Source organism: Lacerta agilis, chromosome 4, assembly GCF_009819535.1.
Source record: "Lacerta agilis isolate rLacAgi1 chromosome 4, rLacAgi1.pri, whole genome shotgun sequence".
Taxonomy (NCBI): domain Eukaryota; kingdom Metazoa; phylum Chordata; class Lepidosauria; order Squamata; family Lacertidae; genus Lacerta; species Lacerta agilis.
Genome location: NC_046315.1, coordinates 15,250,915 through 15,374,539, shown reverse-complemented (window position 1 = coordinate 15,374,539; position 123,625 = coordinate 15,250,915). Strand labels below are relative to the sequence as shown.

General features: G+C 45.3%; 1 protein-coding gene and 1 pseudogene across 2 annotated transcripts; one reads left to right on the top strand and one right to left on the bottom strand.

The window, feature by feature from the left end:
* Positions 1-9,136: 9,136 nt before the first annotated feature.
* Positions 9,137-95,127, top strand: SLC36A4 (solute carrier family 36 member 4). 2 transcript variants are annotated; one of them, XM_033146120.1, is made up of 11 exons: positions 9,137-9,241; positions 20,321-20,438; positions 20,880-20,970; positions 22,050-22,138; positions 22,519-22,614; positions 26,106-26,190; positions 32,609-32,833; positions 35,418-35,516; positions 42,543-42,709; positions 47,973-48,142; positions 93,992-95,127. In XM_033146120.1, the coding sequence occupies exons 1-11, from the start codon at positions 9,214-9,216 to the stop codon at positions 94,312-94,314; spliced, it is 1,491 nt and encodes a 496-aa protein (XP_033002011.1). In that variant the 5' UTR covers positions 9,137-9,213; the 3' UTR covers positions 94,315-95,127. The 2 variants fall into 2 exon arrangements, with proteins under 2 accessions (XP_033002011.1, XP_033002010.1); XM_033146119.1 differs by lacking the exon at positions 32,609-32,833.
* Positions 54,912-55,006, bottom strand: LOC117046160 (annotated as a pseudogene).
* Positions 95,128-123,625: the final 28,498 nt, after the last annotated feature.

Sequence of the window (123,625 nt, the reverse complement as noted above, 5' to 3'; positions counted from 1 at the left end):
TCTCAAGAGTCTCCTCCAGCACCATAATTCAAAAGCATCAATTCATCGGCGATCAGCTTTCTTGATGGTCCAGCTCTCACTTCCGTATATTACTACTGGGAAAACCATAGCTTTAACTATACGGACCTTTGTTGGCAAGGTGATGTCTTTGCTTTTTAAGATGCTGTCTAGGTTTGTCATTGCTTTTCTCCCAAGAAGCAGGCGTCTTCTAATTTCGTGACTGCTGTCATGTACCTGTTCCTAGAACACCGGGACGAACTTAGGGAGAAGACACGTTTAGCACCCCTTAATTACGAGGGCCATTTATCAACAAATGGGTATGTGTATATATGTTTATGCTTATGTGACTTGTGAGGGGAAATTCTATAACAATGGCAACCCTTTTAAACTTCTAAATATCATGTCCAGTTTTTCCTGTGCTGTAGGAATTGCTCGCTCCCTTTCTCTCTCCTTTCCTTCATCCTGCAACATCTACATGCACAGGAAGTGGGGAAGTTAATTTCAAGCAGTCCTGCCATGTAAGGTAGAACCCTGCTGCTGCAATGCTCTCCCACCTGCAGAGGTGAGAGATTGCACTGTTGAGAGCAGAAGAAACGCTAGGTTAGATGGGTGCACCTACTGCCACCAGATGTCACAGACGGGGTGGATGCAGTTGGGGAACCCACAGGGGAAGAAAGCTCAGAGCCGAGGGATAGGTGTTGGGACGATGATGTGTGGTCAGAAGGAGAAGAGGGAGACGAAAAGGAGGAGGAGGTATCGGAAGCTGGATAGGCAACAGGGTTTAGTGAGCAGGAAGACGCTGGAGCAGAGAGCAGTCCAGATTCAGAGGATCTAGTGGAGGGGTCAGTGGAGGACAAACATTTCTGGGGCCCTTGAAGCTTGAACTTTGCAACCAAAAACGAGGTCGGAGTAACCACTGTTATCTTCTTCAATGGGGTCGTTCTATGACAGATCACCACATTTATTTTTTTAAAAAAACCAGCAACAATTAACTACCACACCTCAGATTTTGCTTAAAATTCTTGTACTCCACCTTTACAAGATTTGTGCTATTGTGGTTGAAACTTTTTGGATAGAAGTTTTTTTTAAAAAAGTTTTAGAATCTCATTTTAGACCATTAACCTCTGCCACATCTAGTTCTGTTTTTATACAGCCAATTTATCTCTTTGGGGCGGCTCTGTTTTTAACTGCTGCAAACAGTTCCAACTGCATTGGAAGGTTGGGGTATGCAGGTAAGTTTTTTTTTTGAGAAACAAAGATGAATCCTTCTTACAGGAAGCCAAATATTTCTAAGAATCCTTCAAATGGCAGAGGAGTGCAGAGTGAAGAAAGCATTGGGCAGTTGCTGAGGAATGCCATGTGTCTTATCTGGAGCACCTAGATTGTTTTCTGGAAGTCAAAGTGAGCTTAAATTAAACCAGCGAGAGAGTTCAATATTGGCCCTGGCTGCTACTTACACCAGGTTCCAGCTGGAAGTATCTCAAAATGCTGTCGGCAACAACAGCAGATTGGCAACCGTGAAGATGGGGGAACTCGTCGGTGTTGCTTCATTAAATAAATAAATACGTAATGGTTGATTGTTTTTATTTGGTGAATATGCCTTGCATTAATTGCTTGGGCAACACGGCTAAGTTGTTGCGATGTCTGTTCCGGTGGGAGCTCATTAGCGATGGGTTATTGCTGAGTGAAGTCGCTCAATGACTGCCTTCAAATATATTGTTTAGAAACTTTTGATTTAAAAAAGGATGCTTTTCCAAAGAACTGCTGCTTAAATTTCTGTGTTATCATACAAAAAGCACAATCGGGGTGGGGGTGGGGGGGAGAGATAGTACAGCCTTTTTGTGAATGAAAGATGGTTTTTTTGTGAATGAGTTCTGCAAATGGAAAATGATCGCTTTTCTCTTTTGTGTCCCTGCTATGCAGCTAAAGACATATCTTTTATCTCAAGTTTTCCTTGACCCATAAGATTGTACCCTGTTATTACTAAACTGGTATCTGGGTTTTATGCTTTTCTTCTTTTAAAAAGTCAAATAAAGCATAATCTACAAAATAAAAGAGGGGACGCGGGTGGCGCTGTGGTCTAAACCACAGAGCCTAGGGTTTGCTGATCAGAAGGTCGGCGGTTCGAATCCCTGCAACGGGGTGAGCTCCTGTTGCTCGGTCCCTGCTCCTACCCATCTAGCAGTTCGAAAGCACGTCAAAGTGCAAGTAGATAAATAGGTACCGCTCCAGCGGGAAGGTAAACGGCATTTCTGTGCGCTGCTCTGGTTCACCAGAAATGGCTTTGTCATGCTGGCCACATGACCTGGAAGCTGTACGGCGGCTCCCTCGGCCAGTAAAGCAAGATGAGCGCCGCAACCCCAGAGTCATCTGCGACCGGACTTAACGGTCAGGGGTCCCTTTACCTTTACAAAAATAAAATAAAATTAAATCTTGCATCCTGTTTCACACATTGACCACCAGATGCTTGCTACACATGATGTGACTATTTATGTAAAGGTTCAAAGTTTTCTCCCCTCCCTGGGGGAAATGCCTTCCTTGCAGATGTTTTGTAACACAGCAAGTGACTCTGGCTATTTCATATATTACATGCAACCCCAAATCTCCAAGTGGTGTGAGATACCACGGGTACCAGGTGCACTTTAACCCAGGGTTTGCATTTCCTTTTAGAAAGTGAGGGGCAGTGAGGACTGTGATGTATTTGGTTTATTTACAGATAAGTCTACCATGGAGAGATTTCTACCATTATATTCCAAGAAGCTTTGGCTTCTCTCATAGCCAAAGCATTGGATTCAAAACAGACATCAGCATTCTGCTTTTTTTTACTCTCTCTGTCTCCAACCCACTGCTGCTTCTGGCCTAATACACACATGAGTAGCTATCACCTCCAAGGAAATTAGCATTGACACCCCAATCCTTAACTAAATTCTAGCACCTATAAATCTGTAACAATTCCCGCCCTCCCTTCCAAGGTGGGCGGTGTTTGCGGCACCGGGCGGGATCACCTGGGCAGGTTCCACTCCCCTTGGGTCAGGTCAGCCCTTGACCGGCCTCCGGCCAGGATGGGACAAAGGACAGAGGCCGGGGGGGGCGGGGTCAAGGGCCAGGTAAAAGCGGCAGAGCCGCCAGATTTCCCCCCTTTTCGTTTCTCTCCCGCATAAAAGGGATATTCATACGTCTATTGAAAGCACCCAGGGATGTGACCTGGATTTAGCTGAATCAGATCAAAACTCTGTACACATTCCTTTTAGGGAAGATGGAGGGGAGTAAAAACATAGTGATCTCTTAAGCAGGTCAGGCTAAGGAAGACAATGGACTCCGGCTGTGCCAGGAGATTTCCGCATCCTGGTTGAGTGGCAAACAATTTGGATCAGTGGGAGGCAAATTACTTTAACAGTCTTGACTCTTGGGGGACTGCCATATTTGCAAAGATCAAACAGTGCTCCATGCAAACTTGTGGACTAGAGTCAACGGACCTGCAGTTGTGCAGATCGTTTTTTTCTAGACATGTGAGAAGATGGAGAAGGGAAGAAGAGACAAGGCCAGACAGAAAAAACGGGAATGAGTCACATGTAGATATCATATAATATTGAGGTCTGTTCCCAAGAGTTCCTTGAGAAGAGGGGCTGGCAATTAAACCACTGTGAGAACTGCAGTTCTCCGAGGGAAATAGGGCATAATAATAATAATAATAATAATAATAATAATAATAATAATAATAATATAGGAACGGATGGAAGCTTCACCTTTGCTGAAGAAGCTTTCTATTAGCAAATAAGAGACATTGAGTTCAAGCAGCTATGCCAGCCGGACAAAGACATTCAAGGAGGGCATGAAGTAGGGCTGGTGAGAGGAAAGAGTTCCCAGATAGGAAGATCCACATTCAGCCCCCGGCCATGAGGGTCCTCATCCCTGCTCCATAATACCAATAATAAAGAAGTGTGATTCATCTTTTCCCACGCAGTTCTTTTTAATAGTCCAGAGTTGAGTCTAGTTTTAAGTGTTAGACATACCCTAATTACTATTTACGATTCTGCAAAATACAAGGCAAAATTCATGACAATATATGGATTATCCCCATCATTAGCGCGAGAGGCTTTTATGAAAATAAGAGAATTCGTTGTTGTTGTTTTTCAAAAAGGAGGCGGAAGCAGAAGAGGTGGTTCACTGCATGCATCGGAAGCCAATTAATATTCCACCAGCAAGACAATAGATGTCAGTGTATCTTTTTATTCTGCATATGTGGGTTGCCAAAACACCCCTTTATGTAACTGGCATTTGTGAGCAAAGACCACAGACCAGGGAGAATTAACGCTGTGGGGTGAACGGATTCGTTAGTGTGTCAGGTTTTAATAGCCTTTGCTGTAGCCTTCTAATTACAGGGTAATGTTGTTCTTCAGGAATGATGGTGGGTGAAGAAACTCTTGCATACGGTTACGCTGAATGCAGAGACGGTGAACCCTCTAAAATACCAGAAACTGCTAGAAGTGTTCTGAAGATGGGGCATGGAGTCAACAGACCCATTTCACAAAAAGCTGGAGCTCTACAAGGGGGACGGAGGAAACTTCTACAAATTAAAAAAAAGAGAGAGACAACTTATTTACTGTATTTCAAGCATTTTGTTTTACTCCACTCTTTAGCTGAAAAGACTCCCAGAGAGGCTTGCTTAAAATCAGATGGTTCCTGCCCACAACCTTACAATAATAAGACGTGATGCAAAAGGGGAAATGGATGGAGAGGTGCACCAGTTCTTTCAGGCTTCCCAGGGGCATCTGGTTAGTCACTGTGAGAACAGGAGCAAGTACTCTGGGATAGCTCAGTTGGTGGAGCATGAGACTCTTAATCTCAGGGTTGTGGGTTTGAGCCTCTTGTTTGGCAAAAGATTCCTGCATTGCAGAGGGTTGGACTAATGACTCTCATGGTCTGTTCCAAATCTATGATTCCAAGTCAGGTCTATGTGACTTCCCAGCTTCAGCCAACACTGGTCTAAGCCTCTTGTTCTCTTGCACTCACCAGTGATATCACCCCCTTCTGGAAAAATCTCCAGTTAGTTTCTGCGGCAACCCTACTCTTTGGTCATGCAAAGAGATACTTAACAGACTGGGCTAGAGCCTTTAGCTTACCAAAGACACTGATTTGACCACTTTAGTAGCCTGTCTTCCTACAGAATCCCATCTTACAGATATAAAACCGCACGCTTGACTAAGACCCCAAAGATGACATCCAGACTCACCTTCCAATCCAAACAGTATAAGTGTCCATTTAGAAATAATTACTAGAATTTAATTTTCACAGAAGCCAATTAATTTCACCTCCAAACAAGCTCTTCAAATTAGTTTGCAACCCACCCCACATCACTGCGTCAGTTGTTTCCAATTAATTTCTCACCAAATAATTTCCCACTCAAATCCTGCTCCAAAACCAATTCCCGTTCATTTATTTGCCCCCTTTCATCATTACACCTGTCCACAAATCAAAAAAGAAAACAAGTAGAGTGTAAATTTCCATTTTGATGAGGAGACAGGAGAAAACATGAAAGTTGCTGTATAAAAACCTACAAAAGATTAAGCAACAATGAAAAGTATAAAATCAGCAGCAGCAGCAGCAGCAACAGTACATTCATTCCAGCAACTTAAAAGATAAAAGACCTGAGGGTCAGTTTGGAAGCAATCATAGGTTATCTTTAGAATGTGGAACAAAGCCAGTTCAAATAGTTTCTACTTTCATGGCTTGGGAGAAAGGCTGTGAGTCAGCAGCTGAGCATCTGACTGACAGCAGCTCTTTCACTTATTGTTTCTACATTTGCATCAAGACATATAAATTAGCAGATACATAATTTTTGCAAATCTGTGCCCTGGGATTGGGTAACTACAGAAAGTTGTTACTGTTGCTTGTAGCTGAGTTCTATATAAGCAGGCTGCTGAGCCCTTCAGTTCAGTCCTGTTCCAGCCTGAGAATAAACAGAGCTGCTTGGAGAATCACTGTGTCGTCTGCTATGTCCACCCACTATTTAATATGATGTATTGGGGGTGGGGGGCTGGTCTTGAGCCACAGGGTGGGCAATTCCGAAAGTCTATATAAGAGCTTGCACACCATTGTTCTGGGTTACTCCTCCCTCCTGCATGTGGTGAGTGAGGACCCTGTTGCAACAGTTTAATAAAGATCAGGCTTACTAGCTGCTTTGCTTCTCAACATTCTCCTACCAATAGGGAACCCACTTAAGGACTCTATACAGGCTCTTGGATACCCCATAAGGGAAAAGGGGAGATTTTGTTTACAACAGAGCTCTTAAAATAAGCTGCTGGTACCCCCCGTTGAATTATTTCTTAACTTGATCTTTGTTGAGGTATGCAGAACTTTATTTAAAAAAAAAATATGCAAGGCAGCCTCAGTTAACATGGGCATAGCCAGGAGTTTTGTGAGGGGGCAGGCCTTTTGTTGGGGGTGGGAGGGGGTGGGAGAACCTCAGTTTGCTATGTATTTTTATTGTTTTGGGGGGCAGCTGCCCCTTCCTGCCCTCCCCCCCCAGCTACACCCATGGCTCAGTATACTCCTGTTCCTTTAAGAGTAGTTTATTATACTTGCACCCAAAAATAATTGTGCACAGGACTGAAGCTACTTGAGCAAATCCCTTTGGATTCAGCACGGCTTATTTCTGAAGTAATGATTGGTTTCCAAGCTCACAATCCTTTGTACACTTTGTTGTGTATTGATTCAAGGGTTATAATATCTGTATTATTATTGTCTGTATTCACATTAGGGGATAGTAATCGCCTTCCTGTTCCAGAAGGAACAGCTACTATTGGTTCATTCAAGTTGTTACATTTGGATCCTCAGTCTTATTGGTTCCCACCAAAAGGCAGCTTTGTGATTGCTTGAGATTGTTTCCTCCAAAATGTATCCAGTGCTGTCAAGTATCCCGTTTTCCCCGGGATTCTCCCTTATTTCAAGCAGTTCCGCGCTGCTCTCCCTTATTTTTTATTTCCCTTAAATTTCCTGTTTTTAATGGAAGCAGCTCCTCCCCTGCTGGCCAGGGACTGGGTGGGAAGACCTTGCCTACTTGGAGAGAAAAGCCTCAGCCCTCAAAGCAAGTGGGAGCCGTTTTCCGTGCTTACAGGGGGGTGTATTCCTCCCCCTGCATCAGCCCCTATCCATTGCCGCCGAGCCCCTCAGGCGGCCAATAGGGTTAGCTGGTGGGTGGAGCCTGGCTGCCTTTGAGCAGCTGCTGCTTCCTGTCCTGTTTTGATGGGATCAGACAAGAAGACGATGGGGCTCCATCGCGCGGAGCACATGGCTGCCCTCCTCTTTGCTCCGCTCCGAGCCCGCTTGGAGTTTACATTGCTGCTCCGCCCACTTTTGCTTCTGGCTCCGCCCACCACTGACATGTGACTGTCCCCAGGATAGGTGAGACTGCTGATCCCTTATTTTCAAATCCAAAACTTGACAGCTATGAATGTATCCTCTCTAGCTAGTCTTTCTGTCCCTATAAAAGAAGCATCCCTCTCCTCAGTTCCCCAGTCTTGTTTATCTGAATAAAGCGTGTTACATGAAGAAGCTGTCTTCTGCCTGCTATGTCAGAGCTGAAATCACTTGCTGAATCACAATCCCCACGTTACAACACACTTGTTTAGAAAAAAACACACCCATTGAACTTATATGCGGCACAGTTTCTGCACTGAACTTAATGGTGCTTGTTTGCATGGCTGAATAAGTGCATGGTGCATGTACCCCTCTTGCTCCCCCCCTTTAGGGTTAAAGAAAGCCAGGCTGTCGTACAAATCCTATGCACTTACCTGGGAGTAAGCCTCAGTTAACTCGGAGGACTTATTTCCGAATAAGCATATATATATATATATATATATATACACACACACACACACACACACACACACACACACCGGTATGCCTGTACTATAAGCACACTAATGTCACCCCACAGCCTGATAAGCACTGAAAATTAACTGGACTTTGTGTTTACAAAGCAATTGCCAAATCATATACAATAGCTAGCATTAAAAATTAAACAACATACATATACTTCAATAAGCCTAAGCAAACTTAGACAAATACTGTACTAAATATGTATAAAATAATCACCAGTTCAGCTGCCCACCCCGTAAGAGACAAGGTTTCAGAAGAGTTTGTTCTAAAATGCATATAGTTTAAAATCTGGATGGACCTGTGCTAGTCCTTTTTAAGACTACAGCTTATTCTCTCATTTCCCTCTTACAAGACATCTTGGCCACCTTCATGTTTCATTGCTTGTGGGAAGAGAAAGATGTTTACCTGTTTGTGGGGTTGAGATTTCCCATAGTACTTTGAGCTATAAGTAAGGTGAGAGTTTCTCCATACTCTTTTTAAAAGAGGAGTGAGTGTAGGCTAAAGTAGGAGCTCTGTTGCAGAGATGCTTTTCCCTGCACTGATAGTTTTCATTTTGTTGCGCTTTCTCCAACTGATATGGCTTCTTCTGCAATTCTCTCTGAAGGTAATCCCACAAATAAAGTGGGTTATTTATTTAAAACAGTTTTGGGGCTGTTACTGTTGCTAGTATTTTAGATTTTGGTTCTTTGTGTATTCTCAAACAAGCCCCTGGGCTCATTCAGAAATTTAACACCAAGGGGATCATTGTTTTGCTTGTTACTATGTCTCGTGTGCGCGCGTGTGTGCGCGCGTGCTTTTACAATCCTCGGATGAAGGGCGTAATAGAAATTTAATAAATCATTGCTTGTCTTTTTAATTAAAAAAAATGTTTCAGTTACCACGTCGCCCTGGCTGCTTGTGAAGAATGGGACATTTATTTTCCTACACACACTTACATGATACAAATGTATTTGTTTGTATATATGTATAAAATGTATTTGAGAAACAGATACAGTACTAGGGAAGTAGCGCACAGGATCCCTGAGATTTGGAGTTGGATGTGAGAGAGAAAACAGCTGTCTTGGGCCACAACAGCCATTTTATTTATTTTTATTAAAAAAGGCCCTTCTAGGATTTACTTCAAAGGGCCTCGCTGGCTGTGGAGTTTTCCTCCCTCCGCACCTGTGCCCTCTCTAGCTCCCATGCGCCTCTATGGTAAGCCGCTGCCCGCGAGCCCTGCGGGAGGGAGGGGAACCTGAGCCGGCTTGTAGACGCATGCGCAGCCGCTCCTTGCGGCGCTGGGGCTCCACATTGGCGGAAGGAGTCGTGGAGCGAACCATAGAGAGGGCAGAGATGGAGACGGCGGCAAGAGAAGAATTAGGTACGGACCTTTATGTTTGCCGGGTGGCGGAGGGGATTGAATGGGTGGTTGGGGGAGTAACTCTTATCGTTAATGGGGAGAAGTGTTGGGAGTACGGGGAGGGGGGAGAAAGTGTTTTTATCTCCCTTTTTTTGTTCCCATATCACCCCTCTCCGCCCGTCATGGTTTGCCCCGTTCGCGTTTGCTGTATCCGAGGAGTCGGGAGAGACCATCCTTTCTGGAGGGGTGTGGGGGACGCAGGTTTGAACCGAGCCCCTTCCCCAGCTTAGCCCGTGCTGGCGCTGCAGCCTCGGAAGGGTGAGGGGAGGACGGCATAGCTGTCAACTTTTCCTTTTTTTTGCGGGAAATTCCCTTATTCCAGCGCCGTTTCCCATTGCAAAAAAGGGAAGGTTGACAGCTCTGGAGGACGGTGCGCTGGAGTTAGCAAAATCCGCCTTTGCTTTTAAGTCTTACAGGGGGATTGCAGTGTGTGTGTGTGTGTGTGTGTGTGTGTTTTAAAGGGGGGATGAGGAACCGTATTTTTATTGTATTTATTTCATTTAATAAGATTTATACTCCTCTTGTGAAAAACAAAACAAAACCCTCAAGGCGGTTTACAAAACCCTCAAGGGCGGTTTACAAAAGACAAAACTGTAAAGGCAGCTCCTTTTAAACGTGCAAAAGGTTGAAATCAGATTAAAGGGAGCTCAGCTTTCCAAGCACCAGGGTAGCTTTGCCTGAACAAGAACGTTTCTAGCGAGTGCAAAAAAACAGAGCAATGAAGATGCCTGTTTGATCTCAATAGCCAGGGAGTTCTGAAGTGCAGGCGCTGCTGCGCTAAGTGATTGGAGTTGTTGCAAATGCAATAACAGGTGTGATGTGGCACCTGTAGTGGTGCTGGTCCTGCCGATTGAAGCGGTCGAGTAGGCGCATGTAGGCTGACAAGGCACCCCTCCTGTTGGCAATTGTGCTGCAGCATTCAGCACTAAATGCAGCTTCTGGATCAAGCGCGAGAGAAGCCCCACAAACAGCGCATTGCAGTAATCCTGTCTTGAAGGAACCAACGCATTAAACTAGTTAATTGTTAATACTGACCCCACTTAAAATGCATGCAGGTTTCCAAATGGCCCGCTCTTTAAGAACTGTGTGGTTGAGTTTTTCATATTTGTGGCGAATATTCATTTCTTCCCCTTAGCACAATGCATGGATGGGATGGGGGGTGGGGGTGCAAGTGGTCTCTTTGTATTTTAATTTGGGGCATTTGGCAATCCAGCGGGTCGGTGGATTCAGACAAAGTTGCACATGAGTGGTGATTTGAAGCGGAGAAGCGAGGCCACCTGAAAGGGATGTGCACGTTTTTATTTGGATGTGACAGTTCTGCTTTGCGTGTATACTTCTTTTGCATTGTCAGCGCTTAGACTACATAACCTTTTGAGCACACTTCCAGCTCTGATTCTGCATGCCGTAACTCTCAGAATCATCTTAAATGTGGGGCAAGGACAGAGACAGTGAGTGTTGATGGATCTTGCCATGTGTGAATGTGTTCATATGAGGTGTCCCTGCACCAGCTCTAACACACACCCTGCCCTTGTTTCACATGGTGTGGCCTCCCCAGCTGAGCAACTTGCCTTAATCAACCCGAATTTCAATGGAGTTCTCTCTTTCCAATGGGTTAAGGGGTGTGTGTGTGTGTGTGTGTGTGTGAACACCATAGCTAGGACTGCTGCCCTGTTGATGATACGATGGATGTAATAGCCTCAAGGTTTACTTTGGAAATAGTACTGAGATGCAATTAAGACTATTCCTCCTTGGACCTGATCATTCAGCATTGTGCAAGAGGGAGTTGGGTAATGGAAATCTACCCTTGGCTTTTACTGTGGCTGCAAGGAAGGAAAAAACCATCGAACAACCTGCGCTGGGCCACACAAGCAGCTGAGCCACCGCTTGATTGTAAAACCCCTCAAAGCAGTTCCCTCCCCCCCAAGAGATAAGCCCAACTGATCTTGATTTATTAACACACAAGCTTCTCCTATGCTTGTTTTGGGTGCAAAACCCGGTATGTTCCAACTGGCTTCCAACTAAGAGAGTGCCGGATCGAATTCTGAATTCAAAGTATTTGTATCCTCCTTTTCCACCTTGACATTGTAAGCCTTTTCACAGATCTTAATTAAAGTAGCATTAATTAAAAACACAGTCTGAGGGAGCAATCCTATACACAGAAAGGTGGCAGGAAGCAAACTGGCTTACCGGTAAAATGACATCAGATTTAAACTTGGTTCAGCAGTGGAGCTACTGCTGGCTTAGAGCTAACCTAATCCTGGCAGAGAGAAAATGAACTTTTAAATATGGTCTGTTTTATGACACCCTTTTTGCTGGCTTAACTTGTCTTCCAAAAGAACATTTGGGTTACTTAATTCAACAATTGAACATGCTTCTATCCAGGGCTTCCTCCCTCAGCTGGAGCTCATTGGAGCTCTTGCACCTCTCAGGTGGGCGCCATTGCCTTTCTAAGAGAAAAAAAGAAGTTCATGGTGAGTTCCGGCACCTCTTTTTCTAGAAAAATAGCACTGTTTCTTTCCGTTTCTGAAACACTGGTGTGGTTGACTTGTTCATCCAGAAGCTTTATACGAATCTTCCACATTTCTGAAAGGCTTTACATATTTGGCTTAGCCACATGACTGAGTTTAACTTCAAACCTTGTTCCTTGGCCTTTCCTAATATAATTTAATCTGGTGCTCTGTAGACCTGAGCAACATGGATTGCTGTTAAAATCATAGTCCCCTTCCCAATTCATGAATGATGAATTGCTCTTTCAGACATAGCATTTATCCATCTCCTGACTAACCAAGATACTGATGTGGATAAAAATCAATAATTTTTTAAAAATAATAATAATCAAAACAATAGGTTTTTTTTATTTAAATCGGATTTTTAAAATAAAATGCTTTTGGAGGAAAAATATTTCTAAAGATAGTTTTCTATTTAATTTACATTGTAGTCCAAGTGCTATTCATCAGGAAATAAGGATTTGTTTTAAGTTTTTCATGTGTGCTAAAACTCAGTCTAAGTTGTTGGTTTTTTAAAAATTATTTAACCACATCAGTTAACAAACATGGATACATATGCTATAATGTTATTGTTTTAGTTAAATAAATTGCTTAAATTGTTAAGGAAATGGTTGTTTTTCTCCTTCCAATAAAGTACAGCAGAAAAGTTGTCCAAATATAAACAATAATTTCATAATTACCTGTCTATGTATTTCTAATAGTATAACCAAATCAGTAATTTTTGATATAACTGTAAAAACTACTCTGAAAATTTATTATTTCAAAAATGAAACCTTCATCTGTTTGTAAATATTAAGATTACCAGTATACCAGCAAGAATGAGTCTTTCTGTAATTTTTTTTGTTTAAATCAAGTCTTACTGACTAGTGAGTTAAATCGATTTGCAGATACTGCAACGTGCATGTGATTACAAAATTGTGAGACAAATACTTAATTGTTTAACGCTGAGATAGCAAAGGAAGTCTGGCTTAAGTCATTCTGTGGGTTGGGCTTAGGCCATCAAAAGTGTATTCTGTTACACTAATATGTGGGTCTTTCTTTAAAACAGACCATACAGAGCTAGTACATTACTATTAGTAATCTTTCCCAGGACTGCATATTTTATTACTGGTATACTTGGCATGGTGTCTAGTCTTACCTGTTTATAGAACACTGTCTGAAGAGTTAGCATGAAATTTTGATTTGATTCCCTGCACCCATCTGTAAGTACTGGAAGAGACTGTGCTTGCTTGATAATGATTTTTCTTGCACAGATTGCTTTCCACCTTTGCACTAAGAATTATCTTCTGGACATATTATATGATGGACTTAATCATTTTAATCAGTGGTGGGGAACTCCTGGCTCTCGGGCCAAATTATGTCTTTTACTGGGAGGCTGTTTCCCCTCAAACGTGTCCCATAGCTGGCATCATATGTGACATCAGGTGCAGGGCAGGTAAAGACACTTCTGCAAAGGAAGGATCTGGAAGCCTTAAAAACGTACTCTCGATTGCTCTCAATTGTTCATTGACAAATGAGGCTTGCTGTGGGTGCCAAGCAGCTGATTGACACTTAATAGCTGATGATGATATAATACAGCTGATCGCTGTCCAAATTGGGCTTGCTCAAAGCACCAATCAGCTGACTGGTGCTCATAAGCCCTGCAGTGAAATGGGATACACAGGTAGTGCTGACTTGAGCTCAGTCTGGTCTGCAAAGGAAAATGCAATAATTTTATACATCGTTTTATAAATTAGCTAACATATAACATTGTACTATTTGTTAACAGCTGGATCTTATTGATGCTTATTTTGTCAAACAAATGGCTTATTGTTGATCTCTGCACTCGTAGGTGCTTCATTCAGAATCTGTTTGCAAGAGCACTGTCCAATTTCCTCTAGGCATGTACTTTTACAACTGTTTGCAAATCTTGGAAAGCACCATTCTGGTATTGGTTTTTGAGCAAATGCCTGATTCAGCAAAGGAGTCTGCTCCTGTCCCTGCCTCACTTGTTCAGCCAGTTGGGGTACTTGGGTAAATGATAACATAAAGTCAAATCTCTGGGTGTGGGTCTGGATCCTCGGACTGCAGGGATAAGCATGTCCAGGCAAATGCCTGAACATGCGGATTCTCCAAGTAAGGTTGGGGACAAGGGTGCGTGCGCATGTAAACTCCATCCCAATGTTCTTGCAAACAATGCTCACCACATACAGGTGAAAGACCCCTGGCAGGGATGGGGTGGGGCTTGCATGTCCCTGTCTCCACTGACCCTGTGATAATTTGCATGGTTAGGGCAAATGTTTCAACTTAGAATGGTAGAACTGTAGAGTTGGAAGGGACCAGGAGGGTCATTTAGTCCAGCCCCTTGGAATGCAGGAATCTTTTTGTCCAAGGTGGGGCTTGAACCTACAACCCCTGAGACTAAGAATCACATGCTCTACCGACTGAGCTATCCCTTGCCAACTGGAGGTTTCATCTAGCGTCTCTTATTTTGTGCCCCCCAATTCCTTTTTTCTTTTTCCTGTTCATTCTACCCCAATCTTCCACACCAAATGCTAATATACCAAATGCTCAGCAGCAGCGTTTTAGATTTCTTCCCTGTCTTCCTGTGTTTTTCCTACCCCATTTGGTTTTGTACCAAAGAGGATAACAATAGGGCTAAACCAGAATGGGAAGCACTGCTTGTGAAAGAGGCTCCCCACCCCCCATTCAGAATGAGGGCAGGAGTATTGCCCTCTCCTTGACTTGGCTTAGTCAAGCTCAACAAGCAGCAAAACCTCATGTTATATGGCCTCATCAAGAAGCCTATTCAGAGTGATAGTGGCACTTATTGCCTTCATTCTGATTTGGCTTCATCCCATAGCCAAATAGGATTGGTTGGGTCCTGATCAGGGCCGTCTTAAGCATATCCGGCGCTGTGGTGCAAAGCTCCCGCCAGCTCCCCCCATTTCCCAGAGTTTTTTTTAGGGAGAACAACACTGCCGGTGGGGCTGGAGGAGGCGGGCAGCGGCTGGAGGACGGCTCCTCTGGCGGGGAAGAGGCGGAGATTGGACGCGGCGCCTCCCGGCTCAGCTGGCCGCTTTGTGCCATGGTGGCCACGGCAGATGGAGGCTCCGGACACGGTGCTGCTTCGGCATGGCATAGTGGAGGTGGGCAAGGGTGGCGAGCTGATGCTGGGAGGTGCTGTGTCCAGCCCTCGCCTCTTCCCTGGTGCCTTCCAGAACTTGGTGCCCTGGCCTCTATGGGTAAGACGCCCCTGGTCCTGATGCTGGTGTAATCCTTTAATGAAGTGAAACACATATATAAAAGAACCAAAGCTATAGATTAGGAAAAGGAACAGCATGGAGCCGGGTGGAATTGATTTAAATCAAACTGAGGGGCAAAGTTCGCAACAATGGGCATCTACTTCCGGGTTCGCGGAGCTCGTAACCCGAAGCATTCGTAAGGAGGCTGGTACGTAACACGAGGTTCCACTGTACACTGATTCAATCCATTAGTTGAAGACCGAAAAGAGAAGGGAGGCTAAATGATGCAGAAATGTTGCCTTTGTCCCTGAACACACTTTCCCCCTCCTCTTTACGTCTGCATTTCCCTCGAGGACCTAAATGGATTACTTTCACTTGTTCTCTTGCTCCCGCCCCCTGAAATCAAATTCAGTGCCTGAAACATTTCCTCCGAAATGTACCAAGTTTGGCGTAATTGCTGTAAGATTTACCCATCTTAATAGATGAAGTGAGTCAGTTACATTGGGCAACCTTAATTTGGGATCGCATTATAGAGACGCCATTTATATTGATTTCACATGAAGAAACTTAAATAAAAAAGTGTCGTCGCTATTGTGTGACTCCTTTTTGCACTCTTGTGGAAAGGAAATTGGCAAGGATTGCTAGCCATTTGCTAGGGAAATGGATCTTTGTCAGCTGGGGAAGATTTTTTTGCCCATCAGCTGAGGGAAATGAGAGTCAACTTTGGCCGAGGGAGAATTGGAAGTAAAGGGGACCTGAGAATAATGTCCCCAAATTTCGCAGGTGGCTTTGGAAGAACGGGAAAGGAAGTTTTAAGTTACGGTTCTACAGGGAGAAATGTCGCATCTTCTTACCAAAGTGATCAGAAGCCTATTTCTGCGGCATTAGCAAAATAAATATTTCAGGACAGATGACATCCGCATATATGCCCTATAGATAGTCATGGCTTCCCCCAGAGGATCCTGGGAACTGTAGTTTATGCTGCTGACCCCAGTGTAACGGAAAATCCCAGGTGTGGAACTGCCCAGGCACCTGGCCCTTGGGGGTAAGCCCACTGGTTTCTGCGGAGTTAAATAAAGAAGTCCAGCCACTGGAGCAAGGACAAGACGGGGTTTATTATTGCGCAATAGGTTACAGTAAAACTGCACACCGAGAGCAGCGGTACAAGAACTTTTAAAAACTCCTACCATACCCCAGAATACAGTTTGGAAACATCATTACTACATCACTAAAACATCATCACTACATCACGAAAGGGGAGGGTTATACATGATTAACATATAGGAAAAACAAGATTAACATATGGGGAAAACAGAGCATTATCAGGGAGGTAGCCCTGAGCCAATGTGAATGGGTGTTAGGTATTGGCAAGGATACCTTGAGCACTTATCTGGGACAGAACAATGGGATTCCGGTTGAGGGATATTAGCCCAGTGGCTTCCTGGAGCACCCAGAGATTACCTGCTGAGGCATTTCCCTGTGTACGTGGTCTCTCGCCTACTGGATCATGGCAGAGAGATGGGTCCCCTTAAGGGCATCACTCCATACCCCAAATGAGTTTTCTCGGGAAGAGACTTTGCTTAGGTGACACCCCCCCAATAATTTCCGTAACACCAGAAAGTCACAGCTACAGCAGCATTAACAACCATTACTGATAAAATTGTATAAGCGTGGTTTAAATATTCAGTGTGGATGTGGCCATAGTGATGTCTTGTCTACTTATGAACACATAGAGCCGCCTTCTGAGTTGAATCCTTGACCCAAACAGGAGATGGTCCCTTTACCCTAGAGTAGTCCCTGTTTCTAAACTCCCTTATCTGGCCTTCTAGTCTAGCATTATGCTGCAAGAGTAAATGAGTTGAAAACCAGATGAACCAGATTTATGCTATGCTTGTGGGGCCTTGGATTTTTCTTGTGGTTTTAAGCAGAGGTTGGATGGTTATATATGTCCTGGATGCATTAGCTGAGATTCCGGCATTTGCAGGGAGTTGGACTAGATGACCCTCGGGGTCCCTTCCAACTCTGTGATTCTATGTCTCTGCGGCCATCAATAAGCATCAATTTAAGCAGAAGCAGTGCTCCGGGTGCTATTTTCTGAGGCAGAAGGGGGCTAAGTTCACCTCCAGAAGCTTCTAGAACTCCAGCAGCCCTTTTGTGGGTGCCTGAAAAGACCAATGTGTTGTTTAGCTTAATATAAGGTTACCAGATGTCCCCGTTTCCCGGGGACAGTCCCTGGATTTACAAATCAGTCCCCATACAAAATCCATTGAAGTTGAAAAGTGCCCCCGGATTCATTGAAAAAAATAAAATCTGGTAACCTTAGCTTAATGGACCCTGACTGGTGGTTCAGATGCATTGTTTCCTGACAGTCCAGCTGCTACAGGACCAAACAATGGTAGATTTGTCAGTGGCTTCGCCAGAGAAAAGAGAGAGAGCGAGAGAAAAGTCAGGTGGATTAGTTGGGTCTGGCTGCAGATTTCACGTGGGTCCACAGCTGAGACCGTCCAAATAAATGAAAGGCAAGTGGGTTACCTGGCTGTAGAGAGGGCAGATTTGTGTGTAGCCAAGACTTCTGATCGACTGGGAGAAATGCCTTGTATTCCAGCAAAACAATCCTATCAGATTGCTGGGTGCTTGAGCTGATATGCCTGGGCTACAGCTGATCGCGGAAACCATCCCTGCGGTGAATGTTGTTTAGGAATTGCCCTTCCTTCAGAGGTGGCCAGAGCAATGCACAACCGCCAATAAGCAATAAAATACATCAATGAATAGAGCATATGTGAAACAAAACAGGAGCGTTATAATGCAAGCTCACTTGGAATTGTAGAGTTGGAATAATAATATTAATTTATATCCCGCCCATCTAGCTGGGTTTCCTCAGCCACTCTGGGCAGCTCCCAACAGAATATTAAAAACACGACAAAACATCAAACTTTAAAAACTTCCCTAAAGAGGGCTGCCTTCAGATGTCTTCTAAAAGTCAGGTAGTTGTTTATTTCCCAAGCGTCTATCCAGTCCAACCACCTGCAATGCAGGAATCTCAGCTAAATCGTACATGAGAGATGGCCATCCAACCTCTGCTTAAAAACCTCCAAGGAAGGAGTGATACTGCTTTTAGTGATCAGGGGTCATTCTGGAGCTGAGACCCCCCCACTATGGAGAAGAGGCCCCTTGTTTATAAACCCAAGTGGGGACCAGGATCAGAGCCTCTAGCCAGTTTTAAGATTTAAGTCAGCTGGTATTGGAAGGTAAAGGTAAAGGGACCCCTGACCATTAGGTCCAGTCGTGTCTGACTCTGGGGTTGCGGCGCTCATCTCACTCTATAGGCCGAGGGAGCCGGTGTTTGTCCGCAGACAGCTTCCGGGTCATGTGGCCAGCATGACAAAGCCGCTTTCTGGCGAACCAGAGCAGCGCACGGAAACGCCGTTTACCTTCCTGCCGGAGTGGTCCCTATTTATCTACTTGCACTTTGACGTGCTATCGAACTGCTAGGTGGGCAGGAGCTGGGACCGAGCAACAGGAGCTCACCCCATCACGGGGATTCGAACCGCCGACCTTCTGATCAGCAAGCCCTAGGCTCTGTGGTTTAGACCACAGCGCCACCTGGGTCCCTTGGTATTGGAAGAGGCAGTCTTAAAGAAATTTAGGCCCCCGAGTCATTTTAGGGCTTTATAACTCAGCACCTTATTGCCTCTTGCTGCTATCCAGCGGCTGAGGATACCTTTCTTGCATTATGTGACATCGGGCCTAGTCTTCCAGTAGAGTTGCTAACCAGTAGAATTGGATTGGGGCATGAAAAGGTGTTAAAATTTCCCCAAGCTCTACCGATGGGCCACCAGGTTGTTCCCTGGCTCCACCTTCTCACCTGAGGGCCCCATAATCCTTAAAATCAAGATCCAGTAGCCGTGGGGAAAAGCACTGAACTGCTTTTGCATCTCCAGCTTAGTAAGACTCCAAAGCGTTTGATTCTTACTGTTGTTATTCCGAAGCAGAATGTGCCATTGTGACGCACTGATGAGGAAATACTTAAAGCTATCTTTGAATAGGAATTCGTCTGTAATTAAGGCATAGATAAGATGGCACTGAAATATGACCTCCAACTAATGTGTTTTTCCTGAAGAGGGTATGGGGTGATCTCAACTTATGTATGCTACATTATTTCAGTCTTCCAACCCTGAGCACTTGGAACGGGATAGAAATTGGAAACAGCTAGCTAATGTAACCTGCACAGTGAAATTTGGTATGGCAAGGTTAGGCAACATGGTGTTCTCCAGATGTTGGTCTACATCAGTGTTTCCCAATCACTCCAGCTGTTGTTGGACTACAACTCCCATCATCTCTAGCTAGCACGACCAGTGGTCAGGGATAATGGGAGTTGTAGTTAAAAAAAACAGCTGGAGACCCAAGTTTGTGAAGCCCTGGTCTGTATCTCCCATAAGCTCTCAACTGTCATGCTGAACGGACAGGGTTGATGGGACTTGTAGTCCAGCAAAATCTGGCAGGAACCATGTTGGCTTCCCTGTAATATGAGGGTGATGGCCTAGTTCACCCAAAGAGCAGATGAGGTACAAAACCTGTTTCAAAACTAGCCTTTCTCAACCTTGGTTCCCCAGGAGTTGTTGGACTACAAGTCCCATAATCCCTAGCAGGACCAGTGGTCAGGGCTGATGGGAGTTGTAGCTGAAGAACATTGGGAACCCAAGAGTCTGGACCACTCGTTTTATTTAAGCTTCCCATCAGAAAAGATGTCGACCTTGGCTTTATAACAAAAATAATAAAAAGAAATGGTAACAAGTCAAATAGCGAAAAGCACCAGTTGAAAATATCCTATAAAATTCAGAGGTATGGATAGCACATAAAAAATGCAGCTAGCTGTATGATGATAAGCCAGTGCAAACAGAAAGCTTTGCCTGGTTCCAAATGATGTCATAGTTGGTTCCAGGTCAGCTGGTGGGTGGGATGGCACTGATGAGGGGCCAGGGCCGAGAAAGTCCCCCTGTTTTGTGAGAAAGTGCCTAGCATAATGAGAATGGTTGCAACTCAGTGGTAGAGCATCTGTTTTGCATGCAGAAGTTCCCAAGTTCAATCCTTGGCATCTCCAGGCAGGGCTGGGAATGTCACCTACCTTGAAACCATCGTGGCTAATAGCCATTGTCAGTCTTATAATCCACAAACTTTTTTAAAAGCCATCCAAGTTGGTGGCCGCTGCGGCTTCCTGCGCTGCCCGCAGAACATTTCTGGCAGGATGAACGACTTGACGGTCTCGAAACATATTGGGTCTTTCTCTCTTTCCCCTCATGGTTTAATAGATCTCGAAGTAATGAAGCCGTTAATAGCAGAGCAGAATTCGGACAGCGAAGATGAGAATGAAAATGAATTGCTGCCGCCAGAGAAGAAGTATCAACTCGATAACCAGGACAGCATTTCGTAAGTACCTTATTTCTACTTAAGAAAACACATATATGTATATAAAATACTATATATTAATTGCATTTATGTGCCACCTTCTTCTCAAAGGAGTTCAGGGTGGGGTACATAGTTCTCTCCCTCCTCATTTAATCCTCACAACAACCCTGTGAGGAAGGTTGGGCTGAGGGTGTGTGACTGGCCCATGGTCACCTAGTGAGCTTTGGGGGGATTTGAACCTTGGTCTCCCAGTGCCTAGTCTGACACTATACCACACTGGCTTTCAATTGCATTACTCTTAAATTTAATTGTTGAAATCATTAAATTAAATAAAATTCCTTAGTGCCCTCCTGTCTTCCCTGTAGCTGCAGGGAAGACCTATCCTCTGGGGCACATGTGTTCTAGTTGCTTTACATTGTCCTTGTTTACAGACGTTGGTTTCTCTCTCCCTCTGATTTTTAGGTTTGTACAGACACTCACTCATCTCCTCAAAGGAAACATTGGAACTGGACTTCTAGGCCTCCCGCTTGCAATAAAAAACGCAGGCCTTCTGGTAAGTGGCTCATCAGTTCTGGTGAGGGGGTAACACCCTGTTTAGATTTTCCTGTTGACTGCTGTGCATTAGCAGTCCCCAAATGGGCCCTGCAAAAAAAGAGGGTTGCATCTAGTGTTAGTCCTACTTGGAACACACCCATTGAAATTAACACGCACGGTTCCCTTGGGTCTACTCAGATTAGGAGTCACACAACCCAAAGCACTGCAATGTGGAGTCACTCTGATCAGGGTTCGAGGCACTTTTCCAGTGTATTCCATTCCCCTCCCAATAGCCAGGGAGCATTCCATGGCCACAGAGTCATGGCTCAGTCATCATTGGGCTGCGTTTGGTGGCCGTTATCTCCCCCCGCCCCCATCCCCTTGGGTTTCCCCCTGAAATACTTCTTGTTCTTCTTCTGCAAACCTTTGGGTCACTCCCAAGCCTGCTGGCCATGTGTGGATGGTGCTGTTTTGGCAACGTCCGGATCAGCACCTGGAGGAATTGAGTTTGCTGTTAGCGTACAGGGTTATGGAGGACTTGCAGGCAAAGGCGCCCTCCCTCCCGTTAAACACTTTCGGACAGTGGTGGGGAATCATTCTCAAGTCCGAGGGCCGCATTCCCTTCTGTGCAAGCTTCCAGGGGCTGCATGACGGTGGTCGGCCTGAGTAAAAATGGGCAGAGCAGTGAATGCAAGTTTTACCTTGGTACAACAGTCTAGTCTCCCCCCCCCCTCTCACACACACACTATCCTCCATTCAGAAAAGCAAGAAGCACTATTAGACGCATTTCAGCCGGGTGAAAAGCACTGAAACAGGGCCAGTGAGGGGTGGGACCTGGGTGTGTGTGGCCTGGGGAGAGGTTGTGGCTGGAAGGGGTGTGGCCTGGGAAGAGGGTGTGGCTGGAAGGGGTGTGTGGCCTGGGGAGAGGGTGTGGCTGGAAGGGGTGTGGCCTGGGGAGAGGGTGTGACTGGAAGGGGTGTGGCCTGGGGAGAGGGTGTGGCTGGAAGGGATATGGCCTGGGGAGAGGGTGTGGCTGGAAGGGGTGTGGCCTGGGGAGCTGTTCTTCTTACTGTGCCTGTGTTTCCCTCTTCCACACAGCTTGGGCCATTCAGTCTTTTGTTCATTGGGATTGTATCCATCCACTGCATGCACATTTTGGTGCGATGCAGCCATTACCTATCCCAAAGGTAAGTGCTGGAACTGATTCAGCTTGTCGACGGCTCAAGGGAAGTCAAAACCTGCCTCCCCTCCACTTTGCAAGATACCTTCCTGAGTTTACCTCTCGGTTTCTTGGAAGGAGGCTTATATTTAACTTCAGAGTGTGCCGCAGTGGCCATACGGCTGGGGCTGGCTTTATCTGCATTTCTTGGCTTATCCACTCTCGATGGCCCCACTTCAATTAGCCTGCTTAATTTGAAATGCATGTTAGCCAATTTGGACTTGGTTTGCTGGCTGAGTGCTTTAAAAATTTTTTTTAAGCATGCAAAACTCATTTCTGCAAAGTTGCATCATGTTCAATAACTGTAGTTGGGAAATAACCAGTATTTTCTTTTCTTGTTCATGCTAGATTTAAAAAAACTACCTTAGGGTATAGCGACACAGTTAGCTATGCGATGGAAGTGGGTCCCTTTAACGTATTGCAGAAACGAGCTTCTTGGGGAAGGTAAGCTTCTACAAGAATTTGAAACTGATCTCCCTCCTCTATCACCCTCCACTCCTTGCCTTTTCAGTTCGTAAGTCTGATTGTAGAGCCCCTCAATACCAATGTGAGTTGCTTTGGGAGGCAGTCATTTCCTGAAAAGTAGGATAGAATCATAGAATTGTGGAGTTGGAAGGGACCCCTGAGGGTCATCTAGTCCAACCCCCTGCAATGCAAAGGAACTCGAACTCATGCCCCTGGGATTAAGAGACTACCAACTGAGCTATCCAATAGGATAAGAACGCAGTAGATAAATAACAGTACACAGAATCTACATCATTGCTATTAAATTATTGCTATTATTCGGTTTCTTGCCCACCCTTCACCATAAGGAGGGGTGAACAGTGCAAAAATATAATGTCCTGATCAGTTAAAACCTTTTACAATCAGAAGGCTAGGGTGGGTCATGAAAAAATACTGTATCTCAGGCGTTGAAGGCCAGGGTAAAGACGTGTTTCGTAGTTTGCTAAAGTTATGTAATGAAGGTGCCCTTACGTGTTGGAAGGGAATTTTGCAGCTCATCTAGGTGTTGCTGTGTTGCTGGTTTCATAATAAATAAGTTTTGGGGGCAGGCGTAAGTTTATTGCAGGCAAAATCCCCAGGCTCTTTTGTCCCCCCAAAAAGGCATCCATCAAGATCTCCACGGATCACAATAACTTGGTCATTTCCATTTAATCAAATGCAGACACATTTTAGTTAATAGAGTTGGCATTCACAGCCTACTGATGCAAACGCCGGCGAAAGTGATACTGCCATTGTAGGCGCTGTGGCGCTGTGGCCCAGAATCATAGAACTGTAGAGTTGGAAGGGACCACATGGGTCATCTAGTCCAGCCCCCTGGAATGCAGGAATCTTTTTGCCCAAGGTGGGGCTCGAACCCCAAACCCCCAAGATTAAGAGTCTCATGCTCTACCGGCTGAGCTATCCAGCATCTAGCAGTTACCGAATGGTATGGCTCTGGGAATGGAAAGCAGGGGCAAGCAGAGAGTGGATGTATCCTGAATCTTCTGACTGCTCCGTACTGAGGTGGGGTCCTTGAAGGGTTGCAACTGTATTGCCAGCAAAATGCGGCATACCCTCATTTGTAAAAAGGAAGAAGAAGCTCACAGCTTAAATGTGGATGGCTTTGGGTTCTACACACCTTGCAGTTCAGGGATGTGAAGGTTGGGGAAGTCTGCTTGTTGGACTCCCAGCTCCCCTCAGGCCTGGTTAGGATGGCCTCTGGTCAGGGGTGGTGAGGACCTATAGATCTGACAACATCAGGAATATGCCAGGTTCTCCATTCCTACTGCAGTGCATGTTGAAAAGGATATGATTTTATGGGTATAAGATGACGTAGTCAAGAATAATATAGATAACACAGCGAAAAGAAACAAAGGAAGCCACACATAGGTGGAGGGAAGTCAAGATTTATGTTTAGTTTTTTAATGTAATTTAAGCTGATATTTCTTTGGGTTAATGTATGTTTAATTGTTTTCTTTCATAGGAATTAAGGAGTTGTATATACGTATATATGTATTATAAGTTTGTTTTGTGTTTGTGATTATTGTATTTATCAATTAAAGTTAATTAAAAAAGAAAAAGAAAAGAAAAAAAAGGGTATGATTTGGGGACCCGAGTCCCTCCTTGGCTTTCTTTGCCATCCTAGTGCACATGCCGGTGTCAGGCTTCAGGGAATCGGCTTCCTCCCCTATGGCAGTAAATAAGAAGATCAAACGAAAGGAATGTCTTACCAGTTAGCAGAGTGAGAGACAAAATATTGCATCTCACTAGAAATGGCGGTGCTCCAAATTAAGGCTTCCCCCCTCCGTCCCTATTAATCTACATCATTCCTACGTCTTGTAATCTGAGCTTGTGCCCTCTGTGTTTTCTGTTCTAAGACTTTCTGAGCTCTGCTTGATCTTGGGGAGGGCGGCGGAGGAATGCTGTCCAGCGACTGTGAATCTGTTAACCCTCTCTCTCCCAGTGTTTCTTCTTCTAACTGTTCCCCATCCAGTATTTCCTAGCTTCTGCCTTCTGAACTATGCCCCTCTGCAAACCACCGTTCCAAATCCACGCTGTCCTCTGGTTCCTGGGAAGATTCAGGATCAGGGGGAGAGGGTGGCTCCCACCATTCCTCCTCAGTGCAACCCTCCTCATCCTGATCCCTGACAACCAGGGAGGGCTGCTTTATATCAACATGGGCTGAGGCGAGCCTGTTGTGATGGCTCAGGACAAGTTACAGAATCCAAGATTCATGTTGCCAGTAGCTTTAAAAAAAAAAGTTTCAAAGTTAATTGTATTAGCATTTATCATGTGGGTTTGCTTAACCCAAGGGTCAGCAACCTTTTTCAGCCGTGGGCCGGTCCACCGTCCCTCAGACCATGTGGTGGGCCGGACTATATTTTTTTTTTGGGGGGGGGAATGAACGGATTCCTATGCCCCACAAATAACCCAGAGATGCATTTTAAATAAAAACACACATTCTACTCATGTAAAAACACACTGATTTCCGGACCGTCCGTGGGCCGGATTGAGAAGGCGATTCAGCCGCATCCGTCCCACGGGCCTTAGGTTGCCTACCCCTGGCTTAACCGGTTCTGGATGACTACTCATTGATTAGCTCGATGAACTGATCAGTACATATTTTATATACTTCTGGCACGGACCCAGAATGAATTCATAATATATCCATTTCCCCCACCCCCTCTCCAAGGAAATATGGAACAGTGTACATGTGTTTCTGGTCCAAGCTGAACACCCTGTCTATCACACAAATGCTTGAAATTTCACATGCTTAAAATGGATAAAGATGTCCCTAATTCTAAATCAGGAGATGGGAAATATTACCCAGGTGTTGCATCCTGGGTAATATTACCATGCTTGCATCCTTCCCACTCTCCCTTTTGAAGACTCCCAGTGATCTCTAATCTAGCCACTGAGGCCCGCATAGCTTAGCTTTAGCACTCCTGCATCACTAGGTGCTTCTGCCGAGTCATCACTCCCTGATTTGCCCTGTAAATCAAATGCTGCCTCTGTCTGTGCACAACACCAACCCGTCAACAGACTCTCTTGCGCGGGTGTGAAATCTGCCTGGAGACTTCACTGAACACTTTGATCCTTGTGGTTCAGGGAGTACTAACAGGTTTAGGAAAGCTCGACGTCAACCTGGATTTAATGCCTGTTTTAAGAGAAACGTATCTCTGTCCTTGCACTGACTAACTGGTCTGTTTCCATTTCCCTTCCTTAAAAAAAAGAAAGAAAAAAGGGAAGATTTGCCGAGCACTATATTTTGATTTTATGTACGTTGCCTAGTCAGTGTAGGCGCTCCAGAAGGAAGGTAGCAAGTTGCTGTTTTGCAGGAAAAGCTTCATTTGACTGCATACAGTGCATTGGATGTGACCTCCAAATCTTTGCCTCCCCGCAGATAAACACTAGTTAACTTGAGTTTTCTCTCTCTCATTGCGCCACTACAGATATGTTGTGGACTTCTTCCTTGTGATTACGCAGCTGGGCTTCTGCAGCGTTTATATTGTGTTCTTGGCAGAAAACGTGAAACAAGTAAGCAAATAAATTTATCCATGGAATTGGTATTGCACCCGTCTTCCTGAAGGAGCCCAGGGTTAAAAAAAAAAAAGGACGCCGAATTTGAAAACCAAAACAAAACAAATTCTGAAAGCTGTTACAGCTGAAAACGTTATTCCCTCCAGTGATTTTGGGGTTGCTAGGAAAAGTATTCTTCAGCCATCCAATCCCTGGGTAGACAGGAATGTTTTCAAGGCATCCCACAAACAAGGAGCCACTGCTGAAAAGGCCCACCTGAGAAAGGTCGCCGCCAGTTCAGTCCAGTTCATGTTTTACTCGGAAACAAGTTCCACTGAATTGAGCCAGAGTGTGTGTGTGCATGGGATGTTTGGCGGTACCACTGCTTAGTTGCAGTGTTGGTTGTATGTTGTCTGCTATTCGGTTGCTGACCAGACCACATCTCGGTGGGAAAGAGCCATAGCATAGTGAAAGGGGATGTTCTTTGCAAGCCAAAGATCCCAAGTTCAGCTCTTTGTATCTCAGGTAGGGCTGGGAAAAGACCCCTGTGGGAGACTCTGGAGAGCCACTGCCAGTCAGCGTGGATAAGATTGGCCAGTTCGTATTCGTGTCAGAAAATTTGCTGTTATGGAATAATCACTCTGTAGGGGGAGCCAAAGGGCTAGCTATCAGAATGGCTATTAAATGTAATTCTATTTCTTAAAAGGAAAACTGTCTTTTTTTTGGCAGTGTGCACTTGTCAACCACAGTAAACTACCCATGTTAAAAAATATATAAATTGCTGTTCCACATCCCTTGTGTCACAGTTATCTCTATTCAAAACCATGCGAGCCTCCTTTCTTTGCAATGAACTTCTGCGTGCTGGTAGAGACTCTTCTGTTTGCAAAGCAAATGCACGTTGAACCTGCAATGTCTGAGCAATGGCTCTCTTCCTTCTGCTTTCTCTGATGTACCGGAAGGAGGAACCTAGGGAGTAATGGAAGGGGTGTTGCTTCTGAATACCTGTTTCTGGGAATCGATACTGTGCTCAAGTCCTTCTTGGCCACAGGATACTGAACTAGATGCGCTTTTGGGCCTGATTGAGTAACCAGGCTCCTCCTCCTCCTCTTCCTTTAAACAGTGCATTAATTATTATTATTAATATTAATACTCCGCACATCTAACTGGGTTGCCCCAGGCCACTCTGGGCAGCTTCCAACATATACAAACACATAATTCCAACATTAATAGGAATAGTAAAAAGTCACAATAACTTTACAGTGAACAAATTATATCAAACAAACCAACATTAAACAATCCATCAGAATTTATAGTGAACAGTAAAACTAAACACCAGCAAATAATAATTAAACAATTATTGGACATGGGCCTTTGCAAAGTAGTAGAGGATAGGCCCCTGCCCCGAGGAGCTTATAATCTGAAATGCAACACAAAAGGAGGGGTCCGGTATAAATAGAGGGAACTGTTATACTAAACGGAGAACAAGGGCTAGGTGATAATCTGGTTTTCAACGTTGCAATGTATCATCAGCTAAACATGGCGATACACTGATACACTACAATGTCTGAAATAAGGATGGAGCTATGTAGAGGCTTCACGGTTTTTGTCGCATTGTGATTTTGGCATAGCATACACACACACACACACACACATGTCATGGTTCGCGATCTGTTGCCAGGTCAGAAATCATGCAACCGATTCACAATATGGAGTACAAACCGCCCAGCCCTGCTGAGAACTTGAAGGGGAGGGGAGAGCGCTTCCCGGTCATCAAACCATGGTTAGGAGGCTGGCGGAGGTGAGGCCTGAATGCAGCCCCTTGTCTTCATAAAAATCCCCTGCAATTTGGCCTCCTTTGTTTCTTGCTGCGGCAACTGCACTGAAATTTGTGGGTACAGCTTAGCTCTGGCTGCTTCTTACACCTGCTGTTCAAAAGAGCTGTTCCGTACGCCCACATGTAACACCGGTGAAAACTGTCTGTGTTGTTCTTCTGAACAGCATCTTCAACTTGGCTTAAGTGTTAGCTGTTCCTTTTCCATTTTCCTTTTGTGTTGAGAAGGTAAGCAGCGGCAGTTGCTGATTACTTTCAAAGAATAGGAGGGAACAGAGTGGGCCCTTTCTCCAGCTGTTCCCACCCAAGCAGTCAAGAGTGTTGCTAGGTCCTTACAGTATTTTGGGCAAAGGCCTAAAGACTTCATTCTCATAAAATCTGAATGCTGATTTGTATGTCTAGGTGGAAATTTGAAATAAAAAGGCAAACTAAACAGCTACCTCTGCAAATCGCCCCCAAGCAAGTTGTTCAGTTGACACCCCACCCCAGTATTGGATTTGTGACCATTATGCTCATTTGCCTTCAGTAGATGGCCAGAGAAACATACAGCTGAGATAAATCTGTTCTCTGACAGTATACAGTCTGCTTCACTGCCGAAGTTGGAGATGGGTACTAAGACCCAGATCGTCCCAAGTCACTTCCTCTTAATTTCCTCCCTATTTATTTCCCAATAGGTTCTGCTCCAAAATCAATTCAGTTCCCCCCTTCCCCCTTCTTTGCTCCCAGCTTATGTCTAGATCAGTGTTTCCCAACGTTGGGTCTCCAGTTGTTTTTGGACTACAATTCCCATCATCCCTCACCCACTGGTATAGCTAGCTAGGGATAATGGGAGTTGTAGTCCAAAAGCAGCTGAAGACCCAACGTTGGGAAACACTGGTCTAGATGAAGTCACCTTATTTCCCCAAATTACCGTATTTTTCAGTGTATAACACTCCCCGTGTATAAGACGCCTCCTATTTTGGGGGACTCAAAATTAAGAAAATGGGGGGGGGGGAGATTGCCCCCATGTATAAGACTACCCCCCCTTAAACATTATTTTTTAGTAAAAAAAACCCTAGTCTTATATACGGGAAAGTACGGTACTGTATATTCCGGTGTATAAGACGACTGGGTGTATAAGACGACCCCCCCCCCCTTTTCCAGTTAAAATATAGAGTTTGAGATATACTCGACCACTGATTCTTCACCCGGTGTATAAGACGACCCCCGACTTTTGAGAAGATTTTCCTGGATTCAAAAGTAGTCTTATACGCCAGAATATACAGTAATTCCTACCCAGGAACCAAGATCGCCTCCATCCAACATTTCCCAAATTCATTACTGATGCGGAAACACTTGGGGCACATAGGAAAAAATGCATATCTGTGCACATATCTGTAATTCCACATGAAGAGCCCAGCTGGGTCAGGTCAAAGGTCCATCTGGGCCAGCAGCCTGTTCTCACCGTGGCCAGCCAGATGCCCATGGGAAGCCCACTGTCAGGGCCTGAGCATGACGGCACTCTCCACACCTGCAAATCCCAGCACCTTGTGTTTGGAGGCATGCTGCCTCTTAACAGTGGAGAAGGAGCCTAGCCATTGTGGCTGGAAGCAATGGATTGACAGCCTTCCCCCCCTGCAAATTTGTCTAATCCTCTTTCAGTGCCATCCAAGCTGGCAGCCGTCACTGTCCCTTGCAGGAGTGAATTCCGTAGTTTGGCTACGCGCCATGTTCTGCAGAACCACCCCAGAATTATTTGTGTCTAGCAAAACATCATGCCTCCTCTCTCTCTCTCTCTCTCTCTCTCTCTCTCTCTCTCTCTGTCTGTCTGTCTTTCTCTCTCCAAGCTCTCTCCGATATGGTCTTGCTTTTCATGCTCCTGCCATTACTGACTTGAATAAGAACCACAGACAGAGTTCTGCTTACGCAGTGGGTCTCTCTAGACCCACCCTTTCCTGCTGCAGCCCCAGGTGCCCCCTGAAAAGTGGTCCCTCTGGAAGTCCGAGGGACTTTCTGCAAGGGTGTGCTAACAACACAGATCAAGGGGCTGCAGTTGGGCGATGAGGGGAATCTGAGACGCCCACTTTGCACGAGCAGAAGGCACTTAACTCCTGCCTGGGCAAGGGCTCTTTCGCTACCAAGCCACTGTCTCATTTCTGTTCTTCAGGCAGTGTGCTGCAGTATTCTGCTGTACTTCGGAGCTACCCGAGAGTGAAGGCTGCACATCTATTAATACTAATAGCAATCTATTATTCATCTGAATGTTGCTCCAAGCTTCCGTAATCTACCCCAACGGCTTCAGAAAGCCACCTCTGCTCTCCTTTTTGCCATTGGTTGTTTAGGAAGTATGTTGCTACCTTTCATGAGTGTTGAGCTCCTTCAGAGCCTTTCCTGCAGCTTGTCCACAACCCTACTTGAGAGCCAGTCTTAGGGCTGCCTGCCTGTTTGGTTACAGGTAGGTAGCCGTGTTGGTCTGCCATAGTCAAAACAAAACAAAATAAAAAAATTCCTTCCAGTAGCACCTTAGAGACCAACTAAGTTTGTTCTTGGTATGAGCTTTCGTGTGCATGCACACTTCTTCAGATACCTGTTGGGTTGTTTGTGCTATTTGCATACTTCTTTTGCTCTTACCGCCATTGACTACCATAGGCGGTACAACTGCACAGACTGCATGTAAGCTTTTAAATATAACTTTTGGAGTAAGCCATTTGAGAAAAGGAAGCCCTGTGTTTTACAGTGTTGGGGGCAGCAAGACTATTGCAGTGTTGAAGATCTTGCATGGAGGAAATCACTAAGTTGGAAGCATTGTTTTGACAAGTTACTTCTGACAAAGTTTCTTTTTCTTCTTTTCGTGTGTGTGTGTGGGGAGAGCGGGATAATGTTTACCATGGCCTGGCCCAACATGACTAACTCTGTGATGTGACGCACTGGAGGAAATTGCCATTGCTTCAAAGTGATGGTGACCGAGTGGTTGGAGATGCTGATGATATTGAGTCTGACATTGCGAAGGAAGACTAGGTTAGGCAGAAGATGAGTCACACGTCTACCAATCATCTTATCACAATCAGCAGTAAACTGTTGCTCGGCCCCAGACGAAATGTGGGAGAAGGAGGAGGGGGCGGGTTGCTCTTTCATGGTTGTTTTGTTAACTTCCTGCATGCGTGTCTCTGCTCAGGCTGTCTGCTTTTCAGTCCTGGCTGTGCTGCAATTGGCAAATCGGATATTTTGCCTGTCATGTTGTAACATGGCATCCTTGAAGTTAGTGAAGTGCAACCATTTTGCTAACAGCAGCAGCAGCAACAACATTTTGATTATTTGTACCCCGCCCATCCAACTGGGTTGCCCCAGCCACTCTGGGGGGCTTCCAACAAATGCAAAAAGCATATTAAAACACCAAACATTAAAAGCATTAGAAGCTACTTGAGCTGCTGTCTTTGGAGCGGACAACGAGAAGATTTTTATTCATTGAATTGTCGAGCTGGAAGAGACCACGAGGGTCACCAGCCCCGTGCAATGCAGGAATCTTTCACCCAATGTGGGGCTTGAACCATTTAAAGCTGACTGTTAACTGACTTTGGTTGATCATAAAAAAGCTTTTTAATGAATGAAAGGCATCACCGATTCTTCGGTCAGCATGTTATTTTTACACGGTTGATATTTCAAAAACTATTCCTGTTTCTGCACCCTGATAACCATTATTTCAGTGAATTGTTGCTAACACACACATGCCTGGTGTCTGCTACCAGAAAGTTTTAATGTCTTAGAAGAGCATTCTCCCATCCTAGTGCTCTCCTGATATTTTGGATGGCGGCTCTCATGAGCCAAACCAGCCAATGCTTGCTGTTTTGTCCCAAACACCTGTAGCACACCAAGATGGAGAAGGCTGTCTCAGAGGCACTCATCCACAGGAGCTAATGCCTCTCCTAAGGGGCCGCTTGGTCTGGGATGAATGTGTCAAAACACTGCACGCTTTCCTCCTTTTTTTATTGTCCAGAATCAAATGTGTGCAGGTTTCACGGGCAAAAGTTTGCTTTGATTGACCAAGATTTCTTTGGTTGTATGGCAACTGGGCAGAAAACACAAAGGCTGCAGCTTGTCAGCGATTGATCATGTATTTAAGAGGGGAGACGATATTTCAGGTATCCTTGCCTTAAACTGCAGGGCTTTATACACCAAAGCAAGCACCTTTATCTTACCCTGATAGCTAATTGGCATAAAGAAGGTCTAAGACAGGGGTCGGCAAAGTTTTTGTGACTTGGGCCGGTTCACGGTCCCACAGACGCCGCGGTGGGCCGGAGTGTGCACGCACACACGTGTGCGCAAACGCTATTTCCGGTGCTCCTTCCGGTGAAGGGGAGGCGTGCGCAGCTTCCCATTGCGGAAGGCGGTCTCCGCTCTGCTCTCTGCCGGTTTAGCGCGGTGCATGGGAGCCACCTGAGCCGGTGGCGGGGGTCCATGGGCCGGTTAAACGACCCCCATGGGCTGCCTTAGGTTGCCGACCCCTGGTCTAAGAGCTGAACATAAAGGTGCCCTCTCCTGGGAAGACAAGGCATTTCCCTCATTTTGAAACTGTACAACCTGTGCTAATTTCAGTCATTTAAAAATAACCCGTATTGTTTCTTGCAGGTTCACGAAGGCATTGTTGGAAATAAATCTGGTGTGAACGCCACAGGAACCAGTGGCCCTTCAGACAAAAGGACTATTGATCTGCGAATATATATGCTGTGTTTCCTCCCTTTTACTATCCTCTTGGTCTTTATCCGCGATCTTCGGAGTCTGTCTGTGCTCTCACTCCTCGCAAACATAGCCATGGCCATCAGTCTTGTGATCATTTATCAATATGTTATCCAGGTGAGTAAGGACCTGCTTCTGCACTCATTTTTCTTTCTTTCCTTCCTCCCAGCGTCACGCTTGGGGGCTGCGCTTTGGCTCACAGGTGATAATCCATTTGAGCATTGCTTTAGCTGGAATCGTACACAGAGCTAGGTGTGAAGAGCCCTGCGGGATGCAAGCAAAGGCTGATCCAATCCCCCATTCCTTTCCCCACATCTGGCCAACCAGATGGCAGCTAAAAAGGTAAAAGTTAAAGGACCCCCGACGGTTGAGTCCAGTCAAAGGCGACTATGGGGTTGCAGTGCTCATCTCGCTTTCAGGCCGAGGGAGTCAGCGTTTGTCCATAGACAGTTTTTTGGGTCATGTGGCCAGCAGCATGACTAAGCCGCTTCTGGCACAACGGGACACCGTGACGGAAACCAGAGTGCACGAAAATGCCATTTATCTTCCCACCACAGCGGTACTTATTTAACTACTTGCACTGGCATGCTTTCGAACTGCTAGGTTGGCAGGAGCTGGGACCGAGCAGCGGGAGCTCACCCTGTCGCGGGGATTTGAACTGCCGACCTTCTGATCGGCAAGCCCAAGGGGCTCAGTGGTTTAGACCACAGCAAGCAGGGCATGAAGGGAATAGCCTTGCCTTGCTGCTGTTCCCAAGGAACTGGCATTCGAGGAAGCACCCAGTGGCCATTGTGACTAGCAGCTTTTGATCAATAGCCTCATCTCCTGCAACTGAAAAGGTCTTGTCTTAATTCCCAGCCCACCTTCATTCCATACGTGTAATGAAACTTCCGGCCCCATGTTGTGTGTAGGTTAGGGGGGGTGGATGGAGATTAGTGAAAACAACAAGAGAAGCTGACAGTTCTGAGTGATGCATCCGGTGGATAGCCAGAACCAACACCGCTGAATGACAACGACCTTTTGGTCGTCTTGTTCAGATTCACTCATCTGTTTAAAGGTCATCGTGATTCACCACTGCATCTCCATTACTTAGGAAATACAGGGCAATTGCCTTTTCCTTTGTGCCTTTTTAAGGGTCCGGCGCAGGGGGGCAATGCTGACTTGTCCATTAGCGAGCCTTAAGGGGCCCAAGATTCCAACCACAGGATTGTGTGCTTCTTGCCTTGCACGGGAATCACCCTGCCCCATTCTCCAATTATAGTTGGGCGTTTTTAACAGGTAAAATACAAACCTGGCATGCTCCGAACCAAGCATTTGGTATGGATGCTACCAGTCTAGGTAGAGTTAGGGCTGGGCGATGTATTGATACATTGCCCCAAAATGGTTTGAAATCCACATGGTGGATGACTGTTTCATAATATCTGACATGGCGATACACCGCGAATCGCAATGTGTGTGTGCTTTGTAAAAAAGTGTGATATGGGAAAACCGTGAAGCCAGTCATTGCCTCTCTCATCATTCCTGCTGCCCCTGTTGCTGTGTACTATAAAATAACAGTTGTAACAATACGTTAAAGTAGAGCTTTCCAGACTTTTCATGTTGGTGACACACTTTTCAGACACGCATCGTTTTGCACCGCAGTAATTCAGTTATACTAGCAAACCAGATGTTAAACTAACCCCTTTCCAGCCCTGGGAGGAGCATTTGTGCAACGCTGTAGCCAACACACTAACGTGTTGTGACACATAGTTTGGAAAGCTCTGTGTAAAGGTAAGTAAAATTTTAGACCCCTAAGTAGTAGCAGTTGCCCGTTCGCCTCTTGATAGTTACATCCTTATTGCAGACATTGTGATATGTTGGTATACAGTCGTACCTTGGATGTCAAACGGAATCCTTCCCAGAAGTTCGTTCGACTTCTGAAACCGTTTGACAACCAAGGCGCGGCTTCCGATTGGCTGCAGGAGCTTCCCACATTCAACCGGAAGCCACGTCGGATGTTCGGCTTCCAAAGAATGTTTGCAAACTGGAACACTTACTTCCGGGTTTGCGGCGTTCGGGAGCCAAAGTGGACAAGTACCAAGGCGTTTGTCAACCAAGGTATGACTGTAATGCGATGTTTAGCTGGTGATATATCGTGGTGTTGAAAACCAGATATCACCCAGCCCTAGGTAGAATATAATTCTGGTATACTAAATCACTCCACATAAGAAAAAGCTGAGTTGCCTATGGGAAGCTTGCGAGCAGAACCTGAGCATAATAGCACTCGCCCCAGTCGCAGTTCCTTGCAGCTGGTATTCAGAGGCTTCCTCCCTCCAACAGTGGAGATTTTTTTCCATTGGGCTATGCTAGTTCCACACATACTCAATAGTTTCCCACCTACTAACACACCTAGAAGATGTCCGGATTTGCCCTTTACCTACTTGTATCTAGTTTCCTGGAGAAATCAGGCCTAACTTCAGTTATTCATGCCTTAGGCTGCAATCCTAGCTGCGCTTCCTGGGGAGTAAGCCCAATTCAATCCAGTGGGATTTTACTTCTGAGAAGACATGCTTAGGGCTGCAACCCTAAGGTTAGATGGCTGTAATGCTCTGTGTGTGGGGCTGTCCTTGAAGTCTGTCCAGAAACTTCAATGGTCCAGAATGCTCCGGACAGGCTTGTATTGGGTTGTCAATATTGTTTTCGTTATGATGTCTCTTGCCAGGGTTTATCCATTCCTCGAAAACTGCCTCTAGTGGCTGATTTGAAGAGGTACCCGCTTTTCTTTGGCACGGCTGTCTTCGCTTTTGAAGGAATAGGAGTGGTAAGTGCGGTTTTAGAATTTAAGACTATTACCTAAAGGCAATGGCAGTTGAAACGCATCTCTTCACCATCTCGGGGGGCAAATAGACCTTCAGGGTACACGAGACCCCCAGATTTGTGTGCGCCTTTGATAGGGAAGACTCACCCCCCAATTTTCAGTGCATTTCCCCATTGCAAAAAAATCTGATTCTTTACGGTGCAAACCTAAATTCCCAGTATGCACTTGAATCACTCCCTCAAAACACTGACAGCCTGGACCTAGAATTCTTGCTAGTGCTTTTCCATGAAGGCGCAAGAGGCTTTTATTCTAAGAGAAAGGCTTCAGCTGAGTTGTAGAGCGTGCACTCTGTCTGCCAAAAGTTCCCGGGTTCAATCGCTGGCATCTCTGGGTAGGGCTGGGGGGAAACCTTGCATGAAACCCTGGAGAACTGATGGCAGCTGAAATAGATGATTATGAACGAGATACACCAATGGCCTGAACTGATACACAACAACATGCCATGCTAAGGGTGCAAGATGGATGGCGAACCTCCTTGCCCAGTCTCCCCCTTTTCGTACCTTTGTGAACTTACCAACTTTGTCAAAAGTTATTAACTCGTCTTTTGCCCCGCGAGCCCAGATCACGTGCTGTGTGCATGCCGCGATGACTTAGAAGCGCTGAGTGTGGCACTGAGTTCAGAATCCAGGTGTTTTTTTTTTAGTGTTTAGGGCTGAAAATAGCATGCTTCAAAAATGCGTGGGCAGAGAGTGGAAGAAGCTGGCGGGAAGCAGATTGTGCCAGCCTCCCCTTCTCTCGGTGGAAGCAGATGCCGTACCGTAGCTTCCACAGCAGGCTGCAGATCTCTCCTTGAATGAGGGAAAGGGCTTTGCTGTTTCTCCCCTAGGACTCCCTGATAGCAGGCCGGGGCTTGGTGCTACTGTAAAGTCTCCAGAGCAGCTGAGCTCAGGTGGGCTCAGACTCTGGCATGCCGCTCTGCCGGGATCGAGGCAGGAAGGTGAAACTTACTAGTCAAAACATTGGAAAGACTTTGGGCCCAAGACTAGAGATGAACGCGGAGTTTTGGGGCGAGAGGTAAAGAAAGGAGGAAAGAAAAACCCCAGCCTCTTCCACAGGAGATACCCGTCTTCCTGTAATATACTTGAAAGCTAGTAATTGACCAGTAACAGCAGGCAAATAGAATAATAGCCTCATTGTAAGAGATTCCTTGATCATTTGATAATCCACATGCAGGTTAGATTTTTGACGACAGACCGAAAACTCTCCTTTTAGTTTCCAAAGCAGTTATATTAGACATTATCTGTCTGAAATTACCTCTATCCAGTACTCCCCCACTAAAAAAATGTTTGGGAGTACTTATTGACGACAAAGATGGGGAACTTACGACCTTCCAGATATGTTGGGACTTCAGTTCCCATCATCCTTGGCTGCACTGGCAGGGGCTGATGGGAGTTGCAGTCCAGCAATTTTTGGCGTGACACAGCTTCCCCATCCTTCAGCACAGGATAGAATGCATATACCGCTTCACTTAGGTCTTTAGATACATTGACTTAGCATCTGAAACTTAAGAGGGTTGGGCAAAGTAAATAATGAGACCTTGGCTCAGGGAGTAAAGTCAGTCTCGGAAAGGTGGAACAAAATTAAACATGTCCCGAGAGGACAAAATTTATGCAATTTAAAACGACCGTCCTCTCTGAGTTACAGTTCTTGTTTGTCTCGTTGTTTTGTACTTGTTGATCTTTCTGAACTGAAAAGTTGGCAGAAAATGATAGACGATTTTGTATGGCAAGGCAGACAGCCCAGAGTGGAAGGTGAAGAGCGTATCAAAATAAATGAAGAGAAATAGCAGAAAGTGCTCCATAGCGAGTAAGAGAAATTGCTTAGACGTGGTCACTTGGCATAACTTACTGGGGGGGGGCAGAATTTGGATAGCCAGGGTGCAACCCTCTGCCCCCTTTGAATGCAAAATACAGAGAGGTTTGCTTATGCGTAACACCTTGAGACTGTTCAGAAGCTGGCGAGATCTGTTTTGGAGCCCAGTGATAGAGCAGGACTTTAAATTGACGCTCTTTGCTTGGTCCCCATCTGCACTACACATGTAAAGCAGTATTTTACCACTCGTGGCTTCCCCGAAATAATCCTGTGGACTGTAGTTTGCTAAGGGTGCTGTGTGGGGACTCCTATTTCCCCCGGGGAGCCTGGGAAGGGTGGTTGGTTGTGAAACCACTCGGGGAACTGCTTGCTTGGACCTCTTCCATCTCTGTGGGCCCTGGAAGCTGATTCACCTGCTCTTTCTTCCCCTCTTGTTTCTGCCGGGCCGCGTTGCTTAGCAAAACTTCACTGCTGGAATAAGAGGTGCCGGAGCTTAAATGCTGAATCTGTGCCTTTCAGCTGACTGCTTCCGTTTACAGGACTTGGCACAGCCTTAGGACGTGGCTTCAGACTTAAATTGGCTTTCTTAAATCTCCTCTGTATTTTGAATTGTATATAGGGGGCCTCTGGGTGGGGTGCTGTCACCACAGAGTGACAGGCGGAGGTTATCTGCTGACCTTAACCTTGTGAGGTTTAAATGTCATGACAATGACTTGAGGGACTGTTGATGGTAGGAGCTGACAGCAGTGTTGTCAGCCCTCTTTAATTCTTTGCATGCAAATTATAAGAGAGGAAGGAGGAAGGGTGGGGTGGGAAACTATGGAAACAAAAGATTTTAATGCAATATATTCCAGCCATACTTGGAAATAATTCTAATATTTGCACCCTTTTATTTGGGGCTGTTCCAGACACCTGACAGTATCTTGCTTAATACTTTTGACAAATAATAATAATAATAATAATAATAATAATAATAATAATAATAATAATACAATATTATACCCCTGCCCATCTGGCTGGGTTTCCCCAACCACTCTGGGCAGCTCCCAACAGAATATTAAAAACACGATAAAACGGGCGGCCAGCTTCCAAGAGACAGCGATCTACTCACAGAGTTAAAAGCTGGCAGTGATCTACCCCCTTTTGGGGGGTTCAGGTCAAAGTTGATGAGCTTTTTTGCTTTTTTAGGAAGGAGGAAGGCCCATTTTTGGAGGGTTCAGGTTGAAGTGGTTGAGTTTTTTTTTTTTAGGGAGGAGAAAACCATGTTTTTTTTTAGGGATCCAGGGCAAAAATGTTGAGCTTTTTTGGGGGGAGCCAAACTTGTTGAGCTTCTTGGGGGGCAGTGATCTAACAGTGATCTACCACAGACATCCAGCGATCTACCAGTAGATCGTGATTTACCTCTTGGACGTGCCTGCGATAAAACATCAAACATTAAAAACTTCCCTAAACAGGGCTGCCTTCAGATGTCTTCTAAAAGTCAGATCAACAGTCAAGTGGTACTGCTGCCCTTGAAGAATACTACCTCAATCTGCAAGTCGCGGCAAGTGGTATATTTTTAATGCCCTCTGTAAGTAGAAAAGTAGCAAGCAAGGATTGATCTTCAGTTTTTGCTGTTTTCTAACTCCACATCTTTTGAGCTGGATTAAATAAGTTCAGGTGGCCTTATGAAGACCACCCCTCCCCAAAGCATGTTGATAGCTAACTTTAATTGTAAATGATTCCCAGCGAAGAGGTATTCCTAGATATTCATATGGGTTAGGTTTCCAGAAAGCGCTAGCCTGCCTGCGAAATTTGCACTGTGTTCGGTCTGCGCAGGTGAAGTCTGGCAGATTATCTTTGTAAAGCTCTACGTAGGAATACCTTGTTCCTATTTTCTGAACTCGTGCTGAGATACACTTTTAAAATTCCTAAATTTCCTTCCTGCTGAAAGGAACTCTGGTGATCTTTGCATAAAACTGAAATTCTGCAGTTCCCTGCCCCCGCTCCCCGCAAGGTGTTCTTGATAATGATGAGCTAAGCGAAAGGAAAATGTTCTAATTTCTTTTAGATGTGAACCTTCTTTGAATTGGATGCCTCACAAAGTTTCATTTTTTTAAAAAAAATTGGGGATATCTCTGCTTTTCAGAGAGAACATGTTATTTTGTAGAAAGCAAACAAGCTGTGGATTTGTTGAGTGGCTGCTAAATTACTTTTTTTCTTCTTCCCTGTCTTTTAAAGAACAGGATTATCATCTTCAAAATGCCACTGACTTGGATCTTGAGAGATGATGCAAACAGTCTTATTGGTGCTTAGAGTTAAAAGCAAGTGCCACTTGTCAGAGTCGTCCCCCCCCCCCATGGACAGCTTTATATTTTATCCCTGAAAACGACTCTCTTTTCTCTACAATCTTCTTTTATTGGTGCCCTAAGATCAGGGGTAGGAGGCTTTCCACTGACAACTTATCTCATGTTACCTGATATCCACCAATATGTTGTTGGTCTTTTGAATCTGGTTGTATATTATCTGATGAGCCATGAGAACGAGAGAGAGAGAGAGAGAGAGAGAGAGAGAGAGAGAGAGAGAGAGAGATGGTGGTTGGATTCCCCGAGTGGCCTGGTTCACACATAACACTAAACCATAGTTCATTGAACTAGTTTATCAAACCATTGTTTAGTATTACGTGCCCCGCCTGCCTGGCAGCTTAACTATGGTTTCTTCATTTTCAGCAGATTGAAACGATGGTTTGTTGGTTTACAGGCCAGCTTTAGTTTGACATTGCAAATGAACTGAGCCCCTTTAACCTGTGGTTTGTTCCCCCTGATGACTGCCGGATGATAAAAGTCATAAGGCAAGAACCGCTGGAAAAAATAAGCTAAGCTTTGGAGAAGCAAGCCAGAGCTTGTTTGATCATCTGTGGGACAACCAATCAAGGTTTCTTTAACCAAACCATGGCTTGGAGTTACGTGTGAACTAGGTCGGTGCAGAAGGTTAAACAAATTGAGCCCAGCATCTTAAATGAAGAGGAGGTCCTTTTATGTGTGAAGGAGAGAAAGAGTTCGTACAAAACCAAAAATACCTGTTTTGGTTTCTCACTCACTGCTGTTGGGTCTCTTCTTGTTTTCCACATAGTATGATCTTCAAGCCTCAAGGAACAGGCTCCCCAGCTGTGGACTGACACACTTAAATCACAATTGCCTTTTAAATGTTTCCCAGCTGTTTGAAAACCATTACAGAAGTGCTCAAAGGTTCCTGGGAGACAGTTTAAATGGCTTAGTCCTCCAAGTAGAGCCCAGTGGACTCTCTGCCCCTCCTCTGCAGCACAGATGCCATGTGAAATACTCGTGCAGTCTGGCTCGGGAACTGATCAAACATAAGATGAATATTTGCTATGTTTTTAAGAGGTTATATCTAGGTAAGGTTTACCCTTCCAGCCAGCACCAAGAGTAGCTGTAACTTAAGCTGGTTAATTTTATTTCTGCCTCGGGTGCATGGCTCATTTTTCTCAGCAGTTGACAGGCTGCCTTAGAATGCATTCCTTATGCATCACCTGCTTCTCTTTGGGCATCACCTGGATAATCTCATTTTAATGTTTTTTTTGTGAAAAGTTGTCTTATTCATATGCCTGAAACTGAAATGCAAGAGAAGAATGGGGGAAATAACCCTCTTTGCTGTCAGTGCGCTGAGTGCGAGGCCAGCCTCATAATGAAATTGAATGCAAACAACAAAATTGGTTTTAGAAGATTATCTGTTAAAAAGAAGAATCCTTTCATTCCCTTGTCAGCACAGTGATTGCATATCTTAAGGCAAAACCTCCCATTTTTGTACATGCTGTAGCTCAGGCTTTGCAGTTACTTTTTTGAGAAACCAAAAAAGACTTTAATTTAGGCAGAAGGCTTTGTGGGCTGGAATCTGCTTCAACAGGTGTGTGAAGTGCAACCCTCAGTGTACCTGAAGAGGGATGGGTTGGGTTATAACCAGTGAGGATGGATGGAAATAAAACACAAAGACTGCAGACTGGTTCGATACGGTTAGAGCTAGAATGCATGCAAAATAAACACAGTGACCTTTTGCAACAGCGCTGGTAAGTGATTGTAAAGCTCTTAAAGTTCTAGTTCTTACATTGGGATTGGAAAAGTTCAGCTAGTATATTCGAATGGCTGCTACTAGGAGAATTTAAATTTAATATTGAGGGTGGGGGGTGGGGTGGCAGAAAGGGGTGTCATTGGTGCTTATTCCAGAACAGTATGTTGCATGAACTGTTCCACTTGTGCCGTGGACCCCCCCCATCTACCGCTGCCCTGCACCTTCAAAATAGGCTCCAGAGGGTTTCCCCCACAAGCAGATGGGCTCATGGGGAGAGGCGAGGAAGGGGAAGTTCTGCTGCTTTTGGGCTTTCCAATAGGTGTCTGGTCGACCAATAAGTTTGCAGGATGCTGGACGAGATGTTCCACTAGCCCGAAGCAGCAGGCGTTCCTTATGTTCTTAGGAGATCTTGTTGCATGATCAGGAAACACTACTTGCAGAGAGTTGAATACAATTTTGCACCGGCCACTTGTGACCCAAGTGAAGATGCCCCCGTGCGCCACCTGCAGGTGCATCCTTGGATCTTGGCTGTTTCCTTGCACTCGCAACACATCCTGTAGAATTCTATCTGTTATATTTTATCTGCTCAAATCAGAATGAATTTCGGGAACCAAAAAGTCGTATTGAAAACTTCCAAGCTGCCTGGCCCCAAAATGGCAACTGGACATTCTGTATATTCTGGCGTATAAGACTACTTTTTAATCCAGGAAAATCTTCTCAAAAGTCAGGGGTTGTTTTATATGCCGGGTGGAGAATCTGCGGTTGAGTATATCTCAAACTCTATATTGTAACTGGAAAAGTTGGGGGTCGTCTTATACGCCCAGTCGTCTTATACGCCGGAAAATACGGTAGCTTATATACCTGGGTTTCTAACACTGGATGAAACCTATTTCCTCTTTCCTGCTTGAGGAGGCTTCTGCACGCAACCTCCCCACCCTAAAAAAAAAATCCCCTCCCTCTTCTTTTGAGATAGCTTGGGTTAATGGTTCTCAAAACGTGTAGCAAGAAAATTTAAACAAAAAAGCTCTTCTTTGATCATTCATTCTTGCCTGCTTTGCCTACCTCTTCTCTCTCCCCCTTTCTCATTCTCAGGTCCTCCCCCTCCAGAACAGGATGAAAGAAGTTGACCGCTTCCCAATGGCCCTCAACATTGGCATGGCAATTGTGATGACCTTGTATGTCTCGTTGGCCACCCTGGGGTATATGTGCTTTGGGGACGAAATCAAAGGCAGCATCACTCTGAACCTGCCGCATGCATGGTAAGCGGAAACGTAACTTTGCAGAACTCCAGTGTCCTTCAGGGGGGTCTTAATTTGCCTCCTGCTCCTGAATGCTAATCTGAATGCTACCCATCACTGTGTAAAAAGTGCATTGGGAAGATGATGAGTTGGAAGGTGAGCAATGGCAGGGGGGGTATAAGGACAAGGTCAAGTTTTCAACCACGGGACTTGATCAGTGTAGACAACTGTGTTATGGCATCACTAGGACCTGTAATTACCGGAGGGAAGAGCGCATCAAAGGGCCTGCCTGCCGAATCATAGTTTTTATGTGATTCAGGAAGTGGCTGTGGCTCTATAAAAGAGATTAGTTTTGTAGGGCAGGGGAACAGACTGCAGTCTTACCAGAAACAACTTGTTTCCCCTCCCTGCTAGAATCCTAGCGTCTACCTACCAGAGCCAGCTGCAGAACACATACCCTTAGAATGACAAAACAGAAGGTGCTCAGTGCCGGAACTGAGCTTTCAAGCAGAAGTCCTCTCCTGGTTATCTTTCTCCATTTCAGTGTCCTAATCCAGGTGGGGAAAGTCAGCTTGTTGGGAAACATTGAATCTGCTGGGAGTTGGAAACCCTTGCCTATATGGCTCAGGGATCTGCCACGTGATCCCAACCCACCTTCTACCCAGTCCTGCTGTAGAATGAAAGGCAAAGAAGCCGCAGAGGCAAGTATTGTTCTCTCTTTGCCAGCAGTGTGCAGTGAGTCGCTTTTGCTTTGCTGCCATCCCAGGCCATAGTCCGAAGGCATATGAGGCATAATAATAATAATAATAATAATAATAATAATAATAATAATTTGTACCCCGCCCATCTGGCTGGGTCTCCCCAGCCACCCTGGGCGGCTTCCAACAAATATTAAAATACATTAAAATATCACAGATTAAAAGCTTCCCTAAACAGGGCTGCCTTCAGGTATTTTCTGAATGTCAGGTAGTCGTTTATCTCCTTGACCTCTGATGGGAGGGCGTTCCACAGGGTGGGCGCCACTACTGAGAAGGTCCTCTGCCTGGTTCCCTGTAGCTTTGCTTCTCGCAGGGAGGGAACCGCCAGAAGGCCCTCGGCGCTGGATCTCAGTGTCCGGACTGAACAATGGGGGTGGAGACGCTCCTTCAAGTATATAGGACTGAGGCCATTTAGGGCTTTAAAGGTCAGCACCAGCACTTTAAATTGTGCTCGGAAGCGTATTGGGAGCCAATATAGATCTCTCAGGACCGGTGTTATGTGGTCCCGGCGGCCACTCCCAGTCACCACTAACTTGCACATTCTGGATTAATTGCAGTTTCTGGGTCACCTTCAAAGGTAGCCCCACATAGAGCGCATTGCAGTAATCCAAGCAGGAGATAACTAGAGCAGCCAATGTCCTGAAGCTAAGCAGGTCAAGGCCTGGTTGGTGTCTGGATGGGTGACCACCTAGGAACCTCACGTGCCTACCGTACTTATTTTTACTCATTCCGCAAAATTTGTACGCCTCTCGGTTGTAACGAAAACTCAAAGCGGTTTCCCAAAAAGAATAAAATTGCTAGTGAAAAATAACTACAGTATTTAAAAGATCCAGAAGAATAATTAAAATCATTGAAAAGCTGATTTAAAACATGTGCCAACGTTCTGGATAGGATTGCCTGAACAAGAATGTTTTCTGCATGCACCTTGAGTTCCATGATGGAAGAAAGGCTCGATATGAAAGTACTAAGTCCTGTCAGGTTGCTTAACCCATGGGGCTACTTGAATTGGTAATTTCTGGCTGTGGCTTTGAGTCTAGCATAGCTGCATAAGTTGTGTCAGGGGTGAGGGTGACCTGTATGGTCCATCTGGCCCCACAGATAATGGAAATTCAGATAGTAAACACATGTTTATTTAATTTTCTGAACCAAGGTTGGAGACATGTTTCACTCCAGGAAGCTAAGCTTGGAAACTCTCAAGCAGGCTACAGTTAGTCCTAAGGCAGAATACAGAGAAGGTCCCTACATATAAAAAACGGATTAGCAGTGAGAGCTACAAATATGAAAATCTACTTGCAATGTACTTCAGAGAACACACACATGAATGGAGGACTATAATGCTCCTGAACAACTGGCTATAGCTCTGTCTTGACAGCTAAGTCTATTTCAAATACAGGTGAAACTCGAAAAATTAGAATATTGTGGAAAGGTTCCTTTCTTTAAGTAATTCAACTTAAAAGGTGAAACTAATAGATGAGATAGACTCGTGACATGCAAAGCGAGATATGTCAAGCCTTTATTTGTTACAATTGTGATGATTATGGCATACAGCTGATGAGAACCCCAAATTAACCATTTCAACTTGGGGGTTTTCATCAGCTGTACGCCATAATCAGCACAATTATAACAAACAAAGGCTTGACATATCTCGCTCAGAGCTTCATTGCTTATTTATGTTAGTTAAATGCAGAATTTTAACATTACTGTTACTATTAGCTGTTTCAAATGTGAAATTCACACACACACACACACACACACACACACACACACACACACAATGGCAAGTGGAATGGAATCCGGCTGGAATGAAGAGATTAACAAATAATGCTTCTAGTTCCTTAGAGTCGCAAACAAAATCTCCCTTGGCTGTATTTTTTTTTAATATGAAAAAAAGCTTGCTTGGAAGCAGTAATAAATTAGCAGTCAATTTTGATTTAATATTTCTTAAAAATATTAACATTTTTTTCCTGAATGCTTTTTAGTGCCAGAAATATGCTTACTCTGTTAGAACGGAGAGTTTTGCCTGAAGTCAGCTTGTACCATAATCAGCTTTGAAGTTATTTTTTTTTTCAGGTTAAGAATCCTAATGAGCTTTCTTCTCCTTCTCCATCCTCTTCTCTGTCCCCTTACAATATCTACTGCAAACGACCTTGGATCTACCATTCCCCTACGGCGGGGGTGGCCCAAGGCATTTTGCCACCTGAGGCGAAATGGCCTGCTGCCGCCACACGATGTGCTCAGGGGGTGGCGGCAGCATGACACTCTCCTTGAGGAAAAGCCCTTGCAAAGCCTCACCTCCTGGCAGCGAGGCTTTGCGAAGGCTCAGCGAGAGGCCAATGAAATACTGTGCTGCTCTTCCGCGACCACCTTCCTTACTTGGGTTGCTTCTGTGGCGGATGGGTTCTGCCTCTTGAATTTCTGCCACCTGAGGCAGCTGCTTCATCACACCTCATGGATGGACTAGTTTTGCCTAGGGCTATCTATACGTCTGCCGTGCTTGTCTAGTCCATCTGATTTTTGTTTGCCCTATTGCAACAATCTGCCTAGATCTGTGCTGTAACCAGAGCCGGATATAGGTTTGATGAGGCCCTAAGCTACTGAAGGTAATGGGGCCTTTATATGTCCAGCTGTCCTTTGTCAACAACAAATTGTCGCTGTTCTTGGTGTTGAATACATGCTATATGGTAATTTATCGACCTTGTTGTTGTTCAGTCGTTCAGTCGTGTCCGACTCTTCGTGACCCCATGGACCAGAGCACGCCAGGCACGCCTATCCTTCACTGCCTCTCGCAGTTTGGCCAAACTCATGTTAGTAGCTTCGAGAACACTGTCCAACCATCTCATCCTCTGTCGTCCTCTTCTCCTTGTGCCCTCCATCTTTCCCAACATCAGGGTCTTTTCCAGGGAGTCTTCTCTTCTCATGAGGTGGCCAAAGTACTGGAGCCTCAACTTCAGGATCTGTCCTTCTAGTGAGCACTCAGGGCTGATTTCTTTGAGAATGGATAGGTTTGATCTTCTTGCAGTCCATGGGACTCTCAAGAGTCTCCTCCAGCACCATAATTCAAAAGCATCAATTCTACGGCGATCAGCCTTCTTGATGGTCCAGCTCTCACTTCCGTACATTACTACTGGGAAAACCATAGCTTTAACTATACGGACCTTTGTCGGCAAGGTGATGTCTTTGCTTTTTAAGGTGCTGTCTAGGTTTGTCATTGCTTAATAGGTATCTAAAGCCATTTGCACATGTTGCCATGTGCAACACCTTTAAAAGGGCATTGGATGTCAGCCAGCCAAAGGCCTGGTTGAAGAGGAATGTATTTGCCTGGTGCCTAAAGATGTACAATGAAGGTGCCAGGCAACCCTCCCTGGGGAGAGCTTTCTACAAATGGGGAGCCACTGCAGAAAAAGGCCTGTTCTTGTATTGCCTGCCTCTGGACCTCTCGTGGAGGATGCCTCTGAGGCTGATCTCAAGGTCCAAGTAGGTTCATATGGAGAGAAGCGGTCCTTGAGATATTACGGTCCGGAGCTTAAATGGTAGATCCTTTGCACAGGGCATGGGATACACTTCTTCAGGCATCTTTTCAGCAGTGGTGGTGGGTCTGAACTCGGGATAAGGCAGGAGGGGCTTCCAAACTCAGTAAATGAATGCTGGGTTTCACCCTCCCAGCGCAAGAAAGGGAAAACCTCAAATCTTTCTAGTTTAATGATTCTGTAGTAAAACACAACTTTAACTTTTTTTAAACATCTCTCTTTATTATTTAAAAATACAAATACACATATACACAAACACAAACACACAACATAAACATATACATTTACATACTACTATCCTTTTTTTACAGACAAATTCTCGTACGTCCAATTACCCTCATTGCATTTAGTACTATTATATTTGTATCGCGTGTAGTTATAGATTTCATTTACAAATCATATTTTTTCCATCCTTGAATCTCTATTTATTACTTTAAAGGTTCAGTCTACATCTGCCATTAGAACACAACTTTAACTTTTATTTAAAACAGTGATGCAATTTGGAAACAACAGTTCAGATTACAAAACGCTCTCTCTCTGTGTGTATTCCATTGCTAATTACATGCCTGGGTACGCTTGCTAGACCAAAAAAGTTCTTAGCAGCCGGTGAGAACAATAACTTGAAGGCAGGAAACTTCCTAATACCAATGGGCAGGGAGTTCCAAAATGTAAAAATAAGAATAATGTATATGTCGCCCATCTGACTGGGTTGCCCCACCCACTCTCGGCGTCTTCCAACACATTAAAACACTAAAAGATTGATTTCTTGCGAGTGCAAATGAGTATTACGTGGCATTTGTAAAAGTGCCAGTTGCACAGTTCTTAGCGGTCAAATGGGCAGATTTGTAGTGAGGTGATCCTTCAGGTAAGTGCTTGGGCAGGTGCTTAGACTATGCTTTGTGAAATTGCGCCTTTCCCTTGAAGCAGACTTGTTCATCGTATCCTTCTGACCAGTGTCAGTTTTGCCCAAACGTGTGGCTTTCTCTCCCCCTCCAACAGGTTGTACCATATGGTCAAGATCCTCTACTCTTTTGGGATTTTCATTACCTATTCGATTCAGTTCTACGTCCCGGCTGAGATCCTCATTCCGGCCGTTGCTTCCCGGGTGCAGCAGAAGCTGAAGCTGTTCTGCGAGCTGGCGGTCAGGGCGCTCTTGGTCTGCTCAACTTGTAAGTACGAGGCTGTGTGCAAGGCAGACCTCCCCAACTTTTGTGCCTTCCAGATGTGTTGGACTCCACTTCCCATCAGCCCTGGTTGATGCTGGTCAGAATTGAAGTCCAGAACATCTGGAGGGTCCTAGGTTGCAGAAGGCCGCTGTGAAGCTAACTTTTTGGGTTTCCCTTGACAAGCAGCATCTTGGGCAGTGAGGAAAGGGTTCACTGGGGCCTGTTGAATTTAGGATTTAAGTTGCATTTACTGGTGTTTGACTCAACTTTAAGCCCCCCCCCTCCATAATGTAGCCAAATGCCCACATCTGTCCTGTGAACACAGACACATCAAGGAACGTATTTGGATTCATGTGATTTGCTGTTATCTTTTGGTCGTTGAGATGTTTCCATTGCATGCAGTGTTTGCAGCGTGCCGTTATAATGTAGCCCGGCTCTGAGCTTAAAGCTAATTCAGTTTTAAACCAACCTTGCAGCTTTGTGGATGTGTGTGCTATATATTCATGTGATCTGGATTCGACTGTCGCAGCGCCTGCTGCAGCTGTAGAGAACGATGCGGGAGAGACGTGATTTGTTGCAGCTGGTTTCTATTTTCATTTTTTATATACATATAATGAAACACCAGCACCCCATAGTTTGCCACAATTATACATAGATAGATGCACAATAAAAACCGCATTAAAAAAGAATTAAAACAGATCACCAGTTCATGTGGGGCTCTTCAAGGAGAGCCTTATGTAGAGTGCATTTCACTCGTCCAGCCTGGAAGATTCCAGTGTGTGGATTTGCTGTGGCTTAGCCTTCCCCGTCCACGAAGGCCCATCAGGATTGATAAAACTAAGATGCTCAGCTCAAACGAGAGAGAGAGATGTGATAATTTGTAGGAATTCTACAACGGCTCTTCTCCTGTTCCCCTTGTTGCTCATCTGATGGTGCCGTGTTAAATAAGGTAAAGACTCGATTGTGACTTCTGTTATTGCAGCAGGGCAATTGGCACAGTCGTGAAGCCCTTTGGAGAAGAGGTTTCTGGTCGAGTATCTTTCCACTTTGCATTCAAACTGTCCTGGTTTCTGCGCAGCTTAACTCGATTATGCTGTGTGCATTTGTGTCAAGATGATCTTCTAGGGAGACGTGATTGGATTTGGCATGGGAGGAGGCAAGCTTTTACCTGCTGCGTAGGCCGTCAGATACACCCAGATGCGTCAACGGCCTCTCCAAACCATCAGTGATGCAACCAAAGTTCAGGCGTGACGTACGAGCCTTGCCTTGCGCTGCCCCCCTTTCCCCCCCCAAAAGGAACGAAGGAAGATCAAGGGCAGTTAATGCATAATCCATATATTCTGCCCAAGGCCTTCACACTGGTGTAAATGGGAAGGGAGCCAGATTTTATTTATTACTTATTTAATTTATCAGCTGCCCATTGCTGGCAGTTCTCCAGGTCGTGGGTGAGGGTGAACAGCAACGTTATAAACCGCAAGTGCACAACATGCAGCTGAAACGCAGCTATAAGATCAAACAAACTGGGTTCGTTAGAGCAAGAGAAAATTAAAAAAATACACCAGGGGACGGCACAGAAGCTAAACCTATTGCAAAGCTAAAATACTGTTGGACCATAGCACAGTAAAAAGCTCTTGTGTCTGGTGCCAGAAATACATTTAAAGTCAGAGCCAGGTGGTCTTCTCTGGCGAAGACGTTCTGTAACTGAGGGGCCACCACTGAAAAGGCCCGAACTCTTAGCCAGCCACCATTCCTCATTTGGTACTTGGAATAGGGACTCAGGCAGTGATCTTACAGCATGGGAAAGGGCAGAGGTGACACTGAGCAGTCTAAACTGAATTGTGAACCGCAGAACTTACGGCCAAAATAACTGAGCAGTATCCAGCTAACTCGTTCCATCAGCAAAAGGATTACTGCTTGCGCAGTAGAACTCTCCTCCCTCACTCCCTGTTTGTGCCCCACCCTCCTCAGATCTGCTCCAGAGCATTGGGGTATCCCTTGGAATAGAGTATGTGGAATGTGGAGGCGTGGGGATTTGTTGTGCTGGCAGTAACCCTTGAGCTGATGAGTGAGTTGGATGCATGTGTAGCACATTTCATTAGAGAGTGCACTGAGCAATTTATTATTCTTATTCAACAAAGGAAGAAGGGAAGTGGCTGGAAGCGACAAGGCAAGCTAGGACAAATTACGTGCCTAATCTTCAATGCGTTTGCTGGGATAAGCTCCCTCTTGAAATATCTACATGGCTGTCAGTGAAAATGTGTGCTGCACACATTTTGCATATTTAGAACACTAGAGGGTGCCAAGAATTTATTTCTCTCCTATCCTCTCCCCTTCTGTCTGTCTCTGTCATCGCTCTCTCTCTCTTTCTTTGTGCCTGCCCCCCAAATATCTTAACACTTTGCTCCAGATGCATTTCACGGGGATTTGATTTGAACTCTGCATTTGAACACTGAAGCCTTTATCTGTGTAGCAGGTTTGACTGACACCCAGGCAAGTGCTTCAGAGGTTTCTTACCATAAAGACCCAGAATTGCAGAGCAGGGTGGGCAAAAGTTGGTTTTTCACGATGGTGGCACAGCTTCTGGTAACCATCATTTTAGTGGCACAAGGAGAGGAATTAAGGGTATTCTGTAAAACCTAAATTAGACATTCTACTTTTTGTTTTAACTGTATTTGGGGGAAATGCTCAGTCCTCTAGTTCCTTGATTAGTTTCTCACCTTTGGAAAAATGGGCTGGGGTTTTTTTGGTGTTTTTTTTTGAGAATTCATACTGCACAAAATCTTTATGGAGTTTATACGGCGCTATGCCTCTGTTAAGCATTCATCCTGAAACATTTGCAAGAAGGTTATATGATTTTGCCAGCTAGAGGTTGCTATCCCACATGTTTTCCAGTGCAATTTCTAGTCACTTTTGTTACGGACATTATTGTGGTTAGAAAAGTGGAAGCATACCATATTTTTCAATGTATAAGATGCTCCCTATTTTTGGAAATATTTTAAGAAAATGGGGGGAATTGTTGAGCTTTTTTAAAAGGGGGGATTGCCGAAAATCGCTCACCCGCACGCATCACAAAAACCGCCTTTCGTCTGTCCCCTCTCTGGCAGAAGCTGCCAATCACCCGCCAAATTGCCACGTCAGCCAATCAACAACAGCCATTGGCGTGGCAAGCAATAACCCGCCCAATAGCCGCTGACAGCCAAGGCAGCAACCAATCAAACCCTATGTAGTATGCACTATCCATGTATAAGACGATTCCCACTTTTTAGCATAATTATTAAAGAAAGAAGCCTAGTCTTATACATGGAAAAGTACGGTATTTAGAAAGTGAGGGATAACAGACAAACTTTGTGCAAGTAAGCAGACGCCTGGAAGCACCTTATTTATTTGCTCCTCCAGCCATTATTTCTCAGTGGTATCTGACTTTCCCCCATCACCTTAATGCTTACACACCTTGCTTGAGTTACAGGTGGGTAGCCGTGTTGGTCTGCCATAGTCGAAACAAAATAGAAAATAGAAAATTCTTTCCAGTAGCACCTTAGAGACCAACTGAGTTTGTTCTTGGTATGAGCTTTCGTATTTTCTATTTTGTTACACCTTGCTTGCTCACCCATTCCACCATTTAATATTGCTTGCTGATGCAATCGGCGTTAAGTTTTGTTTATGATCAGTTCACACGGAAAGGCTACAGCTCGGTGGTAGAGCATCTATCTGATGTGCATGCAAAAAGTCCAGGGTTCACGCATGTCCTGTTTGCCAATGCTCTTTTCACAAAGCGGTGCCTGTTGTGTTATGAAACTGTGACTTTTTGACCGATATGTGGCACTAAATTCCATTCACACCAATGGGCATAGTGTGGCAGAACAACAAACGTCATTGGACCACATTGCTGTCGTCCCCCCTCCACCTTTCTGAGTCACTCATGAAAACAGCAGGAAAGAACTGTATGCTGGGATACCACCCCAAATTCTGTCACCTTACTCTTCACAGGTGTGTCTCCCACCCCCCCTGGAAGCAATTAACGCAGAAATCCACACTATACTTCCCCAATATTCTACTGGATTTCTGGAAATGATTCTCATGTCGTGTGGAAGTGCAAATATAATGCGGAAATTAACAGTTGGAGAAATGTTGGGGAAACGGAATAAAGTTCTATGTGGATGCAGCCTTAATCTCATCCGTGTTTGGATAGGAACTCTGTCTGCTACCTTGAGTTGACGTTGTGGAAGACAGGCAGGATGCACATGTGATAAGAAAACCGAGAGATTTATTGTTTCAGAAAGGGAGATGTAGAAAAATGTTCGAGACTCGCCCCCCCCCATAAATATCCCCACCACCACCATGAATCATTCACATAAAGTATGCAAAACTTAACTTCAATTGTACTCCCACCATCTCTTTATTTAATGCTTCTTGAGAGTACTGAGTTCGGTAATTCTCTGTGCTGTTCTTATGAATGTTGCAAATATGCTCTGAGCCCGGGGCGGCGGGGTGTGTGTGTGGAACTATCTGAAAAGTATTCTGATAGAACTTGTGCATGTTCAGGAAGCAGGTGTAAAATTATTTTTGTAATTGCTCTGGGTTTTTATACTAATATTTTGATCTTATCGGTTGAATTGTGGATTGTTCTATATCCCGGTTTTTATTTGAAATGTAGTGGACTCTCCTTTGTTGTGGACTCCCCTTCGTTGGAGGTTTTTAAGCAGAGGTCGGGTGGCTGTCTGCCAGGGATGCTTTAGTTGGGATTCCTGCATTGCAGGGGGTTGGACTAGATGACTCTCAGGGTCCCTTCCAACTCTACGATTTTGCAATTAATTTATTTGGAGATAGTTGTGATGCACGCTTCACCCAAGGTTATCAGGGTGGCACAAAACAGGCCTTATGATGACAATTAACAATTAAGAAAAAATTAAACAACATCCCTTTAGTAACTGGCTGGCATCTATCTGTCTCAGGGGACAATGGAAGAATGTGCCTTTAGGGTAAATTCAAACCGTTGGAGAGTTACATCTCCTGCTGTTGCTGTAGAGACTGATGTGGGAGAGACATGTTTTGTTGCAGCTGGGGAAGATGAAGGCATCCACTTGTGCTGCTGCAGATGCACCAGGAGGCTGATCCCAATGGTCATTCCTCCTCTGGTCACTGCTGACCTGACTGCATGTCTCCAGGGATTCCCAGTCATCTACAAGGGTTGATGTTAATAGTATTCATGTCATGTTTGCAGAAATCCTTGTAACACAGAGTTGGTCTGCTGTCATGAACATGACAGCCCAAAACAAAGAAGGACAGCCTGAGATAGAAGGCAGGCAGGCAGGCAGAAGGAGAATAGAGAGACTTGCAGATTTTTTATACAGCTGAAACCAGTGGACTGACGCCTCCTCTTCCCTCTGAAGCTGGCAGGAATGCGGCTTAGCAGCTCAGGAAAGGTGGGCTGGATGAGAGCCACCTTTCTGAGGAATCACAGTCACTCACAGCACCAGGGAGGCAGAGCATTTCCTCACCGGAAGAGGAAGTAGCTGACCCCATCAGTCCTAGGACTAGACAAATGGGAAAAGTCCAAGACAGAAGACGACCCCCAAAACGTAAGGGTAGGAGGTTCAGGATATTCTGCAGTAGCTGGAAGGATTCTTCAGAGGGGTCAACTTGATTGTGATGGATGCTCAGAGAGAGCGGTTGGAGGCCAATTGCTTGTATGCAATAAATCTTCTGATAATTACCTCTTGGGTGCTGTTTTCTCAAGCCAGCTCCCTGTAGAACACGCCTTTGGGGACCCTGTCATCTTCCATTCTGTGGACATGACCAAGCCAGTGTAGAGGTTGCTGAGACAGAAGTGTGAACGTGCAGGGAATGTGGGCTTGGGGGAGAGCACCTCTTTGTTTTGGACTCGTGTCTTGCCATGTGATGCTCAAAATCTTCCTGATACAGCACATGTGGAATGTGTTGAGTTGACGCTTCTGATGGGAGTAATTTGCCCATATCTTACTACCATAAAGCAGCATGGTCAACGTGCAAGCCTGGTAGACCTTCCTCTTGGTATTGGACGTTAGCATTGTATTCCCTTTTGGAGAGGTGAGCCATTGCCGTGGTCGCCTTGCCAACACGCTTCTCCTGCTCAGCATCAATGGAAAGGTTGCCTGTTATGGTGGAACCCAGGTAGACAAAATCATCTACCATCTCCAGCTTGTGGTCACCAATGCTGATGCGTGGAGTGCTGGCAACACCTCCTGACCCACGGTGTTGGTGTTTTCCCAGCTGATGGTAAGGCCGAACTCCATGCATACTTGGGCAAATCAATATGGTTACAATCACAGATAAATCATGCAGCAGAAGAGGAATTAAAGTACAGTGTTACCCTGGGTTACGCAGGTGATCCGTTGCGGGTCGCGGTGTGTAACACGTGCGTGTGTATCATGAACGCATGAACCCCCCCCCCGAAAGTAGCGTGATTTGAGCGCTTCTGCGCATCTGGGGGTCGCGCATTCGCAACTCAAACGTCCGCAACACGGGGTGTGCGTAACCCGGGGTACTACTGTATCGCCATACACTTCACCCTTGCCAAAATTCTGGACAGAGAGGTACATCTTTACCTGTTGTCCGATGCAAAATGCTTTAGGGACACTGCACTCCTTGAACTTCATCTGAAAATAGTTGGGATATTCCTGGAAAACATATATACAGTAGTTTTCTTTATTAATGTGTTGCCGCAAAAAAGGACTCAAGGGGCAGAGGAAAAATCAAAGTCATCAGTTGAATTATAACTTAAAAGAACTCTGATTAATACAGGGCTCTGTTCTATTATTTTTTTTAGGGGCCATGCTAATCTTCTCTGTATCGTTCCAATTTTAGTATATGTGCTGCCAAAGCGAGCACCAGGGCTCTGTTCTTAAGATAAACGTAGTCTTTTTCCTCTGTTTTATAGTTTGCTGCTCCTTGCTTATGAATTATTCACCTTTCACAATATGTCTTATTAGATAATATAGTGCAGTGGTTCTGTGTGTGATACTGCTAGAACAATCCTGGTTTTCCTCTAATAAAGGGCAGGCACTGTGACCGGTTTCTTCATACTCGCTTGCTGAGTCTGTCTGGTTGTAGATAAAAGTGATGGCTCAGTTTTGCACATCACAGTAAACCGTAGTTAATGCTTTACTTTGAGCGCAGAAGTCATTCCCTAAGCATGAGCAGCAGCAAACTTTGATTCTTGGCTTACCAGTTGTCATTTGTTTGACCCTCTCAAGGTACACCATAAACTAGGGTTTGATGTGACCTGTGGTTTAGTGTGGCATGTGAACACAGCCCCTGTATGACTCTTGTGCAGAGGAAATGTGGCAGCTAGACTTGGCTGGCTTTCTTTCTTTTTTAAAAAGAGGGTAGAAAGAAGTTGAATGAATGAGAAAACTTCTGTGTTTGGGTAGAAACTATCAAATACGACAAGTGGCAATAACAAATACGCTGGGTTTCCTAATCTAGTGCTCGAGGTTGCTATCAACTCCTAAGTCCTAAGTTTCACAATCTTGCAAAAACAATTCTGTTTCCTTAGACTTGTCTCCCCCAAACTCCTAATGTACAGAGTTTCTTTCTACATAAAAACTGAAGGCACCGCTTCAGCCTTAAGCTCCATATGGCGTGTGAATGCACACACACACACACTGTCTCAAACATTGCATGCATTTTGCGGCTGTAGGATAACTTGGTTAACATTGCATGCCCTTCTCATTTGCCTGGTTTAGTTTTAGCCTGAACCCTGAAACTGTTGTGTTGGTTTTGTTTTTTTGCACAGTGGTGATGCTTCTGGCACTCACTTCAGTCTGTTAACTATAATTCAGGCTGCCATGTTGCAATTCTGTTGACAGTGCTCTTGCTTCTTCCCTCAGCATGGCATTACCGCCCAATGACATTGTCACCATCTGCAGTGATCATGGAACCCAAGAAAGTAAAATCTCTCACTGCCTCCATTTCTACCCCTTCTATTTGCCAGGAGGTGATGGGACCAGTGGCCATGATCTTAGTTTTTTTGATGTTGAGCTTCAGACCATGTTTTGCGCTCTCCTCTTTCACCCTCATTAAAAGGTTCTTTAATTCCTCCTCACTTTCTGCCATCAAGGTTGTCTCATCAGCATATCTGAGGTTGTTGATATTTCTTCCGGCAATCTTAATTCCGGTTTGGGATTCATCCAGTCCAGCTAAACAACTTAGCCCTTAATTCACAGGCCCATTGATAATTTATCAGTGTTCAGTTAACATGTCGGTTGACCAAAGCTCAATCTCTTACACTGTCCCCAGGATTTAACTCTGGAGGGTGCATCTCGATTATGCATTCTGTTGCTTGCCAGTCTCTTCCTTTAAACAACCACTTGCTCAGCCTACTTACGGGTAAAGTAATCTCCAGATATTGGAGAAGAGGCCACGTGTGTCCTGCACGCAGTAGTCTCAAGTTTGTGGAACTGGCTTGACAGATGACGAGAGGAGACTACTGTTTCGGACCAGGAATATTACGGCAGTAGAGAAATGATGGATCACAGATTAGTGCTGATTGGCAGGCTACATTTGGAACATTTTAGTTTCTTAGAGCACCATTCAGTTTCTCTGAACAATTATATGTATAAGTGAACTCTTAAAAAAAGAAAAAGAAAAGACAGAGGTTTTTTTTAACTTGCGTTATTTACAGGTTTTGCCAGGTCCTCTGTTTTTCCCCAGTAATGCTCAGTTTGGAGCCCTGTTGGGCAAAAGGTGTGAAAACTATAGCCCCTATAGTTTTCTATAGGGATATTGCACTATAACTGGATATTGCACTTTTTGGCTATTTCCCCCATAATTAAGGTGCTTTTTCAGTGAAAACCTATTCCTTACCGATGACCAGTGAGGCTGATAATTTTATTAGGGTCATAGGCTATCAAAAGCAACAACAATAGGCTACAGCATTTGTTCACCCCCAATGGGGACAACCACCCTATTTTTAGATGCCTGGACCATAGACTAATAAGGCTGCTATCTGTTCCCCCCCCTTGCTTACAACACTTTTATTTTCCAGCCAGGTAAGAGAGAAACAGAACATTCTGCTCCCGCTGCAGACATCATAACAAGTTCACCAGCAGCAAAAAAAAAAAAAAAGGGGGGGCAAGTCAGTGTTCTAGGGTGGGTGATAAGGGTTTAATCACTCTCTGTTTGCTAACAGAATATCAGTCTTGAAACTGAAATCTATTGATGACGAAGAAGGAAAAAACAAACCCTGTGCAGCTTGAAAATTAGGTAACGATTTGATGAAAGGAACATTTGCAAAAGAAAAAGTCAGTTCAGTTATGAACTGCTTTCTAAAATAAACCCACTGTTTCTTACCTGTTTGGTAATGGAGGATATTTGGATCCTGAGCCATTTTAAGGTGTTGCAAACCACTGCTAATATCACGAATTGGGCTTGGTGGCACATAGTTCTGGAGCTACTGAGGGCGTTTCTTAATGTGCATCTTAGGGAAGTGTATTTCTGAACACTTACGCACATGGTTTACAAAGCTGAGCATGAGTTCTGGGGCTCAGCACTTTTCTTTTACCCCTCTTCTATCATCTATGATCACATCCTCATTTTTTTCTCTGGTTAGTTGGCCAGTATTAAGCCAGGGTTCTCTGATTCAACAAACATCGCTGGAAATTCCATGTTAATGCAAAGGCGCAATCTTTGTACTGTACTAAAGTCAGGGAAGGAGAGGGGAGGGGGAGAGAGAAAGAGGGGGGGAGAGAGAGAGAGAGAGAGAGAGAGAGAAGAGAGAGGGAGGAGTGTTTTGTTCCTGGTGCTTGTTCTTGGATTCACAAACCATGGTTTATGAAGCCAGGAATGATTATGCAAACCACATCAAGGAAACTTAATTGCTTTTGTCCAACCAGTTGATCATCAGTTTAACCCTGATGTTTCGTTCTTTTGGGGTGATTGGTGGGCTACTTAAAAATGAGGCTGAAATTTAGATTTAGTTTTAAATTGTATTTTAATCTGTATTTTAATGAATTGTTTTATGTTTTTGTTGTGATTTTATTGGTGTTAGCCGCCCTGAGCCCGGTTTCGCGGGGAAGGGCGGGGTATAAATAAAAATTTATTATTATTATTATTATTATTATTATTAAAGTATATATTTGTTGTAACAAACTTTAATTCTATAGAAATATCTCCCCATTGTTTGATTTGGTTAGTTGACCAAATCTTTTTTCACTGGTCAGATTCCTAAAGTTACTGACCAGTGGGTTTTACATCCTTACTGACCACAAGTTTTTTCCACCCATGAATTTAATCAGAATAAGGAATGTATCTATTTCCTTAGCTCAGGGAGATCTTACCGCTTTTCTTTGCCCTTCTTTGTATGTCACATGGCACACATTCCTAGATGTAAGGATATTTACTTTGAGGAACTCTGCAGCAAAACTGGGGGGGGGGGGAGTGACAGTGATTAAAAGCTGTTTGGAAACTGGAAGTGCCATTATCCCTTAGTGGAATCGTGGAAATGTAACAATGGTGTTTTCTAATTCATCAAATCATTCCTCCCAACCAATCTCTGGCAGAATGCAAATGATAAAATAATTGGCAAGGCTCTAATAAACGTAATTTAGATTTTGTGTCTGAATGAAAATGAATATTGAATCTACACTTTGCTCTTCTTTGCATCTTTGGTAAGCTGTGCTCTTTCTAAGCTGAGAAAATGTGCTATGATTGCAGCGAGCTCAGAAATCATTTTCCATTGTTTGAAACAGGCCTCATTTTTAATTCAAAAAGGGGAAGGGGAGAAACTTTAAGGAAAGAATGGGTTCATAAGCATGATGATGATAGCAGACAATGAACTGGGGGCTTGGAAATTACTTGACAGATAAAGCTTGATGGACCAATTGCTTCTCATCAGACCTTCATGCCTGATTCAGGGGATGACCACTATGTAGGTCTCTGGTGCTGTCATAGGTAAAGGTAAAGGGACTCCTGACCATTAGGTCCAGTTGTGTTCGACTCTGGGGTTGTGGCGCTCATCTTGCGTTAATGGCCGAGGGGGCCGGCGTACAGCTTCCGGGTCATGTTGCCAGCATGACAAAGCCGCTTCCGGCGAACCAGAGCAGTGCACGGAAACGGCGTTTACCTTCCCGCCTATTTATTTACTTGCACTTTGACGTGCTTTCGAATTGCTAGGTGGGCAGGAGCTGGAACCGAGCAACGGGAGCTCACCCCGTCGCGGGGATTCGAACCGCTGACCTTCTGATCAGCAAGCCCTAGGCTCAGTGGTTTAACCCACAGTGCCACCCGCGTCATAGAACCACAAATAAGCAGCAGCAGTGTGTTTGTGTGTACATGAGAGAACTGCAAACTCCAGAAGTCTTGGAATACCCTCCTTTTTCCAAGGTAAAGGCTACAGCATTTGGGGCTTTTAAGGTTGTATTTACCAGTGTATTAATTTTTAACCTTCATCATGCAATTCCTGAGTATCTAATATATATATATATTTTACTGTGGGTAAACATTGTTTATGAAACTAAGAATGGGGAGGGTACATCTCTCCTGTGATTCTAGAGTATATAAATAGTTTCCCATCTTCTCTGCAGAAACTTATTTTGGCATTTATTTAGTGCAACATGAGCCGGCGCTATTTTCCAACTTGCATTTTTTGTTTTGTTTTATAAATTCGTTTTCTGAAAGCTACCTTGGTGGGTTAAATGTTTGAAAAACAAATGGGGTGTGCCAAAAGCACATTGAGTCCAGTGTCGTTTTCTGGCAGTGACCAGTCAGAAACCCATAAATAGGTACTGAGTGCTCCTCTGCCCCGCCCCCGCACTTGTGGCTCCCAGCAACTGGTGGTAGCCATTGTGAATTTGTGTCATTCTAATCTGTTACAGTATTGTAACTTTTGCATGTTTTAAAATACAGTCATACCTTGGACCCCGAACACCCTGGAACTTGTCTGTTTTGGCTCCCGAACACCGCAAACCCGGAAGTGATTGTTCTGGTTTGCGAACGTTCTTTTGGAACCCGAACATCCATCAGGGCTTCCGCAGCTTCCGATTGGCTGCAGGAGCTTCCTGCAGCCAATCGGAAGTCGCTACTTAGTTTTCTAATGTTTTGGAAGTCGAACGGACTTCCGGAACGGATTCCGTTCGACTTCCAAGGTATGACTACGGTTTTGAATTTTATGTTTTCGTCTCTTTGTAAACCGTTTTGAGGTTTGTTTGTTTGTTTGTTTTTACAATCCAGCCCTATATAAATTTTATGAAATAAATAAATAACCCTCTTTTAACACCATGTAAGTTAGTGCCCATCACTGCATGCAATTGGAAGAAATTCTGCACTTGAACAACGTGCTACGTCAAGAAACTGTTGTCCTTAATCTTCTGACATTCAGCTTTATTGTTTGTTCCCAAGTTCTTGTACGTATTATGAGACAAGGGAGAAAAGCTTTCACGTCTTCCCTTTCCCACACACACCTTGCATAATTTTAGACCTCTTGATCACGGCTGCACTTAACATGCCTTTTTTCTAAGCTAAGACACCCCAAATATGGACTGCTTTTGCTCATAAAGGAGTTGCTCCATCCCGTTGATAATTTCGGTTGCCCTTTTCTGCACCTTTTCAAAGTCCAAAATATCCTTTTTAATACCCAGAACGGTGCACAGTATTGCAAGTCTTGTTTCGCCATAGATTTGCATAATGGCATTATGATACAGATAGTTTTATTTTCAGTCCTTTTCCTAATGATCCCTTGCATGGGTTTTGCCTTTTGCATATCCGTTGCACATTGGGTCAACATTTCATCAAGCTGTGCACTGTGAAGAAGAAGAAGAAGAAGAAGAAGAAGAAGAGTTTGGATTTGATATCCCGCTTTTCACTACCCAAAGGAGTCTCAAAGCGGCTAACATTCTCCTTTCCCTTCCTCCCCCACAACAAACACTCTGTGAGGTGAGTGGGGCTGAGAGACTTCAGAGAAGTGTGACTAGCCCAAGGTCACCCAGCAGCTGCATGTGGAGGAGCGGAGACACGAACCCGGTTCCCCAGATTACGAGTCTACCGCTCTTAACCACTACACCACACTGGCTCTCCAGTGACCCCCAGGTCTCTCTTTCCTGGTCAGAGCTGCCAGTTCAGACCCCCTGAGCGAATATGTGAAATTATGAATTATTGCGCCCCAAATTTGCATCCTTTTACATTTGTTTGCATCAAATCAACTCCGCTACACATGCATGCTTGCGCTCTGTCCTCCCCCCTCCACCTCCTTTATTTCCTTAACTATTATTAAATGTGTAGCCCAAGTTCTTTAATTCTCTTTCTCTTTAAAAATCTAAATCCTTTCAACACCTCAGCACTTGAAACTTCAAGATGCTGGCAATTAAAAAATAATAATGCATGCTTTGCTTCCTGGGAAGTTGGGAGGGGGAAGTAACTTTCTCCCCATAAATGTAAACTTAGCTAATCATATTTAAAAGAAATTGGCGTGGGATCTTTTTTTTTTTTTAAATTGAAGTGAGCCCATATAAGGAAATTTTATTTAAGAATTGTTGCCTGAGGAAAGGGGAATTCTAAAGTAGTTTACATCCCTTGGAAGCAGCATGAATGTGCAGGTTTGTCAAGTTTTGAAAGCTGTTCAGTGCTACTTTTGCCTTGGCAGAATTTGTATCATGAATTTTTATTTGTTCTGTTCATGTATTTTAATTAGCAAACTGCGCAACCAGCAGTTAATGCTGGTTAGGGATGTGAGGAGGGGAGGATATTAAAATCCTGTATAATACGGTCTCAGGCAAACTAAAGGCAGGGAATGGACACTGATGCTGAAATCACTTTGTGCCTGTCATTTGTGGAAGGGTAGAGAATATGGGAAATGAGGACTTCATTCCCCAACCTGGTGCCCTCCAGCTTGTTTTGGACAAGGACTCCCATCAGCGCCTTGCAGCACAGAGTTCTAATACAATATCTGGAAGGCACCAGATATTTTATTTATTTTTAATCAGTAAGTTTTTTCTATATAAATGGGTGTCTGGGCATCCCTTGTACTTAAACCTATAAATCTTACTATGAACTGTGGCAGGATTTTTACTTTATTTTACTGTTGGAGTGGCAAACTTGAGGTTCCATTTATTAAAAGGCTTGGGATGGGATATGGATGTAAATAGGAACCAGTATGCATTGAGGCTTCAGTTTGAAGTCCTTGAGAGAACTTAATTCATCTGTGCAACAGTGGGAGGCAACTAGGAACTGTCAATGGAAGGGCCGTGCTCATTTTTGACGTCTCGTTTTATGCTGGCATCTGTAGTGTGAATAGAATTCATTTCGTTTACAGATGAATAAAGAAAAGAATGTTGAGCAGAAAGGGTGTAAAGACCTTTCAGAACTTAAATAATTGCAGTGTGGGTAGAGAATTTGTGAGAGATTTGTTTTGTTTCACAACCTGAGACCAAACTAGATGTAGACTTTCTCAAATAGTTTGGTGGAGTCTGTGTGATATTGTTGTTAATTTATTTATACCCTGCCCATCTGGCTGGGTTTCCCTATCTACTCTGTGTGGCTCCCAAAAGAAAATTAAAAACATGATAAAACATCAGACGTTAAAAACTTCCCTAAACAGGGCTGCCTTCAGATGTCTTCTAAAAGTCAGATAGTTGTTTATTTCCTTGACATCTGAAGGGAGGGTGTTCCACAGGGCGGGCGCCACCACCAAGAAGGCCCTCTGCCTGGTTCCCTGTAACCTCACTTCTTGCAGCGAGGGAACTGCCAGAAGGCCCTTGGCGCTGGACCCCAGTGTCTGGGCTGAACAATGGGGGTGGAGATGCTCCTTCAGGTATACTGGGCCGACGCCATTTAGGGCGTTAAAGGTCAGCACCAACACTTTGAGTTGTTGTTGTTGTTGTTGTTGTTGTTGTTGTTGTTGTTGTTGTTGTTGTACAGAGCCCCAACCCCAGACAAATCTAGTCTGTGAGATGGGGAAAGAAGGTTTTAACTCTCAGCTCCTGCTGTGTTACCATTCAGAATTGGAACCTCCCATACCTAACTGTTTACAACTAGAGGAAAGCTTGTAGAGGTTTTTAGATGAGATGGCTTTGCATTATGTTACCTAACGGAAGGGATACTGCAGGGGGAAAGAATCCAAAAAGCTACAGTTCCATGCAGCCTTGCTTGGGAATAATTGCTGTGGAACTTGGCCAAACGTGAGTCTGAGCAAACACCCCTGGATTTATGTGGTGATAGAGAGAGGAGCAATTTCAAGCATAACTTCAGACAAGTGTACTTATTTACAGCTTGGCGGGTAATAGCTCATTGGTGGCACTGTCATTCAGAAGGTCCCGGGTTCAGTCCCTGGCATCTCCAGGTAAGACTGAGTTGAGTTGAGTTGACTTGAAACCCTAAGGGAGCTGCTTGCAGAAAACAATACTTGAGCTAGATAGACCAGTGGTTTGACTTGGAATGAGGCAGCTTCCCATATTGCTAGTGAATCTCTCACTGAACAACGTAATGAGTGCCTTCAGTTTTGATACAAGGCAGACTTTTGTCAGGTCTCATGGATTTAATGTACCGGTATTGAACCAGTTTGAATCTTCTGGAATATTGTGTCGGCTGGATTAGAAAGGCACCACCTGTGAGGCTTGGACAGTGTCCCTCCTTCCCCATCTGATTTTTCTAATCTCCTCCTGCTTTAGATCCTTCCATTTCCCCTCTCCCGCACTATAGTTTCTTCTGACTCCCTGCCAAATTCTTCTTCGGATTGGCGGTTATCTTAGGTTAGCATGCAGGAAGTGGGATTGGAGGCTGTGGATTAGTCCTCCGTGCTTATGCAGATAAAAACCTCGTCAACTTGAGTATTGCTTGCTCTTCTACTTTGCATAAGCAAAATAACCAAGGATTGCAGCTGAAGAGAGTTGTCCACGTGAGCCTCCAGAGGGTGGTAAAAGCCAGCTTTTATTCACACATGACACACACAGCCCCGAAACAGTCTCCCCCCCAGCTTGCACTGGACCGTAAACTGCCTGTGGATCTCCTAGTTTCATAGCACTGCTTTTGTCAGGTGGCAGCACACTGGATTTTATAAGAGGCATGTGGTTGGTTTGGCTGGAGAGTTTCCTTCCTCCATTTGTGCTGGGACCTTGTGGTCCAGTGGGATTGGCAGAAGGCTTAGGAGAGACAGAAAGGATACACAATTTCACACAAGATTTGCGCACTGGGTCCAGAGCCATAAATCGTTGACTCTTACCTTTTGTATTGTACGCCTCTTCCTAGCCAGTGCACACACTCTTTTCTCTATCCAGGTAAGCAGGAAGCATTATATTAGTGCAAGGGTCATTCAACCCAGGCAAAAGCACTCAAGGAGGACCTAGAGAAAGCCACAGTGAGGGGTCTGGCCTGCAGAGAATCCCGAGAACTTGGAGGGCACATTTGCTTGGAGGGCAAATTTGGCACAAGGTTCGGCATCCCTGGTATAGTGTTTTAGCATATCTCACTCATCCTTCTGCACACAGAGGAAAGGAAACTTAATTAGCTGGAGAATGGTTCGTGGAAATGGCATGTGTGATGTGACAAGTAGCCTATTCATCAGGGACTCATTGGCGCTGGGATAGCTCAGTCGGTAGAGCATGAGGCTCTTAATCTCCGTGTCGTGGGTTCAAGTCCCACATTGGGCAAAAGATTCGTGCCTTTTGGGGTGGGGTGGGGTGTTGGACTAGATGACCCTAATGGTCCCTTCCGACTCCACGATTCTGTGAACCCATAACAAACCCCCTAACCTAAGCAGGGGTTCTCGATCTTTGCAGTATCTAATAAGACTTCCAAATAGACTCGCCTGGTGTCATACTCATGCAGTATCCGCCATGGACCATGCTTTGGTCTCACGTTGGTTATTGGGAAAGCGGCATGCAAATATTAAATCAAAATCGGATCAAGCATGAAAGTGAGGCGAGAGAGGAATTAATAATTAGCAAAAGGCCCCTTCTTTTAAGTCAAACTGTTGTTGATCTATGGCAGAACCCCCAGAGGTGTATCTACAAGAAGAATCCATTGTATCTTTCCTCTGCCTTGTATATTTCAAGGGTGATCGATCTGTGGTGTGGAAAAGTGTCCTTTTACACAGGAATGTGCCATGCATAGAATCAGGAGTTTCTCAGCTCTTTTAGCTGGCTGGTGAAAGGTCATATTGGACCAAACCCAGGATAATCTTATCTGCCACTGAGCCATAAACTTCCACAATTGGAAGAGTAGGAGGCTAAGCGCTTGAAGACCACCAGAGTCCCCCAATCCATGGCTCCAAAGCCCTTTGGACTTCTAGTTTCCTAGTTTACTTTTCTTGCTTGGTGCTATAAATCTCTCAGAATTGTAGATTATGTTCTGCACCGCTGAGGACAAAGAAGTCACTGTGACTCTCAGCTGTATTAAGGGCAGTTTTAATTATTCGACAGTCAACTTAACCACCATTTGATTACACAGTATTTATCTCTTGAGACTGCTTTTTAATGCCATCTCTCGCCAGACATTCTGCTGTGTGAAATAGCAGAAATTTACAGCATAATTGTATGGTTTTGTTTTCTCCAGCGCAAATTCCTTTGCTTTAATGGCAGTCTAGTAATGCCGAACTCCACACTCATTTCCCCTTATTGTACACTTTCTTTCTGCTTCTTTTGACAGGTTATCCTTGGGGAAAGGGTGGTTTTTTTTTAATGGAGTCTTGATTCAAATCTCAATTGGAATCTATGCAAGATTCTTTGGAGAAGGGTCTTTCGTACCCTATAGAGATCTGCCAACAAATCTAGTTGTCTCAGCCGTTGCACCTCCTATAAACCACTAATCTCTTGAGTTTAAAACTGGGGTGGCATATAGGTACTGTTCAGAGACTTTTGAGTTACTGGTCTACAGCCTTTAGTTATTAATGGGCAGAGCAGTTCATGATTCAGATTCACCATGCTGGAGGGGATTTGGATAGGGTGGAGGTGTCATTGAAATTCTACTCAATATTGATCCAGAGCAGAACTCTGACGTATAGTTAGCAGAGTAACAACTTAAACACGTTGCAGGATTCCTAAAAAAGTAGACCAGAGGCAATTGTGTTTCATCCAGCAGAGCTTCACTGCTACTGAAGACAAATGAGCATAATTGTTACAAATCCAATACATTCAGGGTTGGCACTGTCCATAAGAAATCCTGTTGCAGCAGACTTAACTCAAACTTACAATAACTTATAATAAGTCTAAACCTTTGCACTAAGCAGACTATGTACAGAACACCACATCAGAAGGAAAAGAGATAGAAAGTGCAGTGAAACCCAGGCTCCTTCTGGCCTTACTATTATTGGCTGAAAGATCCAGTTTAAGCCAGCTGTACTCAGCTTCTCTGAAGGAATAACCCAAACATCATGAACCTTCAGCTTGTTTCTTTCACACAAAGGAGCTTCCGGAACCCTCTTGAATTAATTGGAATAGGAAAGATCTCTACACATCAGGTCAATACTTTCTGCACCAAGAAATGTAAACTGACAGGAGGTGCCCTGGCTGGTTCTGCTGGCTTTTGCTGTCATTGGAGATCCACCGCTGCTTGTGAGCAGCCCAGAGCACCTGCTCAAGCAGCAGGTGAGTGGAAACTACCACTGATATATCCCCCCAGCAGAGATTTTTGGGGCGCAGCTGTGCTGACACACAATCCTCTGGGTCCTGAGCCAGCTGATCCGGGCTTCTTTATTTTACCAGCCTGGGAGCTGGCTCAGCAAAGGGGCATTTTCCTACACACACACACACACCTCTTCATTTTACAAGGAAGGAGATTCCGACTAAGCATTTGGGGGGAAACTTTCTGACAGTAAGAGCTGTTCAGCGGTGGAACACATTCCCAAGAGAGGTGGTGGACTCTCCTTCCTTGGAGGTTTTTAAGCAGAGGTTGGATGGCCATCTGCCATAGATGCTTTAGTTGAGATTCCTGCATTGCAAGGGGGTTGGACTGGATGACCCTTGGGGTCCCTTCCAGCTCTATGATCAATTGGCAGGGTGGTGGATGCTGCAGTGGCAATGCCACTCCACCTAGACCTCCTGCTGCAAGCCAGTGGTTAGGATGGCAGAAGGGCTGTGTTAAGCATTTCCGGCACTGTGATGCAAAGCTCCCTCCGGCAGCCCCCTCGTTTCCCAGAGTTTTTTTTTAGGGAGGATGGCGCTGCCGGTGGAGCTGGAGGAGGTGGGCAGTGGCTGGAGGGTGGCTCCTCTGGCGGGGAAGAGGCAGAGGCTGGATGCGGCACCTCCTGGCTGAGCTAGCCACTTCGTGCCACGGTGGCCATGGTAGATGGAGGCTCCGGGCATAGTGCTGCTTCGTCGCGACATGGCGGAGGCGGGTGAGGGCGGCAAGCTGATGCCAGGAGGTGCCGCGTCCAGCCTCCGCCTATTCTCTGGCACCCTCCAGAACTTGGCGCCCTGTGCCACTAGCCTCTATGGGTAAGACGCCCCTGGATGGCAGCCTAAGGTGCCATGAGTGTTTTTAAAAAATTGTCAATTGAATGCACAGAGCCGAGATGCCTCCATGCCCAGTTTGGTTTTTCTCTTCGATTTATTCAGTGGTTAACCCTGCCTTTCTCATGGAATGCCGGCTAGCTTCTCATGGAAGTTAGCTAGCTTGACTTAACGATATGCTCCCTTTAACATTTCATGCAACAGATGCATGTGTAGGAATAATGCGTTTGTCTTTTGGGAGCGTTAGCGATTGCGATCACACTGCTTTGGGTGGCTTATCCCAGGACTTAATTTGGATTTGGATCCCGCCTCCCATGTTTATATTAGCCTTGCAGGAGAGAGAAGTCGGCCTGGGGGGGGAGCTGTTTAAAGAAGATAACGCATTAGGCCAAAGCTTGAAGGTACCTTAAGGGTTGTACCTAGTCTCTTGGCAGTTCTTTCAGCTGTTCCCTCCTCTTCCTCCTCATCCGTGCACTTCTTTCAGAATGCTTTCGACGGCCTCTAATAACATATTTTGATTCATTTAAAAATGTATATAACTTGCGATTTGGCTGGTTGTGGTTTGGGCATGTCTGATAGGGGCACACTTAATAGCCGATGTGGAAAAGAAGTGTGTTTGGAAAGCTGAGTGACCAACAGTTCACTTAAATTCTCTGAAGTCTTTCATTTTCATTTCATTTCTTTTCATTTTTTATTTGTATGCCGCCTTTCCACAGTTAAAAAAAACAATGCTCAAGGCAGCTTACAGCATGACAAGATTTACATAGAATCATAGAATCATAGAGTTGGAAGAGACCACAAGGGCCATCCAGTCCAACCCCCTGCCAAGCAGGAAACACCATCAAAGCATTCCTGACAGATGGCTGTCAAGCCTCCGCTTAAAGACCTCCAAAGAAGGAGACTCCACCACACTCCTTGGCAGCAAATTCTCTTACTGTCAGGAAGTTTTTCCTAATGTTTAGGTGGAATCTTCTTTCTTGTAGTTTGAATCCATTGCTCCGTGTCCGCTTCTCTGGAGCAGCAGAAAACTGGATTTCAAATTGACCATCTGTGCATCATGTGCTTGGCTATCTGCATTTCAGATTTTAAAAATACACATTAGTTTGCAAACTCCTGTTGCAAAGGAGTTAAGCATTTTCATGCTTAATTTTCTGCATGTGAGAAAAAGCTTACAGTGAAACATCATGTGTGGGGTTGCCTTTTATTATTAATGCCTGGAAGCTGAATCTTCGTTGGATGCACATTAAAATGAGTTGTTTGTGCCTTACCAGTTATGGTTGGATTGGCATTTCCTTGAGGGGCACAGACTGTATAATTACCCCCTTAGTTAAAATTTTAATGTTGTCAACAGGCGATGTGGAGGAAAAGGGATGTAGCCACCTCGCTGTATAGAAACTCTCCAAGCTAATTTATTATTTGGCACGGCTGGCGGCATACAAATCAAAACTTCAGGAAGAGTCCTCAAAGGAGGACTGCAAACAAGCTCTTCGAATGCATCACGTTTAAAGCTCTAGAGGACTCATCAGTATGGGTAAGAATCAGTTCTAATTTGGTGCGAGTTTGATCTCGTTGCAGCATTTCAGTGGCTTTAAACACACACGCGCACACAGACACTACCAGTTATTTCACCCCAAACCCAGGCATTCAGAGTGTTTTATTGCCAGGTGTTGATAGTTCAGTTTTGCTTGATATGGGGCCTTGGAGTACACTAAGCAGATGTAGATCCTACGTCTGTCATCCTCTCTAGAGGCAGTAATAAGAATGGGGGGTTCCTTAGCCAAACACAGGAAAAATATGTAATTCCCCAGAGAGAGGGCAAGGGTAGCGGCAGCAATGGCAAAAGCAGGTGAGTTAGGGCTTGGTTTAAGCATATAAAGCTGCCTTGTACTGAGTCTTGCCCAACGTCCTCTACTCTGACTGGCGGAAACTGTCCAAGGTCTGCAGCCAGTGTTCGAAATTAGCCAGGTGCCATGGTGCACATTTTGCTCCTGCCTTTTGACCACTTGTGACCAAATGAAGAGGCCTGAGAGGCAGGATGGTGCCTGACATTGCACCATCTGGGGATCATTGGCTCTGGACTGTTTTCACACGCTAATACCCCATCCTGTAGAATTCTATCAGTTGTATTTTAATTTCTGGAGCCAAAACGCTTTTTCTGCACAGTCTGAGCAGGGACAGTCACCATTCAGAAAAAGAGATAGGAACAGGCCAATCTATATGTGGACAGTCTCTGGATCAAGTGACTTTTCTTAAGTTCTCAACAGTTCTTATCCTAGCTGAAGGCTGTCATCTGAACTCGCTGGATCAATCACACTCAGCCCATCATTTGAAAAATAAGACTTTAGAGCCGCCTTGCCCCCAGATGGCAAGTGGACATTCTATTTTGGCCACTGTAACCTTGGTTTAAGGAGCCATTTGGCACCTAGCTTATACCTCTATATCGTGAGTTTCAGCAGCAGAGAAATATCTTTCTCACCATCTCTCACCTATGATGATGTGCATTGGATCTGGGACTCTTCTGCAAGCAGAGCATGTCCTCTGCACTGAGCTATGCAACTGAGCTATTCATTTGCATGGTGTGTGTGTGTGTGTGTGTGTGTGTCCCCAGGGTCTAGGCAGAGAGTCTTTCCCATCAGCTGCTGCCTGGAAGGTTTTAACTGGAAATACCAGGGATTTGGCATGGGACTTTGTGCTGTCAAAAGCACCTGCTCTGTCACTGAGCTGTGACCCTTCCGCCTCTCTTGCTAAGAGGCCTTGGTGTTTTCTGAGCAATAACTTAGCAGCTCAGGTGGTGTCATAATGAGACATTCTGTTTGTGCAGCACCTTGGGTTTCCAAAAAGCCACATTTATCATTTAATGTTAAATTAAACCCTTGAAACAGCTTCTTTTCTTTTCTTTTTCTTTTTTCTTTTTAAAAAACTTGTTTATTCACAGCATTCTCTATACTGCATTCTCTATACTGTATTCTTTCCACCATGCAGCTGTTGCGTGGAAATGCAGTATTCCAAAAGAGAGAGAGAAAAGCCCAGGCACAACTGGAAACTCCTCAACATACTGATTATGGCTTGTTGAGCAATTGAGGCTGGTCCTCTATACTTAACTAAAATATACGGAGCGGTTTCCAAATATAGAGATGCCCAGTAGCATCAATTAAGCTCGGGAGGAGGGTGGGCTGTAGTTTCTCTGTTGTCTGTTTATGAGGGGGGTGGGATTGTTGGTTTCTCCAATGCAGGAGTAACATCTCAATTCAACTGCAAGCTTGGCTTTTGTGTCAGGAGATAGTTCTCAGGTTGGCAAAATGGCGACATTTTGGGTCTTTTCCAGTGCAGCCCCCGAAAAGAGGGCCCACGTGTAAATTTATGGACCGCTGAGTTGCAATGTGGAATAAGTTCCCCCACCTCTCTCAGCATTGTAACAGCAATATTGAAACTGATTTCAGGTGCATGTGGTGGTCCAGTAAAGGCTGTGTGTGTGTGTGTGTGTGTGTGTGTGTGTATACACACTATATACCAATTAGTTGGGTACAGTTAGGTAAAGGTAAAGGGACCCCTGATCGTTAGGTCCAGTCATGGACGACTCTGGGGTTGCAGCACTCATCTCGTTTTACTGGCTGAGGGAGCCGGCATACAGCTTCTGGTTCATGAGGCCAGCATGACTAAGTCGCTTCTGGCGAACCAGAGCAGAGCACAGAAACACCGTTTACCTTTCCGCCGGAGCGGTACCTATTTATCTACTTGCACTTTGACATGCTTTCGAACTGCTAGGTTGGCAGGAGCAGGGACCGAGCAACAGGAGCTCACCCCGTCGGCGGGGATTCGAACCCCCGACCTTCTGATCGGCAAGCCTTAGGCTCTGTGGTTTAACCCACAGCGCCACTCGCGCCTTGTTAGTTCACTGTTAATAGAGTTGAGTTGAAAGGGACCCCGAGGGTCATGAACTTCTAACACGCCACCTTGCCGTTCCTCTAAACCAGTGTTTCCCAAACTTTGGTTTCCAGCTGTTGTTGGACTACAATTCCCATCATCCCTAGCAACAAGTGGCCAGGGGTGATGGTAGTCCGAAAACAGCTGAAGACCCAAGTTTGGGAGACACTGCTCTAAAGTCAAACATCCCCAACACTGTAGCCGTTCCCCATAGGGGACTTGCTCCATTCCTTTGATCATTTTGGTTGCCCTTTCTTGAATCTTTCCCAACTCTGCAGTATTCTTCTAGAGATGAGGCGACCAGAACTCTACACAGTTATTCCCAGTGCAGCCTCGCCATAGATTTGTGTTAATGGCGTTAAGACATTCGGAGCGTTTTATTTCTAATCACGCCGCTGATTTTCCCTACTGTGGCATCCTTAGGAAAGGCCAGGGAGCAGCATGGCATCATTAACAGAGAGGGGAGAGATGAAGAACAGAATGGGGCATTATCAGAGACTGGCTGGATGCTGGGGAGGGGTGGCTGGATTCTGGGCACCAGGAGAAATGGGGGTTGGAGGCTGACTTGGAAGAAGGAAACGGCGAAATGGGGGAACTTGTAACAACTGGGAGACGCGAGCCAGAGGCAGGAGAAGCTGCAGGATTGGGGAGTGAAGAACAGGTGAGGGAGGAGGGAGAAAGAGGCTAGGTTAGTGTGGAATCTAGAGCTTCTGTGCCTCCTGCTGCTGCCCTCACCTCTCCTGCTCTACTGTCTCCCAGGACCAGGAGAGGATTGAAGTGAGAGGAGCAGAAGGTTACATGCAGGCATAGCCTTCACCTGCTTGCGTGCAGCTCAGGTGGGAGAGATACCTAAGCTGAGGACGGGGTGGGGCCTCTCTTTTGCAGCAACAGCCTCACACCCAAGAGTAGCTGAGAGAAATAGAACTTAATGGGCATGCCTTTTCCTAACTTGTAAGTGTGCCTGCCAGCATCTGCAGGAAAAGGGTTTGGCTGGCTGGCAGCAACCCTGAACAGGAACATACTCTGCACTGCAGCATTTTCTTACAGGTTCCAATTAAAAAAACAAAAAAAGGGGGGGAACTTACTTGCTGTTTTGTAGCGCAAAACAAATGATCCTGTCAGCTTTTGCTTTTGTTAGCATCTTAGGTGAAACTCTAAATGAGTGATCAGCTCCTATTTGTTTCAATTTTCAGTTTCAGTTTGAAACACTTAGAGCTATATAAATACTGTTCTCCAGAGAGTGAAGAAATGCTTTCGTTGCATAGCTGAAACTCTTAAATGTTTCGGGAGAGAGGGGGAGAGAGAAGGCGCACCTCGATAAGTATTCGTCACTGCTTTTGAATACTTCTCATAATCTGCAATTCCGGGCAATGCTCTTGAGACGTAATCAACTTAGGCTTTCTAATGTATCTGGGAGAATTCTTGCAAATGTAACTTGCTTGTATTTTCATCGGTGCTTCACATCTTCCAGTGGGGGTGGAATGTTGCTGCCAAATACCCAGATTGGTGTCGTGCTCCTTTTTGCATCTTCTGCATTTATGGAACTTCACGCTTCTGGCTTTCTCTGCAAGTTGATGTGAGCAAGCTATGTTTAACTACTTACCAATAGCTGAACTGGCTTGCTTCAAGAAGCCATAGTTCAGATAAGCCACAGTTTAGGAGTTTGGACCTAACACTAAACTGTGGATAAACAAAAATGGAAGCCATAACTTCCAATCTCCTCTTAATGGCCATGCCGGGGGGAGGGGGAGGGGGGAGGTTGGTGCAATGGGGATTTTTAATTTTTTTTTTAAAGAATGAGGGGAAATACTGAAGAGAGAGAAACTTAAATCTTCACAGAAACACAGGGGATGATACAATCTTCTAGAGCAGTGATGGCGAACCTTTTTGAGCCCGAGTGCCCAAACTGCAGTGGAAAACCAACTTTTTTATTTCAAAGTGCCAACACTGCAATTAAACCTGAATATCGAGGTTTTTAGTTAGAACATTGACAGAATTTTTATATCAAATAAATAAATGGATCACTTTAACAGAATATGTGCTAAAATTAAGCTGCTGGTCAGGCAGATATATGTGTTAGCATAGTAGTGGAAATAACTCATCTTATGCACAGTCTCTGAATAGCAGTAACAGATAGAGATTATAATGCTGCTCCAAAAGGTTTTCTTTTTCTTTTTCCTTACAAGCATTTCTAGGGGCAAGCAAGATGTGATGTTAAATGTGTCTTTGCATCCAGTGTGCTGGCTTGCTGTTATTGTTTTAAATGCAAATAGCATCAATTGGGGCAGTTGATAATAATCAGGGCCACAGCAGATGGAGAGTTTAACCCTTTCCACACCTGTTGTGGTCCTTTGAAATTGCTATTTGCATTGGTAGGAAATCCAAATGTTAACACGGGAGGCTCTCTCCAAAGCAAATTAGGAATTGACCTCAGAAGAGCAACAGTCCTTAGGGCTGCAGCATGGGAGGAAATGGTTAAATTGCCTCTCCATGCCTGCTGTGTGCTTCATAAATATCCTTTTTGCCCCCAGCAAGAAGAGATGTTTTCACAATGCAAACCCACATCCCATCAGGAGAATATGCAATGCGGAGGGGAGAAAAGAAAAGAAAAGTGGAGTGGAGAAGGCTGAAGGAAATATATCTGGGGCTGGGGTGGAAGAAATGGAAAGGACGCAAAGAGGAGCAGGAAAGGAGGAAGGGAAAGGGACAGAAAGCGAACGAGAATCAGGAGGAGGCTGAAGGAGACCAGCAGCGCAAAAGGAAGGGAATATGAGGAGCGAGGGGAGAGAAAAAGGGCGAGAAGGGGCGAAGGTGCCCGAGGGAGGGGCAACAGAGAGAGAGAGAGAGAGAGAGAGAGAGAGACGGCCGGGTGCGGATGGAGGGAGGGAGGCAGGGAGGCGCGAGAGGGAAGAGCGAAGCCTGACAGGCAGCAGCACAGTGAGCAGGGCCGTCTCCACCGCAGCCCGCTGCTGTGAGCGCGCGACAGGCGCTCCTCCTTCGCGTCCGGGACAGGAGCTGCCTTGGGCAAGGGGGGGGGCAAAGGGAGGAACTCGGGCGGCGGAGACAGCAACCTCCTCCGCCTCCACTTCTTCTCCGCTCCTCTCTCCCGCCCCGCTTCTTCCTCAGTATGACGCCAATCATTTTTGCTGGGGGGGGCAGCTGCCCCCCCTCGGTACGCCCATGGCGGCGGAGTGAGGTAGATGGCGGGGAGGCTGTTCCTGCGGGCGCCCCGAGCCCTGTTACACCGGCCAGTCTGCGCTCCCCGCAGAGCCTTTTGTTGTTATAGAATCCGGCGAACAGCTGATTGGTAGCGCCCGCCGGTAGTACCTGTTGTTTTTTATTATTATTTATGTGTGGGGGTTTTGTTTTTGTTTTGCAAAAACTGGGCAAAGGGAGGAACCATAGCGGTTGCATCCCAAACCTTCCCAAATGCAGCTCCTGCCCTTTCTTCAAGAAGTTTGACTTCCTCCTTACCGGAGAGCGCTTGGGCAGTCGGAGGAGGTAGCTAAAGACATGCGAGAGCCGCCACCACAGCAACTGCGCCTCCCGGACTGTGAAGGCAGTTGGGAAGAAAAGCCCACGCGGCAGTGCGAGGCGGGAAGCAAACGCCGCTCAGCTCCTGCACAGCTCCGCCTACCCCTGCGCGGGGACGCGCGCCCCTTGGCGGTTTGGGTCTTAGCGAGACTTTTCTTCGCGCCATCCCAAACACCGCTCGGATGGAAGCGGAGGTGGCCGCCTACTCCTCCAATGCACCAACCCTGTGTGCACATGTTTAAGTAAAGAGCTCCACATTTGCCTCCTTCCATCCTTCCTTCCACCCGAACATACATAGCACTGCCGTTTTACTTAGGGATGGCATCGCCGGCGGGGCCGCGCGGCTCCCCCCCCCCGCTCGCAGCGCTCAAAAGGAGGGCTTCCCCCTCACCCGCCGCCCCTGGCCCAGCCCGCCGCTGCTGTTACCTCGCCGTCGTCGTTGCCTCGCGTCGAATCCTCCGCAGCAGCAGCAGCCAAACACCACTGGGGCAGGCGCCAAGGAGGGAAATTGCTGCTGTCTGCTGCTGCGCCTGCGCTGGCAGGACGCATGAGCAGAGCAGCGCGGCGGCGCCATTTCCCCGCCCCTGGCGTGCCAGCAGAGAGAGCTCTGCGTGCCAGCTGTGGCACGCGTGCCACGGGTTCGCCATCACTGTTCTAGAGCCACGGACTCTTTGACAACCTGTCGGGAAGCTTCATATCGCTGCCTCTGCAACTCCCCCTCAAACACTCCCTTCTTGCTCCTTTTTTTAATTGCATATTGCTCCAGGAGGAAATTAAACCTTGTCTTGATTCTGTTCGCTTATACACTTGCACTGGGAACCTCAGCTGAACTGCGGCAAAGAATCTCGAGCGAGAAAGTTAGCTGAACTTCCTGCGTCAAAGACCTGAACTACGGACATACATCGGGTTGCGAACGTGATCCGTGCAGGAGGCACGTTTGCAACCCGCAGCATTGGCAACCCGCAGCACTGCGTCTGCACACACGTGTGACGCGATTCAGCATTTACCGTATTTTTTGCTCCATAAGACACACTTTTTTCCTCCTAAAAAGTAAGGGGAAATGCCTGTGCGTCTTATGGAGCGAATGGTGGTCCCTGGAGCTGAATTGCCCAGGGGCCAAAAGAGGATCATGCTTTTTATTTTACAAAGAGAAAAGGGAGTGTTGAAAGGACCCAGCTCAGCAGCTGATCAGCAAGAGATCGGGAGGGAGATAAGAGTCCCGGCTCCCTTTCAGCCCCGCCCTCCTTTGTTGAATGTGCTGCAGAGGGAGGTTGTTTGTTTCCCCAGGACATGTGACTGGCTGATTAGATTATCTGTCTGGAAACTGTAGAAATGGCTCCCTTTCCTTAAGATTTTTCAGAAATGTGAGTTAAACCTCATAAAAATGGGGCTTTTCCTCTTTGCTTTTCCCCCTTTGCAAAAGGAGCTTTACTTTTCCCCCTTTGCAAAAAAAGCTGCAAAACCTAGCTGATCCTCGGGGGAAAAAACCCAGGGCTTTTCCCTTTGCAAAAAAAGCTGCAAAACTTTTAGCTGATCCTAAAAAAAGCCTTTTGCCTTTGCAAAAACAGCTGCAAAACTTTTAGCTGATCCTCAAAAAAGCCAGGGCTTTTCCCTTTGCAAAAAAGCTGCAAAACTTTTAGCTGATCCTCAAAAAAAAAAAAAAAAAAAAAAAACACAAGAAAGGGCTTTTAGAGGAGGAAAACCAGAAAAATATTTTTTTCCTTGTTTCCTCCTCTAAAAATGAGGTGCGCCCTATGGTCCGGTGCGTTCTATGGAGCGAAAAATACGGTATGTGCATGCACAAGCACCGAAACCTGGAAGTAACCCGTTCCAGTACTTCCGCAACCCGAAAACTCGCAACCCGCAGCGTTTGTAACCCGAGGTATGACTACGTGAGCGAGAGATGTTTCCTGAACTGTTCTGCTTCTGATGGCAAGGGGGATATGGCATGATCAAACTGTTGTTCCTTGCCCATGGAAAACTAGGTGCCAAGCAAAGTACTGTAGCCTAGCTTACTCCTGCTGAAGAGGTAACAGGGCTTAGTGAGCAGGAAGAGGCTGTGGCAGAGAACAGTCTAGAACCAGAGGCAAAAGAGGAGGCTTGACAGGAGGGGGCACAAGAGGCAGAGCTGGGTCGGGCTGGTGAGGAAGCCAGGCTGTCTCCCCTTCCTGCTGCAAACAAGCTCCACCACCACCCCGGTCTCCCAGGACCAGGAGAGGTATGAAGAGGGCGGAGCAAAGATAGGCATGACCTCAGATTGCTTGTGAAGGAACCGGATGAGGAGGTTGGTTAGGCTGGGAAGCAGTCACTGGGCCAACGTCACTCAGTGAGCTTCATTCTAGAGTGGGAATTTGAACCCTGGATTCCCAGGTCCTGGGCCAACACTCTTAACCACTACACCACACTGGCTCTCAATTTTGGACATTGCTACCCAAAAGGGATGTTAACAAGCCGGACACGAAGTTCAGAGGATTCTAAAGGATCTAGAAAAATAAATTGTTAGCATTAAATCCTTTGGGGATAGGTTTATTGCCTAGAGAAAATATCAATTAGGGGTGGGCTTGGGGAAATGATAAAATGTGCTTATGGATATTTAAATATTTAACACAGGGACTTAAATGATTTAAAAATTAGGAAATTAACTATTTAGAAGTCTCAAAGAATAATTGAAAATGCCTCTGCCTATGTCCTCGAGGTGTAATAAAATGAAGGTAGAATTATCTTTCTTCATTCCAGATCATTTCTACCCTGCACAAGGGTCTAGGTCAGCTTGCAACTGCTAACTTAAAAGCTACCAGCAACAGTGTAATATTACGTTAACAATATTCCCAAAAATTACATTAAAAATGCCTTGAAGCATTAAAATAAGCTTAGCGCAGTGCTCTGTAATAAGATACACAAGCCAGCTTGAAACTATTTCACTTACATAATAATGAATGGGGTTAAACATAGAGGAAAGCTTCCTCATTTGTGTCCTATCTTGGAATTAACCATGCCTTAAATCCGCCTTCCCCAGCCCATTTTGCGCCAGATGTTTTGAATCCAAAGTCCCACGATACCCATCCAGCACGGCTAGTGGTCGTAGACAACGGAAATAGCCGCCCAGAACATCTGGAGAGCACCAGCTTGGGAAGGTTGGCCATAAACAGACTGAGATGCCTAGGAAACAGGACAGTGTCGGGGCTCTTGGTCTGGAGGGTTCAGAATAAGGCTGAATAGGGGTCTTCTGGCAGTTCTTTACATGGGGGGCCCCTTTTCAGGTTGAGACCAGAGGGCCCATATATTGCTCAACTCAGATTCCATTGTGGCATGAAGCCTGGCGTTGTATTCAGCTAACGTTTAGTCAGACTAGACTCATTTACTGGTAATTGCCGTGGCTAACTTTGGTGCATTAATTTCAAAAGGTCTGCTCTGAATAAATGTTAACTTGTAAACACCGTTCCCCGCCTTCTCTATTTGTAGCTGTATTTTCCAGTTTTCCTTGGTGACCAACCAAGACATCATTGATTATCCCATCTTCTGTTTTTGCTGGAGAGAAAAATTCCAGTGAAAAGGCCACTGTTGGCTGATCCCTCTCCCTGACCCAGGCACTCTGTTGCCTTTGTAGCTTTAATTTACATTGTCCACGTCCACACAGCTATTGGGGGAGGGGGGAGGTCCTAGGTAGTAGCATATTGATTATTAACTAAATTGGAGAAATTTTATCATTAGTTTCCGGGCCCAATTAAAAGTGCTAGTTTTGACCTACAAAGCCTTAAATGGCTCCAAACTGCAATACCTTAAAGACCACCTCTCCCCATATGAACCAACCCAGTCCCTGTGATCATCATCTGAGGCCTTTCTTTGTGGGCCTCCTCCACGTGAGATGGCAACACGAGAATGGGCCTTTTCTGTGGTGGCCCCCTGCTTGTGGAATGCTCTCTCCCCGGGGCGGTGTGCCTGACACTTTCACTACATATATTTAGGCACCTGGCAGAAACGTTCCTCTGTAACCAGGCCTTTGGCTTATTAAGCCACCCATGGCCTTTTAATTGTGTTTGTGGGAGTGGTGTTAATGGTTTGTTTTTGCTTCATTATGTAGTTTGCGTTCCCATTTTGTATTTTTATGGCGTGAGCCTTCAGATGGAGGGCGGTATACGAATCTAATGATTAATAACAACAGTTGATAATAATTTGTGCTCTGTGTTTTAACATGAGCTAGTTCTGATGACCATTTTAAAGGTACTGACCGTCTGGTAGCACGTTGATTATTATTTGATGTTTCTGCTGAGATGGTAGTGTTGTGTTATCTGGAATGCTACGCAGTCGGTGTGTTTAAGAGTGTTGTGTGCCTCTTTAGACCCGTGATTGCAGAGCTACACACTGCCCCTAAGTGTGGGTACAAAGTTAACCTTGCCTTTAAATAACTGAGAAACTGGGAGTCAGAAGTTCAGTTCTTTAAATACTCCTCTCCCCTTTTTTGTGGAGGGCAGGGGGGGGGGACGTGTAGCATTTCCCCTTCTCCAACATGAGTGTGTACACAGCCGAGTGGAGTGGCAAGGGATTCCAAAGAGATGTGAGGTTACACAGAGGACAGGAAGGGTGTTCGAAAATAACCACAACAGCTTATTAAAGTTTAGCTTCAGCAAACAAGGTTATCCGATAAGGCTGCAGAGACCTTATGGATTTTGTTACATTTACTACCTCACATAATCTATTTTTGTAGTAAGCTATTAATACAACAACCATTGTAAGCTAATACAGTGGGAAGCGAAAAATATGAACTGGATCGCGCTGGAAGCTTTTCGTCCTCTTCCACACAGGGAGAGAGTGCTTTACTCTCAAGTTTCTCATGGACAATGGTTTTCCCCCCATACTGAAAATAACTCATTCAGTATTGGATTGTGCTTGCTTTCCATAATGAGGGGGCCAGAAGAATAGTGTACATTAGGCTCAGTGCTTTCGATGGTTCAATCCTTGGCATCACCATTTGGGCTAGGAAAATACCAAGCTAGATGGAAAAATGGTCTGGCAAAATATGAGGCAGCTTCCTAGGCTGTCTTCCTTTTGCTGATCAAAAGAATTCATACAGATAGCTCAACTGATCAGAGCAGGGGTCAGCAAACCTTTTCAGCAGGGGACCAGTCCACTGTCCTTCAGACCTTGTGGGGGGCCGGACTATATTTCTTTTTTTTGGGGGGGGGGAATGAATGAATTCCTATGCCCCATAAATAACCCAGAGATGCATTTTAAATAAAAGGACACATTCTACTCATGTAAAAACACGCTGATTCCTGGACCGTCCATGGGCCGGATTTAGAAGGCGATTGGGCCGGATCCGGCCCCCGGACCTTAGTTTGCCTACCCATGTATTAGAGCATGAGACCCCTTAATCTCAGGGTCATAGGTTGGAGGCCCATGTTGGGTGAAATATTCCTGCCTTGCAGGGGGTTGGGCTAGATCAGGCATCCCCAAACTTGGCCCTCCAGATGTTTTGGGACTACAATTCCCACCATCCCTAGTTAACAGGACCAGTTGTCAGGGATGATAGGAATTGTAGTCCCAAAACATATGGAGGGCCAAGTTTGGGGATACCTGGGCTAGATGATCCTTGTGGCCCCTTCTAACTCTGCAGTTCTATGATGCTGTAGTAAGGGAGCTCTCCTGCCAAGAGTTAGGCGGTTCTAGGAGAGCGCTTGTTCACCATTCCATAGGCTTTCCTGCTTTTCAGGAGCTGAGGTTCCTAAAGCAACAATTTGCAGCTGCAAGGCCCTTTACTCTATATTGCTGTTAGAGAAGATGGAAGGTGCATCTAGAGAACACTACCCAGGAGTGCTGGTGTGCAAGGTTCCCCACCAAGTCCATAATCTTTTTTTAAAACACTTGCTAGCAGAAAACTGGGAGTCTCAGGAGATGTTTTGGGTGCTCAGATCACCATGGAAGCCTCTTTCTTGTGTGGGAGCTTTCCAAGGTCCTGAACCTGTGCTTCCTACCTGGACTCGCTTCTAGGCAGTCTATTAGTTGCTACTTAGTCCTGAGCCATGCGTAGTTACAGCCCGATGCCCCGTGGTTCCCTGGGTGGCCAGCCCAAGGCCATGCATGTAATACACTTGTTTGAATTTCTATCAAGACGGCAACATGCCTTGTGTTGGAAAGTGTGCATGAAAGGCACATGCCAGATTAATTCATAGCCGTTACTGTGCAGCGTTGACAGTATCATACCCGTGCCGAGTAATGTGCGTCGCATGCCATAGCAATTTTCTGAGTCAAGGCATAAATGATAGCAAGACATTAAAAATGGATTGCCATTCTGTAATCTGGAAAATTCATGTTCTTGTTATAGCTCCATGCTGCTCTGGATCGCTAGCAGGGTTTTTGGGTTAATTCCCAAGTGAAGTTCAAGACCAGTATGTTGTGTCTTGTAAAACAGAAGCTTTAAAAAAAAAAAAAAAACATTTCCCCTACTTTTTGTTGGTGGTATGCTTCAGGTGATGAAGATGGCATGAAAGACGATAAATGTAAGACATACTTTGCCAGGACCAAACAGTTTCTCACTTAAGTGGCCTGTCATAGACCACTTTTGCCATGGCCTAGCCAGGTTGGAAGAGGGTGACGTGTCAAAGGTTTTCCCAGTGAGATGCAAGGCATTTGAACAGAGGTCTAATTACCCAATCCAGTGGGACAGGGCAGCCAACATGATGCACCCCCGGTGCTGATGGACTCTCCAGCCCCAGCCAGCCTGGTCAGTAGTTGGGATAATGGAAATTCTGGCCCAGTACCACTCATAGGAACTCCACATTGGCTATCCAAATCTAAAGTAATGCTATTGCCTCTTTTGTTATTGGGTTCTTTGAAACTCTGTAAATGGATTGTACCATAAACACACCAAGTTGCTGTTTAGAGCCATAAGATTAACTGTTCTTCCCTTTAAAGTGTTCACCATGTTGGATTTCTATGATTATCAGCTAGCTTTAATTTGACTGTGCTGCATTAACACTGAAGCAACTCTGTGGTAGTTAAACTACATGCTTGAGTACCGGTGGAAGTGAATTTTAAGCACAAAGCGATTCCATAAGACACTCTTACTTTGCAAAGCAAACCTGAGTTTAAGTTGTTACACGGGTAAGCTTGAAATAATTATTTGTTTATTGAAATCTGTTCAAGAGTGGGCTTAGAAATGATGAAGTGATGGTGAAGCTTATTGATCGGTGCTGAACATGGTACATGCCCCCGGGGCGGTATGTTGCTTAGCTGTGAAGTTTCAGTAAAGTTTTTTACCTCTGTGTTGTCAGAACTGTAGTCTACAATTTATTGGCGTGAATTGGTGGGTTTGCAAAGGCTACATGAAAAGAGCACAGTCAGATAGTGCACAATAGCAAAACCCTAAATACTAAGACCATCCCTTGAATGTGATGGCACAGTTCCATTTTCTATGATATGCAGATGAGGCTGTTCAGTTTTGTAGTGTTCTGATTCTTAATAAGTTGATCAAAGCTGGCAAGGATAAACTAGGCTGTGGCTAGACGAAATCCTGTAGACATTTTGATCCTGTTACAGATTCACTGTCTTGGGGTGTTGCAAGTGACAAAATCTAACAGGGTAGAATACAGTGATGCAACATTCCACCTGGGCAAGCATCACGTCTTGATCCCACCTCTCTCCTCTCCCTTTGAACTATTCTGGGGGGTTCTCCTGACTGCCCCCCACTTCCAATTTCAGGCGGCGTTGCAGGGGGTGGAGGAAAGGAAGGGAAAGCCCCTTTGTGCAAGCAGAAGTCCTTGCACAGGGTCTCATTAGGTGAATCCTGTCCACAATGCGTTGTGGTTTTTTTTTTTTTAATGTCCTAATTTTGTAAAAGTCAAGGCTCCAGATAATAAATAACAAGCATGCAGGAGAATTCCCCAGAATTGTAATAAGGGTAAGTAACACACGCACAAACATAGATATATATACAGAAATAGAGATACTGATCCCCTCCACATGTTGATGTTCACCTCCTTCCCCACTTGGTATTCTCTCCTTCCCCTTCCCCCACTTTGACGGTTAAATGTAAAGACTGTAGAATTAAATATTTCTGTCCCTTTAGTACTACCCTCTGCATAAGCCAAGACAATGGGAGGTGCTGCTTCTGCATCTGTGTAGAACTCAGTCCTGCCAGTTACTCAGTATGCCATTAGAAGGAGAATTCATATTTTGAAGAGGGTTGGGTTTTTTTTGCACATTATTGACTAGCTGCATCTTAAATGAAAATGGTCCATTCTTTCTGCATTTTTAAGGAGATTCAGTTAGGTGTGGAAACATTAAATATTTTAACCAACATTTGTCTCTAGGCATATCTCTGATACTTGTTCAGTACTTGCATATAAGTCTTGTAAGAAATGTGAGAATTTTGGTTACCAGGCTGCTGAGACTGATTTTCAAAACCTCTGTTCATTTGTTTTATGTTTAATGGGGTGTGGTGGAAACAACTTGGTTTATTGCTTTTGCTTTCTCCTAACATGCCTGAAGTCATATTTGCTATTCTTCTCATCTTCAGCTGTCTCCCTCCGTACCACAACATCCCCAAGCCATGCATGAGGGCGCTAGAAATAATATTGCACGTGTCCTCACGATCCTTGCAAAAGTATCTGAAATGTGAATCCTCTTAGATAACGCATTTTCTCCCTTTGAAAAATGTTAGAAAAGGCTATTTTGCAAGAAGAAGAAGAAGAAGAAGAAGAAGAAGAAGAAGAAGAAGAAGAAGAAGAGTTTGGATTTGATATCCCGCTTTATCACTACCCAAAGGAGTCTCAAAGCAGCTAACATTCTCCTTTCCCTTCCTCCCCCACAACAAACACTCTGTGAGGTGAGTGGGGCTGAGAGACTTCAAAGAAGCATGACTAGCCCAAGGTTACCCAGCAGCTGCATGTGGAGGAGCAGGGACGCAAACCCGGTTCTCCAGATTACGAGTCTACCGCTCTTACCACTGCACCACAAGCCCTCCCTAGCTGCCTTTTTTCTTCTTAGTGAATTAGGTGGGCTTACGAGAGTTGGAGTCCCACAACACCTAGACGGTCACATGTTCCCCAACCCTGTCTTACTTTATTATCCTTGCAACCCTACATGTCTCTCCCATATCCGTCTCTACAGCCACAGCAGGTGCTGTAACCTTCCGGCAGTTTGACTTCACCCCAAAGGCGCACTCCTCCATTGTCTCCTGAGACAGACGGGTGTCAACAACAACAGAGCACTCTACATCTATCTGGATCCTGAGTTATCATAGCCCTGCACAATTTTATGACTCACCAAGGTGAATGCAACCTACTGGTTGTGGGTGTGACTCCCCAGGAGTTGGGTGGATTTCCTGTTGTTTCTGTTTCCCTAGGTGTTGAGCACCTGGGAGGCCATATTGAATGACTGGTACTCTTCTTGTCTTGCTGAGTCATCCCCACTCTTTCCCCCCTTTTTGGTAATAGCAGGGTTTCCAGAGCTAATAATCTCCAGCCACCCTTGAGACATTTTTTAGCTGATACTCCCCCTATATTCAAACACCCATGATGAAACCAAACAGTGGCGTAATTGTCTCCTTTTAACATGTCCTTTTATGTTGACATTGAACTTCAGAGTAGCTTATATCAGCAAAAGAGAGAGAGAGAGAGAGAGAGAGAGAGCAAAATCCTATTACCTTTAACTGTCTGTTCATTGATTAATTATTCAGGAAAAGTAAATATATAATACTAGATTTAAATTAAACTTTAATTAAAGATTTTATCTGAAAACCTGCCTCTTCGGGGCCTTCTGATGTTGTGTGGTGCTTTTTTAAAAAAAGGAATTCCTTTTAAAGAAGGGATTTGAAACTTAAATGTTTTTAACTCCAAGGTAGCTGTTAGAAATTCTTTTAAAGGTTTGCTCTTTGTGTGGGTGTACAAGTCTCTTGTTTTTGTACATGTGAGATTCCCCTTTTGGCTTCACAAAGTTTGTATCCAGAGACTGAAAATGGGGCACACTGGTATTGAATTTATGTCTCTCCTTGGAACCATAAACTTCTGCTTTCGTTGGTAGTTTCCATGAATGATAAATTCTCGCATTGCGTTGATGAAAATGAGGCCTCTGAAACCCATTTTCTAGTCTTGGTCTGGTCAGTATGTGGATGGGAGTTTGAGGTCTACTGGAGAAAGGCGGGATCTGTATATAATGAGATAAATATACCGAGGCTGCTGTCCAATTAAAGAAATCTTAGTTTACACATCATAGGAGATTGCCAGTTCATCAGTTAATTGATTGCATCTGCATAAAGGTGCTTGTGGGGAAAAGAAATTGTAGGAATGAGGTCACTATACATTGAAACAGTATCATATCACTTTAAACTATCATGGCTTCCCCCCCAAAAATCCTGACAACTGTAGCTTGTTAGGAAGCTGAGTGTTGTTAGGAGACCCCTGTTTCCATCACAGAGCTATAATTCTTTATGTGGTTTATCAGTCAAATCTCCCTTCCTGGCAAATTGTGGCAATCGTAGCTGTGAGGGCCAAAATTCAGGCAAACTTTGTACCACAGCTTTATTTAAAGTGTGGTAGGGGGTGGGTACCCTTTGGAGGCTGGTTCCAACCTGTGGGCCACCACTTGGTATTTTCTGGACTAGGGTATTATTCAACTAATCTGCAGAAATCTGCTGCAATCACAGGCACCCTTAACTGAGAATAAGTCCATTTGAGTGCCAGGGATCTTCTTTCTGAGTAAACATGCCTAGGTTTGAACTGTGTGGGCAAGATCCAATGTTGGGCCAGTGGATGCCTTGGGTTTCCTTTACCACTCCTCCTGTCACAACGCCCTGCAGCTCTGTAGGGATCCGCCAACCCTCTGGAGTTTGTTGTGCAAGTGGGATGCCATAATTGGATATCAAACCTTCTCCGATTCACCAATTTGCTTCATAATTTGGGGCACACGTGGAACTGACGTAGACCCTTAAGAACAAATGCATATCAATTTGCCTGTTTGTTTTCAAACAGGTGTAAGGAAGCAGTGTTTTAATCCATCGTAAGTCACGACGTGCCGATTTTCCAACAGAATGCCCCAAGAGGCTACATGCTGGCGTCGTTGTGTTCCCCACTTTTTAATGGACTCCTCAGAGTGACAACGAAGAGAGTTGAAGGTTAATTGAGTATTAATGAGTTTGGGGGGGGGAGGTTCTTGCCAGAGGCTCCCAGAGAAGTCCTTCATGTTTCAGAACTCTTTAAAAAAAATCATCTTATCTTATTAAATACACATTACTCCTAAGGTGGCAATTAGAGAAAATAAATTATCCACAACTATCAACATCACTTTTCTGGCTACTCTTATAATAATCTTCTGCTAGTGAGAGAACTGGGTAGAATTTTTTTTTTAATTTAATCTCCTGTTCTCCTGTTATTGGCTTCTTTTTAATTACCCCTAATAGGAAGAGATGTAAAATTTTTGGTTATGAAATGATAATGTAAGAAGCCTAAGGGATAAATGATGGTAATTATAACTCCTGCTGGAGGTGTTTTTCACCGTCACTCTGCCCCCACACGAACAGTACTTATGGAATAAATGTATAGTACTGAATATTTAAAAGTTGAGCAGATTGAATTAATTTACTCCCTTTGAAGGACATCTAACAAAGATGCTGTAATCTTGAAAGAGAATATAGATCATGTGGGTGGCTCCTCCTCCTGCTTTTTACAGCTTGGGCTTGGATGCTGCATGTTGTCTTGAAGAAAAGTTATGGAGCTCGATGAAACTCGACTTCCTTGGTGGGGAGCCTCTGGCCCCGCAGGCCTAATAATGCTCAACTAGCTTCGGGTGGTGCTGTGGGTTAAACCACAGAACCTAGGGCTTGCCGATCGAAAGGTCGGTGGTTCGAATCCCCATGACGGGGTGAGCTCCCATTGTTCGGTCCCTGCTCCTGTCAACCTAGCAGTTCGAAAGCACGCAGTGCAAGTAGATAAATAGGTACCACTCCGGTGGGAAGGTAAATGGCATTTTCATGTGCTGCTCTGGTTTTGCCAGAAGCGGCTTAGTCATACTGGCCACATGACCCGGAAACTGTCTGTGGACAAACACCGGCTCCCTTGGCCTATAGAGCGAGATGAGCACGCAACTCCAGAGTCGTCCGCGACTGGACCTAATGGTCAGGGGTACCTTTACCTAGCTTCCCAAGAACTTGGCCTATGAGGCCATTTTGACCAAGCCACACACACCTGCTCTATACCTGACACCTTGCTCAGACCTCACCTGGAATACTGTGTCCAGTTCTGGGCACCACAATTTAAGAAGGATGTTGACAAGCTGGAACGTGTGCAGAGGAGGGCAGCCAAGTTGATCATGGGTCTGGAAACCAAGCCTGATGAGGAACAGTTGAGGGAGTTGGGTAAATTCGGCCTGAATAAGAGGAGAGGAAATCTCATAGCCATCTTCAAATATCTAAAAAGCTGTGCATCGGAGGATGGAACAAGTTTGTTTTCTCCTGTTGCAAAAATGGACCATTTTCATGTCAAGCGATTGACCACATGCCAGATTTGCCCACAGAGATGGGGGAGATAAGGAATTGTCCCCCCAGCTGGATCCAGTTCCCTGCCCCTGACATATTTTCAGTGTTGGGGCTCTGCCTGAAGTAAAGGCAGTATGTTTGAAGGATGGGAATTATGCCTTTCCTTTGCAACGTAAACAGCTGCATCTGTGCAGAACTCACATCCTCTTCTGTTCTGTATAAATGGAATCTTTTTCTCCAGAGGAGTAGATATTGTGATGTGAGCAGAGCTGTTGACTGCATGCTCTGCTTGGTTGTTGGGAAACCAAATGCTGGACTAGGTTGCTTGAGCACTGATAATATCCAGCCAATCACCCATTACCACCACCCTTCTGAGTAATACCCCTCCTCACTCTCTCACTATATATAAGGGTCTGGTGACTTTTGTTTCAGTGTATCTGAAGAAGTGTGCATGCACACGAAAGCTCATACCAAGAACAAACTTAGTAGTATTCTCTAAGGTGCTACTGGAAGATTTTTTTTATTTTTTATTTTATTTTGATTATCCAGCAAAGTAGTTCTGTACTTAACGCTATAGTTCTGTGCAAGGTAGTTTGATGTGCAAGGTAAGGGACTTCTGATTTGTCCTTTCTTGAGAATTTGGTCTTATCAGGAGATAAACACCCTTTGTTATTAGTTACTTTGCACATTTTGGGGTAACAAAAATCAGGCTAATGAAACTTTTTGAAATCTCCCATTTTTTTCCAGCTAACTTCCAAGGCTGTATTTGATTTTCATTTTGGCCCACAATTGGCTTGATTATTTGTTCCATCTGTCAATTGCCAACCTTGGTTCTAGTTTCAGTGCCCAGTGGTAATGTTTTGTAATGAATTGTGGTAATTTGCTTTAAGCAACAGCTAACAAATATGTTATTCACCCTGTGTCTTTTGAGGACAGGTGCAAATAAATAAAAATGAAAAGTTAGTGTCTTGGTGGTGCGTGGGGGAATGGGCTGTATCTAAAGCAATCAGTTATGAGCCTTGAAAAATGGCTTTCTCTCCCTTGCACGCTCTTGGCGGTTGCTTCTGCATAACTGGGAGAATACGTACTGCATTTTTGAACCATTTTCCTTTGCTTGACCCTTTTGGTTGCTTTGCCAATGTAAAAGAGCACATTTGTGAGCACTAGGAAAGGACAAGTCTTAGAGGTACTGTTAGGGCGAACTGTGCCTCCCCTTTATCGCTTGATGATAATGATGGGGAAAGGTCTTCTTTCTGGGAACAAAATCCAGAAAAGACAGTTGCTTTTTGTTTGTTGTTAACTTGAATATAAAAACAGGGCTTGCCTCATGGAGCTAGTCTCTCAGAACCCCACTCCTCAAATTATTCATCACAAGTCTGAGAGAGAACAGAAGCAAATTAGTTTTGCAAACCCACCAAACTGACTAGCCCACCTGCTTACACATTCCTATGTTTCTCGTTGATGACACATTGACAACCTGAAAGTGAGGAGGCAGGGCACCAGCCTTACAATGGATGCTAGTTTCCCTGGCTATATGTCACCTGGATGCAATTATTTCTTCTTCTTCTTTTTAATTAAAGATTTTCTTGATTTACAAAAGTGTGTGCAATGTCTCTCTCGTATTTTTTCCATGTAACACAAGCGAACAACGGATGCGATTATTTCTTGCTGAGCAGGCAAGCAGCTATTTCCAAGCCTGAATGAGTCGTTTCTCACTCAGATTGTCTGTATGAACATGGTACATGAATGGTCCCCCATCCCCTGTTTTTATTTGAGCCATGAGTATGAAGACAGAAAGGTTCTGAACAGTACATGAATTAAGGCTGTACAGTCAAGCTGTGGGGATAAACGATCTAGGTATGCCAAGGTGCCCGTCAGAACATCTGTTCCCCTCTGTGCCAGATTGCTCACTTAAAAAAAAAATAATGCAGCCCCACCCCCATGCGGTGTAATAGTGTTGGATTAGGACCTGGAAGAATAGGGTTCAAATCTCCACTCATCTCCATTCAGCCATGAAGCTAAGCTCACTGGGTGACCCTAAGCCAGTCACCAACTCTCAGCCTGACATACCTCATGAGTTTGCTGTGAGGATGATATGGAGACGGGGAGAGCAATGCACACCACTTTGGGCACACCCAGGAAAAATGGGGGTTAAATTTAATTATAAATAAATGAACTAACTGGTTTAAGATGTGTGCATCTCTCTCCGTGTGTATTGTCAGTTAAAAAACAAAAAACAAAATGAAAACCCAACACGAAATCCCCACACTATCCTAAATTCTATATTGATTCAATGTGTTCTCAGAAAATCATTAAGTTGCTGCTGCTCCATATTGCACCTGTGATTCTTTATCAAACCACCAGATCATGAACTTGTTAAAGCCCGAATTGCAGAGCTGGTTCTTTTTTTTTCCTTCACATGATTTTTATTAAGTTTTCTCGTAATTCTTCTTTAAACAAAAATTGTACAGCATTTATAAATTACATATATATACATAAATTATATCTCACACACATAAAAAATACTCTTATGCTAATATCCTGTAGAGAACTTGTACAATTTGTTATAAAAAAAAGAAAGAAAGAAAAGAAAAAAGAAAACCCACTTCCCCCCTTCTGCTTCCACCTGTTCTTCTTCTGTTTTCCTTTGCCACCTGTATCCACGGATATATGCTTCTTTATTATGATTATCATCTGTCACATATTTTCAATCTGTTCCCATATTGTAAAGCCACTCCTTCAAATTTATCTTATATTATTAATAAAACATTAACTTATATAGTCCAGAAAAAACAGCTTTGTTATAAATATAACAGAACTAAATCATGTATTCATATTCCATTTGTATCTTTTCTCTCTTAATATTGTTTTATAACTTCTTTGATTTCCCAAGAGCTGGTTCTTGCTTCGTTCATTTGCTATCGTGCTTTATGAGGAAGTGGAACTGCAGGCCACAGATTGCCTCTGCCTTTTGGCTGCTTAAATAACATCTGGGCATTTCAAGAAGTGTGTGTGTGTGTGTGGGGGGAACTCCTCTTCACTAAAAGGATCTCTGCAAGCGAAGGCACAAAAGCACAGAACAGGGGTGTTTAGAAGATGGGAGCGATTAGCAAACCTAGCCATATTCTTACTGCATCCTTCAGGCTAACAAGTCCCTGGCTCATTTTTAAAGCCTTGCTTTCTTTCAAGCGGGGATGCTGAAGTGTTTGTAAACCAAGCAGTACCTAGCGGCATTTCTCCTCCAAAGTGTGGTTATTGTCTCCGACCAAGCAGAGGAGGCTGGGAAATGCTAATGCTGAGGAGGGGAGGGGCAGTGAATGGGGGCGAGAAGGCTTGATTTCAGTCTTCCCCAGTGTGGTACCCTCCCAACATTGTTGGACTCCAGTTCCCATTTTCCTTGACCATTCTGACTGGGGCTTCTGGGAGTTGTAGTCCAACGCCTGGAGAGATCTAGGGTGGGTAAAGTTGTTCTGTCTCTCTCTCTCCCCCCCCCCCATATCTTCCTGTGTCACCATTAGACCCAGGTAGAGAGGGGCTGTGGGAGATCCACTGGGCTTGGCCCAGGCCCCAGTTGAGGTCAGGGTGTGAGAGAGACGAGAGAAATAGGTTTCTCACAGCTGCTGCCAGCACTCCGAAAAGGCAACCAGTTTGGGAAGTCAAGCTCTTAGTCCAAAGGAGGGTCTGAGGGCAGTTAACGGTGCACCTCTTTCCAGCTGGGCAGAGACCATAGAAGAAAATATCTATGGCAGATGGGAGGGCTCCCTGTTGCAGATTTCTGGTCCTGTCGCTCGCAAACATGGGGTCTCTGAATTGTGAAACAGGAACGCGCCATTTCCAGTTAGCGATGTAACAGCAGCGGAGAGTCATCTCTGTCCTCATTCTGCAGTCCTACTGGGATTAGCAGGTCCCTACTCTAATTAATTATATTAAACTTGTTTATGTAATTACTTCGGCAGTTAATTAAGCCCTTCCTTTTTTAAAAAGTGGCTTGTAATAATGCTGGTTCAGCACTTGCTTGATGGCTGCTCCTGTTTTCCCCACAGAAGTGAAGCCTTGCTGCCCCTGTGTTTCCAAACCCCCTGTGTTTTCAAGTGTGACTTGAGTCTGGGGTCAGGGAGAGAGAGGTGTCTGAGGGAAAGCTATCTACGGCAGCGTTTCCCAACCTTGGGTCCCCATATACTGTTGGACTACAACTCCCATCATCTCCGACCACTGGTCCTGCTAGCTAGGGTTGATGGGAGTTGTAGTCCAACGACAGGTGGGGACCCAAAGTTGAGAAACACAGGTCTAGGCCATAGCACTGCCAGGTCTAGAACCTGAGACATCTCCTTAAGAAGGGCTTGGAAATCCAAAGGCTGCCAGTTTCCCCCCCCCCCTCTATCATTGCTGCCTTTGCTCCTGATAAAGTTAAGGGACCTGTGAGATTGAGCAGGGAGTGCTGACTAGGCCACATTTATTTAGATCAACCCAGGAAATTATTTGGCAACAGCCTTCTGATTCTGATAATGTATTTAGGAAAACTGCAGTGCATTCTCTTGAGAAATTTTTAGAGGGGATTCTAGCGCTGTTAGTCTGTTGTGGTGAAAAGGACAACCCCTTAGTTTTTGAAAATGGTTCAGTGCTCCCAGATTTAATTGAATTTATTGCAGCAGTTATAATTGTTAAGTTGCCTTGGAGGGGCTATTGGGCTCGATAGACACTGTGTATAACGGTTCCACTAATAAATTCATAAATTCCTAGTGCTTGGCCTCTGTTTGACTGGCGTCCATTCTTTCCCTTCTCCCTCCCCAAATATATGTATTGAGTCTCAAGGCTTCTGCATAGTAATCTCGGCTGCAGGTGGGTCATTATGCAGAGCTTGCACCCATTGCTGCAGATTACAAACCAGCTGCCCTGATTCTGCTGCACAAAAAATCGGTTTGCTTTGGAAGTTACATTGCACCGAAAGGTCCGAACCGGTGCATCTGAAGGTCTGGAACAGGGAAGGTCTGGGTTCAATTTCAACACCCCCCCCCAATTTAAGCTTGCTAGGTGACCTTGCTCCAGCTGCCACTATACCCCCACAGGGTAGTCGTGAGGAATCACTTGCCGGAGAGATCCCTGCACGTTGTCCCTAAACTCCATGGAGGGAGAACGGAATTAAAAATGTGCTAGCAAATTGCACTTTGTGATGAATTTTCTCATTTTATAGAACAACCTGGATTTCACGCCCAATTAAAAGAGGCTGAGATTACTTTATAACTGATGTTCACCTGCTGGGGCAATTTGTATAATTTTCATGCTATACAGGCATCTGAATTATGAGAGTACAAAAAAATGCTGATGCTGATAATCTTTTTTCCCCCTGCCAGCAGAGAAGGGTAAGAGATTTGGGAACGGTTTATCAAATATTGCTTGTCAAATTTGTTACCCAGAGGTGGGGATGACATAGCTAGGATTTTAAATGTTGTGCAACTGGGATACATGGAGTGCCCTGGATTTGCTGTTGTTGTTGGGATCCTGTCTTGGTTTTGCATCTCTACACTCCGCACATCCAACATCTGGGATAAGGTGGAATTTATCTAAAATTTAAGTACATAATATATTGGCGTGTTTACGACCTTCCAGTGGGGGATAATTTGTAGACTTAAATACGGCTTCAGGCTTAACACACTTGGACTGGTATTTCGTTTGAATTGAAGTAACAGAATTCCACCCCTCCATCGAACCACTCAAAGGCCATTTAGTTTGTCTGTCTGTCTCTTCCATAAAGCAGAGAGAAATAAACATTTCTGTGATCCCCTCTCACCTCCATAGCGGAGGCACTTACAATACGCCGATAATACCCAGATCTGTTTCCCCACAACATCTGAGTCAGGAGACTTTTCCTTCTAAATCTTCTAAGTCTTGCATATTTCTGTGGAATGGTCCAATTTGACCTGTATCCTCCTGTGGAAAGAAGCTGTCTGCTAGCCGTCCGGTGGTAGGGGTGACAAAGTAATTAAATTTAGTTCTCATTTTAATGCAAGTCGACCTAATTCATACTGCTGGAAACAATGCGAGGAGAACCAAAACTTTAGGATTCGTGGTTCTCCAAATTTTGCGGTGCAGTTCTGCAACCCAAGAATATGCACAAAAACGCATGCATTGATGTAACCAAGATACAATGTGCATTTTGCTAGAGAAGATTTAGTAGAAAAGATGTATGCAGCAGGCAAAATCCGTTGCAGAGGTGATAACGTTAGGGGAATGTTGGCGAATTCTCGTGAGCATTTTTATTTTTATTTTGCAAACTGATGTGGAAATATGGTCAATGGAACCCTACCGTGGGAAAATAAGAAACAGAAAGAAAGCAAAATTGACAGGTTCATCCATCCTAAGGCTGTTGGCAGTGAATTAGATCTGCTTTCTCAGACCCTCCAGAATCCTTCGGCCCTGAGAGCTCCAACTTGTTCACTTCTGTTTCATGTAGATACCTTATTTTAAAGTTGAAAAATAACATGCCCCTCTCTCCCATTCCTCTCTTCTTAGGCGTTCTGGCTGTTTCAGTCCCTCGCCTGGACATCGTCATCTCTCTCGTCGGAGCCATCAGCAGCAGCACGTTAGCCTTGATCCTGCCACCGCTGGTCGAAATCCTCACGTTTTACAAGGAGAAGCAAAGTCTGTGGATGCTTCTGAAAGACGTCTGCATCGCCTCCATGGGCGTGATTGGCTTCGTAACCGGAACGTACGTGGCCGTGAAAGAGATAGTTTATCCGGCTTCTTTGATTTCTCTCAACGCTACAGAGCCGTCTCCGGGCTCTTTCAATGTTTCGCACTTAGCCGGGACGCCGGTTCACCTTGGAAAAGTATGAACTTTCTGGAGCTCCTCGTTCTGGACTTCTTTGAGAACCAAAAAATCTGAATGTGAAGGTTTGGAGATGGGAGCCTGTCAATTGCATTTTGGGCCCGAGGTCTTTGCATTCCTTCCTTTCCCATTTGACCTCACGAAGAGCACTGTTTCAAAGTATTATGGCTTCCCACATATTTATTTGCAAATGGGACCAGAGAGCAAAACACTATTCTGACACCACGTTTGGCCGATACAAACCAACGACTTTCCCGTTCATGTCTTGTATGGCCACAGTCTGCCTGTCCAAGCTCTTCTCCGTCGCAAGCCCCACAGCAGTTGAGAGAATACAGATGTGCTTTTAAAATGTGAATTCTGTTAGGTTGGTTATGGGGCTTAGCCACAGACACCTCTCAGTAGGTTCTGCTCCCCCAGGGGCCAGGTTTTGAGCTAGCTCCTCCCTGCAGTTTCCTTCCCCTTGCAGGTCACTGCCCATGAAATGAAATGTAACTAAATGAACAGGTTCCAAAGCACAGGGTAAAGAGAGACCAAATGTGTCAAAGTTGTGTCTTCAATTGCAGTGATGAGGATATTAAAACCTGTTTATGCAAAACAACAAAAGTAACCTCTGCTGCGATGAGATTTTGCACGTGCAATGTCTGCTTAGTTATTTTTAGTGGAGCAGAGCCACGATTATGAGTTCCCGTGTAAGCTTGTTTTAAATGGTTTTCTCTCTCTCTCTCCGTCATAACTTGATTTTGACTCTACAAACTTGCAAGCTCCTGTATATTTTTCTATTTTATTCCTAACACTGTAGAGCAATTCCTATATTTTGTACATTGCGAAGGAGATATTTCTCCAATATTCTACTTTAAGCAAAAAACAAACAAACAGCAACATAACATGCTGCATGGAGTTCACGAGGTTTCCACCCTCTTCTGCTTTGAGGAAACCAATTCCGATTGTATGTAAACGCCTTGGGCATCATTGGAAGGAGTCCAAAGTTTTGAACCCTGTTGAAACTACTTGGACTTCAGATGTTAAAGGGCTCTTAACTTGGGGCTACACTCGTTCTTCCTAAGATCTTTCCTTTGTTGTAATCTTGTTAAATAGTGCAGCTAGTTTATATACTGAGATAGGTGTTCATACTTTTGGAAGCTCCTTTTGTGTAAGCTCCCATGGAAATGACGGTGTGCAGATCCCTTTTAATTTCAGGAGGACACCGGCTAGATTTTTGCCCTGTTCAAATGACGCTGGGGGTGTTCTGTATTACAGGCCCCTTTAACTTGTCTTCATCAGCCGCTGAGATGGAACCCCATATTTCATAAAAAGCCAGATCACACCTAAATCCAGCTAGGGGTCTTATCCTGGCCCCCAGGATCTGTGCCACCTCCCCCCACCTAAATGTAGGCCTGATTCATGTGATCCTTTCCCCTCCTAAAACTGGCGGAGAGTGTGAATTTTGTGTGTATGAATTGAGTGCTCACACTACATGCCACAGAGTGGGGCTTCTGTATTTATCCTGCTTCAACTCCTGTCCAGGATCCCTGCATCTCTCTCTCTCTCTCTCTCTCTCTCTCTCTCTCTCTCTCTCTCTCTCTCTCTCTCTCTCTCTCTCTCTCTCTTATCCTGCTTCAACTCCTGTCCAGGATCCCTGCATCTCCATCTCTCTCTCTCTCTCTCTCTCTCTCTGTGTGTGTGTGTGTGTGTGTGTGTTTTGAATTGCATTTAAAACTCTAGTCGTGTTGATCTTGCACTTTTTAAATGAAAAAAAGCCTATGCAACAGTTAACAGCGGCGCTAACGTTGTTCATTCCATGCATACCACTACACCAAGGTTTCCCAAACTTGGGCCTCTAGCTATTTTTTGACTACAACTCCCATCATCCCTAGCTAGCAGGGACCAGTGGTCAGGGATGATGGGAACTGTAGTCTGAAAACAGCCGGAGACCCAAGTTTGGGAAGCCCTGCACTGCATGATAAAAACATAAAGCATCAACCTTTTCGACTCTTCTTCCCTGCCTCCACCCATGCTCTTCCCCCGGGCTGTTTGTAAAAGATACCTGGTGGCTACACATCACCACGCATGATGGTTCAAAAACCCTGGTTTGCAAAGCAACCACTTTGTACTGAGTTGGTGGAAATGCATGTTGCTGCGATGGCTCTTTCCCCACTAGATCTGCGTGCTAGATCTGCAGTCCCGGAAAAAGCCCTACGGAGCTGATGGAATGCCCGCCATGGGCAAAAGTGTCACTTTGCTCCCCAGATGCTCTGCATCTAGGGCTGCTGCTGGCAGCTAAGCGGCATATGGGGAGAGATCCACGCTCCCCCTGCTTTGATCCTGAAACCCGACCTTTTCTCTTTTCCACCCCGGACACAGCAGACTAATGTACAGAACCTCAGGTTGGCTGCCGTTTCCTTCACTCCAGCCCTCGGCTCGGCAACTCTGCGCATCTGTTGACATGGTGCATTCTTGGTATTGTCGGACTACAACTCCCATCAGGCCCAGCCTGAGCGGCCAACCACCAGGGGAGAAGCGGGGCGGGGCGCAACATCTGAAGCGCACCCTGTTGGCTACCCCTGCTGTGCAAAGACTTTTAAACAGATCGAGAACTCTAGCGAAGGCAGCGCCGAGTTTAATTTCTCTTCCCCCCCCCCCACGCCCTGTGGTTCTGGCAATCCTCTGTGTGTCTTCAGGGGATATAAAGCTGCCAGATCCACTTGGCTTATCTGTTCCCTGCCCCATAAATCCCACTTGGAGACGGCTGCGCATAGCCTGCTCTGAATGCACTGAAAGACCTGAGCCCTTAAATGCTCGGCTGGCAGTAGTCTTTGGCCCACACAACCTGGATGGCGATGTAAGTCCACAAGTGCCTTTTGTAAACAGGGCTGGGGGCAGAATTTTCAAGCCCTGAGCACCTCCAGCACTTTCCGCTGTAAAATAGACTCCCTCTTCCAAAACCGAGGGCATTGGGAGTGTTTAGTCCCTGCCACTTGGAAGACTCTCTGCCCTACCAGCAAAGCTTAAACGGTTTCTCATCTGGTTATTCCCCTCACTTGGCCAGCTGGTCAGGCTTGCTTTCCTGGGCACCACCTGAGTGTGAAGGACCCCTCTCCTTAATTTCCGCCTAGCGTATTTGAAAATGCGGACAGATACAGCTTAACTCGAAACCGTGCGGCGGCTGGGAGTTCATTCTGTATGTGTGAATATTTAAAGCGTTCGCACTTCGTATTTTTCAGTGTATTTCCTACTGTGTAGGACCTGGCTACTTCTGGGTTTGCTGATTCACAGCAGATTTTGCACAGGTGTATTGCCTCTTGTGTCGATGGCACTACTCTTGTATTCTAGTGTTGTGTGTTGGGTTCCAGCTGGTCTAAAGACATTGAAACCAGAGCAGCTGGCATGTACAAAATAAAAGTTCCGGGGAATACTTGCCAAAGATCTTTAAATGTAGCAAAAATCTTCTTTTTAAAATAAAATAGTGACGTAGTAATTTTTTAAAAAAAAGATGTTACAAACGAGATGAGATGCTTAGATGAAGGCAGGTGGCACTAATGAATGACTGTAGAACTTGACTCTGACATGTATTTATAGATAGGAACAGAAATAATCATCCGCAAGTAAGATAAATGGAAACTATTTCACTGGCGTGTTTTTTTTTTTAATGTTCGCAAAGCATTGAATCCAATTGAATTATGTTTATATGCAGTATGGGAATTTATATTTAAGTGGGCTATATTCTGAGCAGTTTTAATGTACCGGTAGTTTATTCACAGATGCTGGGCCAGAGGGCTGTGAGTTTATGTGTTTGGTAGCCCTACTTGGCCTGTATCAAATAAAAATGGAAACACAATTACCGGTATCTGCTTTCCTTTCCTTTGCTTTCATGATGGACCTTCAGGGTGCAATGGGGGAAGGGATGCATGGTCTGGCTGATGGCAGAGGCTTGGGTTGATGATTGTAGGCTCAGTCCCCACCATCTCCCAACTACAGGACTGGGAAATCCCTTTTCTGAAATCTTGGGAGAACTGTTGGCCATCAAGAGTGGACATCATTTTGATGTAGAACGGCCAGTGGTCTGACTCACTGTGTGAAGTTAGCTTCCTGTGAGGTTGCACCCCTGTCCCACCCCCCCCCACCCCCAAGAAGAATATTGTGGTAAGGGAAGAGATCAGCCTGGCCACATCCATTGGCCAAAGAAGAGAAGCAGCCGGCGGGAGTTGGCTTCCCTCTTCCCTGCCTGAAAGGACACTCAGCTCCAGACCCAAAGGGCGACATGTTCTGGGTTCCTCCATCATCCAGAGGACTAAGGACTATTTGTGTGTGAGTGAGAGAGAGAGATTACTTGTTGGTTGTAAGCTGTACTGTCATTTGATTGGAAGACAGTATAGACCTTCAAAGTAAGCAACAAGTATATTTTAGGGTAGGGTATATTTTAGGCCCATCATTTGACAACCAATATTTTGAGGCAAAAAAAATTGCCATTTGCAGACACCTTGGAACCATAGAAATCTTGTCCAAGCCCCTGCCATGCAGGAATCTCAACTAAAGCAACCACGGCAGATGGACGCCCAGCATCTCTGCTTAAAGGCCTCTCACCTTCTGAGAGAGTCTGCTGCACTGTCAGAACAGCTTTTGCCACCAGAAGGTTCTTCCTGATGTTTAGTCGGAACGTCCATTCTGGTAACTTGAATCCGTTCAGAGCCTTCAAATAGTGGTCTGCTCTGTCTATAGCCCTTGCGCAATTTCTCTTGCATCCTGTCCATAATCGCCTTGCCAGATGGTAAATATTGCTGGGAAGCGAGCAGCAAACATTCTGTAATCTCAACCATATCCACTGCGATGTCAAAACTCTATTATAAAATGCCTTTAAAATGCGCACGCACACACACACACACACACACACACACACTGGCCACTCTTTTGCTCTTAAGATAATACCTGACGGGCTCTAGAAGAATTAAATGAATACAACATGCAACAGGTGCAGCTTAAGTCAGATCAGCTTTCCCCAACTGTGGAACTGTGGTTTGTGAAAGTTGCTGGGAATTGCAGCTCTGTGAGGGGGTGGGGTGGACTACAGCTCCCATAATCAGTGCTGTCAAGTATCCCGTTTTCCCCGGGATTCTCCCTTATTTCAAGCAGTTTCCCGCTGGTCTCCCTTATTTTTTATTTCCCTTAAATTTCCCGTTTTTAATGGAAGCAGCTCCTCCCCTGCTGGCCAGGGACTGGGTGGGAAGACCTCGCCTACTTGGAGAGAAAAGCCTCAGCCCTCAAAGCAAGTGGGAGCCGTTTCCCGTGCTTACAGGGGGGTGTATTCCTCCCCCTGCATCAGCCCCTATCCGTTGCCGCCGAGCCCCTCAGCCGGCCAATAGGGCTAGCTGGCGGGCGGAGCCTGGCTGCCTTTGAGCAGCTGCTGTTTCCTGTCCTGTTTTGATGGGATCAGACAAGAAGACGATGGGGCTCCATCCCGCGGAGCACATGGCTGCCCTCCTCTTTGCTCCGCTCCGAGCCCGAGCCCGCTTGGAGTTTACATTGCTGCTCCGCCCACTTTTGCTTCTGGCTCCGCCCACCACTGACATGTGACTGTCCCCGGGATAGGTGAGACTGCTGATCCCTTATTTTCAAATCAGAAACTTGACAGCTATGCCCATAATTCTTTGAGGCCATGTCCTTTAAATGCCTGTTTGGTGTGCTTTCAATGTGTGGTGTGTATCTGCTTGTTGTCTCAAGCGAAAGGAGGTCACCCGGGTGGAGGAAACTCTCAGAGGGAGATGGCTCTGGTGGTGACCCTGGCCCATTAAAGGTGCTACAGCTACACAAATAGCATCCCTGTTTTTTTTCACCTTAGGACAACACTCCTCACTGTTTCGTGGTAGAGACGAGCAGCTTCTGACACCAAAGCAACATGGCAAATAACAACTGCCCAAAAGCTGCCTTGCTCTGGAAATCGTGTACACAGGAGGGAAGGAATCCTCAGGACATAGTGCTGGGTGGCTGCTGATACTCTCCGGTGGGTATTTGATGCCCTGGGGAAGTAACTCTGGGTGAGCACAGCAGAAACACGCAGATAGTACAAGCTGCTGCTATTGCTAAAGCCTCTGGAGCCTCTTGGTTTCCCCAGCAATATGGTCTTGTCTTTTCCCTTCCAAAGGTTCTTTGTTCCTTTTTGCAAGAAAGGTGTTTTGACGCCAGCCTCCTCCAACCACACTGTTACGTTCCATCCATTTTTTCATATTTTTTATTGGAGTGGGGAGAGAAACTTGTTTTAGATTTTCAAACTATCAACTGGGCAACTGGTACATGGCCCCTTCCCCTCACTCGGTCCATGGCAACCCTCTCCTTGCTTCCTGTAGGAGAAGACACTCAGTTCAGACATGCGGACTATTTCGTTAGCTTCTGTTCCATTTCCTAACATTTCTTTTGCCCTGCAATCACTTGTTGCATGAGAAAACACTGGCTTTTTGACCGATGCGCTGCCATGCCGTGCCACATTTCATCCACACCGGTGTTGTGTGGATGTCGCCCAACAACATCGCTGCTCCCCAAACCTTTCCAAACTTTCTTGTTGTTGTTGTTCAGTCTTTCAGTCGTGTCCGACTCTTCGTGACCCCATGGACCAGAGCACGCCAGGCACGCCTATCCTTCACTGCCTCTCGCAGTTTGGCCAAACCCATGTTAGTAGCTTCGAGAACACTGTCCAACCATCTCATCCTCTGTCGTCCCCTTCTCCTTGTGCCCTCCATCTTTCCCAACTTCAGGGTCTTTTCCAGGGAGTCTTCTCTTTTCATGAGGTGGCCAAAGTACTGGAGCCTCAACTTCAGGATCTGTCCTTCTAGTGAGCACTCAGGGCCAATTTCCTTGAGAATGGATAGGTTTGATCTTCTTGCAGTCCATGGGACTCTCAAGAGTCTCCTCCAGCGCCATAGTACCTCACAATTCCCTCCAGCACCATATTACCTCGCAATTCCCAAGTGAAAAGAGCAGGAAATAACTGAATGCTGGTATGCCGCCCCCAATTTTTGTTGCTTTGCTCCTAAGTTAACTGGGTTGCAAATGGATTGTTTCCGGAACATTCTGCTGTCATTCTCCGCAGCACAGAAGAGGAGTTTCCACCCATGCTCACACACCCCTCTCCATCCTCCATCTAGGCAAGAAGGAGTCATCATCTGAGTTTGAGGGAACACTCCAGCCAGGCAACAGGACACACAGAGAAGCAGGCCAACTGGTGAGGAGTGCAGCCTGAGGAGAGAGGAAGGAGGTGTAGCCTCTAGAGCGTCCCAAGGGCCAGACAGAGATGCAATCGGCCCCTGGACACCTGAACTTCCCATCCATGTTATAAAGACATTATAAGGCAGTTTGCTAAGGAGGCAGAAAAACAGGAGCCTCTTTCATAGGGGAAGAAAACATTTGAGAAACCGGGGAGGGGGGGCAGGTTTCCACAGAAGAATAGCTCACGTCGCTTGTTGCCCATTTGTGTAAGGCGTGCATTATCAGCTAAATGCAAAATGGATCTCAAGAGCTTCAGGGCAACAATGAATTAGTGGATAGAAACGAGTAAGTCTATTGCCTGTTAGTTGTAAGTGGTTTGCTTTTTTCTTCCTTGGTTTTTATATTAGTGAAGAATAAACATTGTGTCATAAATTACCCTATCTTCATCTTCTGTCTCCACTTGCAGGCATGAATATTTAAATTATTAGGAGCTTAAACTTATCATTTTGAGAAGGGTACACTTATTACCTGGAGATGAGTTTATTTTTATTTTTTAATGGTTTATTTTGCAGTTTAAAGCTCTGGAAATGCATTCATTATGTTCCTGAGGGTGGCATTTTTTATTTTGCATTTTGTATGAGCTCAGCAAGAGACTTCTGGCAAGTGGTCAGGGATTCTTTGCTAGATGTAAAGAAAGGCCTTCCTGAATCTGACCTTTTGCTCTCAGGACACAAGAGTGGTGGCCTCTTGCTTGTTCACGATGTTGGTGTCAGATGGGCTTCCATTGGGAGGGATCTTCATAATGAAGTACAATGTGAGCTCTCCTGCTAAGGCAGCTTTAGGGAACAGTTGCCCCAGGTGACACCTGAGGGAGAGGAAGCCTGATAGAGCTGATCTGTCACAGCAGAACTGATGGAGGGAGCCCCACTTTCCATCTCTCCCATCCCGCGTGTGAACAGCAGCAAGGAAGGACCTGGTTGTGTTTTACCACTCATCCTTTCCCCCAACTGTTGGATATTGGCGAGTAGCAGGGAACTCACCCCGCTCCAGCAGAAGCAGCAAAAACCCAGCAGAGGTCAGCAAGCCTGCAGGAGGCTGTGTTAGTGGGGCAACAGTCTTCCAGACTGTGGGAGCTTTTGCAGTCAAACCTAACAATGCATATATATGCTAGTTAGTAAATGAAAGGGTTAAGGACTTGTTGTTGTTGTTGTTTTTTAGTCGTTTAGTCGTGTCCGACTCTTCATGACCCCATGGACCAGAGCACGCCAGGCACTCCTGTCTTCCACTGCCTCCCACAGTTTGGTCAGACTCATGTTGGTAGCTTCAAGAACACCATCCAACCATCTTGTCCTCTGTTGTCCCCTTCTCCTTGTGCCCTCCATCTTTCCCAACATCAGGGTTTTTTCCAGGGAGTCTTCTCTTCTCGTGAGGTGGGCAAAGTGTTGGAGCCTCAGCTTCAGGATCTGTCCTTCCAGTGAGTACTCAGGGCTGATTTGCTTCAGAATGCATAGGTTTGATCTTTTTGCAGTCCATGGGACTCTCAAGAGTCCCCTCCAGCACCATAATTCAAAAGCATCAATTCTTCGGCGATCAGCCTTCTTGATGGTCCAGCTCTCACTTCCGTACATTACTACTGGGAAAACCATAGCTTTAACTATACGGACCTTTGTCGGCAAGGTGATGTCTCTGCTTTTTAAGATGCTGTCTAGGTTTGTCATTGCTTTTCTCCCAAGAAGCAGGCATCTTGTAATTTCGTGACTGCTGTCACCATCTGCAGTGATCACGGAACCCAAGAAAGCAGAATCTCTCACTGCCTCCATTTCTTCCCCTTCTATTTGCCAGGAGTTGATGGGACCAGTGGCCATGATCTTAGTTTTTTTGATGTTGAGCTTCAGACCATATTTTGCGCTCTCCTCTTCCACCCTCATTAAAAGGTTCTTTAATTCCTCCTCACTTTCTGCCATCAAGGTTGTGTCATCAGCATCTCTGAGGTTGTTGATATTTCTTCTGGCAATCTTAATTCCGGCTTGGGATTCATTCAGTCCAGCCTTTCGCATGATGAATTCTGCATATAAGCAGGGAGACAATATGCAGCCTTGACGTACTTCTTTCCCAATTTTGAACCAATCAGTTGTTCCATATCCAGTTCTAACTGTAGCTTCTTCTCCCACATAGAGATTTCTTAGGAGACAGATGAGGTGATCAGGCACTCCCATTTCTTTAAGAACTTGCCATAGTTTGCTGTGGTCGACACAGTCACAGTCTTTTGCAAGGCACAGCTGGGGAGGAAGTGTTTGTTTACCGTTCCTCTCCCTCTCTGCTTTGAACCATGTAACTGACCACACATGTGGCTGGAGCTCCCAGGTCCATACGCCATGCTTGAAGATACTTTTGTACTTTATACTAAAGAAGCTTTTACCTGTGCTGTTTCTGCTGTGATTACTGTAAGCAAAGCTTTTGAACTCACTCAAGTTTGTGGTCTATTCACTCTGAGAGGGGTAGAGAACTGTAAGCACTTAATACTGGGACTTTTAAAGGTCTAGCAACTTATATTTCCCATGCTTTGCAAATGCTGCATAGATTTGTCTTCAAATTCTGCTGAGAGCTGTTTTGGCTAAAGAGTGAGACGAGCCCTGCGTGCTGTTTGAATGCAGGAAGTCAGCCATTTTTTTTCTTTTGTAGTTCCTCAAACACATGAGACTTCAGGATCGACCCCAGTTATTTCCCAACACAGATTCCATCTGCTGTGCCCATCATGGTCTGGGTGGTGGTGATGACGGCGGCAAGCAGAGACCTTGAGATCACCCTTATCTGCCCCTTCCGGGCATCTTCCACTGGGCCCAGTCTTAACTCCTTCTCCCCACTCCAATTACACTGCAATCAGAGTGGTGGCTTCACCAGTCCCAGCCCCACAGCTCATGGGGGAACGGTGCTGAGAGTGGCATGGTAAGGTAAAAGGATGGTTAAGCCCAGTCAAAGGCGACTATGGGATGCGGCACTCATCTCGCTTTCAGGCCGAGGGAGCCGGTGTTTGTCCAAAGTCAGCTTTCCTGGTCATGTGGCCAGCATGATTAAACTGCTTCCGGCACAACGGGACACTGTGACGGAAACCACAGCGCACGGAAACGCCGTTTACCTTCCTGCCACAGCGGTAACTATTTATCTACTTGCACTGGCGTGCTTTCGAACTGCTGGGTTGGCAGAAGCTGGGACAGAGCAATGGGAGCTCACCCCGTTGCAGGGATTCGAACCGCCAAACTTCTGATCGGCAAACCCAAGAGGCTCAGTGGTTTGCACCACAGCAAGCAGGGCATGAAGGGAATAGCCTTGCCTTGCTGCTGTTCCCAAGGAACTGGCATTCAGAATCATGCTGCCTCTTATCCTGGAAGCACTTAATAGCCATTGTGACTAGCAGCTTCTGATCAATAGCCTTATCTCCTGCAACCGAAAAGGTCTCGGCTTAATATGGAGAATAAGTGGCACTGTTAGGCTACACATCCTGCTGGGATCAAGCCACTGGCCTATCTAGCCCAACATCCTGTTCTCACAGTGGCCCATCAGATGCCTGCAAGCTGGACCTGAGGGGCATCAGCTTCCTGCCCACCTGCAGCAGCTTTCCAGGCTATGGGGCTAGGAGTCTTTTCCAGACCCACCTGGAGATGTTGGGGATTGAACCTGTGACCTTCTGCACCTAAACCACATGCTCTGCCCTCCAAGCTACATCCCTTCCACATCATTGTTTGTATTAATGCTCCTGTTTCAGAAGGTGTGATTTGGCCCATGAAGCCAAAGGAGAAGGGGCAAGCAGAAGGGGCAATTTTCTCTGCTGGCAAATGACACAATCTCAGCCATGTCTGGCAGCAAACCGAGTCACGGTTGGGAAAGGAACCATGAATAAATCATTTGCAGCCGCGAAAAATATTGCTCTGCAAACACTTTAAGCTGCCTCCCTCCCCTATACACACATTAAAATTGCTGCTAGATCCGTTTTGTCCCCTCGCCAAGTTTTGAAGAAATTGAAAGTTCCCAACCTGGCTTTTTGTTTACCTGCGAGCATTCCATGTTTTATTTATTTTTAAAAAAAATATCAATTTCTGCCCAAAGAGTTGCAATAGTGCCTCGTGATAAATAATTTAAAAAATAGGTTCTTAACCCTGCTTCACAAGTATTTCAGCTCAGCATTTCCATATCTCTCTTCTGGTGCTTTTTTTGGGCTCCTGGAGGGGTGATCTGCAAACAGCTAAGCCTCAGAGTATATTCTGAATTACACGGTGTTGTCCTAAATCTATTCCAAAGCAGGCATTCTCTCCAACATCCCACATTTTTCTCTTGTTGGGAAGCTTCTTAGATGACACCATGCTGGCAAGGAAAGCTGCAGTCTTGTTTACTGAATACGTTTTTTGTGTGTTTTCTCCCAGCAGTCTGTAATGATTAATTCTGGGCTGAATTAATCCAAAAGTTTCAAATGAAATTTTAGATTGGTAAAAGATATGCAACATGACTGAACAGGGGAAAGAAAGGAACAGCTCATGTCAGAACCCAGCAGTGACATTGTACTGTGGGGAATATGTTAAAATCCCATTCCTCTTCGCGTTATTTGAATTGGAAAAGTTACCTACAACATTGATCAGAGTTGCTATCAGGAAACTATATCAGATTATGGGGAAAACTGGTGGGGAGGTGGAAGTCATTGCTATAGGTTTTGTGGGGTGGAACCCTGCTAAACCCTGTAAATTAATAAATGGGTGGGATTTTGATTATTTTGGAAGGGAAAATCCAAGCCGCAGAGGAATTCCTGAGCTAGCCTAAGCTGAATGACTTGGATAAGCTAGGGCCCTTAGGAAACAATACAGGGCCAGTGAGGGCCATTGGCAATGCAAGAGAACTGTTCTTGCTGTTCTGAGGTGTAAAGAGAGACAGGACATGTGGAAGGTTGCCAGGGTAAAAGGTGTGTTGTCACAGGAAGAGTTTAGGGCCTTTTTTGGCAGGAGGCTTGGGATAGGAGAACATGGACAGATCCATCTTGGGCAGACTGGCTGAAGGCTGGCTGGGAGAGATGCCTCTGACTCCAGCTCTGCTACTGCTTCTTCTTCTTTGGCAATCACTCATAGCTGAGTAAAATTGTCTTCCACGGTCTTAACAGGGAGTCCATAAGTGACTATGGAGGCCAATTCTGGATCCACACGTCCTTCCACAGTGGGGGCAGAGGTTTCCGGACAGGAGTTGATCACGGTGACGTTTTGCCAAATGTGCCTTCCTCTTCGCATGTTTCCCCCCTTTGTCCTGACTTTGAGCGTCTTCACAGTCCATGACACCTTTGTTCTCCAGTTGGAGCACTCGCAGGCTTTCCCAAAGGGATCTGCGTTTGATAATACCTTTTGCAGGGAGGGGTGGTAAGGAAACTAACTGGACACCATGCCCCGCTTTTCTCCTTTCAATCTTGCTTTTAAAACAGACATTGAGTTGTTGTTGTTGTTGTTGTTGAGTCGTTCAGTCGTGTCCGACTCTTTGTGACCCCATGGACCAGAGCACGCCATGCACCCCTATCCTACACTGCCTCCCGCAGTTTGGCCAAACTCAGGCTAGTCGCTTCAAGAACACTGTCCAACCATCTCATCCTCTGTCGTCTCCTTCTTCTTGTGCCCTCCATCTTCCCCAACATCAGGGTTTTTTCCAGGGAGTCTTCTCTTCTCATGAGGTGGCCAAAGTATTGGAGCCTCAACTTCAGTATCTGCCCTTCCAGTGAGCACTCAGGGCTGATTTCTTTAAGGATGGATATGTTTGATCTTTTTGCAGTCCATGGGACTCTCAAGAGTCTCCTCCAGCACCATAATTCAAAAGCATCAATTCTTCGGCGATCAGCCTTCTTTATGGTCCAGCTCTCACTTCCATACATTACTACTGGGAAAACCATAGCTTTAACTATTAACCATTAACTATTAACTATTAACTGACTTCCGGCGGCGACGCCATTGCGGAGCGGTCGTGGGTTGCCTCGGCTGCGAGGCGACCCAGTCCGTCCCGGGGGTTGGAGCCCCGCTACCGCAAAGCGGGGCTCCGATGGGGTGCGGGAAGAGTGTCCCGCACCCTGGGCTCCCCGGCTATGCCCACTGTGGCTCCGTGCCCTTCCCTCGCTCCCCCTGTAAGGGGGGAGTGGGGGTGAAGGGAAAACGGAGCCGGGCTTCGGGGGACATGCCCCAACCGGGACGTGGAGCGGCGGTTGCCCCCGCGATGAGCGTTAATGTTCTACCTGTCAAAGTTCGAGCGAAAGAATCCCGGTGTCGTGAGTAATGGATTTGATTTGTTTTTGCGCTTTGATGACGACCTGGGAGACACTTGGAAAGGGAGCCTGCCTCTTTCCCCTCGGGGGATAGAAAATAACTAGCTTAGGAGACTGCTGTTACAGCGATGGCTACAAAGTATTTAAAATTTGATAAGTGAGACTTTTGGATTTCCCTTCGGGGAATAAACTGGTGGACAGTATCTCTTTTTAAATTTTTTGGTTCTTGCGCCCTGGATTCAGGGAAAATGGCCGTGAAGGACTTTGACTGAATGGAAAGTTACTGATTTAAGATGGAGAATCCTGAGAACCGAAACTGTAATTTGACACCTATGCCCGCTTCTGCCATGCTAGGCTTTGTTTTTGACTTGGTTACGAACTGTGAAATGACCCATGAAGAAAGGATTATTCTACTGAAACTGGAACTGCTCAACCGAAAATTGGAAATATTGAACTGTCATATGTCAGAAAAGCTATATCCCACAGAGGAGACTGTACAGGAAATGGCTGTATTGGAGGAGAACCTTGGCACTGAACTGAAGGGCTTGATTGAACAACAGGATGAAAAGATATGGCGACTCCGGAGTTATGGACCGTCCTTTGGGGGTGGCAGACCCAGGACGGAGAAAATTGTTATATCTAACTCCCGAGGTGAGAGCTTGGGAGTGAAGGTGAGAACTTTATGTTTAGAAATAGAAGAAGAATGTGATGATGAACCGGAGAGGCTGGGAGAAAAGGAGCGTACCCTGACGTTCTATGCAAGGATTACTGTGGACTTAGTCTGGACCTGTGGACATGCAAAGAAAAAGGACACTTCGAGGAGCAGCTCTGGAGCAGGACGACCAAAGAAAATGGACAGAAGGGGGATAGGGTGAACAGTATTAAGGCATAAAGGAAAGGGGATGTATTATGGTAACCTGAAACTGGTGTGTCAAGACTTTAAGTTTTGGAGAAAGAAAAGAGGTATTTTAAATTTCTGTTATTAACAGCAGTTATAGTTAATGAAGATACTTGTTACGATTTATGTTGAACATAAGTGGATAAGAACCAGAATCTTGTGTGGAATTAACATGAAGCTATAACATGATTTAATTTATGTTAAGTTAAGAATGGGAAAATATTGTTTATTATGAAACAAGATTTGTTAGAAAGAAGCTTTAGTTTTTAACTCTTAGATTCTTGATTTTTTAAGATTATGATGGCATAAGATGTTATTAAAGTAATAATTGGGATTGGAACCGAAGGCGAAAAGGCAGGGGAAGTCTGTACCAAGATTCGACCAAGAATTTTTTTTTTACAGCATAAGAAGAAGAATTATTGGTGTTTGTGTATTTGTTTATTTTTGGTTGGTGTTGGGTTAATGTGGGCGTTGTATTTGTTTGTTGTTTGTTGTAAAACCAATAAACTCTTTTAAAAAAAAACACTATTAACTATTAACTAAGACATTGAGTACAAAAACTATAAATCCAAACTAGTTTCTGAGATGGAAGTGTTTCAGTTTGTGGTGCAAAGACTTCTGTCTGCTTCTGCTCAATTTCAATTTCACCGACGTCACTGATGTCTGAAGAAGTGTGCATGCACACAAAAGCTCATACCAAGAACAAACTCAGTTGGTCTCTAAGGTGCTACTGGAAAGAATTTTTTTATTTTGTTTTGTCGTCGGTGATGATCGACTTTCAATACTTGTTTAGTGAGGCGAGGCAAAAAAAAAAAGGGGGGGGGACAAATGACAGCAATCCAGAAAGTGGAATGTCCCCCCCCCCCTGGCTTGTTCGTCACAAAAAAGAAAGTCTCTTTTTGGGATGTGGTGTTGGGGAGGTTCCAGACAGTGTGTTCTGAGAGCAGCCCATGATTGGTTTCATTTTCGTGACCCAGGTTACTCCTCAAACGCGCTATGAACTGTTGGAAACACAAAATATTTCTGCGGTGCCGTGGTTCGATGCTAAATGAGATTGGTTTTCCCTCTAAGTGAAGCTAATGACACTATCATTAAATTTTTATACAAACGCCAGATGTAGTGATGCATTCTCATTGTTCTTGGAGTGATGTGATTCACAAAAGCGCTGGGGGTGGATGGATTTTTGCCAGTGGTTCTCTTACTAGCAGCTCTGAAAAGTTCTTTGAGAAGGATTAAAGGGACTGAGTAGCTGGTTCTCCCCCCCCTTCCCTTCCCCTCCCCTCCAGGCAACTTTCTATTGACTGAAAATGTTTTATCAGGCTACTTATGCAAATACTTATCTGAAGGCTCTTCCTGGAGGAATTGATATTTGCTGCAAATGAGACAAGGCATTTAGAAACCCACATATCCGGAGGGTGCCTGTTTTTCTTGAAGTCTCTCCTCTGGGTTGCTTCAAGGCATTTTAAATCGCCTGCGTTTTTTAAAAGATGGTTTTCATCCTCAAGGAGCTGTGGGGGGGAAGAGAAGTGAGCTGTAAGAACAAGCTGAGTAAGGAACTTGTGGCAGGGCACCCAACGAATTGGCATACAGCTCAAAACAAGATTGAAGGACCAATTACCTCCAGTTGTTGTCAGACTCCCAGCTCCCATCATCCCCAGTCAGCATGACCAGTGGTTAGGGATGGCGATGCTCAGCAACATTTGAAGGGCCACAGTTTCCCGATCCCTAATTTAAAAGTCATGGGAGAAAACCCCCCACCTCAGCCTGATGATTGATTGGTTGAGTTTACTTATACAGTGGTACCTCGGTTTAAGAACAGCCCTGTTTACGAACTATTCGGTTTACGAACTCCACAAAACCGGAAGTAGTGTCCCGGTTTGCGAACTTTACCTTGGTCTAAGAACGGTAGTTGAACAGTGGAAGGGCATAGGTGGCGGGAGGCCTCATTAGGGAAAGCGCACCTCGGTTTAAGAACGGTTTCGGTTTAAGAGTTTCTCTCCCTGTTGACAAGAGGAAAGTAACATAGTATCTGGCTGTTGCTACTCTTGGCTGATATAAATGTTTTTGATGATTTTTGCTTGATTTGTGAAGAGAAACCTCTGTTAGGGGAGGACTGAGACTTTTGAGGTATCTCCTCTCAAAGATTGTGGATTACAAAGTGGGAATTTTCTGCACTCTGATCAGGGGGAAATGGCGGCTGTAATTCGAGATTTCAAGATGGAAAAGTACCAGAGCCGTCTCATCCATTGGGGCTGGTGGCGCGGCGCGCCAGGGCGCAATGGCCTGGAGGGCGCCTCCGTCCTCCAGCCCCGCTGGCAGCGCCTGCCGGCAGCGCCCTCTGGCTCCCGGCAAGGGAGCTGGCCGGCCACGCCACGCCCTCTGGCTGCCCAGCAGAGCACAGGAGCACAGCTCTGCGCGCCCTTCCAGCGCTTCCGGGACGGGAGGTGAGGGCAGCCGGCTCGCGCTCCTGCGCGCAGCCGGCCACCCACCCGATGGAGCACAAGCTGCCCAGCCGCGCCGCCCGGCTGCGCCGCGCCATCCGGATGCGCGCGGGAGCGCGAGCCGGCTGCCCTCGCCTCCCATCCCGGAAGCGCTGGAAGGGCGCGCAGAGCCCCGCGCCGCTCCAGCGCCACGCCCCTTATCCCCCGCTTGCCCACCCCCCTCTCAAGGGGCGGCAAGCGCGGGAGGGAGGCGGCGGAGAGGCGGCATGGTGGGGGCGCCGGAGGGATAGCCGCGCCAGGGCGGCAGATCCCCTTAAGACGGCTCTGAAAAGTACTGAACTTTGTTATTTCCTGCCTACTTCTGCCCTTTTCGGTTTCGCTTTTAAAATGCCTCCAGACCCAGAAATGATTCTAGGACGAATCCTTTTGAAACTAGAACTGTTGAACCAGAATGTTACTGAAAGTTTTTTAGAGATTGGAACGGCTTTGCAGAACATTGCCAAGGAACTTAAAGAAAAAAAATCAAAGAGCGATCCCTAGGGATTTTATCCGAAGTGGAAAAGAAGCAACTCCAAAAAGAAGAAAAGCCCTGTCGACGTGGGAGGTCTAGGGCTGGACAATGTGACGTTATAACGGTTTTTTGGGGTGGGAGCCCAGAAAAGCTGGAACAACAATATTGGGAATTACAATCACAATCTGATTTGATGACTGAACTGGAGAAGCTTGGTGGTGACGCATCACTTCTTTCGAAGAGTTTAGTAAAGAAGTTTTGGGACAATGCTCTGGTGTTTGGACACCAAGGGAAAGATGACATTCTGGATTATGGTTTGGGAAAAAACTGGGGGGAAGTCTGGTGGTTGATTAAGGAGAGTGGAGAGAAAATGGCAAGAAGGGGGGGTAGGGTGAAAGAATATATATGATTAATTAGGAAGGCTTACCACGGCACCCCAACGTCAGAGAGTAAGAACCGATTTGGAAGAGAAGAAATACTTGGATTGTTTTATGAATGGTGTTGGTTTAATATTTTATAAGGTTTGAATTAAGAGCAACAGTTTTATGGGAATTAGAGATAGATAAGGTTATAAGAAGTTAAGATTTGCATTAAGATGTTGTATTTTGATATTTAGAAGTTAAAAGACATAAGATGTTGAGATGAAGACTATGAATATTGGTGAAATTGTTGAAATAGGTAGAATAGTTACTAAAGTAAATTAGAATTGAACGCAGAAGAGAGAACGGGGGAAGTCCCCCTAATTACCGGTAGATTTGAAATAAGATTATGACTAATAGTTGGAGTGTTGGTGTTCCTGTGGGTGAGGTATGTATTTGTTTTTTGTTTTTATTTTATTGATGTAGTTTGTAGTTTCTGTTTTGTTGTTGTTATTATTTGTTGTTTCTTTGCTGTTTAGGTTGTTCCCTGTTTTTTGATGTGGAAACCCAATAAATTTTTGTTAAAAAAAAAAAAGAACGGTTTTGGTTTAAGAATGGACTTCCGGAACGGGCCAAGTTTGTAAACCGAGGTACCACTGTATGCTACTTTTCCACAATGAGGTAATAGGCATTTAAATAACATTCCTGTAGTGATGTATATACTCTATCAGCAAAAAAAGAAGTCTGCATTGAGAATTCCTATATGATTTTTTGGCTTAGAATCGTAGAGTTGGAAGGAAACCCCAAAGGTCATTGCAATGCAGGAATCTCAGCGAAAGCATCCATGACAGATGGCCATCCAACCTCTGCTTTAAAACTTCCAAGGAAGGAGAGTCCACAATTTTCACAGGGAGACCGTTCCACTGTCAAACAGCTCTCACTGTCAGAAAGATTACAGGTAGGTAAACGTGTTGGTCTGCCATAGTCAAAACAAAATAAAAAATAAAAAAATCATTCCAGTAGCACCTTAGAGACCAACTAAGTTTGTTCTTGGTATGAGCTTTCGTTTGCATGCACACTTCTTCAGATATGTCAGAAAGATCTTTCTGATGCTTAGTCAGAATCTCCTTTCTTGTAACTTGAATCCATTGGTTTGAGTCCTACCCTCCAGAGCAGGAGAAAACAAGCTTGCTCCATCCTCCATGGCACAGCCTTCAGCTTGGGCTTCAGAATAAGTTGAATTGAGTGCCCATTGAAACCAAGGCATGATTAGGTTATCCCATTAATTTCAATGGGAGTTAAGGTCAAGTGGCTTACAGTGTAACCCTCTGTATGCCTACTTGGCAATAAGTCCCACTGAGTTCAGTGAGGCTGTCTGCCAGGTATGTGGATATAGGACTGCAAGCCTTAGAATGGACTCAGCATTATGCATTTTCAAGCCCTCGTTGATACCTGTGTGGGTGTTGCTGTTTTTCCCTTCTTGTTGCAAGGTTTCAGACAGCTTTATTGAGCTATTTGCCCTTTTCCAGCACTTGAAACAAAACGGGCAAAATAAAATAGCTAATATTTGCCCCAAGCCAGCAAGGGAAATCTGTGTCCTGGACCAGTTTTCTGTTTGTGTAGCCGATGCAGCTGTGCATCTGGCTACATATCCCCTTCCCCATCCATGTAATGATGGGATGACCTCCAAGAGCACACAAACTGAGCCTTTTCTGGACTAGATAAATGAAGTGTGATCAGTTGATAAAAATCCACAGCTGTAGTGTATTAACTGGGTCTTGGATTCATTTGGAGCAGCTTAGTGTGCAATTTCCCCCCCCCCGGCACTCCTCCTGAGAGGGGTAGGGCTGCAGCCCAAAGACAGAGCACCTGTTTTTCAAGTGGAAGATCTCAGGTTCAATCCCAGGTGGGGCTGAGAGATGCCCCATGCAAGAAACCCCAGAGAGCCACTGCCAGTCACTGCGGATTACACTGAGCAGGACCAATGTCCTGACTCAGTATAAAGCAGAACAGAGTGGTATAATTAATTCCCTTGATCTGCATGCTATACTTCTGTTGATGTCGCCTACAAGAGCATTAGCTGTTTTTGCTGTTGCATCACACTGTTCAGCTTGGGGTGTACTAGGACTCCTAGATCCTTTTTACATGCACTAAGGACATTGTGGGATAAAATGTCCAACCCCCTGCAGTACAGGAATCTCAGCTAAAGCATCAATGACAGATGGCCATCCAATCTCTGCTTAAAAACCTCCAAGGAAGGAGAGTCCACAACCTCCCAAGAGGGAGACCATTCCACGGTCAACAGCTCTTACTGTCAGAAAGTTTTTCTAGCTGTTTTGTTGCCCTTTCCTTTCTTGTAACGTGAATCCATTGATATGGGTCCTATCCTCTGGAGCAAGAGAAAAGAGCTTGCTCCAGCCTCCTTGGTACAGCCCTTTGAAGATGGCTTTCATATCTCCTCTCAGTCTCCTCTTTTCCAGACTAAACATATCCAACTGCCTGAACCGTTCCTCATGAGCCAGTGTGGTGTAGTGGAGAGCCAGTATGGTGTAGTGGAGAGCCAGTGTGGTGTAGTGGTTAAGAGTGGTAGACTCATAATCTGGGGAACCGGGTTCGTGTCTCCGCTCCTCCACATGCAGCTGCTGGGTGACCTTGGGCTAGTCACACTTCTCTGAAGTCTCTCACCCCCCACTCACCTCACAGAGTATTTGTTGTGGGGGAGGAAGGGAAAGGAGAATGTTAGCCGCTTTGAGACTCCTTCGGGTAGTGATAAAGCGGGATATCAAATCCAAACTCTTCTTCTTCTTCTTCTTCTTCTTCTTCTTCTTCTTCTTCTTCTTCTTCTTCTTCTTCATAAGGCTTGGTTTCCAGACACTTGATCATCTTGGTCGCCCACCTCTGCGCACATTCCAGCTTGTCAACATCCTTCTTAAATTGTGGCCCCCAGAACTGGACACAGTATTCCAGGTGTGGTTTGACCAAGGCAGAATAGAGTGGTACTATTACTTCCCTTTAATTTAACTTATATGCAGAATTCATCATGCGAAAGGCTGGACTGGATGAATCCCAAACCGGAATTAAGATTGCCGGAAGAAATATCAACAACCTCAGATATGCTGATGACACAACCTTGATGGCAGAAAGTGAGGAGGAATTAAAGAACCTTTTAATGAGGGTTAAAGAGGAGAGCGCAAAATATGGTCTGAAGCTCAACATCAAAAAAACTAAGATCATGGCCACTGGTCCCACCACCTCCTGGCAAATAGAAGGGAAGAAATGGAGGCAGTGAGAGATTTTACTTTCTTGGGCTCCATGATCACTGCAGATGGTGACAGCAGTCACGAAATTAGAAGACGCCTGCTTCTTGGGAGAAAAGCAATGACAACCTAGACAGCATCTTAAAAAGCAGAGACATCACCTTGCTGACAAAGGTCTGTATAGTTAAAGCTATGGTTTTCCCAGTAGTAATGTATGGAAGTGAGAGCTGGCTGGACCATAAAGAAGGCTGATCGCCAAAGAATTGATGCTTTTGAATTATGGAGCTGGAGGAGACTCTTGAGAGTCCCATGGACTGCAAAAAGATCAAACTTATCCATCCTTAAAGAAATCAGCCCTGAGTGCTCACTGGAAGGACAGGTCCTGAAGCTGAGGCTCCAGTACTTTGGCCACCTCATGAGAAGAGAAGACTCCCTGGAAAAGACCCTGATGTTGGGAAAGATGGAGGGCACAAGGAGAAGGGGACGACAGAGGATGAGATGGTTGGACAGTGTTCTCGAAGCGACCAGCATGAGTTTGGCCAAACTGCGGGAGGCAGTGGAGGATAGGGGTGCCTGGCCTGCTCTGGTACATGGGGTCACGAAGAGTCAGATGCGACTGAATGACTGAACAACAACAACATTACTTCCCTTGATCTAGACACTAGACTTGTTGATGCAGCTTAGAATTGAATTAGCTGCTGCATCACTCTGTTGACTCACGTTAAGCTTGTGGTCTACTAAGACCCCTGAGATCCTTTTCACATGCATTACTGGCAAGCCAGGTGTCCCCCATCTTATATTCGTGCAGCTGGCTATTGTGCGTTGGGGGTGTGTGAGAATCTTATCCTTTGCCTCAGGCAGCAAAATTTCCTGGGCTGGCCCTGTCTGTTCTCCAACACCCATGGCCACGTTCTCAATTATGCGGTAGACAGGTGTTACTTTGCTTCAGCAGATATATGGTGGCTCATTATTTGCAACACAAAGGCAGATTTGCCAGGGATTTATGGCAAAGCAATACTCGTTCTCTTAACAATAGTGATCCATCATAGCTTTCCTCCCTACCCTTTCTCCATTCTTGCGCCTCTCTCTGAATTGGGAAACAGGCTGCCTTTCATTCTCTCCAGTACAGTAATTAGAACATTAGGGCTTTAAAGATGATGAAGTGGATCCCTCTCTGGAGACTCCCTTCTTCGGCTCTTGCAGCTATGCCTGCCTAAACAAAATTCAGGGCACCACACTGCATGCTTAATATGCTGTTACAGCCTCCCTTCTGTAAGCAGCAGGCAATTCACAACAACCTTTATGGCAGAGTTTTATTCCCAAAAGGCAACACCATGACCCTATATGAAGTGGTGTGTGTGGGGTGTGTGTGTATGTGAATGGTTAGAGGATCAACTTTTGATTTCCAAGGGATTTAAACTAACAAAACCACTGATGCCCTTAGGCAGACAACATGGAACAGTTTCAACGCTTAACCTGGATCCTGACTGTGTACACATTGCTTTGTTTTTTCCTCTTCAGCCAGAAGCCCCCAAGATCCTGTTGACAGAAGGGAATTGGCTTTCAGACCAGCTACACTCCGAGAAGTATTGATGCCTGCTGGGAGCAGGAAGAAGAGAAGAAGAAGAGTTTGGATTTGATATCCCGCTTTATCACTACCCGAAGGAGTCTCAAAGCGGCTAACATTCTCCTTTCCCTTCCTCCCCCACAACAAACACTCTGTGAGGTGAGTGGGGCTGAGAGACTTCAGAGAAGTGTGACTAGCCCAAGGTCACCCAGCAGCTGCATGTGGAGGAGCGGAGACCTGTCTCTCTCCACCTGGCTTGGGACGGGGACTGAAAGGCTCCATAAAGGACTGTGACTGCTGCTGCTGCTCGACAGAGGGGGCTCCTTTTGTAAAAAAATATTGTTTTTATTTTTTATCTGTGTCATTTTAAATTATTATTGATATTAATGTTGACTCTCCTGTTATCTTTTTACAAGAGGAAAGTTCAGCATCATCTTCAGAGACAGCCTTTCCAGTGGCTCTTGGTTTCCCAGTGCTTTTATATTTTGCTGAGGAGTCAGGCCCTCATGCCAAGGAAGGCAGCTGGGCTGTGAAGGCAGGTTAACAAGCTGAGGGGCAGATGGGCAACTGTAGAGTTGGAAGGGACCACAAGGGTCATTTAGTCCTGCAATGCAAGAATCTTTTTGCCTAAGATGGGACTTGAACCCACAAACCTGAGATGAAGAGTCTACCGACTGAGCTATTGTGCAGGCAAACATTGTTGGTTAATTTTCCCAAGGAACCAACTCAGTATTTACAGCACTGACTGCGGTCCAGAGAGCCATTTCAGCTTGTGCAAAAGTCTTGCTCCAGCCCACTGAGGCTTCTGACTTCCTTTCTTTGAAGAACTGCTCTTTGTGCCTCATCACACATGTTTTTTGCAAGTCACCTCTGTTTCAAAAGCCTTTCGCCCTGCAGCAGCAGTGGCTGAAGCCCACTTGAGCTGTTTGGAAGTTAAAGCTCACTTGAGGTCGAGGAAATAGTTTTTTGCTTTTCAAAATCCTGTCCATTGACTGGTGGAGGCAGTAGAAAAATGGGGTTGCAGCAGGGAGCTCACATCACCTGACGGTTCCAGACTGCAGAATGAGTACTTCCCTCCGTACAAATGTTTCTGGGTGGCATCACTTTCAATTGGAAGGCGAGGCATTGCACACTTGGGTGTGCATGCTCAAATCGCTTTCATGCACACATGTGAGCACACATGAATGAGCACAGTCATTGCATGTGCAAAACTAGCACATCACAGGGGTCTGGTTGGCTGCTGTGAGAAGAGGATGCTGGACCAGATGGGGTTGTGGTCTGATCCAGGATTCTAAGGCCTCTTAGAATCATAGAACTGTACAGGTGAAACTTGAAAAATTAGAATATCATGGAAAAGTCCATTTATGTAAGCAATTGTTTTCATTAGCTACTGGAGTTTAATATATGAGATAGACTCATGACATGCAAAGTGAGATACGTCAAGCCTTTGCTTGTTATAATTGTGATGATTATGGCGTACAGCTGATGAAAACCCCAAAGTTGAAATTGTTAATTTGGGGTTCTCATCAGCTGTACGCCATAATCATCACAATTCTAACAAATAAAGGCTTGACGTATCTCGCTTTGCATGTCATGAGTCTATCTCATATATTAGTTTCACCTTTTAAGTTGAATTACTGAAAGAAATGAACCTTTCAACGATATTCTAATTTTTCGAGTTTCACCTGTAGAGTCAGAAGGGACCTTGGGGTTATCTAGTCCAACCCCCTGCAATGCAGGAATCTTTTTGCCTGTTGTGGGGGTCTCAGACTTGCGACCCTGAGTTCAAGAGTCTCATGCCCTACATTTAGCCACTTTGTGGGCAAAAGTTCTGAATTGCAAGCTCTTTCCTCTTGACAAAACTGCCAGTCACCTGTGAAACAGGATAAACTGCCAAGCCAGCTGCTGTGCCGGCAGATGAATAAAAGCCCTCCATTAATGTTAATCCTTCATTCTCGGTGGAACCTCTCATTAGTCACTGTGGCCAAACTGTCTCCAAATGCAGCATTTAGCTTGGTGAGGATCATCCTTACTTGGACCTCACCTGCTATTTCCCTGGTTTCCTTCATGCAGATCTCTTTGCTGTGTTGTTTTGGAATTGTTCCATCCAGTGCTTTTTTTCCCTTCTAAAAAAATGTTTAGGGGTTCTCTTATTTTGACTCAAGAAAACCACCATTTTATAGTTCAAATCGGGGAAAATGAACACAGTAAATGGACAAAAGTACAAATAACATGCATTACCTCATATTACACAGTCGACGGCTCACAGCAACTTCCACAATGGTGTGAGATTATGTGCACTAACATCTTCCCGATTCCTCTGATGAAAACTTGTTAGCAATTTTTCTACTCATATTGAAATACTGCCCCTCAATGAGCCCAAACTTTCATCAGTAAAACACCACACATCCACATTCCACACTGCTTCACATATTGAACGCTCACTTCTGTCTGAGACTCAGGAAACACTGTGACAGGAAATGAGGCCACCATCGGGGGGGTACCAAAGGAACTGACAATTCACCGTGCTAGAGAAGAAACTATTTTTTTTTTTTTTTTTAGTTTCTTCTGTTAGATTCACAAAATGTTTAGGAGTATGCGTACCCCTGCATTCCCCCCTCCCGAAAAAAGCACTGGTTCCACCTTTAACATGCCATTTTCTAGTCAAACATTCTAAAAGCCTTGGGAGGTTTTCTGAATGTTCAATCTGAACACTCAAAAGGCACCATACAATCACACACATTCTCCAAGGCTCCTACCTCCAGCCCTCTCTCCGTTACACAGTGGCCTGCGGTGAAATTTTCCATAGGGGAACAGTTAGGGCCAGAGGCACTAGCTTTGGAGAGGCGGTGTGTGTGTGTGTGTGTCGATGTCATGCGTGTGACATTGTGGCATCCTAACGTTGCACACGTGAGCATTGCGCCTGTGATGGCCTGGGACTTGGGCTCAGACTCGGAACTGGAGGAGGCTCAGTCTGTGTTGGATCCTCTGCCACAGGCATCAGCTCAACCTAGTCTGGGGCCTGATCCTGAAGAGCCTCAATCTGCACAGCCTCCCCTGCAACAAGCGTCAGCTGAGCCGAGTCTGGGGACTGAGCCTGCTCTGGTTCCAGATGCAGGGAATACCTTGTTGCCGTCAGCCGGGTCGTCACCAGCAGCTGGTCCACTACCAGCTGGGGCTGAGGCAGCTCCTACCCTCCGGAGTCTCCTGAGCTGCAGAGACTCAGGGCTGAGAGAAGGAGGGACCTGAGTTCTTGCAGGAGGAGTGCTCGCCTTCAGGCAAGGCAGGGTGGTGAGTCATCGGGGGATCGGGACCGGCAATTACCTCGGCAGAGATAAAAGAGTGGTCAGATCCCACCCCAGGTTGCATGAGCAACAATGCTGCTTGCCAGATCCTGCCTGTGTACTTCATAGAATCATAGAGTTGGAAGAGACCACAAGGGCCATCCAGTCCAACCCCCTGCCAAGCAGGAAACACCATCAAAGCATTCCTGACAGATGGCTGTCAAGCCTCTGCTTAAAGACCTCCAAAGAAGGAGACTCCACCACACTCCTTGGCAGCAAATTCCACTGTCGAACAGCTCTTACTGTCAGGAAGTTCTTCCTAATGTTTAGGTGGAATCTTCTTTCTTGTAGTTTGAATCCATTGCCCTGTGTCCGCTTCTCTGGAGCAGCAGAAAACAACCTTTCACCCTCCTCTATATGACATCTTTTTATATATTTGAACATGGCTATCATATCACCCCTTAACCTTCTCTTCTCCAGGCTAAACATACCCAGCTTCCTAAGCCATTCCTCATAAGGCATCGTTTCCAGGCCTTTGACCATTTTGGTTGCCCTCCTCTGGACACATTCCAGCTTGTCAGTATCCTTCTTGAACTTTGGTGCCCAGAACTGGACACAGTATTCCAGGTGAGGTCTGACCAGAGCAGAATATAGTGGTACTATTACTTCCCTTGTTCTAGATGCTATACTCCTATTGATGCAGCCCAGAATTGCATTGGCTTTTTTAGCTGCTGCATCACATTGTTGACTCATGTCAAGTTTGTGGTCTACCAAGACTCCTAGATCCTTTTCACATGTACTGCTCTCAAGCCAGGTGTCACCCATCCTGTATTTGTGTCTTTCATTTTTTTTTGCCCAAGTGTAGTACTTTACATTTCTCCCTACTTGACCCTGCTTTCTGTGTTGCTCCCTACCAGACTGACCCCCTGTTGGACTCCTGGACCCAGGACTGGACTTGGACCCTGCTTCACGGATGAACCCCTGGGGCCAGCACAGCGCCTCCCTCTCTAAGCCGGGCAGAAGTGTCCCGGGCTTTGGGAAGGAGGTGCCAGGGGAACATTTAGGGGACTAGCTTAGTCTCCTGAGTCCAATGACTGCTGTTGCAGGTCCCCATTCCTTCTCCAAGGAAAAAGATGCTTTACTGCTCAGGAAAGCTTTTCATGTTTTGCTGTGTTTTAAATAATTGGTTGGGAGCTGGCCAGAGTGACTGGGGCAACCCAGCCAGATGGGCAGCAAAAGGGGAAAGGGGAAGGACTTGTGGGAGAGGATCGTGGGAGGCAGATGACAATAAAGCAAGCCAGGTGCGCTCCTCCTTAGCTGTGCATTCCTGTGAAGGATTGTGGGACTTGACTACAGGCTCCATAATACCTATCAGAGAGTGGAGTCTGGAATGCATAGGTACATAGGAAGCTGCCTCCTATTGTCAGGTTCATTGGTCCACCTAACTCAGTATTGTCTACACTGACTGGCAGCAGGTGTCTGGAGTTTGAGGCAGGGGACATGTTCAACCTCACCTGGACCTTGTATTATGATGCATACATCTGGACCAAGCTATACACCTTGTGAGAAATGGCACCTTTATCACCAAGTCAGGATGTGTGTTTGTTTAAGTGTGTGTGTGTGTGTGTGTGTGTGTGTGTGTATGCTTTTAACCCTCATATGTAAGAAAGAACATCACACACTGAGAAATAGGGAGGAAATATTGATTTATTGCATAGAAAAGAAAGACAGAGTATAGATGCTGCTCCTTCCTTTTGAATAATCACCTTGTATCTATTTGGCGGATGAATATTGCACTTCTCAGGGGGGCAATGCAATAAGGCGCATCTGCGAATCAGCATCACACACGTGCTGTCATTGTGCCCCAGCAAAGAAGTCTCAAAGGCAGGTGAGCTTCCCCCTGAAAGTTCTCCAAGCGAGCTGATAGATACTGAGCTACTTGTGAATTGAATTGGGATGTGCTTACCCAGGACCACTGGCTATTATTTTATACAATAAGCCCGTGTTCTTCAACCTTCTGCCCCCACATGTTCCTGGACCACAACTCCCATCATCCCTGACCACTGGGGATAATGGGAGTTGTAGTCCAGGAACACCTGGAGACCCAACATTGAAGAACGCTGCAGTCATCTCTGTAGTTTACCAAGAGGTCATGTTAATGTATTCTTCCTTTTTACTGAAACTCCTTTTTTGCATCATTCATCTTCCTACCATATTATAAAGACTAGAGGGAATACCACACAGCAGAGGTACTACTGATCTAATCCAGAGATTGTGATCTGATGGGTGACTCATGGATGAGATATTTGGAGTGAAACTCTTCCCTGACAAGAGTCTTAGAGCATTTCTCCTTCTGCTTCTTCTTAATTCAGCAAAACGGTGATGGGAAGCCCTGAGAAAGCTTCACAAATTATTTTACAGAACTTGACAGCCCAATCAATTTGTTACCTAAGTGAAAAATACCATGCCATCCCAGAGATAACCGAATTAAGGGAGGCTGACAGCCCCAGCAGGGGTACAGAATGATTAGTCTGAGGTAGTTTGTGTCATCCCTGTGACATTGATTGTTGAACCAATACTGATGAAAGATAACAGATAAGTACTTGAAAGTTTTTTTAAAAAAGAAAACAAAGCAGAAACTCGAATCAATACAAGCCCAACTTGCTTACAGTTGAAGACAGACTTGTAAGTTAGGAATGTAAGTTGAAAGAATCAAACCTTTGGAAATCTAGCTTCAAATTAAAAAAAGGCTCAAAGCAGAAGGTCTGGCAACAGCTCCAAACAGACACCTGTGTTCTTCTTCGAGCCATAGATTTTCAGATGAATGCAATATTTGTGTGGGGATGTCCATAAGTCTCATTTGGGGACAAAAGTCTGCAAATCCTAGATGTTATTTATAAATCATAAAAAGGTAAAGGACCCCTGGACAGTTAAGTCCAGTCAAAGGCGACTTTGGGGTTGTGGCGCTCATCTTGCTTTCAGGCCAAGGGAACTGGTGTTTGTCCACAGACAGCTTTCCGGGTCATGTGGCCAGCAGCATAAACCGCTACTGGCGCAACAGAAAACTGTGACGGAAACCACAGTGCACAGAAACGCCGTTTTCCTTCCTGCTGCAGCGGTACCTATTTATCTACTTGCACTGGTGTGCTTTCAAACTGCTAGGATGGCAGGAGCAACAGAGAGAACAGAGCAACGGGAGCTCATTGCGTTGTGGGGATTCGAACCGCCAACCTTCCGATCAGCAAGCCCAAGAGGCTCAGTGGTTCAGACCACAGCACCACCTGCTCCCTTATAAATCATATGTATGTGATGGATATTTGCTGCCACTGTGGGAGATGGAAAGAGAATAGATGGAGAGCAGCAACACCTGGGAAAATGAGCAGAGTCTTCAACAAACTAGACAGTAGCAATACCACCTGCATCCCAACTTAGATTTCTCTAAGGATTTAACAACAGGGTTTGGGGGGATTTTGATACAAGTTGTAGCACATAACCCCCTTGTGGGCTTTGATATTGGCCAGCCTCAC

Bases quoted from the DNA above. Each gene is read 5' to 3' on its own strand.
- SLC36A4 (XM_033146120.1), top strand. From the start codon at position 9,214: ATGGAGACGGCGGCAAGAGAAGAATTAG. The intron at 9,242-20,320 runs GTACGGACCTTT...ATGGTTTAATAG, and splicing joins GGCGGCAAGAGAAGAATTAG to ATCTCGAAGTAATGAAGCCG. The intron at 32,834-35,417 runs GTGAGTAAGGAC...GTCTCTTGCCAG, and splicing joins TTTATCAATATGTTATCCAG to GGTTTATCCATTCCTCGAAA.